General features: G+C 48.6%; 1 protein-coding gene across 1 annotated transcript; it reads left to right on the forward strand.

Moving 5' to 3' along the window:
* Positions 1–16,929: 16,929 nt before the first annotated feature.
* SHC2 (SHC adaptor protein 2) lies at positions 16,930–107,699 on the forward strand. Its single transcript, XM_085637678.1, has 13 exons — positions 16,930–17,587; positions 42,246–42,316; positions 59,657–59,717; positions 60,974–61,093; positions 68,759–68,812; positions 72,196–72,247; positions 77,812–77,938; positions 78,392–78,572; positions 79,244–79,319; positions 99,057–99,221; positions 103,426–103,721; positions 105,791–105,940; positions 106,954–107,699. Exons 1-12 carry the CDS (start codon positions 16,991–16,993, stop codon positions 105,917–105,919), a joined length of 1,929 nt encoding a protein of 642 aa, XP_085493804.1. The 5' UTR covers positions 16,930–16,990; the 3' UTR covers positions 105,920–105,940; positions 106,954–107,699.
* Positions 107,700–144,179: the final 36,480 nt, after the last annotated feature.

The following is a 144,179-nucleotide window of genomic DNA, read 5'->3' on the forward strand; positions in this document are numbered from 1 at the left end:
GTGGTGACAGGCTTCTGACCATGAAGACAAGGCGCGACGCGCCCTAGCACTGTGATGCTAAGGTGTGTGCTTGGCACACGGTAGCTGAAATCAGTGCCGGCGCTAGGATGAGGGGAAGAGAGAGCCACATACAGGGGCAGATTTACAAGCCCCGTGAGCCACTTTTGTGCCGCCGTTGCGTCACTTTTGTGACGCAGCGGTGGCGCAATGCTGCGACAGATTTCCAACATGACGCATCTAGGGAGATGCGTCACGTTGTAAAGCCCTGCGTCACATTAAACCCGCGTCAGGTTTAATGTATGCAGGGTGGGCGTTACGTCGGAAAAAGCCTCGGAAAAGTGACGCAGTGAAATCTACAAGATTTCACGCAGTCACTTTTCCGACGCTGGTGCATCAAATCCTTACGCCTGCTTCAAGCAGGCGTACGGCGTGACGCACAATGTTAGGGATAGGGCAGGTTGGAACAGTGCTGGAGTTGCGTCGTGCTTGCGACACGACTTCAGCACTGCGCCAACCTTATGCCGGCAGATGCGTCACGCATCTGCTTGTCCTTGCGCCACGATGCACCGTATTGTAAATGCGGCGCATCTGAGGTGGCGCAAGGGCAAACTTGCGTGACGCATCTTCCCTGGCGCATCCCTGCTGATTTGCAGGGATGCGCCAGGGAACGTAAATCTGCCCCACAATCTCTGTGAATACGGCGCTGTCCTGCTACCTCTCTGTCGCGCAACGCAGCACAGCGCAGCATGTTTGGCTGCTGCGCTGCGTTCCGTGATATGTCTGAGCCATCAGGTCGTGATTTGCTGCTGTGGGGCTCTGTTGGTTGTGCCAGGCTCTAACGTACTGGAATAGTTCATTAGCAGGGCCGGACTGGGCACCAAAACCGGCCCTGGCAAGGAGCTCGGCGGCACCGATTTTGTTACAGGGCCGATTTTGCAGCAATGCTGCAAAAACGGCCCTGTAACAAAAACGGCCCGTGTGGGCCCAAAATCCGGCCCCCACCCGTGCGGCGCACCGGGGGATTGCCCGGTGCACGCTATGGCCAGTCCGGCCCTGTTCATTAGTGCCCTTATATCCCAGCTATTTACAAGTTGGGCCTGTCAATCCCCAAACTTTCTGCCCAGTGGATACTCTAAGACCCCACATTCCCATTACAAGGGGTGCAGGCTCTCTGGAGCAAAGGCACCAGTCTGAGGCTGCCGTCAAACACCTTCAAAGGGCTGACTTAGAGTACCACTGCACCCCGACCCCGGCCTGCTGAGCCCCCCGCTCTTAGCATTGCCCCGCCCCCAGCCCCGCTCCCGCCTTCATAACATCATTTCATAAAGGAGGCAGAGGAGGCTGGAGCCGCATCCAGGGCTGAGCCGGGCCCTGATCCAATTACTGGGAGGTATCGATCGGACAGAGTGAAGTCACAGCCCTCATCCACCCCATCACCACCCGACCCGGCGAGAAGAGGGGGAGGGGAGTGCAGCAGAAGAGAGCAGGGAGGAGAGAGGAGGAGGAGAGAGGGAGGGCAGATGTGCAGGAATCTGCTGAAAGAGAGGGGTCCGGAGTGGAGCATCGGTGGTGGCCGAGAGGGCGGGAGATGGAAGCTAAGAAGGCAAGAGAGGGTGGGGCTAGAGGGTGAGACAAGAGGGCAGAAGAGAGAGAGAGGAGAGGAGACAGAGGAAGAGGGTGAAAGAGAGAGAGAGAGAAGGGAGAGGAGACAGAGGAAGAGGGTGAAAGAGAGAGAGAGAGGGGAGAGAGGAGACAGAGGAAGAGGGTGAAGGAGAGAGAGAGGAGAGGAGACAGAGGAAGAGGGTGAAAGAGAGACAGAGAGAGAGAGGGGAGAGGGGACAGGGGACAGGGGAAGAGGGTGAAAGAGAGAGAGAGGGGGAGATGAGACAGAGGAAGAGGGTGAAAGAAAGAGAGAAAGGGGAGAGAGGAGACAGAGGAAGAGGGTGAAGGAGAGAGAGAGGAGAGGAGACAGAGGAAGAGGGTGAAAGAGAGACAGAGAGAGAGAGAGGGGAGAGGGGACGGGGGAAGAGGGTGAAAGAGAGAGAGAGGGGGGAGATGAGACAGAGGAAGAGGGTGAAGGAGAGAAAGAGAGAGAGGAGAGGAGACAGAGGAACATAGTGAAAGAGAGACAGAGAGACAGAGAGAGAGAGGGGAGAGGGGACAGGGGAAGAGGGTGAAAGAGAGAGAGAGAGGAGAGGAGACAGGGGAAGAGGGTGAGAGAGACAGAAAGAGAGGGGAGAGGAGAAAGAGGAAGAGGGGGAGAGAGGGGAGAGGAGACAGAGGAAAAGGGTGAAATAGAGACAGAGAGAAGGGGGTTTGAGGAGGCAATGCTTCACATCCTAGGTCCTGGCAGACAGGATAGACGGCCTGGGTTCACTTTCCAAGATCTAGCTGCAGAGGTGGCTGTGTGCAGAGAGAGGTTCCTCCGTCGGGGTGTAATGTGTATGTCCCTCCATGAAGGGTTGTTGCACTGCCCGCCACGTGGGCCCATCTACACTTCTTGCACTGAAGGGTAATGCACACATTCTGCATTGAAATCTCTTTGCAGAGACGAAGAGCCAGGGATACGTCCAGTAAGTCAAGGACAGAACAGCAGCCCATAACGGAGCCCCAGGCACGTTTCTTGTATTGAAGGGTCTGAAACGCTGCATGTGTTGGAGGGCCATGCAGATCCCCAGTACTGATGAACCGTGCACAGCCGATGCATTGGAGGTGGATGTGCATTCCATCTACAGAGGGCCATGCAGATCCCCGGTACTGGAGAGCTGTTTCAGCTGATGCATTGGAGTTGGATGTGCATTCCCTCTACAGGGGGCCATGCAGATCCCCGGTACCAGGGAGCTGTGCACAGCTGATGCATGGGAGGTGGGTGCGTACTCCCTCTAAGGAGGGCCATACAGATCCCCACTACTGGAGAACCGTGCACAGCTGATGCATGGGAGGTGGGTGCGCACTCCCTCTACAGGAGCATTCTTGAGACCAGGTGTTCGATATCTGCCACAATTACTTCGTACTGCTTAAAATTTGTTTTAAATTTGATCTGTGGGGCATAGGAGCTGTGTTCAATGCTCCCGGGGGGTATTTTAGCATTTTAAACATTTTTAGTCGCGTCAATTACATGTTTACTTACTATTTGTACTTGCACTCGCCATCTTCACGCTCCCAATAGGAAGGGTAGCGTTATAGTTGTTGTTGCTGCCTGCGCACGCGCCACGCACTTCCGCTATTTTAAGAACGATGTCGCGGCCGCGCCGAAGGCGCGCCTAAGGCAAGCCCGTCTGCGCCCGTCCGCGGCCGGTCGGGGCCTGGGGCCTGTCACTCTGCCCAATTTATATCTTACTCCCCCAGGGACCTAATCTCTTTACACACATCCTGGCCGTTGGCTGCTACCAGTTATCTAAAACTAAAACAACTAGGCATTCTCCAAGCCTGCAGGACTTTCCCCGAGTTCCGAATTCTCCCATCTTCTCCTGGACATACAGTTACCTCTCCTCCCTCCAAGTCTTTGCCCGTTCAGGCATCTGCTAATATGGAATTAGCAATTATATATCTCAACACTCGGTCGTTAGTCCGTCATCAACTTGACATATGCCACCTCCTGGACGCAGACCGACCGGATATCCTACTCATAACGGAGACTTGGCTGAATGAGGACTCCTCCCCCGACATTTTGGCAGCCATTCCACCTGGGTACTATATCCTTCAAGCCAACCGTCCAGCTGGGAAACCGGGTGGCGGCGTAGCCGCCATTATCAAACTTCCCCTTAGGTTTACCTCCCTTTCCCTACCCATTATCCCTCAGGTTGATTACCTAGCCATCCGTTTTGAATCCTCGGTGTCTCCTCTTACCTGCGTTTTGGTATATCACCCCCCCCAACCTATGCCAAATTTTCCCTCGCTCTTTGGCGACCTACTCTCCCAGCTTACAATCAATTATTCCAAACTGTTGGTTCTGGGAGACTTCAACTACTGGCCATCAGACGCCTATGAAAGCTCTTTCTCCTCGGCTTTTACCGACCTTTTAAGTGGGCTTAACGGCCTCCAACATGTCCACTCGGCCACTCATTCTAAGGGCCATATTCTTGATCAAGTGTGGACTTACAATCTAGGAATTAAGTCGCTCACGATTGCACCTTGTCATTGGTCGGATCACTCCCTAATTTCTTTCTCTCTTGTGGTCCCTCCACTGCCTCCCCGCAGCCGAGGCCCTAGCCTCTTAGCCCGCAACTGGAATAAAGCAGACCTTGACTTTTTTTTTACCTCCTTAACATCCTCGGCTCTGCCCAGTCCCGGCTCCATAGACTGCCAAGAAGCCGCACTTGTCAAATGGCTAGAGTCCGCCAGCGACAAGGTTGCCCCCCTCAAGCGAATCAGAACTAAGCGTCCTCATGACGCACATCGATGGTTCTCGGACAGCCTCAAATCTTTAAAACTGGGACTCCGCCAAGCCGAGCGCCGCTGGCGCAGAAACTACAACCACTCAGAAAAGCTACAATTTTTAAAACTTTCCGGCGAATACAAACAGGCCATCTGAGTCGCTAAAACTGCCTACTTCTCCACAAAAATTCTTAATTCTGCACAAAAATCGAAATAAATTTTTGCCATTGTGGAGGAGCTCTCACATCCCGATAGGGTGACTCTCAAACCCCTTCCATCTCAGGCTCTTTGTGATTCCCTCAATCAATTCTTCATAGACAAAATCTGCAAAATTAAACATAGCATCCTCTCTGGATCCCCGGTGATGCCCCCTACAGATACCATTCCCTTTTCTAATCCCCACTCCTTAACTCAGTTTCCCCCCATACTAGAAGGAGACTTTCTCTCCCTGCTTAATAAAGTTTCATCTGGTTCTCCCACGGATTGCTGCCCTCCCGCGATTCTCCGTGCTGCCTTTTCGGCCTGTCCCACCCCTCCACTAGCCCTCCTGAACAACTCTCTTCTGTTCGGTGAGGTTCCTAGCCAGTTTAAGAACGCTGAGGTGGTTCCTATATTAAAAAAACCTAATGTCGACCCGGCAGTCATGGGTAATTTTCGCCCTATCTCCCTTCTCCCTTACTTGAGTAAGGTACTCGAGACACATGTGACCGGAGTCCTCAGCTCTTTTATTGAAGAGTCTAACTTCTTAGACTCCCAGCAAGCCGGGTTTAGACCTGCTCATTCGACGGAGGCAGTTATCCTCTCTTTCATGGAGGAACTCCGTAGAGGCGCCGACTTTAATACCAGTCAAGCCCTGATTCTCCTAGATCTATCGGCGGCCTTTGACACGGTCGACCACACCATCTTGGTCGACCGTGTCAAAGAGGCGGGCATCAGTGGGACGGCCCTTCGTTGGGTCCGTTCCTTTCTGACGAACCGCCACCAATCTGTCCGACTCTCCCAGTTCTCGGCTGATAAAATGAAGCTCACTTGCGGCGTTCCGCAGGGTTCGTCTCTGTCACCACTCCTATTCAATTTGTATCTCACTCCCCTTATTCGCTCCCTCCGGGGAAGGAATGTCACTGCATTTAATTATGCAGATGACATTCAGCTTGTCTTCAACCTTGACTCATCGGACGAAGCGATTCAAGATTTTCAACTCACCCTCTGTTATATCAGTAATTGGATGGGTGCTCACCATCTTAAGCTTAACCTCGACAAGACTGAGCTTGTTCTTGTCGGAGGCCCATCCAACCCTTGGAATTCGACTTTTTGGCCCCCTTCTCTTGGTCCCTCTCCTTGTCCGGCTGACAAGGTGAAAAGCCTGGGAGTCTACATCTCCCATGATCTTTCAATGAAACACCAGGTCTGTGCCACTGTGTCCTCTTGCTTTTTCCAGCTTAGGAAGATCCGGAAAATAGCTCATTTCTTGACCACCGAGGCCCTTACTCTGGCACTATTGGCATTAGTCATTTCCCGGATTGACTATGCCAATGTTCTGTATGTAGGCATCCCACAATATCAAATTAAAAGATTACAGCTGATACAGAATCAGGCTGCCCGCCTGATCTATCATCAACCTAAACATCTTCACGTCCGCCCTCTGCTCAAAGCCCTTCACTGGCTTCCTGTATCGGAGCGTTGCAAGTTTAAACTTGGTTGTTTGACCCATAAATCTCTGGCCGGCATCGGTCCTTCCTTTATTTCTTCTCTCTTGCACCCCTACGTTCCTTCTAGGCACCTTCGATCCTCTTATCATGCGCTCCTCCAGACGCCCAGGTTTAGGCGCAAAAAACATGGAGGCCTCAGATTTTCTTTTCTAGCTCCTTCCTTTTGGAATTCACTTATGTTGGAACTCAGACTTTCTCCCTCTTACCCTCACTTTAGGTCCCTTCTCAAAACCCACCTCTTCCTCAGCATTTATACATAAGCACTCTTTTTTCCTTCTGCGCCTCTTCTCAAGTTAATGATTAGCGCCAAGAAACCGTCCGGTGTAAGTTGCGCTCTATAAGAATTTTTTACATTACATTTCACATTACATTACATTACATTACAGGAGGCAATGCAGATCCTGGTACCGGGGAGCCGTGCACAGCCGATGCATGGGAGTTGGGTGCGTACTCCCTCTACCGGGGCCATGCAGATCCCCGGTACTGGAGAACCGTGCACAGCCGATGCATGGGAGGTGGGTACGCACTCCCTCTACAGGGGGCAATGCAGATCCCCAGTACTGATGAACCGTGCACAGGTGATGCATTGGAGGTTGATGCACATTCCCTCTACAGAGAGCCATGCAGATCTCCAATACCGGAGAGCCGTGCACAGCTGATACCTGCGAGGTGGATGTGCATTCCCTCTACAGAGGGCCATGCAGAACCCCAGTACCGGAAAGCCATGCACAGCTGATGCATTGGAGGTAGATAGATGCACATTCCCTCTACAGAGGGCCATGCAGATCTCCAGTACTGGAGAACTGTGCACAGCTGATGCATTGGAGGTAGATGCACATTACCTCTACGGGGGGCGATGCAAATCACCGGTACCGGGGAGCCGTGCACAGCCCATGCTTGGGAGGTGGGTGCGTACTCCCTCTACAGGGGGCCATGCAGATCTCCAGTACTGAAGAACCGTGCACAGCTGATGCATTGGAGGTGGATAGATGCACATTCCCTCCACAGAGGGCCATGCAGATTTCCAGTACTGGAGAACTGTGCACAGCTGATGCATGGGAGGTGGATGCACATCCCCTCTACGGGGGGCCATGCAGATCACCAGTACCAGGGACCCGTGCGCAGCTGATGCATGGGAGGTGGATGTGCATTCCCTCTGCAGAGGAACATGCAGAACCCCAGTACCAGAGAGCCGTGCACAGCTGATGCATTGGAGGTGGATAGATGCACATCCCCTCTACGGGGGGCCATGCAGATCACCAGTACCAGGGAGCCGTGCACAGCTGATGCATTGGAGGTGGATGCACATTCCCTCTACAGAGGGCCATGCAGATCCCCAGTACCGGAGAACCGTGCACAGCCCATGCTTGGGAGGTGGGTGCATACTCCCTCTACAGGGGGCCATGAGCTGATGCCCATCCTCACCCTCAGCATCTAGAGCTGGTACATAAGAGTCATTCCTTGGAGGCATTTGAAGGGGCACACATACATATATTTATATGGCGCACCCAACAAATCATCGGCCACCACATTGTCAGAAACTTTCCAATGCCATTGAGGGCTCAGCACCGTGAAACAATGTTGACATGGCAGAAGCTCCCCCGATGTTGAGACTTGATTTCAAATGCTAAATAACCCAGATGAAGGCCAGGCCAAATGCAGGAGTTGGTGCATCAAGGAAGCAGTTCGAATGAGACAAAGCCATGGGTACCATGATGGGTGCCTCACTCCGGCCTCCGAAGGGAGCCCTGGAGCTTCTTGCTTGTGTCTGACACAACGTCCCGCTCCCTTAGACCCCTGGTGCCTGCTTCTCATGTGAATGTTTTGCTGCTGTGACCAGGAATTGGGCATTAGCGTGATGTGTCCTGTGTTTATCGATAGATGGGGCGACTGCCTGCAAAGCCTCGAGGATTCATCGACAACACGACCTGATCCAGGAATGGGGTCATAGTGTGCTTTCTGAGTAGGCCTGGGCGGTGAACTCCGCTCCGTTCGCTGAGTTTTCCGCACTCCGTGGAGCACATGGAGTTCCATGCTCGCGCTTGTCAACGCTAAGTTGGTGAGCGAGGAAAATTCAACGCTATACCACCTCCCAGCGATATTTCTCAACAAGGGCAGCTTCGGATGGTCGTGACCACTCGCGTTGAGAAAATCTCCATTCGCGTTGTGGAAACTGATGCTCGAATAGAACATCTACTCGACCAGCAGAACGAAGCAGCGCCCTTCTGGGCTGCACATGGTGCCGTTTGCACTGATTTTTCAGACCGGGACAAACACCTGGTGCAAAAAATCAGCGCGAACAGCACAACCCAATGCACTCCGCTGCTTGCGGAACTCCATGTAGTGCGGCGGAGTTTTTTCGTCACTTACTCCACCCAGGCCTATTTCTGACACAACATCAATTTGCAAAGCCAGCCACGGGTGGCACTGAAATAAACGCTAAGTTCCCGACTTTGTTACCCTGGGGCAATCTCTTGTTCAATTGTTTTGGAAGATCTCAAAGACCTCGCATTTGCAGAAGAGGCCGAAGCGCCTCGAAGACAGCCACTGTCCTGGATGCAACCAACTGCGGCTCCAGATAGCAGCGTCCAACAAGGTTACGCTACACTGCGACGCGCCCAAACCTTAACATTTGTTGATGATTGCATCTCCAAATGGTGCCATCTCACGAGATCTTACAGGGTCCATGTGAACCTTTCAAAAGATAAATGGGCGCAGGACTACAGTGGAAACACTATTTTAAAGGTTTTAGGGCTGGGGAAAATGTAATAAGTCAATCTCTAAAAATATTTGACAAAATTAAACAAAATCTGAAAAGCACTTCATAAATCCATCCACGAAACCTGAGGGCATCATGTATGTTATAGTAGTGCAGAGTGCACCATGTGTTATAGTAGTGCAGAGTGCGCCATGTGTTATAGTAGTGCAGAGTGCGCCATGTGTTATAGTAGTGCAGAGTGCGCCATGTGTTATAGTAGTGCAGCATGCACCATGTGCGTTATAGTAGTGCAGCGTGCACCATGTGTGTTATTGGAATGCAGTGTGCACCGTGTGTTATAGTAGTGCAGAGTGCACCATGTGCGTTATAGTAGTGCAGAGTGCACGTGTCGTATAGTAGTGCAGAGTGCACCATGTGTGTTATAGGAGTGCAGTGTGCACCATGTGTGTTATAGGAGTGCAGTGTGCACCATGTGTTTTATAGTAGTGCGGAGTGCACCATGTGTGTTATAGTAGTGCAGCATGCACCATGTGCGTTATAGTAGTGCAGCGTGCACCATGTGCGTTATAGTAGTGCAGAGTGCACAACGTGTCGTATAGTAGTGCAGCGTGCACCATGTGTGTTATAGGAGTGCAGTGTGCACCATGTGCTATAGTAGTGCAGCGTGCACCATGTGTTTTATAGTAGTGCGGAGTGCACCATGTGTGTTATAGGAGTGCAGTGTGCACCATGTGCTATAGTAGTGCAGCGTGCACCATGTGTGTTATAGTAGTGCAGAGTGCACCATGTGTCGTATAGTAGTGCAGCGTGCACCATGTGTGTTATAGTAGTGCAGAGTGCACCATGTGTCGTATAGTAGTGCAGCGTGCACCATGTGTCGTATAGTTGTGCAGTGTGCACCATGTGCGTTATAGTAGTGCAGAGTGCACCATGTGTCGTATAGTAGTGCAGCGTGCACCATGTGCGTTATAGTAGTGCAGAGTGCACCATGTGTCGTATAGTAGTGCAGCGTGCACCATGTGTGTTATAGGAGTGCAGTGTGCACCATGTGCTATAGTAGTGCAGCGTGCACCACGTGTTTTATAGTAGTGCGGAGTGCACCATGTGTGTTATAGGAGTGCAGTGTGCACCATGTGCTATAGTAGAAGGATGTGGAAGGACGGATGAAGTGAAGAGGGTAGATCTGCTGTGACCCTGGTATAGAAGGACGGATGACGTGAAGAGGGTAGATCTGCTGTGACCCTGGTATAGAAGGACGGATGAAGTGAAGAGGGTAGATCTGCTGTGACCCTGGTGTGGAAGGATTGATGAAGTGAAGAGGGTAGATCTGCTGTGACCCTGGTATAGAAGGACGGATGAAGTGAAGAGGGTAGATCTGCTGTGACCCTGGTGTGGAAGGACAGATGAAGTGAAGAGGGTAGATCTGCTGTGACCCTGGTGTGGAAGGAAGGATAAAGTGAAGAGGGTAGATCTGCTGTGACCCTGGTGTGGAAGGACCGATGAAATGAAGAGGGTAGATCTGCTGTGACCCTGGTGTGGAAGGACGGATGAAGTGATGAGGGTAGATCTGCTGTGACCCTGGTGTGGAAGGATGGATGAAGTGAAGAGGGTAGGTCTGCTGTGACCCTGGTGTGGAAGTATTGATGAAGTGAAGAGGGTAGATCTGCTGTGACCCTGGTGTGGAAGGACGAATGAAGTGAAGAGGGTAGATCTGCTGCGACCCTGGTGTGGAAGGATTGATGAAGTGAAGAGGGTAGATCTGCTGCGACCCTGGTGTGGAAGGACAGATGAAGTGAAGAGGGTAGATCTGCTGTGACCCTGGTGTGGAAGGACGGATGAAGTGAAGAGGGTAGATCTGCTGTGACCCTTGTGTGGAAGGACGGATGAAGTGAAGAGGGTAGATCTGCTGTGACCCTTGTGTGGAAGGATGGATGAAGTGAAGAGGGTAGATCTGCTGTGACCCTTGTGTGGAAGGACGGATGAAGTGAAGAGGGTAGATCTGCTGCGACCCTGGTGTGGAAGGATGGATGAAGTGAAGAGGGTAGATCTGCTGTGACCTTGGTGTGGAAGGACGGATGAAATGAAGAGGGTAGATCTGCTGTGACCCTGGTGTGGAAGGAAGGATGAAGTGAAGAGGGAAGATCTGCTGTGACCCTGGTGTGGAAGGATGGATAAAGTGAAAAGGGTAGATCTGCTGTGACCCTTGTGTGGAAGGACGGATGAAGTAAAGAGGGTAGATCTGCTGTGACCCTGGTGTGGAAGGACGGATGAAGTGAAGAGGGTAGATCTGCTGTGACCCTTGTGTGGAAGGACGGATGAAGTGAAGAGGGTAGATCTGCTGTGACCCTGGTGTGGAAGGACGGATGAAGTGAAGAGGGTAGATCTGCTGTGACCCTTGTGTGGAAGGACGGATGAAGTGAAGAGGGTAGATCTGCTGTGACCCTGGTGTGGAAGGACGGATGAAGTGAAGAGGGTAGATCTGCTGTGACCCTGGTGTGGAAGGACGGATGAAGTGAAGAGGGTAGATCTGCTGTGACCCTGGTGTGGAAGGACGGATGAAGTGAAGAGGGTAGATCTGCTGTGACCCTTCTGTGGAAGGACGGATGAAGTGAAGAGGGTAGATCTGCTGTGACCCTGGTGTGGAAGGACGGATGAAGTGAAGAGGGTAGATCTGCTGTGACCCTTGTGTGGAAGGACGGATGAAGTGAAGAGGGTAGATCTGCTGTGACCCTGGTGTGGAAGGACGGATGAAATGAAGAGGGTAGAACTGCTGTGACCCTGGTGTGGAAGGAAGGATGAAGTGAAGAGGGAAGATCTGCTGTGACCCTGGTGTGGAAGGATGGATAAAGTGAAAAGGGTAGATCTGCTGTGACCCTTGTGTGGAAGGACGGATGAAGTGAAGAGGGTAGATCTGCTGTGACCCTGGTGTGGAAGGACGGATGAAGTGAAGAGGGTAGATCTGCTGTGACCCTTGTGTGGAAGGACGGATGAAGTGAAGAGGGTAGATCTGCTGTGACCCTGGTGTGGAAGGACGGATGAAGTGAAGAGGGTAGATCTGCTGTGACCCTTGTGTGGAAGGACGGATGAAGTGAAGAGGGTAGATCTGCTGTGACCCTGGTGTGGAAGGACGGATGAAGTGAAGAGGGTCGATCTGCTGTGACCCTTTTGTGGAAGGACGAATGAAGTGAAGAGGGTAGATCTGCTGCGACCCTGGTGTGGAAGGACGGATGAAGTGAAGAGGGTAGATCTGCTGTGACCCTTGTGTGGAAGGACGGATGAAGTGAAGAGGGTAGATCTGCTGTGACCCTGGTGTGGAAGGACGGATGAAGTGAAGAGGGTAGATCTGCTGTGACCCTGGTGTGGAAGGACGGATGAAGTGAAGAGGGTAGATCTGCTGTGACCCTGGTGTGGAAGGACGGATGAAGTGAAGAGGGTAGATCTGCTGTGACCCTGGTGGGGAAGGACGGATGAAGTGAAGAGGGTAGATCTGCTGTGACCCTGGTGTGGAAGGACGGATGAAGTGAAGAGGGTAGATCTGCTGTGACCCTGGTATGGAAGGATTGATGAAGTGAAGAGGGTAGATCTGCTGTGACCCTGGTGTGGAAGGACGGATGAAGTGAAGAGGGTAGATCTGCTGTGACCCTGGTGTGGAAGGATGGATGAAGTGAAGAGGGTAGATCTGCTGTGACCCTGGTGTGGAAGGAAGGATGAAGTGAAGAGGGTAGATCTGCTGTGACCCTGGTGTGGAAGGACGGATGAAATGAAGAGGGTAGATCTGCTGTGACCCTGGTGTGGAAGGAAGGATGAAGTGAAGAGGGTAGATCTGCTGTGACCCTGGTGTGGAAGGATGGATGAAGTGAAAAGGGTAGATCTGCTGTGACCCTTGTGTGGAAGGACGGATGAAGTGAAGAGGGTAGATCTGCTGTGACCCTGGTGTGGAAGGACGGATGAAGTGAAGAGGGTAGATCTGCTGTGACCCTTGTGTGGAAGGACGGATGAAGTGAAGAGGGTAGATCTGCTGTGACCCTGGTGTGGAAGGACGGAGGAAGTGAAGAGGGTAGATCTGCTGTGACCCTTGTGTGGAAGGACGGATGAAGTGAAGAGGGTAGATCTGCTGTGACCCTGGTGTGGAAGGACGGAGGAAGTGAAGAGGGTAGATCTGCTGTGACCCTTGTGTGGAAGGACGGATGAAGTGAAGAGGGTAGATCTGCTGTGACCCTGGTGTGGAAGGACGGATGAAGTGAAGAGGGTAGATCTGCTGTGACCCTGGTGTGGAAGGACGGATGAAGTGAAGAGGGTAGATCTGCTGTGACCCTGGTGTGGAAGGACGGATGAAGTGAAGAGGGTAGATCTGCTGTGACCCTTGTGTGGAAGGACGGATGAAGTGAAGAGGGTAGATCTGCTGTGACCCTGGTGTGGAAGGACGGACGGAATGAAGAGGGTAGATCTGCTGTGACCCTTGTGTGGAAGGACGGATGAAGTGAAGAGGGTAGATCTGCTGTGACCCTTGTGTGGAAGGACGGATGAAGTGAAGAGGGTAGATCTGCTGTGACCCTGGTGTGGAAGGACGGAGGAAGTGAAGAGGGTAGATCTGCTGGGACCCTGGTGTGGAAGGACGGATGAAATGAAGAGGATAGATCTGCTGTGACCCTGGTGTGGAAGGACGGATGGAATGAAGAGGGTAGATCTGCTGTGACCCTTGTGTGGAAGGACGGATGAAGGGAAGAGGGTAGATCTGCTGTGACCCTTGTGTGGAAGGACGGATGGAATGAAGAGGGTAGATCTGCTGTGACCCTTGTGTGGAAGGACGGATGAAGTGAAGAGGGTAGATCTGCTGTGACCCTGGTGTGGAAGGAAGGATGAAGTGAAGAGGGTAGATCTGCTGTGACCCTGGTGTGGAAGGAAGGATGAAGTGAAGAGGGTAGATCTGCTGTGACCCTGGTATGGAAGGATGAAGTGAAGAGGGTAGATCTGCTCTGACCCTGGTGTGGAAGGACGGATGAAGTGAAGAGGGTAGATCTGCTGTGACCCTGGTGTGGAAGGACGGATGGAATGAAGAGGGTAGATCTACTGTGACCCTGGTGTGGAAGGACGGATGAAGTGAAGAGGGTAGATCTGCTGTGACCCTGGTGTGGAAGGACGGATGGAATGAAGAGGGCAGGTCTGCTGTGACCCTGGTGTGGAAGGAAGGATGAAGTGAAGAGGGTAGATCTGCTGTGACCCTGGTGTGGAAGGACGGATGAAGTGAAGAGGGTAGATCTGCTGTGACCCTGGTGTGGAAGGACGGATGGAATGAAGAGGGTAGGTCTGCTGTGACCCTGGTGTGGAAGGACGGATGAAGTGAAGAGGGTAGATCTGCTGTGACCCTGGTGTGGAAGGACGGATGAAGTGAAGAGGGTAGATCTGCTGTGACCCTGGTGTGGAAGGACGGATGAAGTGAAGAGGGTAGGTCTGCTGTGACCCTGGTGTGGAAGGAAGGATGAAGTGAAGAGGGTAGATCTGCTGTGACCCTGGTGTGGAAGGACGGATGAAGTGAAGAGGGTAGATCTGCTGTGACCCTGGTGTGGAAGGACGGATGGAATGAAGAGGGTAGGTCTGCTGTGACCCTGGTGTGGAAGGAAGGATGAAGTGAAGAGGGTAGATCTGCTGTGACCCTGGTGTGGAAGGACGGATGAAGTGAAGAGGGTAGATCTGCTGTGACCCTGGTGTGGAAGGACGGATGGAATGAAGAGGGTAGATCTGCTGTGACCCTGGTGTGGAAGGACGGATGGAATGAAGAGGGTAGATCTGCTGTGACCCTGGTGTGGAAGGACGGATGAAGTGAAGAGGGTAGATCTGCTGTGACCCTGGTGTGGAAGGACGGATGAAGTGAAGAGGGTAGATCTGCTGTGACCCTGGTGTGGAAGGATGGATGAAGTGAAGAGGGTAGATCTGCTGTGACCCTGGTGTGGAAGGACGGATGAAGTGAAGAGGGTAGATCTGCTGTGACCCTGGTGTGGAAGGAAGGATGAAGTGAAGAGGATAGATCTGCTGTGACCCTGGTGTGGAAGGACGGATGAAGTGAAGAGGGTAGATCTGCTGCGACCCTGGTGTGGAAGGACGGATGAAGTGAAGAGGATAGATCTGCTGTGACCCTGGTGTGGAAGGATGGATGAAGTGAAGAGGATAGATCTGCTGTGACCCTGGTGTGGAAGGACGGATGGAATGAAGAGGGTAGATCTGCTGTGACCCTGGTGTGGAAGGACGGATAAAGTGAAGAGGGTAGATCTGCTGTGACCCTGGTGTGGAAGGATTGATGAAGTGAAGAGGGTAGATCTGCTGTGACCCTGGTGTGGAAGGATGGATGAAGTGAAGAGGGTAGATCTGCTGTGACCCTGGTGTGGTAGGAAGGATGAAGTGAAGAGGGTAGATCTGCTGTGACCCTGGTGTGGAAGGACGGATGAAGTGAAGAGGGTAGATCTACTGTGACCCTGGTGCTGGTGAAATGGCAGGAAATTAAAAAACGCTTCTACAATAAGAGTTAAACAACAAATATATGTTAAAACACTGAAATTATACCAACTTAAAGTAAGACATCGAAAACAAAACATCTGAAACAAAAACACCGAAGCCCATAATCTGTTAAAATGACCGAAGAAAACAGCTGCAAATGAAATGCTGAAACAAGACAACAATGCCTAAAATGAAAGTCCAAACCGTGACGTCTACTCACAAAACTAAAAGACATGAAATACTTGAATTATACAAACGGGAAAGTGAACTGCTAAAATATACCACACACAAAACAACAACAAAATAGAGATAGAGAGAGAACAAAACTCTATAAATAAACCATTACTTTTCTTGATTTTCATGGGGCTGACCCCGCTCACCAACCCCAGCCCCCACTCTTAGAAAAACAGCCTCGCACCCTTCCCTTGGCATTTGAATTTTTGTGTCGATTCATCGTAACCTTTACCCTTCTATAGCACGTGTTTTAGGTGCTAATATGGTTGGTGTTACGTGTTTCATCTGTAATGCGTTCTTTCTTTTCCTCTAGTTTTTGTGCATTTTTATGTTTTCCTTCAGTTGTTTTCACTGGTTATCACTTTGTATTGATGTATTTATAAAAATGTCTTATTAACCCCTTCAGTGCCCGCCCCTTTCCCCGCCCAGTGCCGGCCGTTGCATTAGCGGGCGGGGTCTATGACGAGCTGGACTCGTCATGGGCACAGCGCCACCGCGGCCCATGACGAGTCCAGCTCGTCATGGGCACTGAAGGGGTTAAGAACCAGAACACACCCAGTAATCAATCAATCTATCTATATGTCTATTTTTATTTTTTGCAGATTTATCTAGCGCGAACTCGACCCGAAGGTATTGGAGCGCTTTACATGAGCACCAGTTACGTTACACAAGGACAGATTCAATTTTTGGGACGGTAAGTGATTTGCCCAGAATCACAGGATGTGGACGCGACCCCGAGGCTCAAACCCTGGTTTCCCAGCACCAAAGTTGGCAATCTAGCCGACAGACCACATCTATCTATCTATCTATCTATCTATCTATCTATCTATCTATCTATCTATCTATCTATCCATCCATCCATCCATCCATCCATCCATCCATCCATCCATCCATCCATCCATCCATCCATCCATCCATCCATCCATCCATCCATCCATCCATCCATCCATCCATCCATCCATCCATCCATCCATCCATCCATCCATCCATCCATCCATCCATCCATCCATCCATCTATCTGTCTATCTATGTCTGTCTGTCTCAAAACAATTACAGGTGGGAGAATGAGAAATACGATCAATGAAGAGTGAGAAAGCATGTGAGTGAGTGATGGATGGGAGGAGGCAGGGAGGGAGGGAGGGAGGGAGGGAGGGAGGAGGACATTGATGGATGAAGGGAGGGAGGGACTAGGAGAGTTATGCCTACTGACAGGCAGAGAAGGAGAGCCAGGGTTTAAAGAGAGAGGTCTGTTTTTTTTGTTCAGTAGCACAGCTCTCCCAGGTCTGCAGTGTGCTGGCAAATGAGCAATAATACCATGACATCACCATGCGAGCTGAGCCTCCCACAGGGGTGGGGATGGAGCTGAGAGAGAGAGAGAGAGAGAGAGAGGGAGCAGAGAGAGAGAAAGGCTTGGGACCAGCACTCTAAAAGCACTTAGGCAGACACACAGCAGCAGGGCATGCTGACAGAGCCTGGCTATGATCGCTTGCGGAATGACTCTGTGACATCAGTGGAGGACGCGGTACCCAGCCTAGACATGAGCAGCAAGGTCGCCTCCACGCCGGTCGCCTCCCCGTCCCCATCACCAGCCCACTCTTGCCCTCCGCTGGCTGACCCACGCCTGCAGGATGACCAGGAAGTGGCCACTACATTTTGCATGCTCATCCCCAAAATGCCACAGTGGAAGTTTGCAAACCCATCGGGGTTTCTGAACCGCAGCCCATCCAGTGTCAGCAAGGATCTGCCAACTGCCCGCAGTGTGGCCCCAGCGGAGGCCGCGGGGCCCGCTGCCAGCTTGGCTGCTGTCTTGAGCGCCTGTGAACCCGTCTGCTCCACTCCATGTTCTTTGCAGGTGATGAGCCGCTTTCGAGGTGGCGGTGGTGGTAATGGTGGAGCAGCAGCTGGTGTGGGAGGAAGAAAGAACAGCCGTGTGGAGGGCATCAAGCTTGCTGGTGAGGAGTGGAACCGCAAGGGAAGTTTCATCAACAAACCCGCGCAGGGCTGGCTGCACCCCGATGACCAGATCTCGGGGCCTGGAGTCTCCTACATCGTAAGGGTGAGTCCTTGTTGACCTCTGTTGGGGGCTATAGCATTGATTGCATCTACAACATGTAAATAGACATCGCTGGGGTGTGGGATGCGCCTTTTCATGGCTGCGCTTGTTTCAAAATGCTGCTCTTGAGTTGCATTCACAAGGTTGAATCCCAGCCACAGGGGGTGATGGGTGGGAGGAACTATCAAGAGTGGTGAACAGCGTGAGTACGTTTGGGGGTCTCTCATGAAAGGTTGAGGCCGGGGTGAAGTTTGTTGGCCTAGAAGTTGGCGTGAGCCCTACCAGGCCGCTTGTAGCTTCAATTGGTAATCACTAGCTTTCTCCTGATGTACCCTCTGCATTGAGTGAGACTGGAGCGATGTGTGTTTGCTGCCATAGAAGGGACTCGGGAGTGATGTGTGCATGTACCGTGAGACTGGAGCGATGCTGGTATGTCACTGTGACACTGCAGCGATGCCCGGACATTGCTGTCAGGCAGTATCAGCGGGCTTGTAACATTCGGACTCCTGCTTCTTTTGGGAGCCTTCCCTGGGCTGCAAAGTTACAGTGACTGCCAGAGTTGGATTTAGCCAATGAGGAAGTGTGAGACTTTACAGAGCTCCCTTGAAAGAAGTGTCTGCTCCTTAAGCATCGGTAGAGGGGTCTGGTCGTATTGGAGGCGCCATATAGTTGTGTTGGTTCCCGTGGGCCACTTGCTATGACGTCAGGCACACAAGAGAGGCTCGAAGCACTCTCAGGTATCACATTAATCCGTGTAAACCTGACATTAAACCATCTGTGGGGGCGCTGGGGCCCACAATGTACAGATGAACAAGGCCCAGTTATAGTCGGCCTAGACACTGCCCGTCGATTTGCCTGTTTTGGCAATCCATCGATCTTAGCTCACAGCTGAGGCCGGTTTTCGTTCTCACTGATTCCTTATTTTCTTTCCCACTCGACCTGCGCTGAGCGGGGCCCCCGGGGGACGAGCCCTCTGCCCCCAGGCCGCTGTGTGTGTGTGTGTGTGTGTGTGTGGGCCTCGTCTCCCCTCCGCACGCGCCTCCCCCGGGTCACGTGGACGCGCTGGGCACGTGACTCGTGCTAACTTCACACAGGGGCCCGGTGCAAGTATTTTTCTGTGCCTGTACCCAGGGCACAGTGACACTAGAACCCCAAGTTTCACAGAAACTTAATTAGATCAAATACAAAAAAGCAGCTTCTTAAAGATGAAAACAACATTCAAGAGAGGCGGGTTTCTACCTTCAAAATGAGATTGTTTCAATTCAGATTCTACATATCGCACCTGCTGATGGTGAGGGCCCCTAAAGCTGCAAACACCTGGGGGGGGGGTGGTGAATGTGGGTGTGTGGGTGTATCATGTCAGCAAAGCTGCAATCCTTGTCTAGTACTCATCTTCTGAAAACCCAGGGCATTATGGGAATAAGAGTGCATGCGCCTGCCCTTCCTGTCCACAAACTGAGCAGGGATGGTGCCACCAATGCCTGAAGATCAGGACAGTTCATGTGCAAAGAAAACCCAAAGTGCTGGTGGCAAAGAGCAGAGCATGCTCCCCGAAACAACGCAGAAAGGAGGGGTTCAGCCCAACAGCGGTCAGGTCAATATTCGGGAATTAGCTGGGCCTAAAATCTCTCCCTTATGAGTTAGAGCAACATATTAGAAGTCAACAACAAGGTTTTTGAAATGTGTGTCAGCCTGACTGACAGACTCAATGCATCGGTTCCTGCCTGGCCTTTGCCTGGGCCATGTGTGGTTAGGGCAGGCTGGCTAGATCCTGGAGTCCCTGGAGCCATATGTTACGTTATGTTATATCATTTCATGTCATATTACGGTATGTACAGAGCACAGATTATGCTACGTGTATTTCCTCTCTGCCCCATCGGGTCTGATACCTTTTCGCCCTCATTTTGGGGAGTCCGACATAAAAAGGAACCTTGTAAGGCTGATGATTTGTGACATAAGCTGTGTATTTGTTGTTCGGCCCTGTTTATACCATGAGTTTTAATAGATCGATGGGTTATGGAGTTAAATGGGTGAGACCCGAGGGCTCCAAAAGTGTGCCCTTGCTGTCTGGAGCAACTGGCTTATCTATTCCCTGGTGTAATGTTTTCTGAGTGAGTTAACTGGTTAGTGACGATGCAGTGTGGTTGTAGGTAAAACTGATTATATCCATCCTGTGTGTGGAAATAATCTTTAAACTCCATTTGAGTAAGTGCACCCTACAGCTGCCAGAACCACAAAAATGAGATGCAGGTAGATTCAGGCACTCTGCAGAGATTTTGATTGATGACCGACATGCAACCAGAATGAACCCGACATAGACAGCAATTCTTATTAGCCACCCTTTCAACAAATAAGACTTAAGGTTCTGTGTTAGGAGAAATTTGATTGGATAGTGGGAGCCAATCAGACTAGCTCTCAGACAACTGCTTTTATTTTGCTTGCAGGCCGGTGATTTAATGCACAAGTCGGCGGACTGTTGCAAAATTCTACCTGCGGTCCACTTCTTTTTAGTCCATAGCAGGGGGAAGTGGATCCCCTCGAGATAGTCAAGTCGCAATGGGATTCACTGCCAATTACTAGGGGCTAAAACATGCCCAGGGTGATGCTGGGTGGCCATGATATCCTTGTACTGGGATATCTGTACGGTGCTGGAGTTCAAATTAACACGCTCTGTTGACTGATTAGTGTGGCAAGAACCAAGCCAAGCATCTGCGCCTGTGATACCCAACAACATGGCATAACTGAGATTTGTTGGACGTTTGCTGTGTGCTCTATATATGTTGTGTGGTGCGTCAATGACACTGATTCATATTTGGTTATATGTCACAATATTGACGTCAATGACATTGACCTGCACATATATCGGGTCCACAGCATCGGCTATCAACATGACATCAAGGTTTAGATTTGCTGTTCTTTATTTCACATCTACATACTCTGTGTGACATGACGGGTGTCACTGCTGTGGTAGAACTCGACATGGCATATCTGTTGTTGTTTGATCTCTCATTACATTCTGACCAGTGTGTTATTTTGGGAGTGTTGGTTTTAGGTGTCAGCGGAAGGTGTCTTGTGAGCACGATGGTACTAAGGGGTTTAGTGTACTGTGTACCTGCTCAGTAGGATACTTGTAGAGCGTTCTCTCTAGTGTGTTCCTGCGGGAAGCTGAGTTGAAGTTAACAGATGCTGGGGCACACGGATAGCCGTTTACTATTGTTTTTGTATGTGGCATATCTGTGCTATGTTGGACGCGTGTGAAGTCTCCTGTCCAAAGTCACATGCATGGGAGAGACAGGCCGGCCGGCCCTGGTTTTCCTTTATCTCTGCGTGAGTTTGCATGGCAGAGACAGATTGGTTGGTCCTGGACTCCCTGTATCTGCCTTGCAGCATGCATGGGACGGGCAGAATGCTTGGCCCCTAGATTCCTTGCAGCACGTATGGGAGGGACAAGTTTCTTGACCTAGGTTTACTTGTAGAAGGCATAAGAGGTACAGATTGGTTGGACACGGATTCTCTTCATCCCTATGGTGGCATTATGGGAAGGCACGGTCCTGTTAAACAACATATGCTCTGTGACGGTAGAACAGCATGTCCAATAAGGAAAGCCGGCTAGGTGCTACTGGTTCTTGGAGCGCTTGTATTCTGCTCTTCATCCACTGAGAAGTGTGGGAGTAGGTCAAGCTGGTAGACCATGCATATAGACTCTAGCCCTTTACATTTGCCTATGCGCCTTGGATTCCCTGCATCCATACCGTGGCATCTTAAAGCCATTAAGGTAAAGGGAGCATCAGACATTCTACAGCCTCCTGCACACAACACTGCATTGTTTACGTGGCTCTACTCAGGCCGGCCTTTTCACAATCGACCACGTACTCACCAAAAAGTGGCAAAGTCTAAACCTGACCTCTAACAATACTTTTATATCCAAAAATCACACAAAGAAGATACACAACTAATGAAAATCTCAGAACCATCTGAGAACTGTGCCTAGAGTAGTGAAGTGCACTAGTGCCTCACTGATGCTGTAAGGCACTATACAAGTGCTAGCAGCATAACTTTATACTTGTGGTTAGTAGGGGACTGTATTCCTGGAATCTGCCAGAATCTTATAGTTGAAGGATTGCACTGCCTTTGTCAGTACAGTGGTCGAATGGACCAGCCAGCCTTGTTTGGGATCGAGAACCCTTGTATTTTGATGACAGGGATTGGGATTATGGATATGGCCAGGGCACAGTTCTCTCCGGAGTCACCAGGTGTGACATGTGTCTCTCTCCTTCTCGTGTCCTCTTCTGGAAGGTCTGTGCTTCCTTGGGTGACCATCATGGGTCAGCTTCAGTTCACACGAGGGAGTGTTCCAGCAGGACACAGTTACTGTAAACTGAGGAAGGAGTATCTGGGAAGTAGACAAAGTTCGCCCTTTGGAGGAGGCCAGTAGGGGGCGTCACCTACTGTGGAGCACTGGGTCTCGGGCACCACCAAAGTTTCCCTCCTAGGGACTACACGGTCAGCACTTCAAACCACACCAACGCAGGCTCTGCTTGGGAACGGTGGTTTCAGTACACACGGTTTATTCTGGCCCGTTACAGCGGGGCCACAGGTGCGATGGGTTCCAGGTGGTGCTATATAGGATCCACAGCCCCATGGGAGCTCTCGTTCTGATGGCCTGTAAGGTTTGAGCAAGTCTCCTTGTTTCAGAGGAGTGCCCAGCGAGACCCCAGTCCAGATGGCACAGCAGTCCTTTGAGGTCTCTGCGGAGCCCTCCGGCCCTGATCACTAAGGACTTAGAACTGGAATAAAGGCGAGGGTGTGCGCCCCACGTTGAAATACATCTTCAAGACATGGCGCATGGATCCACTGTCTCAAACTGCAGGACCAGTTTGGGGGTCTTTCAAGTGTCCTCCTCAGATGGCTCTCGAGACAAAGCCAGGAGGTAGCTCTGGGGCTGTATCAACGTGGAACACCCACAGCGCAGGCACAGAGGTGTGAGGTTTCTGCACCTGGCTGTCATCAGTCTAGCTGAAGGAGTCATCAAGGACAGGCAAAGGAGCAGCCCGACCCAGAGACGTCCTCCCTTTCACAGCAGAGTCTGCAGTCTCACCGCTCACCGACCATCACCCAATGGAGGTACTCAGCAGCACTAATCAGAAACTTCTTGCTCATAAAAGAACTTATGGAATTTCCATTTCCTTGTCTTCATCCTTCTCTCTTCAGCCACAGGAATGCAGGCCGTACCCTTCCTCTGTGGATGAGACCACTCCTTACCCTCCATCTTGTGCACTGGCAGGCCAGGGGCATCTGAAGTGGATCACACTGGCTTCAGGACTCTGGCTTACTCACACACAGACAACTCGACTACTATGCATGTGGTATATACATTGCACACGGCAAACACTTGACATCCATGTGAGATGCCAATGTATTGCTCTTGGCATACACATAACAGCAGAACTTTAAACAAGTGGGCGTCATTCTCAGTGTCATATAAAAAGGTCTGGCCACACTGATGATCAGTTCTAGACCAAAGCAAAAGACACACAATTGATGGACGGAATGCAGAACAAATCAAAACATTCACCCCCAGTCAAGAGATCTGGGTTAAATCCATCATTCTTTTGCTCACCATGCCACCCCAGTTTAAACTTGGGCATATGCAAATCAGTCTTGACCCTGTGCCTCATGGGAACAGTCCAGCCCAAACAGCCAAGCGAGGTCCTCCCTGGACCGGAAACAAGCATCCTAGGACCGGTTTCGGGGTTTCACCCCTCTTCAGCAAGGATAGCTTGATTCCAGTGGTACAGTGAGGCCAGGACCCACGTCTAGGCATACTGGCTGGGTTCAAACTGGAACAGAATGGTGAGCAAAAAACCGATGGATTTAGGCCCAGATCTCTGTACTGGGGTGAACGTATGACATTGTTCTGCATTCTGTCCATCAACTGTTGTTTTTGCAACAGTTCTAGACCATGGCATGCAGCCACCACCGCATCATATGCTATACTCAGGACACGGATAGGAATCATCTGCTCATACTTAGTGCACGCTAATAGCACAACTCTTAGTTATCAAACCTTATGGCTTGCAACAACTCCAGGTGTCTAAGTTCAAAGACAAGAGAGTTATGTTATTTTACATGTTATGTTACAACATATTTATAGAGCGCATGTACACCAAAAAGGCTTCATAGTGCTATATTGATCGCCACATTAATATCAGCTGCCTCAAATCTGAGAAGCACCCGCCGCCCTGCTAAGAATCAGTGTTGGGGCAGGAGGGGTGAACACAGAGGGTTTCAGGGGAGAGGCTTGCAAGAATTCTAACACATCAGATTGTCCCTGACCCAGAGACCACCAGAGTGAGATTTGACTGCTTGCCATGAAGCCTGTGGACTCTGACCAACTAATGGGGCAGAATTATTCTTCTACCCCTACTTCTGTCCACATTAGAGACGCATCCTTTCCTTGACGAATGGGAGCTCACACGGGCGGCGGATATCTAGTGCGTGTTGGGTGTGCAGCCGTTGTGCTGTACTCGAGGTGAGGTCAACCGCCGGTGGCAAATCCATGCAGTCTCCTTAATTGAACCTTTCCCTGTACCCCAAAATGTTTTGTAAGTGTGCAATAATAAATGATGCTTGAGGAATTAATTCTTGCAAGATGGTTACTCCACAAGACAGCTGCAGCCTCCTCCCTCTCCTCACGTACCCCTGCCAGAAGGATTCTGTATATTAGCTTCTGTGTGCTTGGGAGTAAGACTGCCACAGTGATGTTTCTCCTGCTTGTCTGGTTGCTTTAAATTCAAAGCATAATTAATCTGTGACTCGAGTTAGACTCATGTCCAGCTCCCCTGGATTTATGACTGTTAGGTCTCTGCAGTTAATATTTTGAAGAGCTACACCCTTGAGACCTGCAAGAACCTCGCGCTTCCTGGATGTTGGAGATGCATGGCGTTCATTTTCCTTCTCTTGAGACCATCATAGGGACATATTCTGTCCAGGACCTTGCTGACAAGCTCCTGAGAACATGCAGCTTTCCAATGAAGGGATGAGCCGTACCATGGTGGAGGACTGGCCACAATGACCAAGATGAATACTGATAAATAAAAACAAAGTTTCCCTTGGTTCCTACACACCAGATTAGAGGCAGAAGTCAACTCGTGGCTCACCACTCACAACCACACTAGAGTAGAAATGTTTATAGTAGCCCCACAGTGAACAATGAAATATAAAAACAAAAAACTTTTTACACAATTGTTACACACATTTTATTCAAAAGATTTTTTAGGTTACAGTATAAGTTCAAAAGAATATTAAAATCCAATCACAGAAAGATTGTTGTTGCTAATTCAGAGAAGAATCCAAAGACATGTTATACACTCTAAAAACCCTTACCTAGTAAGGAAAACACATATGTCAATATTAAGAGAGAGAAATACAACAATGTACTTTGAAAAAGATAGGATATAAACAATAACACCATTGAAACATGTTGACGCACTGTTTGTATAATTCGTAAAAGTGACTGGAACTGTTGATACAAGAATACGAGTAAGTGTACCAGGTCTCAGTGACAAACCTGTCCAAATGAATGTGTATAATTGAATGACAAAGTACTATGGGGCATATCAACAACAACCGGCGATAATTATCGCTGAGCGCACTTAGCGCCTGGATAATTATCGCCAGCTAGCGTTGATTTTTATCGCTGAGATAGCGTGCTATTAGCAACGCTTATCTCAATAGCGATAAAAATCCTCACGCTAACTGCCAAACGTGAGATTATCGCTGGAAACCCAGCGATAATCTCACGTTAGCTTGTTGATAAGGACAGACAAACTTAGCCATGATATCCTCCTTCCATAGGATATCATGGCTAAGTCAGTCCTGAAGCAGGCGTAAGGAAAGTAGCGATAACAGGTGTTATCGCTACTTTTCCTGACGCTATGCTTCATAGCGTTAGGCTTGCTGATAGGAGAAATGTCGCTTAGCGATATTTCTCCTGTCATGCCAGGTCAGGAATGCCCACTTTGCATCTCATTAGAGATGCAAAGCTGGGCGTTAGGAATCCTGCCGCTAAAGCAAGGTTTCACGTGTTAGCGTGACCTTGCTGATTAGGCGATAAAATTATTGCCGCTTTTCGGACGAAAACGGCCGCAAAAGCGGCGATAATTTTTTTATCGCCTGCTTGTTGATATGCCCCATTGTCTGTTGTGTTTCTCTCTCTTAATATTGACATATGTGTTTTCCTTACAAGGTAAGCGTTTTTAGAGTGTATAAGATGTCTTTGGATTCTTCTCTGAATTAGCATCAACAATCCTTCTGCGATTGGATTTTAATATTCTTTTGAACTTATACTGTAACCTAAAACATCTTTTTAATAAAATGTGTGTAACAATTGTGTAAAAAGTTGTTTTGTTTTTGTATTTATATTTCATTGTTCATTGTGGGGCTACCATAAACATTTCTACTCAAGTGTGGTTGTGAGTGGTGAGACACAAGTTGACTTCTGCCTCTAATCTGGTGTGTAGGAACCAAGGGAAACTTTGTTTTTACTTGTTGATAGTACCCTACTCCCTTGGTGTTGTAAAAGGGGTCCCTCTCACTTACTATAGCAAGATGAATACTGAGACATCCAGGTGAGTAGCCTAAAAATGTTGACCCAGCCTGGTTCAGCTGCATCATCAACTCTTCTTCACTGTAGAGACCACCATCAAGCACTCCACAGTGCAAATCTAAGCCTAGTGTAGCCTGGAGCCAGGCCATGAGTCTCCACCTGGGGTGCAAGAGCATCCATTGACACTTGAGGTTCATGATTTGAACTTGTTTTGCATGACATTGAGTTCAAGCCTTTGCTAGCTCCTCTGATTGCAAGCATTACTGGCCACCATCAAAATCCAAGGTCTTCCCCAACCTTTTTATTAAAGTGGCCTCTGGAGCAGCAGACAACCTCTGGCTAAAAAGCCTCTACCTTAACCAGACATCCTGGCATGCAGGCGTGGGACATTTGGTGCTGCCTCTGACCAGCTGGTGCCAGAGACTCAGGAGCATCAGGCTGCGATTAGTGGATTTCAAGATAGGAGCCATTAAGTTGCATGAGTCACCCTGACTGAGGCACCATGTGAAGTTAAGACACTAAAAACATCCAGCTGTGACAGACCTTTCATAAGATCTCACCTCATTTTGTGGCCTGGTATCACTAGACTGCAGCTGTGACCCAGAGGAAGGCCCAGACCCCTGTGGATGGAAGCAAACCTCCCTCACCCACCCAGTGAAATAAAAGTAATAACAAGGAACTTCATTTCTCAGATTTATAAGAGGAATCACAACCTCATCATCAGGACGGTCAGTGCAAGGCCAGTGCCCCACAGCATCCTTCAGAGGAGCTGTGATTCCCCAGAGGTCCATTGGCAGAGACCGTTGTGTCTTCCACTGCAACACCGCCCCATTGGCTTTCTATGAAGAAGCGAACATGAGGGCACGACAGAGATGAAATCCCAAAATTTCCAAAGTTTTATGAAGCTTCCCTAACAATAGGCGGAAATTAAAATTACTCCATCGCTATGAAGCATCTAAATGATGCACAGAAGATTTAAAGAAAGCCAAACTTGAGATACGCCAGTCCATGCGACAATGTCGGAAAGCATATTCACCTGATAAAAAGGATAGCTTTGTCCGGCGGCTAAAGGCCTATAAAAAGTTAATATGAGAGGCCAAATCGACCTACTTTTCAAACAAAATTCTTAAATTTTGAAAACAAAACCAAAGAAATATTTGACGTTGTTAATGAACCGTCCAACTTGGATCGTTCAAATGCTCCGTTGGTCCCGACTCAAAAATTGTGTGATGATCTGAACTCTGTCTTCATCGATAAAATACAGATGATAAAAGATGGTATTCCTCTCAGCTCCTTAATCAGTGCTATTCCCTTGGAAGACATACATTCTTCAAAACTCACGGCATTCCCGGCCATTATCAAAGATTATTTTTCAAAGCTGACGACTAAAGTCAAATGCGGATCCCCTAAAGTTATTTGCCCTCCTCTGATCCCAAAAATAATTTTCTCCCACATTCCGGAACTGTGATCTCTTTGCTCAACTTATCCTTAAGTCTGGGCATTGTCTCTGATGCCTTTAAGGAGGCGGTAGTCATCCCACTTCTAAAAAAAGCTGGTGAAGATATGTCTTTCTTGAAGAACTGCCGTCCTATTTCCTTACTCCCTTATTTAGCCAAGATATTAGAGGCACACGTTGCCCAAAGTCTTTGCTCCTTTTTAGAAGATTTTTCCTTTCTTGATTCCCACCAGGCAGGTTTCCGTCCCCCCCCCCCCCCCCCCCCACTCTGCCAAACCATCATGCGCTCCGTAGTTGATGATATGAGAGAAGCAGCAGACAAAGAACTGTCCTTTCAGACTTATCGGCAGCCTTTGACACGGTGGATCATGATATCCTAATCAAGGGTGCCGAAGCCGCGAGTCTGCAGGAATCAGCACTAGACTGGATGAAACCTTTTCTCCTAGACCGCTCTCAATCGGTCCGCCTCTCCCCTTTTTTAGGTCTCGCCTGACCCAGCGCATGCGCTGGTCTGGCGAGACTTATTGAGAGGGCTCCAAAAAGTGCTACCAGGCCAGCCTAGAGCCACAGTGCATGTGCGCGGGCGTGAGCGCCGCGTTTTACCGTGATTACTTTCACTTTCGGCCGCACGGCCGCTTTGATGTTTGATCGTGATCGCGATCACTTTCACTTTCGCGGCCGCAAGGCCGCTTTGCATAGCCAATAGATCTCGCTTTTGGGACCTTATAAGTATTTAGTTACGCAACTGTTGCATGGCTAACCACTTATAAGGTCCCAAAGGCGAGACCTATTGGCTATGCCAATGCTTGTTTTCATCTACGGTCAGGCTTAATTGCGGAGTACCACATGGCTCTTCTCTGTCCCCCCATCGATTCAACCTCTGTATTCGCCCACTGGTGCGCTACAGAGGCGAAGGGTGAAAATGTAGAACTCCGCCGATGACATTCACGCGCTCCTCAATATTGATGATATGACGGATTCCAGAGAGTTTTTTCAGAACGCCATGTTCTACGTCACAACTGCAGCGTCAGGGATGTATTTAAAGTCTCAAACATCACATGAGCACGGTGACTATCGGCTCTTGATGTGTTCAGAGGTTTAAACATTGTATCTGAAAGGCATGTTCAACATGATGTGTATGTTCAGACCCTTGAACACTACACAGGTGATGTATGTCCTCATCACACCTGTGCTAACAGCGAGGAACGCTGCATCGGCTAGGCATGTCGCGAGTAATGTTTATGTTCAGATTACTGAACAGAACATGACGGAGGCATGTCCTAGTTCATATCTGTGTTCAGGATCTTCGCCTGTGCAACATGGAGGTATCAGACATGTGTTCAGAGCCTCAAACAGCACATGAACTAGGCATGTACCGGTTCATAGATGTGTCCATAGTCATAGAACATGGCAACGCATATATACGTCATCATATGCATGGTCAGACCTTTGAGCATCACATAGGTGAGGCATGTAGTGGACCAAACTGTGTGAAGCCCATGGAACATTGCATGCTGGAGGCGTGTCACGGATCATACATGCGTTCAGGGCCTTGAATAATGCATGGGTGAGGCATGTCCAACAGCACACGTGTGCTCACACCCATGGGCTCGAGAGGCCGCGCACACTCAGCTGACAGCACTAATTACGCTGTGCAGCGCGTGCGCCTCCCCGGCTTCTCCCTAATTAACGAGCAGTAATTTAATGTCAGGAGGAAGAAAAAGAACAGGCCTTCCCCTGCTCTTTCTGGAACCTTCTTTTCCTCCTCGGAGCTAATCACTGATAAACGACGGCACCGCCGGCCTCGGTAACTCAATTTGTAGGGTATGGAAGAGAGATGTAAACAAATTAACCCCTGGCATCCTGGGCGCTCAGAGCAGGCCTGAGTGACAGCTCAGGTGGAGAGGCCCGGGCACCAGGCAGGAGAGGGGACGAGCTAGAGGGAGAGGGTGGGGAGGCGTGAGAGAGAGTGGAAACGAGACAGAGAGAGGAGGAAGAGGAGGAGGAAAACAGAAAAGTAAACAAAGGAGGATGGGGGGGACAGGAAAAGAGAGAAATGAGAGGCAGATGTTGAGAGACAGGAGGAAGAGAAAGTGGAGAGAAAAAGAAAAGGGAGACGACAAGAACCATTGTGTGAGAGAGAGAGGACGAGAGGGTAGAAAGAGAGAAACAAAGAGTGCAATAAATTAGTGAGGGAGGGCGAGTGAGAGAGATGAATAAATTTGAAATAATAAAGGACAGGCAGAGGGAGAGTCAGGAAGAGGGGAAGAGAGAGAAAGAGAGAAAAAAAGGAAAAGTGAGACAGAGAAAGAATGAATAAAACCAGGGATAGCACAGGAATGAAATGAAAATCAGGAAATAAGGGAAAGAGAGATGTATCAAATAAAGAGCTAGACGTTCGAAAAAGAGAGGCAGAGAGAAAGAGAGAGAGAGAGAGAGAGAGAGAGAGAGAGGCTGAGCTGAAAATATGCTAACAGGAAGACAGGTGAGTCTTGGAGGAAAGAGAGCTAATCAGAAACAGGGGAGCGATAAAGAGAGAACATGAGAAGAGACGGAGAGGGAGCTGGAGATGGAAAGCTAGAGAATCACTGAGGAAGAGAGCGAAAGAGAAAGAAAACACAGGTGGTTAGAGAACGAGCGAGACATGGATGCAAGAGAGAGACTCAGAGGGAAAGAATTAGAGCAAAAGGGAACAAGCCTTGGCATAGCCAATAGGTCTCGCCTTTGGGACCTTATAAGTGTGTAGCCTGAGCCATTGGCTGTGTCGGTGGCTGGAAACGATGCTGTAGAGCAGCGTGGCTGCTGCGCTGCATGTTGAAAAGTTATAATAAATGAGAGTTTGCGCTATTGGCATTGTAAATGACAATGTCTTTTATCTATGTGTTTTGTTTTGGAGTGGAATGGATGTATGTGGTTTGGAGTGGAAGTATGTGGGTTGATTTGAAATTGTTAGTTGTGGAATTGTGTGAGGTAGAATTGTGTGATGTGTAGTGTATTTGTGTAGTGGAATTATGTGACATTGTGCATAGAAAGGGTGAGTGCTACATAGAATGGATAGAAAGGAAGATAGCGAGGGATAGGTAGTTGGTGCACGAAGTGGTAAATTAACTCCAGATAGAGGTGGTGCTGGGTGACTCTGAGGGGGTGCTGAGTGATGCTTTGGTGCTGGAAAAAGAAGGTGAGTTCTGAGCCTGCCCTCCTAGTTTTGCCAGGAGATCTACCTGATGTCAGTGAACTTTGCTGCTTTTCTTTTCAGTTAAGAAGAAAACCCTTATGTTTTATTTGACAATAGTACTTCTGAGTGTCGAGGAGCTGCTCGAAACCATGTAATAACTGACATGTGCCACAAAATGATTGGGAGCCCGCTTCATCAAAGAGAAAAACACTTAACACAATAAAACAAACAAGCAGCCAACCATAAGTGAATATGGGGCATATTTACAAGGCAGCGATAGAAAATTATCGCCGCTTTTGCAGCCGTTTTCGGCTGAAAAGCGGCGCTAATTTTATCGCCTAATTAGCAAGGTCACACTAACGCGTGAAAGCTTGCATTAGCGCACCTATTCCTAACGCCCAGCTTTGCATCTCTAATGAGATGCAAAGTGAGCATTCCTGACCTGACATGACAGGAGAAATGTCGCTAAGCGACATTTCTCCTATCATCAAGCCCCACGCTATGAAGCATAGCGGCAGGAAAAGTAGTGATAACCCCTGTTATCGCTACTTTCCTTACGCCTGTTTCAGGACTGATTTAGCCATGATATCCTATGGAAGGTGGATATCATGGCTAAGTTTGTGAGTCCCTATCAACAAGCTAACGCCACATTTCGTGAGATTATCGCTGGGTTTCCAGCGATAATCTCACGTTAGGCAGTTAGCGCTAGGATTTTTATCGCTTTTGAGATAAGCGTTGCTAATAGCACGCTATCTCAGCGATAAAAATCAACGCTAGCCGGCGATAATTATCCTAGCGCTAAGTGCGCTTAGCGATAATTATCGCCGGTTGTTGCTGATATGCCCCTATGTTTTAGAATAAGGATCCGTGTACTCCAGGCTGTGTGCACCGGGCTTCCTTCACACTCTCCTCGGAACTGCTCGCTCCACCAGGCAGGATAAAAACCAGAGTTCCATCCAGGAATGTGGACGTTTAGACTCCAAGCGATGTATGACATGGAAAGGATAGATCGGCAGCCATGGCACTGAAGGAGCCAAGCCACAGACTAGAAAGGAATCCGGCAAGTGACTTCTATGTGCAGTGTTTGCTAACAGAGCACGGGAGAAGTAGGCGCAAGCGAAAGCTCTATTTTCACTTCTCCAAAAAACATGCTGTCAACAACACGAGGGAGGAGGGTGGGAAAGACATCGGAGAGCTGTGGGGGTGTTGAGTAAAATTACGGGGAGTGGGAGGAAGGTGGGGGTGCTGTGCACGCCCCACCTTATACCCTGGAGCTGGGGAAAGTGAGAGAGCCCCTGGGTGCCATGCAGAACGTGACACTCGACAGCATAGGATGATAGTTTACCACAGACGATGGTTCTTATAATATCATTAACTCATACTTTGTAAAAATGGAAACATGCCCTCCCTCAGCACTGACAGCAGATGAAAATCACACGGGCGCAGATACAAACTCAAGCTCCCCAGATATACACACACTCTCAAATAACGCGTGTGCAAATACAAACACAAGCACCACAGATAGACACACTCACAAATCACATTTGTGCACATACCAACACAAGCACCACAGATATACACACTCACAAATCACATTTGTGCACATACAAACACAAGCACTACAGATATACACACTCACAAATCATACTTGTGCATATACCAACACTCAAGATATACACCCAGTATCACACTTGTGCACATACAAATACAAGCACCGCAGATATACACACATTCAAATCACACACGTGGACATACAAACACAAGCTCCGTAGAGTTCCATATTCTTACATCACACGTGTCCACATACTAACCCAAGTACCCCAGATACACTCAAATTACACATGCAATCACACAAACACCAAATGCACGCAAAGCAAGGACCCATATATTCCGAATAAATTGTGCACAGAAGAAACTACTGGCTGACCTTTATGCACATACCCATTAAGTGTTGTGGGAGAAGATTTCCCTTGCACCTGAATAGGCCCTGTCTGCCTCTGACAATGCCGTCTCCACCTCCTGCCAGGAACCTGCACCAGAGGGGACAGAACTGGTTCTGGCTGGGCACAGACACTCTCTGCTGAGAGGACAAAGGATTTTGGGCTATAAAAAGTGGGTCACAAACCCCTAAACTTTAGAACTCTTTTGGAACAAGAAGACTGCCAAGTGAAAGAGCTGGAGAAGCTGTGAGGAGGAACTACCACTTTGCTCAGTGCTTTGCCGTGTTGGCCTGCAGTGGCTGCTTCTGTCTTGGGTAGTGAAGGGACTGGACTGAACTTTCTACAACTTCTTTCTTTGAGTATATCCAAGGGCTTGAGGTAGAGCTTGTCCCCTGTTCAAGAAGTCTCAGGAACAGCAAAGACTTTAAGTTCTTCTCCCCTCAGCACTGGGGACTGTGTGGTTTGTGCTGCAACAGAAGAAAAAGCAACCTGACGCTGTCTACGACGCCGCTGCCGACTCTGTGTCCTGAAGGCACCGCAGAGGGCACTGTGGCAACGCAACTCTGGTGTCACTGACGAAACCTGCTGATGCCCCCACCAAGCTGCTGCTTGCACCGTTTCCTGTGGGCACCACACTCCGCACCGCCTCGCTTCACAACTCAACCTTGGTATCCGCGACGATGCCGCTCCATGCCGAAATCGACGCCGCTGCCTGCACCGTGGTTCGAGGGCACTACTTGCAAAGTTACATGATGCACCGCCCTCATCCCACACAGCAGCCTTAGCCTACCGACGCCCGGCGCCATTGACTCCAGTTCGTCAGCCGACGACAGCACTTCAGCAACGACGCAGCTTGCACCGTGACCTACCAGCATGGCGGCGAGCACTGCATCACTTCGCACCGCGACCCTGTTCTCCCCGCCGACGCCATCTGACGACGCCACCGAGCCGCTGCTCGCACCGCAACATGAGGGCATCGCACGCTGCACTACTGTACCTCATACCGCAGCACCCAACACTTGCCGACGCCAGCGCTCCTGACTTCAACCGCGAGGAGTTCGATCTGCAACGCGTGTGACTTCAAGGGCCCGATGACTCCTGCACTGACCTCCGGAACTGACGCCTGCGGATGCCGTGCTTTCTGAAGCTCAACGAGAGGTCGCCGATGCCCTGCATTTCTAAAGGTACTGTTTTGCAGGTCTTCCCGACATTGTAGCTGGCCCACGACGCCGCGGTCAGCCATAACTGTTTGGATTTGTTTGTTCATGATGCCGTGATAGCCGGAGCTATCAACTTCAAGGAACTGTATTTTAAGGTTATTTTGATAACTGAAGATTTCGAAGTACTGTATTGTGGATTTTTATCGCTTTTGAACTTGTCTTGAGTATATAAAAATATTGGATATTTGTCTTCACTGGTGTGGTGTCCTTTTGTAGTGTTTTCACTGTATTACTGTTGGTTATGTTCAAATGCTTTACACACTGCCTCTAAAATAAGCCTGACTGCTCGCGCCAAGCTACCAAGGGGGTGAGCAGGGGTTATTTTAGGAGTGTAACTCCCTTATGCTGACTAGAAGGAAGGGTCCCTACTTGGACAAAGGTACCTACTTCTGCCAACTAGAGACCCCCATTTCTAACACCCACCTAAGTGGTTGAAAGGGAAAAGGAACAATGTTGTTCAGTGATGGTGTCAGGAGCCAACAACGTCTTTTACAGGGGTCCGTAAAAAGACAAACCGAAGACAGTAAGTGAAGACATTCTACAATTAAAAGAGTGGAGTGAAAGGCGCGGGAGAGGTAAAACATTAAAAGGGTGATACTGTTTGAAACTGCTTGCCCATCAGTGCTAAAATGCACTTGATGTGTCAGAGCAGCAGTAAAAAAAACATTTGCGATATGAGTGCCCTCAGTAATTATTAATTACTAATGAATTTCAAATGGAAAGGTTAGGAACATCATCAACAAAAATAGTCTCTTATCAAAAGTGACCAGTAGAGGGCAGCAGCAGATCACGGGTATTCTCTCACAGACCCCCGCATGGAAAGAGTGCCCATCATAGTTCACGGCCTAAAACAACTTCATCCCCTGCATGGATAGCTGCTTTACGGCTGCGGAAAGGGCAGGTTTTCTAATACTCCTTCCACCACTTTGCGTAGGGAGGTTGTACGTTACAGCTTCCCTCACTGCTGGCTCAGGTTAGCCGATAAAAAACAGAACGTTTTCGGGTTCCATATGCTGGTCTCAAAAGAAGAAAGAAAACGGCAGGAATGCAGCGTACCTATCAAACACAGCGCATTCCTGTCTTTTCCTCCTGCGTTAGCGCACAATGGGCTGCCGTGCGCCAATGCAGGCACCTTTACGCCATGGTGCAAGTGTGCCTACGTTGAGGGGATGATTATTTTTGTGCAGGAAGGGAAACCCTCCTGCAAAACACAACCCTGAGAGGCATTTGCCTCTCTTTTGTGTGTGCTGCAGAATTCAGCACACATAGAAGAATGAAAAGCGAGAAGAAATAAAGGTATTTCTCCTCATAGCGCCGTACGTTTTTGACACTGCCTCAGAGTTACGATCCCTGGATAATCTGGGGCAGTGTCAAAAAGATATGGGTGTTGCTGGGCACGCCCCCAGCAACACCCATTGCACGCCCCTTTAATGCAAACAACTGCGTTAAAGGGAACAATATTTACAAGGCAGCATTAAGCCACGCAAAGTGGCTCAGTGCTGCCTGGAAATATGGAGCAGGCTCCTGCTCTACCGGAGCATCCCAAAAAGTGACGCGCCGGGGGCGCAGCCTCATTGTAAATGAGGCACGACATGTTTGCAGTAAGGGGCCAGTCTGACACACACTGCAGCAGGCTTGAACCCATTATTGTAAGCTGTACTTACAAATATTAACTATCAATACCTTAATACCAACAACCACATAGATACGATTAAAGTAACAGAAATCTCTACTCCAAAATATCGCCCTTCAAAAATATTTAGTTAAAAGATATCTAATGCAAAAAAAGGCAACAATATCATTCAGTTTTTAAATTGACAATCACATAATACAATCAGTGGAAACCAAAATGTAATGTAGAAAATAACAAAAAAAAGTATAATATTACATGTATTTATTTAAAATTAATTTCAAATGTTGCAATACTTTTTTTCAAATATATGTTTTACATTTAAAATCAATTTAGCTTATAATTATTCTCTGATGTGTATTCAAATCTACAATGATCAAACATAATGACATGTTTCAACATTAAAAACCATTTACTTTACAAAACGCAGACCAATTTAAAATTGTAACACATTTTTATAAACATTGATAAATCAGAAAATAAAATTAAATATTTTCATAAACACATATTTAAGAACAAGTAAATATATTAAATAATTTCATATACATCTACAAAAATCTACAAAAATCTAAAAACATTTAAAAATACATTTACTTTAAAAAAAATGTACATATATTGGACATATATTGGGGGAGGAGGTGTAACCTTTATTCTTTGCGCTCCATACAAAGAAAAATTAGGGAAAGCCTTGGACTCTGTGATGGGTCGGCTGTCAGAATTACTCGGCTGTCAGAATTACCCATCCCACTCCAAGTTAAGCAACACCGGGGAAAGCGTTTGACACTGGAGAGGGGAGAGGTGGGGAGGGGTTAGATTTACAATTCCCACTCCATATCAAACAACATTAGGGAAAGCCTTTGACTCATTGATAGGTAGGCGGTCAGAACAACTAATCCCACTCCAAATTAAGCAAGCCCAGGGAAAGTGCTGGACACTGGGGAGGGGAGAGGCGGGGAAGGGGTTCGATTTACTATCCCCTCTCCAAGCTAAGCAACACCGCAGAAAGCGTTGGACACGAGGAAGTGGAGAGGTAGGGAGGGGTTAGATTTACTATCCACACTCCATATTACCATTCCAAGCAAAGCAACACCTGGGAAAGCGTTGGACACTGGGGAGGGGAGAGGCGGGGATGGGTTAGTTTTACTTTTCACACTCCGTATTAAACAACATTTGGGAAAGTCTTGGACTCTTTGGGGTGGAGGCAGGTTTATTATTCCCACTCCATTCTACACAATACCGGTGAAAGTATTGGACTTGGCGTGGTCAGATTTACTATTCCTGCCTCAAATTAATCAACATTAAAGAAAATAAACTGATTTTTATTTTACATAAATGAAAATTAAAAGAGAAAAAATTCAGAAATGCATCAACTATTAAAGTTTTAAAAAGCACAGTACGTTCATGTAAATGTAGATTACCACAATAACTTAATTCACAAAATGTAATTTATTATTTTTCTTTGCATAAAGATGAAAAATGCTTTTAAACAATCAAAATTTCTTTTACCCCAAAACAAATATTTTTATTTACTAAAAGATAAAAACTTTGATAAATGACCCAAAAATACTGAATATTTACAATAAAAAAATTAAAAGCAAACTCACCCAAAATACCTTGTAGAACCCAACATCACACAACATACATTTAAATAGTAAATAGAAAAATTATATTGTTAGCAACTTAAAAACAAGCATTGGCATAGCCAATAGGTCTCGCCGACGGGAGCTTATAAGTGTTTAGTTATGCAGTAGAATAGGATTTGGGGGGCGTTTTGGGTGAATTGAGCTTTAGGCAATGTTGCACCGTTAAAGAAGGGTGGTAATCGGCATAATGCATTTCCTTATGTGAGGTACGGCAGGTAGCACAAAAGAGAAGTTTCATGTGCACTTGATTACTAAGCGCTCCCATGTGCAGCTTCCAATGCAACACTAAAACATGCATGGCAGGAGTGAGGAGAAAGTCCAGCTGGACTGTGTTACCATTTCAGAGAAACTTGAATATGTATATTGCTGTGACCACCGAGAAGCATTGGAGAATCTCTGGTTTAAAGAGGGCGAAGGTTAAAACAAAAAGAAAATGGGCGAGAGATAAAGCAAGACATTACATTTACAAATATTTGAAAGATTTATTTGCAACAAAGAACAATTTATGTGTTTAATAAAGTGAATCTATTGCTCCTCCCCTAGTCTGGGAGAAGATATACTCTCCTAGAAAGTAATACATGAATATTGGTGCAATACACACAACCAGCAACACAGGGTAAGTATACGAGATTAAAGTGAACCGGGTGTTCCAATGATTTAAATATGTATGGCTGTGACGTGCAGACCAGTGGTGCAACTTGGTGAAGATTCGTTCCGAAAGGTTGAAAAGAAAGGGGAGGGTGAACAAATGAATGAAAAGTAAATGAATGAGATGTGCACAGATCGTGTCATAAAAGCTGCCATTTTAAGTCAAAAAGCAAGAAAGTGTCTTTTCCGCAGCGTGCGTGAGCATTATGACTGGCACACTGAAGTAAATTACGTGGAAATATTGTGTAGTACGTACGATTGCAACGATGAAGAGAAACCAAAACATGCAGCAGCTACGTGTGAGCTTATCAAGCGCCAGTGCTTAGTTTGAGCCGGTGCTTTCCGGTGCTGAGCACCAGCACTTAATTGGCTTCCGGTGCTCGCACCGGCCCCTAATTGTCAACACCACACTTAGGGCAGTCTGCCACAAGGTGGCGCTGCTCATGTAATTTAGAGATGAGCAGTATAACAGATGTTTAAGAAAACAATATACATTAACAAATTGCCAATACCTGCCACAGAACATGTACATACAAGAGAGATGGTCAGTAGTTGTTTTGGCAGCGATGACAAGGGCGATGGGCGGTGCAAGCTGCAGTGGCCTCCTGGTCAGAGACCTGGCGCTTAATATTTTACAAACTAAGCACTGTCAAGCTCCTAGAGTGTCCACGTAGGAATCTCGATCTCAATAATAGAAAAGTGAAACAGTCACATTCCCGATTACAATGACGAGTGGCCATAAAAATACGATGTGACCATGTAAACCTTCTTACCGTGAATTTTGTTAATTTTTCATGAGAAAACCGTTTTGATGGCGCACTCAAGGGATAGAGTGTCTAGACAACCATAAAGTGTAAAACAAAATTTAAAGGCACGTAACCAATGGTAAACAGGAAAAGCGGACTGGGTCGGAGTGTTGATATAAACAAATATAAAAAAATTATTACGTACCAGAGAAGAACAACAGGGCATATCAGCATGCAGGCGATAAAAAATTATCGCCGCTTTTGCGTCCGCTTTCGGACTAAAAGCGGCGATAATTTTATCGCCTGATTAGCAAGGTCATGCTATCGCGTGAAACCTTGCCTTATCGCCATTTCCCTTAACGCCCATCTTTGCATCTCTAATGAGATGCAAAGTGGGCGTTCCTCCCCAGGATAACGGGAGAAATGTCGCTAAGCGAGATTTCTCCTATTATCAAGGCAAAGCAAAGCAGCATAGGTACAAGAAAAGTAGTGATAACCTCTGTTATCGCTACTTTCCTTACGCCTGCTTTGAAACTGACTTAACCATGATATCCTATGGAAGGTGGATATCATGGCTAAGTGTGTGAGGCCCTATCAGCAAGCTATCACCGAAAGTTTTGTGATTATTGCTGGATTTCCAGCGATAATCGCACATTTGGCAGCTTGTGCTCTGAATTTTATCGCTTTGGAGATAAGCGTTGCTAATAGCACGCTATCTCTGTGATAAAATTCAGAGTTGGCCGGCGATAATTATCCTCACGCTAATAAGCCCTTGCTAATATGCCCCAACAATCTTTGGGGCATATTATCAAGCACGGCGTTAAAATTATCGCCCATTTAGTGGCAGAAAACTGCAGCTAAACCGGCGATAATGGGCTTGATAATATGCCCTTGAGAATTCCAATAGAAGCCCATGTTGACACCAGAACATGGGCTTCTATTGGAATTCTCAAGGGCATATTATCAAGCCCATTATCGCCGCTTTAGCGGCAGTTTCCTGCCGCTAAAGCGGCGATAATTTTAACGCTGTTTCTTGATAATATGCCCCTTTCTACTTAAGTTTACAAGAAACAAGGTACAAGAAACTGCGTAATGCTTATACAAAGTCTAGGAAGGCTTGCATTGTTGTGGATACATAATATTTAAACATTATAAAGCGCTATAGTTCATGCCACAGAGTGATGTGAAATCCAGTGTTCTATGAAAACTAACTCCTGAAGCTCTACGAATCGTCGATACAAGCCAATTCTTTGTCGTCCAAAAAGTATGAGCTTCACTAAAGCAACCATCTAGCAAAACAATTCAAATGCGCTGGAGAGCTTTAGTAGGGGGGAAAACAACAAAACAGAAGTGGATGTCATCGCAAAGCTACACAAACAAACAAGGGGAGCTCTCAACCTGGAAAGGATTAACTCCCTGGAGGTGTGTTGACTGGTGATTGCAGTCCTCGTGTTGCATGCTATGTTGCGATGGACGACCAGAAAGAACAGCAGCAATGACAAGAGGGAGTGGGCACGAGCGAGGAGGCAACAGATGGCCAGAGATGGCCAACAAAACGAAACCGAAGGGAGGGAAAGAGCACCCAAAGGCGGTACAGATGTACACTACTGACCAACCAGGGAAAGGAATTTCGAAAGGTAGGCCAAACCACCAACCAAAAGCGCTGGGCATGTTGAAAAGCCCATAGACTGAAAACAGAATGTCTTGCAGACATCGCATGCGCGCTGCCTAGGCTCAACCTAAAAAGATATTTTTTTCGAATGGAATTAAAATATTAAAATATAATACATTATTTTTAATAAATCAAAATATATTTCAAATATTACTTTAAAACCCAACTTACTGAAACCCCCTATAGAACCCAAAAAACAGAAAAATATTAAAATTACAATCTAATTAAAAAAAGATATTAAACTAAAAAGGCATTAGAAAAAGCCCAATAAAATACAAATAACAAACAATTAAAGGATATTTAAAAAAAATAATAATTACAGATTAACATATAACACATACAATCATTATTAAAAACAACATTATCACAGTAATAGATATTTAAAACTTTAATAATATCATTAAGAAAAAAGGCATTACATATCATCGATATTCAAAAATTTGATATAATGGCACACAAGAAGTTAAGACAACCATATTAAGTACCACTGATATGCTGTCATCTGAATTAAGGATGTGCACCTTGCTCTAGAGTAGAGAACCAGGGATCTGTCATGCACTAGATATTGTCCAGTCAGACTTGAATCATAGTTGACCAAAGGTGAACCCTGAACTGCAATGAGCAGGGAGCTGGTCTAGAATCTGCTTATCAAAAATGTTTCAAAGTTGAGGGTCAAATAATTCGAAAATGTTCAGACCAGCTGGGCCCCCGAACAAAAGCAGAATGCCCTCAATGTCCCCCACCACCACCGCCCTTGCGAGGCGAGTGTGAACCTTTCTGCTCAGAAGCAGTATCTCCAGAGGCAAAGCCTCCTTGTCGTGCCTTAAAGCCGTAACTAGAGGAGGTGAAGCCCATGCGGTGCCTGCTGGGGCTGACCCTTTGTCAGTCTGTATGTGGCAATGGGCCGGCAGACAGAAGGACAATGGACCAATCAATAGTCTGTGCTAGGTTGGGTAAGAGCTGCTGCAGCAGCTCAGGATGAAAATAGCGGCCCACATCTGGCCTCGGACAGTAGGCCTTGGGCATCGGCCCAATACCCGCCTTCCCAATCCGCTCTTCTCCATGAATACGTTTCCACTAAAATCCATATGTTGGGTGGTTGAGGGGCCAGGCATCGCTCAACAGTGTGTCTCTATTCAGAGAGTTTGGTAGATGATGCTAGCTTGTAGGCACCTTGAAGGTGTGGTTTCTATTTTTTAGCATTTAGAGGCGGGTTCGTTATGGTTGTTACTTGCTTGGCAGTGTTTTCTTTTTCAAGGAGATCCCTTCCTTACATTTCCCATCAAGGCTGAGTGAGAGCATGGACTAGCCTTATGCACGAAGGATCTCTGGTGGTCTGTGGTAAGAGCTATCACAAGATGTCTATCTGGGGAGGACGTTGAGGCGGGACTCTGGGATGGTGGCATGGAGTTGTGTGCACCTTCGCGGACCGACACTTACAAAAGTAGTAGAAGTGGGAACAGGAGTGATGCAGAGCTCACAGAACCTATGCTGTGGGATGGATTTACAGGTGCAAGAAGGGATCACGTGGCACAGTCTCAATTGTGATCTAGAATTAGATTGTTAAAATGCCAACCTCAGCCTCTTCAGATGCGGGGCGGACTCCACGCTCACCTCAGAATCTGTCATATGACTAGAGGGATCTGTTTGAAAGCTTTGAAGCACCCCCGGCCGGGGTGCGTACGGGGTGGAAATAACGCTGCTGGGTCCATTGGACGCTCTCAGACTGATCTCTTCTGTCACTCATGCTCTCTGTCTAGAGAAACCAAAGCCCTGGGGTGAAGGATGGACACATCGCTGGTGCCTGGGATTACCTTCGAGTTAGCCTTGGGGGTGATGGGGAGTGCGGGAATATGCTGAAAACCTTGCCTCGCCTTAAGCAAGTCTCTGGGCCTCTTCTAAATCAATTCTCTCTTTTTTTAGTATATGGGCTGCATCGAGGTTCTGAGGTCCATGCGGTCGCTGGATTTCAACACGCGGACCCAGGTCACGAGGTAAGTTGAGCATGCATTCCATTCCATTAGTGCCAGAGATGAAGCTTTGAGGGTAGGAGGGAAGAATAGGCTTCTGCTTATATCCTGGCCCTAGAGGCACCCAGTGACAGGGGCAGACGCAGCCTGTAACTCCCCACCGGCCACACACACACTTCTGATGTCCTGGGATCAGGAACAGAGCTGAGACTGATCCCCTGGAAGAGCCCCAGCCCCAGCTCCACAGGCACTGAACTCCACCAGAAAGAGAACATCCTTCTGCTGTCTGTGGCTTTACTGCTGTTTGAAAACTGAAACAAAAGAGCGCCTCCTGGCTTGAAGAACCGGCACACAGCACCATCGCATACCTTACTATAGCCTGTGCTGTGGGATGGGGGGGGTGGGCATTTTACTCTCTCGCTGGGCTGAAAAAAACTACCGGCTAAGCCACAATTTTTGAACTCAGGTACTCGGTGCATTGTGGTGTCTGTAGTCATGAAATAGCAACAAAAGGAAGAAAACCTTCTTAACGAAATAAAGTTGGAAAGTGCAGAGTAGCGTAAGAAATGGCCAGACTTCCTACTGACCTTCAGGATAGCGCCGATCACCATAAAACATTAGGAATGTTAAGAATAAATAAAAAAAGAGAACAGAAGGGAAAAGCAAGAAGGGGCACAGTAGTCTGTCTTTTTTGCCTACTGAAATCCAGAAAGGGAGAAATAGAAAAGCAAGAAGAGGTAAGCAAGAAGGCAGGCAAAGATAAATAGAGAAGAGGTGGCAGGGGGATATCAAAGGAGAAGAAAAAATATGTGGGAGGAGGAAGAGAGCTTGGACTCTACAGTACAGTCATGGGCTAAGTTCTCTTAGGGCCTGAAGAGCGCTTGCACTCCACAGTACCCTCTGAGAGCGCCTTTGCGAACTCATGTGCTGAGTTTACTTGGGGGTAAGAAGACGTAAGCAAGAAGACAGGCAAAGATAAATGGAGAAAAGGTGTCAGGGGGATATCAAAAGAGAAGAAAAAATATATGGGTGGTGGAGAGCGCTTGCAGTGTACAGTACCTTCTAATGGTGTCTCTACTCACTCGTGCTAAGTTCTCTTAGGGCCTGAAGAGTGCTTGCACTCTACAGTACCCTTTGAGAGTGCCTTTGCCCACTCATATGCTAAGTTCTCTTAAGGACTGAAGAGCACTGGCAGTCTACAGTACCCTCTGACAGTGCCGTAGCTCACTCATGTGCTAAGCTCTCCCCTAGAGGTTGAAGACTGCTTGCACTCTACAGTACCCTCTAAGAGTGCCTTAGTTCACTCATGTGCTAAACTCTCTTTGGGGCGGAAGAGCGTTTGCACTCTACAGTACCCTCTAAGAGTGCCTTCGCTCACTCATGTTCTAAGTTCTAATAGGGGCTGAAGAGCGTTTGCACTCTACAATACTCTCTAAGACTGCCATAGCTCACTCATGTGCTAAACTCTCTTACAGGCCTGAAGAGCGCTGTCACTCTACAATATCCCATAAGAGTGATTTTGCTCACTCATATGCAAAGTTCTCTTAGGGGGTGAATAGCGCTTGCACTCTACAGTACACTCTAACAGTGCATTTACTCACTTGCTAAGTTCTCTTAGGGGCTGAAGAGCGCGTGCCCTCTACAGTACACTCTAGGAGGGCCTTCACTCACTTGCTAAGTTCTCTTAAGGGTTGAAGAGCACTGGCACTCTACAGTCCCCTCTGACACTGCTTCGCTCACTCATTTGCTAAGCTCTCTAAGGGGCTGAAGAGCGCTTGCACTCTACAGTACCCTCTAAGAGTGCCTTCACTCACTAGCTAAGTTCTCCTAGGGGCATGAAGAGCGTTGGCACTCTACAGTCCCCTCTGAGAGTGCTTTTGCTCACTCATGCGCTGAGCTCTCTTAGGGGCTGAAGAGTGCTTGCACTCTACGGTACCCTCTAAGAGTGCCTTCATGTGCTAAGTTTACATAGGGACAAGAAGAAATAAGCAAGAAGACAGGCAAAGATAATGCCAATAGCTCAAACTCTTGTAAATGCTAGACCTATTTCATTTCAAAGAAGCATCCGCCATTGTCCCAGGCTGTTTGGAAAGTGAAAGCGCGCATTGTGCATTGAATGTTGCAGGAAAGCATATGGTGCTTGCAGTAGGAGAAACTCTTTAAAGAAAATAGTGCGTACAGACTAAATAAGACATACCGTATAACAACAGAAGTAAAAGGGCCCGTCCTCACGGAAGGTTACAAATGAAGGCAAGGCGGTACTAAGGAGGGACTAACAAGCCTATTAACAATACAGAAGCCAACATTTACAAAGGAGAATGACACATGCCAATGAAAAATAATGGCGGAGAGTGGGCGGAGCTTCAAGTCCATACTCGAATACAGCGTGCCTCGCAGAGCAGCGCATGTGCTGCCCAGGCTCGACCTAAAAACACTGGGCCTGGCCATTTCTGAATAAGAAATGACTCTCCTGTGATAACCCTTGGAGGATCAAAGGAGTGCTTCTATTTCTGAAAAGAGATGTCTCGATGGAGACTTTAAGTGCTGAGAGCCACCCGGCAGGCAGTGACGTGTGAGGAGGGGCGAGATGGTGATGTGGACGGCTGTGATTGGCCCAGGGTGAGCCTGCTAGGGAGGCTACTCTAGGAAAAGAGGGTGGGGCATCTCCTGTCCCATGATGTTGTTTTCTTCTAAAGATATAGGGAGTCTGCATTCCAAATGCATTAGTGTTTACCGCACTTGTTAAGGCTGCAATAAGATGAATAAATAATGTGATCCTTTAGGTATTTCATCAATAATTTATGTACAAAGATTATTTTTAACTAGAAATTTTGTAGAGACACCTGATACACTTCAACGTTTGTGTGCCCCGCCTCTTGGTCACATAGACCACGTCTCTCACCGGGGTACCTTAGTCACTTTTTTAGGCCACACCAGAGCCATGCCCACAAATATCCACTCTTTTTTAAATCCTTCTAAAAGTACTGTTGGGAATATTGAGCTTTCTGGTGCTGGGGGAGGGGCAGCATGCTTTGACTTCATGGTACATGGCACTAGGAGGAACCTGACGGGAGCATGGCACGGTGATTCACAAGCAGGACCAGAACCACAATATTGTACTACAGCGCTCTGAGATCTAAGCTGAGCCCCTGCAGGTGGAGATGGATATGGGATGACCAGTGGTCATGCGTGGTGCAATGATAGAACCATTCCGGCGTTTACTACACAGCGCGGGGAGGATGCTAAGGCCTTCATAGCTGGAGGCAGGTCGGATGCAGTTTTGAAGGTGGCCAGATAACCCCCCTCCCCCAGATCAACAACAGAAGTCTGGGAGGTCCTTCGGCCTGATGCAAGTCTGAAGGTGCCCAGACCACCAGTCACCCACATCCTGTGGTCTACAGTGGGTGCCTGGGAGAAAGCGGAGTCTCAAGGCAACAAGCCACCATCCCCCAACTCAACGTCTATGCAGGCCTCCAACAGGAAGCTGAGGCCTCGTCGGAGGGACATATATCTGAGGCAGCTCTGAAGGTGGACCTGAAGGTGACAGCCCCCTCTCAAAAGGTCTACCACAGAGGTCTGGTAGGGAGCTGGGGCCCCCGTCAGGTGGAGATGAGTGTGATGGAGGTCTAAAGGTGTCCAGAGCCCACCCTCCCAAACAGCATCTACCACAGATCTAAAGGAGGTAGCTGAGTCTCATCAGTTGGAGATAGACCTGATGGTAACAGACCCCCCCCCCACCCCCACAAGGTCTACCTCAGAGGTCAGGGTGGTAACTGGGTTGCAAGTGACAAAAGCCATCACCACATTAGATCTACCACTGTGGTCCAGGAGGGAAGCTCAGGCCAACAGAGGTGGAGAGAGCGTAAACTGCCAGGGCCTTTTGCAGGGGTCTGTGAAGGAGGTGAGGTCTCCAGTGGAGGAGACGGGACTGGAGGTGCCCAGACCCCCCCCCCCCCCCCCAAGGTCTTTCATCAGGCTCTAGAAGGTAGCTGAGGTCTCCATGGGTGGAAATGTGTCAGATGCAGGTCTGAAGGTGACCAAACACCATCCTCCCCCAGCATCTACTACAGACCTCCAGGAGGCAGCTGAGCATCGTAGGATGGAGATAGACCTGATGGTAACAGAACCCCCTCCCACAAGGTCTACCTCAGAGGTCTGGGAGGGAGCTGGGAGCTCCATCGGTGGAGTCGGGTCTGAAGGTGACCACAGTCCTCACCTGACTTGATCTACGGCTGGGCTCCAGAAGGGAAGCTCAGGCCTCCAGAGGGGGGGAGGGGCCTGAAGGTTACCAGGTACCCTTAGGGTCTTTCATGGGGATCTCTGAATGAGGTGAGGTGACTGTACGGTCCCAAGGTCTTTCGCAGGTCCCTGGGAGGGATCTGAGGACCCCATGTTGCAAGAGTCAGAATGAGCAAGAGGCTGAGCTGGGCGCCTGGCGCCAGGCGCCATAGATTTATATCGTTATGTTTACAAAAGTACATGTCCCAACCGCAGCCTTGTTCCTGCCACAGAAGGGACATGGCACGTGCCTGGAGGTATTAGGGCACAGAATGCCCACTAGGGCGGCGAGGGTCACAGCCCCCAGCCCGGAGAAGGTAGACTGTATCACTAGTACCATCAAGGCAGAGGATAAAAGCTTTAACCACTGACTTATAAATTATGGATGTGCGGATCCAGCTCTCTGCCGTGAACGACAGCTGAATGTCATGGAGGGTCCTTGGGAGGGAGGGAGGGAGGGAGGAAGGAACATGACCCGGCCCCCTCCCCTCCTTGGATAACTGTGACATGATCCCCCAATTCCCGTGAGAACTCCAGCTGCGCACCCCAGCAGGCCAGCGCACACAGGTGTATGTGAGTGTTTTTATAACATTCCCCACTGGGCACAACTGGTGGACTCTTTTGTCTCCTAGAGCTCAAGACAATGGAAGTGTCCGGCACCCACAGGAGAGAGCGGCTTCCTTCCTCTAAATAAGGAACCTCTCTTTTGTGCTAGGATAATAAACAGTCCAAGTTCCATTTCTACAACTGATTGACTGAAATTGTGCAACACATAACTTCTCACACCAGGCAGGTGGCCAGGGTGAGTTGCATCGAAGCTGAGAATTTATTTGGAGATACTGAACCCCAGAAACATTCACTCTTCCAGTTTTCTGCTTCCCTGAGATGCTAAGCCTGCTGGGTCTCCAGGTTTACTCTTGTCCTCTCGGTTTCATTGTCCCCACACATGTTTTAGATGTTTATGTGTTTGGGATGAGACTGTAGATTATATGGAAAGCTGTTCTGCTGACATATCTGTTCTATGCTTTCAGTACACCTTGTTAATACAAAATGCTGTCCCTGCATGGCACGCCCCCTTCCGTCTCAAATAATGCTAGAAGGTGATGAGAAGGTTTTCTGATTAAAATGCCTCTAGGGGGGTTCTGATCCTTGAGGAACAGCATCTGAGCTAAAGTATCCCTGACCCTAAATGTAGGCTGCTCTGCTTCACCAGTCTGTCTATACACGATGTCTGCCCTGAACCAGGTACCCTTGCTGCAGGCCACGTATGCCCTGTTTCCTTCATCTTCCTGGCTCTGCGCTTTACAGAGCTTGACAGGTAAGTTCTCAGGTAAGACCACCCGCTGATGGTCACGTGGTCACAGGCCTTCCTCCTTCTGATGCATGCTATGCTCTGCTCTCTCCACACTGTCCTTCTCCTTACAGTATGGACCTCAGTTCACTAAAATACCAGAGTGAGTGGGAGTGACGTGACATGCTCTTAAACTCTCTAATGACATCATAGGTTGTTCACTTTACCCACCCAGAGACCCCTTAACAGCCGCCTGTTGGCTGACATTAGAGTGGGGAAGAAATAGAAAATCAATAATGGACCCAGGGATGCAGAGCCATCTTTACTCTGTATTTGTGCCCCTGTTTTCTTGCCTTGAGACCATGGGTAGGAAGGGCAGGACCAGGGTCTAACACCAGAACATGAATACAATGTGGGTAACTTGGCAGAGCACAGTTCAAAGCACAGCAAGCAAACCCGAGACACTCCTGACAAAAAGAAGAGAGCCCTCCCAAAATAGAGCATTTTCAATACCTCCTCGTCCGTCTTCCTCGCCACAGTAATTAACAGTGAGCATTCTGTTCCTACAGGAACTCAAAGTAGAAATCTACATACTAGTCTCCCTATACCCCCAATATGGCCCCCAGTGGCAACAACCAATCAGATAAAAGGACACAAAAGTCCCAACACAACCTGTTTTTTTGTTTTTGCACTACTCCGAGTGCTGTTCGTGTTCATGTTGTTCAGGTAAGTTGGTGGCGGTGATCCTGCTTTAGCGGACTCTTGGGGCCCCATTATGGGGGGGAAGCACTGTTTTAATGTTTTCTTTTGTTGTTTTTCCTCCCCCTTGTTTGACATTGTTATTGGACATTTCCTCTGTCCTGCTCTAGCGGACGAGGGGCTTTGCCATGCCTGTGAGTTTGTCATTGGAGATGCCGAGTCCTGCTTTAGCCGACTCGGCGTCTCTTTCTCATTTGTTCCGTTCTATTCCTGCTTTAGTGGTCTTGAAGTATTTTCTTGAATTTTGACCTAGCAGGGACGTTGAATCCCTCCCGCTCTTAATTCTTCGGTTAGACTCTGATTCCTGCTTAGCAGACTCTGCATCTGTTGTTGGTCTCTTACCTTCTAGTGGACAGTTGGGCCAGGGAATTGCCTTCTTCCGCATGCACGTATCGCGGGGTAATTGCGAGTCCTGCTTTAGCGGACTCGGCGTACCTTGCTTCTTCCTGCCTCCCAGTCACAAGTGTTCTCTGTCTTTCCTCGGACTGTAGTGTGGGGGGCGTGGCTTTCTGCCGTATTCGGTGTACCATCACCATGGAAACCCAATCACAATGAACAATGTCACAAAACGAGCCCCATAATAAGCGCAGCATACCACGCGCCAAGCTACACCGAATACAGCAGAAAGCCACGCCCCCCACACACCAGTCCGAGGGAAGACGGAGACCGCGTAGAGGCGTATTCTGTCGGACATACTTGTTACCACAGGGAGCGTAGCCATTTTTAACAAGCTAAAATAGTAGTAGGATAGCCGCAAACAGAGCGAGAACTATGGGCACTGTTGCTGTTATTCCAGAGATGATCGAATGAACGAAGTCTGGTATTAGACTAAAAACAGTTTGAAAGCCTGTGAGAAGGCCGGAGGAGATAATGTTAAAAAAGTGTGCCAGACCTTAAATGTCAGATGTGTTGAAAATTGTGTAACAATTCACAAAGTGCAATGGGAGGTTCGTATTTAAAAGGGGGTGTATTGTACTTGAAGTTTGTGCTATCTGCAGTCGATAAATTACTTTTGGGAATAGAGATTGCCAGAGGAAGTTATCCGGTTTGAAACAGTAAGGACATACGGTATGCCAGCTCGCATTGCGTAGCAGTCCATGTTATTAAGAAGCAGATAACTGCCGTTAGAAAGCTGTGTGCATGTTGGTCTGATTGTGGGAGTTGGCGTGCTTTTAAGAAAGCACGTAAGTTTGGGGGCTGTAAGCTTAGAAGCGTCGTGCAGTTGGACATTCTTGCATAGTAATGAATGACTGCCATTGTGGTCCCACTTTTCACCTGTGAGAAAAACTTCGGTATCCTCTTTAAGACAGCGATATGTAAATGGGAGAAACCACTGCTCATGAATAAAAGCGCTACCTTATATAATCACATACAACATGACAAACAACATGTACACCTAGCAGACACGACAACACTACGTACTGTGGGAACCGTGGCTAACCATGTACACAAACCAAACATGGCATGGCACCTCTGCCACACAATGCAGAATGCAAGGAAAGATGAGAGCAATGTATGTGCGAAGGTGACAAGTGATTCTCTATTATAAAAGTATACAATGCAAAGTGTTGAGGGGATGTGCCGGACAGACTTGAGTATGCAGAGCACAGACATGTACATGTCAACATACACTGATGGTCTATTGAGTGAAGTCGACAGTGGACGCAACCATGAAAGTACAGTCAGTAGGGAAGATTACGAAAACATAGTGCGTACATGCCCCCCCCCCCCCCAAATCTTTAGCGTAGTGGGCTGGCTCGGCGTACGCAAGGCTTGCCTAGGGGTATGAATAAAAGGCATATTTCTCTGGGTGTGGTTCTCTTCCGGAATGGCGAACATGTCTGTCAGGTCTGCGCAGCTTACACCGCCACGAGGCTGACGCTGTGAGCGAAGGTGGCTGCGGGAATAATGCTCTCAGCCTGCCCAGAAACCGTCATGGCCACTGCCACGCACATATGCCCCACAGTTCACCTTTCAACACAGTCGTATGTGAAAGAGGGCCCATCACGTGCCGGTGGAGGCTCCTGGGCAGAGGTCTGTGAGCTGGGAAGGCTCCTGAGATCAACGCTGGCTACCGCAACACAGGCAGACAGCGCCCAGCGTGAGGCCCAGCACCGTGGAGTGCTCTGTATACTACTAACACAGTAGTCCAACAGGTACCAACAGTGGAACAGTGTCTTGATCCCACAATGGACGATGTTAGAACTGCATCTGAGAGTGCAGATGAAGGTACTCCCTTTGAGCAGGTGTAACCAACTCTAGGTCCCAACAGTGGAACGGTGTCTTGATCCCACAATGGACGATGTTAGAACTACATCTGAGAGTGGAGATGAAGGTATTCCCTTCGACCAGGTGCAAGCAACTCTAGGTCCCAACAGTGGAACGGTGTCTTGATCCCACAATGGACGATGTTAGAACTACATCTGAGAGTGGAGATGAAGGTACTCCCTTCGACCAGGTGCAAGCAACTCTAGGTCCCAACAGTGGAACGGTGTCTTGATCCTAGAACGGACGATGTCCGATATTACCTGCTGCTTGGTTTTCACAGAACTCCCTCAGTTGAGGTGCATCAGACTCTGTGCTTCCGTAGCTAATTGCTGCACATGATCTTTGGGCTTGGCTGACTGCAGTCGCTGGAGTACACCGCGGTACAGCAGGTCCAAAGAGTGAAATGGGGTCTTGATCCCACAATGGACGATGTTAGAACTGCATCTGAGAGTGGAGATGAAGGTACTCCTTTCGAACAGGTGCAACCAACTCTACGTCCCAACAGTGGAACAGTGTCTTGATCTCAAAATGGACGATGTCTGATATTACCTGCTGCTTGGTTTTGACGGAACTCCCTCCGTTGAGGTACATCAGACTCTGTGCTTCCGTAGCTAACTGCTGCACATGATTATTGGGCTTTGCTGACTGCAGTCGGTGGAGGACACCGCGGTACAGCAGGTCCGAACAGTGGAACGGGGTCTTGATTCTGTGATTGAGGATGTCAGAAGTTAAAGTTTGTGATGATTTGTACCCACTCCGATCAGGTGCAACCAACTGCGTGATTCCGAATCCAACGGCACGTGGCTGTGAGGCGTTAATGACCACTGCCTCTGGCCTACACTGCGGTCAGCAGGGCTCACAATTCAGATCGAGTGGAGATTGTTTAATTACAGAATCCAGTAGGCAACTAACTACAACGTCTATTGAAATATACACAATAGCCTTTTAGTATACGTGCTTGAAGAACTTTTTTAAGATGACTTATAGGTCCAGTACAATGACCAAATTCTTCTTGGTAGTGGTAAAGAACACTGAATAACAGTGCACACAGTGGACAGCAGAGATCGCAATTCGAACTGATTTGATTTATTTATTGCAGAGTTTTGCGTAATTTATGTTGTTGTATTTTGTGAAGAGGACGCGAGAAAAAGTTTTCATGGAAGACTGTGCTCACTACTGCCTTCAATTTACGTAGCAGACAGCAGTGTTCACAATTCAGATCGAGTCGCTATTGTAGATGACGCAGTCCTGTAGGCAAAAGACATTCCTTCAGTGCGCTCTGTCCGCCCCACGCATACGCATCATCACAGGGTCCGCACACGCTTTTTGTTGCTTCGCGTATGGCAAACTGGTCAGCTCAAGTCAACGCCACGTGGCTGTGGGCCCTTGCTGACCGCTCTCTGGCCTACACTGCAGACAGCAGTGTTTACAATTCAGATCGAGTCGCTATTGCAGATGATGTAGTGTTGTAGGCAACAGACATTGCTCCTAGTACGGCCCGCACTCAGCATGCGTCATCGCTGGCTGTGCACATGCTGAATGCTTTTGATGTGGCTATCTAAGTGCACTAGACCTGATGGACCCTTTATGATACAATCTTTACGTATATTATTTCAGATCTACTGCCTGTATCTTAGTATACCACAAGTTATGGTTCTTTTACGATAGAATCTCTTCTGTAGTATTTCACATCTAGTGTCCCTACTTTAGTGCAGCACAAACTATTGACCCTTTTATTATTGAATCTCTGTGTGTGATCCAATGATTACTGTTGTAGTTGATGCTAGCAGCAACCATTCCCTGAGGGCTGATTTACACTCACCCCACATGCATCCAGCACAGACGTCACTGGATATGTGACCCTGGTAATAAAAAGGATTCGAGCGCACATGCCCGTACCCACTTCCACTATCTGTGCCCGTGTGTTCATTATCTATGCATGATATTGCCCCTGGGCCGTACCACATTACATTGTGCTGTATGCAACCATATTACCTCTGGCAGTGGGGAAAAGTTCTGTTATGTAGCTTTTAGATGCATGGCTATCACAGGTGGAAGGCTACTTTACAGAGCATGAATATTGATGAAGATGATGGTTGCATGTTGTGTGTACTGCCAGATATGTGTACAAAGCAAAAAGTTTTCAAAAAAGCTCTGTAAGCAGAAGAGGAGTCTCTCATCAAACGCTGTAGAGAAAATGGCTAAAATGGGTGGGGTCCTCCAACTGTGACAATGGGAAATGTTATGAACCAATCAAATGCTTTTCTTTAAGGTCACATGGCAATCGTGCACCGAGCGCGTAAGGAGGCCGCACCCGACGCGATTTTGAGAAAATATTACCATAATATAAGTTTATTACAGTTAGAAATATATAAATGTTTAAAATATTTTAGATTATCGCTTGTTCTCATGTACACTTTAAACTTATTTAGATATAGTTTTGAGATGAAAAAAAATAATGAGGGACTGGCGTTCCCTGGCAGCGTGCACTCACCAGTACATTACGGGCGCGCGAGTTATAGTTAGCTCAACTAACTATAAAGGGCAAATTTCTCTGGTTTTGTACGAGTGAAATGTCCAGCTAACTATAACGTCCCTGAAACCTATGGTTTTTTCAGTGAATATATATATATATATATATATATATATATATATATATATATATATATATATATATATATATATATATTACCTACTGGCGGTCGCCAGTAGGTAGTTATAGTTAGGACCCTGTTTCCATAGGAAATCCGCAACATTCTATTTGGAATAACTTTGGCGCCGGTTGACGAATCCTTGCGAAATTCTCAAAATAGGTGGGGCGCTACGCTCCGCTCCTACCCTGAAAGTCTCGGGGGGATTCGTCAAGCGGGGGCTGAGATAAAAGGGGGGTCCCAAAACGCGTTTTTCCCATGCATTTTTCCTTAGGACCTTTAGACACAGCTACAGCCCGAACGGCTGAACAGAGTTCCTTGAAATTTGGCAGAGAGGTAGTCTACAGGTCAAGGAAGTGCCTTTTGTAGGTCTGGTGTAAATCTGTTCAGTAGTTCCTGAGAAAATAGCATTTAAATCAATATATATATCTGTGGCAGCTTACGGTGCGCTTACGGTGCGCTTACCGTACGCGCACGCCGCCGTGCGCGAGCGCGATTCTGATTGGCTGTTAGATCTTAGTAAACATTCGAATCGGTCGAAACCAGGAAGCGGCGGCCGCCATTTTCTCTCTCGCAGTCTGAGGGGGTGTAAAACAAAGGTGGATAACGTGAAAAGGGGGCAGGCTGGACAGTTCCTGACCCCCTAGCCTTTGTCAGGGGGTCTCAGAAGGACCCTCAAGGGCAAAAAATTAATTTAAATTTTTTTTGAAAAAATCGCCGAATGCGCGCAGCGTACGCGCACGGCGTAAACGGAGAAATTTCGCGAAATTCGCGGAATTACGCGTACCGTGCGCGCACGGTTAAAAAAAATTTCCAAAAAGGAAAGCTTAAAAAAAAATAAAAAAAATTGTGAGGTAAGGTTGGCTCTTAAAAGAGCCGTTGGGTTCATAGAGGGATGGAGGAAAGAAAGAATGGGAATATTATGAGCGTCTACAAACGTGCTGGTCTATCTTATTGTTAATAAGGGGAACACTGGTCTCCCCAAAAACAATAAGACCAGAACACGTTATACACCTCATTACAACCCTCCCAAATCGAGGGTTGACGTCCAGAGGAGCAGAAGAAGGTGATGCTCCCACCTCAGAGGAAGGGCTCAGCTGAGCTGCCGATGATGTACTCGGCTGAGCTTCTGAGGCTGGGCTCTGGTGACTTACTGAAGAGTTTTCTCCAGTATGTCTAGCAAAGGTCCTGGGATGTCTATCCTGAAGGTGTCTCATCATAGAGTGATTTCCAAAGGAATATTTCTTCCTTGGATTCCCTCTGGATAAAACACGGTCACAAAGTGTGCAAGTGACCAGTGGAGCATTGACCTTTTTCTCCCCCTCTGGAAAAGTAAAATACTCCCATACAAAAGAAGTCTTCTGTTTCCTCCTCTGGATGATGGTGGTGCTGCTAGCCTCACTCTCAGAAGAGGTCTGCTGTTCTGCCTTTTTATCCCAAAGACAATTCAGCTCCTGCTCCTAGAGAATCACAAGCAGTAATGAGGGGAATGGGTGTGGTGTGGGAAGTTTCTGGAACTGAAAGTAGTTTCAACCAATGAAAAGTGTTCTTTCAAGCAGTAATGAGGGGAATGGGTGTGGTGTGGGAAGTTTCTGGAACTGAAAGTAATTTCAACCAATGAAAAGTGTTCTTTGTGGATCACATGACCTACCGTGCGCGCTCCGTAAGCTCACGGTACGCGCTCGTAAACAAGTACGCATGCGCAAATGTGACGCTTACGGAGCGCTTACGGAGCGCGTACGTAAGATGCACTCGCGCATGCGCATTACACGCCCCTGCGTAACCGCGACGTTGCTTCCGCGTGTACGCGTACGTCACGCACGTATCACGTAGGCGCGCTGTACTTATGACGTGCTGAGCACGTAGCGTCAGCTTACGGTACGCGTATCCTATTACGTACGCGCACCGTACTTATGACGTACGGAGCGCGTACCGTCAGCTTACCGTACGCGCACGGAAAAAAATGCATTAAAAAAAAAAAAACCTTTCCATAATGCAGGATATAGTACATATATTATTTTATACATAGGTTTACAAAAAATGTCCAAAAAAAATTTGCATTTAAAAAACCGTACAAATTCACTGAAAAAACCATGGGTTTCAGACACGTTATAGTTAGGAATTAGCATTTAAAAAACGTTGCAAATTCACTGAAAAAACCATAGGTTTCACACATGTTATAGTTAGCTGGAAATTTTACTGATAAAAAACCAATGAAATTCCCCCGTTATAGTTAGTGCAGGCAACTATAACTCACGCGACCGTAATCCTCTGCTGATGCTAATACTGTATTTAGACACTTATTTGCCCATGTCTTCTTCCATTAAATTTTAGCTATACATATATTACAATTATTTTTTTTTCATAAAGACACATATGTCATCAGCAGAGGATTGCGTTCGTGTGAGTTATAGTTGCCTGCACTAACTATAACGGGGGAATTTCATTGGTTTTTTATCAGTAAAATTTCCAGCTAACTATAACATGTGTGAAACCTATGGTTTTTTCAGTGAATTTGCAAGGTTTTTTAAATGCTAATTCCTAACTATAACGTGTGTGAAACCCATGTTTTTTTCAGTGAATATATATATATATACAGATACACAATGTATGAAATGACAACAACATATCTGAATACAGAGACTGCTAAAGATAACATCTGGCAGAAGTCATCAGCAGAGGGACCTGAGCCCCTGCATTGGAAGTATCTATGAAAAGCAAGGCACAAGATATTGTGCACATCCAACACTTCTGGCGTAGGTCCAATTGCTGACAAGGGAAGCCAGGCAGAGTCTGAGTTATGAAGGAAAGACAGAGAACAGAAGCACTTCCACACACCAGAGATTGAGGAGTAAACAATGCCACGAAAAACCAAACACACCCAGCGCTGTGGCGCAAGTTGGACCAGCAGGCACCCAGTGTCTGTTAATGTACCATGTCACAACTGAAACCTGAACACAAACTGTTTGTTAAGTGGAAGAAACAAACATGCTCCTAAGTGGCACTGGCTGTAAGCTAAGACAGCAAACATAGCTAAATGCTTGGAATCACAGCGAAATGCTTGAAATGGCAGCTAAAAGCTGGAAAGGTAGTTACACGGGAACACTACATGACGAGACAGTCGTGGCATAAAACCACTCTTATAATACCCTGGAGGAGTCTGCCTCCTCAGAGACAGAAACATTACTATGGATCCACCGTAAAACAAAACGCATTCCACAAATGCAAAAATGTAAACTCTCAAACAGAGCCAGGTTACCCTCGTGGGCCTGCTTAGTTGCGAAGGCTTACAACAACACTTGGAGCACCAAGAAGCGTAAAGCATATGACTAGATGTCTGTAGTGTGAACTACAGTGGCACCCCCTAGAGGGTCGTGCAGGAAGACAACAATCTGAGGAGGAACCAGCTGGATCCACAGCAAGGACATACACTACCCAGGAAGAACACTTCCTGTGGCATCGTAGAATGGCTATACAATAACCAATGAATACCCCACATAGGGTATGTCACATCCCTATGAAAAGCAAAGGAGCATCTCTTGAGACTAGCCCCTAGACAGAGAAATACAAAATAAGGGCAAAAACAGCTGTCTAGCTGTACAATCTATATGGGAAATACCATCTTGAACCCAGAGACTGATAGTACATAAGGAGTAGAAAGCAGTGACAGCACTGCAAACACTAACAACTCACTAAGTCCGCAAACAAAAGGACTAGAGAAAATGCCAATTACTGAATACCAGACATGAGGTGCTGGACCGCAGAGTCAGCGTGGCTATCAAAAAGATTGAACCCGTCAAAGGGTAGGTCCTTAAGACTTTCCTGAACATTGTCAGGGAAGCGGCCATCATGTAACCAAGCATGGCGTCGTAGAGCAACTGATCTGGCTATAGCTGTTACCACGGAGTCTGTGGTGTCCAAGGCCGACTGAATTGAAAATTTGGCCAGCTCACGACCATCCTGAAGTAACTGAGTGAGGTCAGTTTGAGGACCTTCTGGAAGAGAGGGAAATAGACGCTCAACCAATTCCCGGAGGGCATTTGAAGCCAGCCCAAGCACGCAGGATGTATTTAAAGACCTGAGGGCTGAGCTGGTGGACTCAAACAAATTACGACCACATGTCTCCAACCACCGGGATTCTCTAGTTGGTGGAAGCATCAGAGGAGAGGATAAATGCAGCAAAGTTGAGGCTGCCTGAACAACCAGCCCTTGAGCCCTAGGGTGTAGGGACAGACAAACAGGATCATCTGGGGCTGGGCGATGACGGTGAGGAATGCCGCGTTCCACAGAGTCCCCCGAAGAGGATCTCGGTCAAATCCCTAGAAGAATGTCATACAATGACTCACAAAAGGGCAGCAAGTGTTCAACATCAGTGTTGCCCTGGTGGAGCAGATCCAACAAGGGATTGAGGGCAGAGACACAAGAGGAGGCTGGAATTGCAAAATGTCGGCAGCTTTGCGAATGACCCTAGCAAATGCTACAGTAGCCTCCGTCGTCATTCTAGGGGGCGACAGCAAGTCGTAGGTAGGGGACCGTTGCAGGCTAACGGGCCTTCCAAAGAACAAAGAACCTTCTGCCTGAGGTTGTCTCAGGGCTTGCAACTGCTCAACTACACCAGGATCTGTAGAGTGTTCAAACAACACTAGGGAATGTGAATCCACAGGGCCCCCCCCCTCCATTTGTAAAGGAATTGTAAAGGACGTCTCTGGCATCGAACGACGCTGAGATGGCGCCGCACCACCGTCGTCAATTTCCGAACGTGGCTCCTCTGAGTGGCGTCAGGGCGTCGTCGAATCGACGTCCACCGCGATGGGAGATTGTGGTGTGGGCCGACGTCAAGTCGGAGACAAGTCCCCTGCTGTGGCCACCACAGAGGCCACTACAGGAACCCCCGACCGGACTGTTTCCTGACGTCATAGCTGGGCTGCAGCTTGACGTCTCAATGGAAAGCCCAACTGGACTGAGTCCCGACGTTGCAACGGCACCGGAAATAGAGCCATGTCACTCGATTGGCAAACCCGAAAGTGAGCTCCCGATCAGAGTCCCTCCCACCTCTGTGGGGCCCCAAGGCACATCAGGGAGAGGGGTTGACCCAAAGATGGCCTGCAAAGCCTGAAAATAGGCTTTCATCTGGGTCCTAGTCGCCCCTTCACCAGGAAATGGTGGATAGGAAGGGGTCGACTGTTGTGGACCCTTCTCCAGTAAAGGCCTGGAAGAACGGGCATCAGTGTCACGGCTATGCGAAGCCGACAGCCTCCGTGACTTCTTTTTGTGCTTACCCGAGGAAGGCGACCAGCTTCCATGGGAACGACTGTATGACCTGCCCCGAACTGGAGCACCAGCCTGAGATGGGGATTGACGACGCTTGGACACCGAACGGGACATCCGGGCAGACAACAATTTAATCCGTCGTTCCCTCAAGGATTTCGGTTTCAGCTTCCTACAGGCGTCGCTCTCCTCAGGGTTGTGTTGCTCACCCAAGCACCACATACAAATCGCATGCAGATCCGTCGGCGACATCTGCAGCAAACAGGTCTCGAATGCCTTAGAGCCCGAAGGCATCGGCACACTGATTGGATGCGAAAAGGTGGCAATAATGCCAAAAGACAAAAAGGTCAGAGGAACCGCTTCTCCTGGATCCGCGTTGCAGAAGAAAACTGACGTCAGCGCGCCAGGAGGGACTTATATGGCTCCACTGACGTCATATCCATGGATGACATCAGGGCGGAGCTACGCGACGCTGTCTCCCGGCATGCAGAGGTCCTGCTAAAAATTCTCCAGATCCAGACTGGCGCCTGGGGGGAATTCTCAGTTAAGGAATCTGCGGCTAGATGTCTCTATCTATTTTTGTTGGCTTGCTGTTCACAGTTCTTATCCAGAAGAACACTCATCATGCTAAGAAACCAAAATTTAAGTTGAAAATTTGCCAGCCATCTTTCGCTTACTTTCATCCTTTAGCAATGACTGAGTAGCTAATGAGATATCTTGTGTATTTAGAACCTCTGCAACAAATGTATGTACTAAACGAAGACCTGTGACTTATGTGGGGACATTGTTATTACAATATCATCTGGTTTTCCCATTCATGAAACTAACGCAGATACATTTCTATCACAGGGAGGCCATCAACCGGCTGTACGAGGCGGTCCCTGGGGTCAAAGGCAACTGGAAGAAAAAGGTATGTATATATAATCACGATATCTATCTAGGAGCTAACTGACAGGTGGGGATAGGAGTGTGTCTGGGGGAGGAGAAGCAGATTAGGGGCAGGTATGAGTGATGATCCTGAAAGAATTGGGTGAGAAGAACTGCAGGGTGGATCTCAGGGAGAAGCGTTTGCACAGACCCCCTCAGAAGTGTGGCTGTTTCTACTGGGCTGTAAGAGAAATCATGATCTGAGGGCACCTAGACCATAGATCAGAGGGTCTCCCACGGCTCCTGCAGTTCCTGGTCCTTCTTGGTGGCATCTTCAGAAGTGAATCTTAATGTGGGCACCTAGACCATAGATCAGAGGGTCTCCCACGGCTCCTGCAGTTCCCGGTCCTGAGCTGTGACATCTCCAGAAGTGAATCTTAATGTGGGCACCTAGACCATAGATCAGAGGGTCTCCCACGGCTCCTGTAGTTCCCGGTCCTGAGCTGTGACATCTCCAGAAGTGAATCTTAATGTGGGCACCTAGACCATAGATCAGAGGGGCTCCCATGGCGCCTGCAGTTCCTGGTCCTTCTTGGTGGCACCTCCAGAAGGGAATCTTAATGTGGGCACCTAGACCATAGATCAGAGGGTCTCCCATGGCTCCTGCAGTTTCTGGTCCTTCTTGGTGGCATCTCCAGAAGTGAATCTTAATGTGGGCACCAAGACCTTAGATCAGAGAGTCTCCTCCGGCTCCTGCAGATCTCGGTCCTTAGCAGCGACATCTCCAAATGGGAATCTTAATAAACACACACTGGGCCACAGATGAACTGATGGGGGGCCATGCTATCAATACAAAGCCAGATTTAAACATTTTAAGCAAACAACACTGGTGTGCAATGAAAGACAGTTGGACAAATTAATGTATGTGAGGTGCAGTGACTGTTTTTTCTGTGTCGCCTCCTGGCACATTAAGTGTCTGTGAAGGTGGGCGCAAAGGGGGCCAAGACAGATAGAGTTGGGGCACAGCCCTAACTGGGCCTCCTGTAGAGACACCACTGTTTTTCAGTGTGACATTAGAGGTTGCATCTGGCTTTTACACACCCCTCCTAAGCCGATTAAAATATCTCATATTTACGAACAGAGATCTACACCATGACACCCAGAATTCACAGGGGTCTAACTTTGAATGCTAGAGCTGCAGGACACATTGCTTCAGTGCAGCTCTTGAGACTGCATCCTTTAATGATGTGAGATTTCTTGGCTATTTACAAACTGGTATCTTTTCTTCCTTGTTTTCAGGCTCCAAATAAAGCCCTCTTCCACATCCTTGGCAAGAGCAATCTCCGCTTTGCAGGAATGAACATTGCTGTAAACATCTCCATTGACGGCCTGAATCTCATGGTGCCCACGAACCGGCAGGTAATGAGTTAAACCCTTACGACACCTGGTGTTCCACCAATGAGAGTGCATTACACCCCCCCCACTTATGGCATCTGTTCTTCCACCAATGAGAGTGATTGACACACACCCTATAAGCCACCTGGTGTTCCACCAATGAGAGTGCATGATACATACCCCCTACGACACCCGGTCTTCCACCAATGAGAGTGCATGACACACACCCGTTATGCCACCTGGTGTTCCACCAATGAGAGTGCATGACACACACCCTTTACGCCACCTGGTGTTCCACCAATGAGAGTGCATGACACACACCCCTTATGCCACCTGGTGTTCCACCAATGAGAGTGCATGACACACCCCTTACGCCACCTGGTGTTCCACCATTGAGAGTGCACAACACACACCCCTTACGGCACCTGGTCTTCCACCAATGAGAGTGCATGACACACACCGCTTATGCCACTTGGTGTTCTACTAATGAAAGTGCATGGCACACACCTGTTATGACATCTGGTGCTCCACCAATGAGCGTGCATGAGACATTAACCAGAGCACTTAGGCCACTCTTGAGCACAAACCCCATTTTACCAACCAACATAACCGCTGAGAAAGCTTATTATAAAGATGTAACACTTATTAAGAATAATCACCCCCTTCTGGTGAAACCACATGCTGTGAACGTCTTTTCCTTTGATTACAGATTTAGCACCCTAGAGGTTTTAGGGCCAGCTGGCTAGCCATCGGCTGTTCCTGTCTGTCTGCCTCCCAGCAGTAGCGCATCCTTTTCTTTTCCAGCTGGCCCTGACGTTTAGCATCCCACAGCCTGCTGTGTTAACTCATGTCCTCCCTTGCGCCAGTTCATGACCGGGGGTCTTTATTCTGAAGTGTCTGAGTGCTCTTTGCCACTGCTCTCCTGTATTGCCCTATTTATCGTGCCCTTTATACCCACTGTTGTGGTTCAAGTGGGTGGAAAACTGTTTCTGTGAAGTGGAAGATTTTAGCTTGCCCAGCACAGGCGGAAGGAGCTTTCACCCGTACGTCGCGTTGCTGTGGAATGATTGGCTTGTTACAACCAAGCTCATTGGCTAGACAATCCAATTGGAACGGTCCAGCCCGAACTGCCAGGCCAGGCAGGGCTTCCCTGAACCAAACACAAGCCCACAGGACCGGTTTTGTTCTTATTAGAGCTCATCAGCCAGGCTAGCTTGGTTCCAGTCGCAGGGTGTGCACAGGACCAACGTCTGGGCATACCCGTCCCACACACTGAAATATACAAAATAGTGTTGGATGGAATGCTTGGATTAATCTCAGCCACTGACACTTACTCAGGCCGCATCCCAGTCCATCGTTACTCCTGGGTTGCTTGTGTTCCTGTCCACCGAGGACCTAGACTGGAAGTTTGGGCTGGACTGTTCCCATTGAAGGAGGGTCAAGACTGATTTGCATATGGCTGGGTCTTACCTGAGATAACATGGTGTGCATGAGATGAAGCATGGATTCTCTGTGATGCCACCAGAGCTGAGCATTTGACTCTTCTTCCTGAGAGGAAGCTTGACTCCCATCTATGAGAGGACGCTTGACTCCCATCTCTGAGAGGAAGCTTGACTCCCATCTATGAGAGGGAGCTTGACTCCCATCTATGAGAGGGCAACCTGTGACTGGGAGTAGCTGGTTTCTAAGAGCGGAGGCAAGCTATTGCTGCCTCACCACAGTTCATTGTGCCTGCTTGGATGGTTTTGCTCTGGCTGCTGACGGCATTGTGCGGCTGCTCTTCTCGCTGATGTAGTGTCTCTGGGGCAGCCGGTGAGGTCTGCCTGCTCTGCTATGGGCCCTTCCCCTTTGTTTGCTTCCTAGAGGTTGAGATCGGTTTGCTCTTCAAAAGCCAGATCTTGAGTCCCTGCCTAAATTGGGTCAGAGAGGGTGCGGAGTGGAAGTGGATGGGGGAGGTTGTTTCAGGCGCTGGCAGCGAGGTGCGAGAATGAGCGTCCTCCGGAGTGGCAGCGGCAGCGGCGGATGCGTGGTATCTGTGCGAGGGCGAGGTGTGCTGGGCGGAGGTTTATGGTTGCTTGGTGGAAGATCAGGCGGTGGTTCATGTAGTCTGGTCCTTGGTTCTGGGGTGCTTTGTATGCATGGGTCTGGAGCTTGAACCGGCATTTCTTCTGGATGGGGAGCCAGTGGAGGTCAGGTGCTGGGTGATGTGTGTCTTCCAGGGCAGGTTGAGGATCAGTCTGGCTGCTGCGTTCTGGATCGTCTGGAGTCTTTAGAAGAGTTTGGTGGTGCTGCCGCCATAGAGTGCATTGCCTTAGTCGTGTGGGCTGGTGACGCGGGCCTGTGTCACAGTTTTCCTTGGGCTGATGGGGAGCCATCTGAATATTTTGCAGAGCATGCAAAGAGTTCGCTGACCAGGATGATGCTGAGGTTGTTGGCGTGGTCTTTCAGCGTGGGGATAGGTCCAAGCTCCGCTGGCCACCAGGAGTCGTTCCAGAGGGCGTTGTGTCTGCAGAAGATCAGAATTTCCGTTTTGTCTGTGTTGCATTGTTCCTGTCTGCAATGCTTGGTGCTTTAGAACCCTCTTTCTTCTCTACATACTCACATTTATGACAATACATGCTGTCCGGGCTGCTCTGAACTCCGGAAGGTTTCCGCTTTACTGATAATGAATCTTCTTATCTCTCCAGTGTCTTGGCCCCTTTAAGGGTGCTTTGGGGTGAACGTCTCTGAAGCTTGAGTTGCGGGTTGGTCTAATTCAGGTTGCTAAGCTTCTGCTGTCAGTTTGGAGAGTTTTGCAGAGTTAAACCAGGGGATCTGTGTATCCCTGTGCCCGATCTGTGTACTTAAAAAACAAGCATTTGCAATGCAAAAGGTCTTGCATTAGCGAGTGTTTCAGCTTTTGGCATTATAAATGACGATGCCTTTTATTCATCTGTTTAGAAAACTAAAACATAAATAAAAAGCATTGTCGTTTACAATGCCAATAGCCTAAAGTCTCGACCTCGGAGGGGTGGTGGGGGCGGGGAAGTGGGAGGGGTGAGATGGTGTTGGGCACGGCACGGGAGATCCAGGAGATCAGGGAGTAAGGAGTACTAGCCAATGGCGGCCGCACACCTTTATGTGCAAAATGCGTGCCTCCATACTTCAGGCATGCGGATGCCATTGGCTAGTACTCCCATAAAAAAAAGATGGCGGCGCTATATTAAAGCGGACTTCCATGGAAAGTAAAGAAAAGAGAGCGGCCGCCATAATTAAAGCATACCACGCTGGCAAAGTAAATAAAGCAAGTAGAGCAGCCGCTATAGTCAAAGCAGACTGTACAGGCAACGTAAATAAAGAAAGGAGTGCAGCCGCTATAATCGAAGCGTACCACGCTGGGAACATATAGAAAGAAAGGAGCACGGCCGTTATAGTTAAAGCGGACTGCGCTGCCAAAAAATTAAAATGGCGATGAAAAGGTGCATGCCGGTTTTGTAAATATGACGCATCCGCCATTACTAAAAAAATATAAAAGTGGGTGGAGTGCTGCGTTGTAGCATGTTGTGCGTGTAATAGGACAAATCATTCAAGGAAATAGTGCTCAAAGACAAAATAAAACATACCGAGTAACAACACAAGTAAACGGGCCAGTCCTCATGGGAGGTTACAAATGTAGACAAGGTGGTACTAAGGAGGAACTACTAAGCCTATTCACGAATCAAAAGCAACCATTTAGAAAGGACAGTAACAGGAGCCAATTGGAAAGATGGGCGGAAAATGGGCGGAACTTCAATTCCATACCTGAAAACAGCATGCCTCGCAGAGCACCGCATGCGCTGCCCAGGCGAGACCTAAAAAGGGGGACAGCAGCTTTCTTCTGGGTGGTCAAGAGGTCGGTGGACCACGACCTGGCACTCTCTCCCTCATACCTTCCGCCCCATCCCTCACTTTCCCTCCAATCTCTAGGCAGTCTGAATGCAGCTGATGAGCAAAGACTGCACCCCCTGTGCCCCCCCCTTCCTTGGCGGTGACACTCGAGGTCAGCTCAGCCCTCACGCAGGTGCCTAGAGGCCTTTACACACGCACCAGCGATGTCCGTGAAAGGGTTACTCTGCTGTGACACACGCACCAGCGCTGGCAGTGAAAGGGTTACTCTGTTGTGACACACGAGGCCAGCTCAGCACTCACGCAGGCGCCTAGAGGCCTTTACACGCACCGGCGCTGGCAGTGAAAGGGTTACTCTGTTGTGACACACGAGGCCAGCTCAGCACTCACGCAGGCGCCTAGAGGCCTTTACACGCACCGGCGCTGGCAGTGAAAGGGTGACTTTGCTGTTTGAACACAGACAGCAAAGCATACAGCGTTCAGCCTCATTACCAGCTCCAGGACCCACAAACTGTTCCCACTTTTTGAAACTGCCTGGCAACGCTGCGTTGGCAGAAAACACCAGAGTAACAGGTTGAGGCCGGTTACTATTTACACACTGGAGGAAAGACACCGGGTAAGAGAGAAGCAGAAAAGAACAAGGGGAGGGGGAAGAGAGAGAGGAAGAGGGTGTAAGGAAAGAGAGCGGCGATGAAGAAGGAGCGAGAAATGGAGATGAGAAAGAGAGAAAAAGAAAGGAGAGAGAAACAAATAAAAAGATAAACGTGAGTGTGTGTGTGTGTATATATATATAGAGAGAGAGAGAGAAAGAAACAGAGAGATCAAGAGAGTGTGAGAAATGCAGATGACAGAGGAAAAAAGACAAAGCAGAAAAATAAATTTAAAAATGAAGGGAGAAACGAAGGAGAATACGTGTCGCAAAGCAGAGGGGGCATGGTGGGGCAAATTTAGAAGAAACTGAGGGGTCTGTAGAGATGCGTCACTTTCCCTGCGCCACCCTGAGAAACCATTGCGCCACCATGGATGCACTGTATTTACAATACGGCGCACCATTCCGCAAGAATTGACAGATGCATCAGAAATTCTGAAGCATCTGTTAGCACAAAAGTCACGCACTTCTGGAGTCGTATCGCAAACACGACACAACTCCAGCAATGCATGGGGAGGCCTATCCTCATTGTGCTGCGTCACTCCTTACGCCTGCTTCAAGCAGGCGTAGGGTTTTGACGCAGTGGCGGCCTAGAAGTGACGCAGTGAAATCTTGTAGATTTCACTGCGTCACTTCTACAAGGCTCTCCTGTGTGGGAACGCCCACCCTGCATACATTATACCTGACACAGGTATAATGTGACGTCTGGCTTTACAAGTTGGCGCATCTCCCTAGATGCATCATGTTGTAAATTAGCCGTATTGTTTACGCCGCTGCTGAGTCACAAAAGTTATGTAACCGCGGCGCAAAAGTGTAGCAAGGGGCTTGGAAATCTGCCCCTGTGCAGTTTCTCTTTTGGTAACACCAGCCTGTGTTGAGCAGGAAAGAAGCAACGGACCAGCTGCCATTCCTGCTGGCATCCAGGCTGCATAAGGAATGTTTCTGGTGGTGGAGCCAGCCGTGGGTGCACCTGTGGGAAAGCCAACACCCCCTGACCTCTAAATGACATTGGGATGCGAGGGTCAGTCGGACTGGAGAGCCACTGACTTGTGAATGAACATCCTTTAACCCCAGCTGTACATGAGGCTCAGAGTATCGGAAGCAAGGATGTCCAAAGTGGGTCCAAGATGGCAGACATGGGTCAGATGTGCAGAACAGCCACGTAAAATAAAAGGACAACAATTCATCTCAAAGGATGTCATTTACAGAAGGCAGTGAGTATGCTGAGAATCTGGCGGGGACCCGACCTTCTCGGACTTGCCCTGGGCCACCCTTCATTAGGTCTCGCCTGACCCAGCGCATGCGCTGGTCTGGCGAGACTTATTGAGAGGGCTCCAAAAAGTGCTACCAGGCCAGCCTAGAGCTACAGTGCATATGCGCGGGCGCACACGCCGCGCTTTACCGCAATTACATTCACTTTTGCGGCCGCACGGCCGCTTTGCATAGCCAATAGGTTTCGCTTTTGGGACCTAATAAGTATTTAGTTATGCAACTGTTGCATAGCTAAACACTTATAAGGTCCCAAAGACGAGACCTATTGTCTATGCCAATGCTTGTTTTTTTAAGTGCCAGAAGTGTCTGCCTCTCTTCCCAGGGTCACCAGGGCTCTTTCGCCCACTGTTCATGTCCCCGTTGTGTCGAGATAGAAGACTCCCACAGGAGACATTCGCAGAGCTCACTATTACACCAGGACACTCCTTTTATCACCATAGAACGTGTGTGCACTTCCCAGTAACACGTGTCTCTGCTTGTGAAACTAATTTGGTGTTAGTTACTGAGAGGCATGTGCAGGGCTGGTGCGAAAAGAGTTCATTGTTGAGAAAGATGACTTCAGGGGTTAATTATAAAACGCAGCTCGGATCTATTAAGGGACATAATCAGTGTTAGCTTTTAAGCGAAAAATGTTCAATTTCGCATAATTAATTATTACTTGGATTCTAAACACACGCACTCACTACCTGACAATTGGTTATTGCAATGATTGCACACACTAGACGCCCCCTTCCCGACACTGGCACCTCCTCTTGCCTTCTGTACTTCTTTCCCCACAAGCTACGTGTGTTCTTGGTGGGAGTGGGTATTACATTCTCTATTCCCCTTAGTGTGCTCAGGGGGTGAGTTTCTGTCTGTGATGAGTCGGCGAGCTTCGATGGGTGGGATGCTGGGGAGGTCGGTGGATGAGTAGGTGCTGTAGGGTGCGGACGCAGAGGGTGAAGATCAGTAGGGTTGGTTGGTGCCTTGGTGGTAGACGTGTCACCCGGGTGTGCGGGCACAGAGGGTGAAGATCAGTGGGGTTGGTTGGTGGTAGACTTGTCACCCTTTTGTATGTGGGCTCAGAGGGGTAAGAGCAGTGGGGTTGGATGGTGTTAGACTTGTCACCAGTTTGTGTGTGGGCACAGAGAGCGAACAGCAGTGGGGTTGTTTGGAGGCCGTCTTGTCACCCGTGTGTGTGGGCACAGATTTAGAACAGATGGGATGGCTGGTGGTAGACTTGTTACCCGTGTGTGTGGGCACAGATGAAGAGTAGTGGGGTTGGTTTGTGGTAGATTTGTCACCAGTTTGTGTGGGCACAGAGGGTGAAGAGCAGTAGGGTTGGTTGGTGGTACACTTGCCACGCGTGTGTGTGTGGACACAGAGAGTGAAGAGCAGTGGGGTTGGTTGGTGGCAGATGTGTCACCTGTGTGTGCGGGCGCAGAGGGTGAAGAGCAGTGGGGTTGGTTGGTGGTAGACTTGTCACCCGTGTGTGTGCGGGCGCACCGAGTGGTGTCCACACCATTAGTCAGTGTTGAGATGCATGTATGTCTGCGTTGTACCTGAGACGGCGGCCCTGTGCCGGGGAGAGGGATCTCAGGGAACTGGAAGACAGTGTAAGCTTTCTGTGTTTACTGCGTTAAAAGGATATCTTAAGGGGCCCTAAAAGAGGAATTAGACATGAAAGGATATTTACATCTGCAGCTCGTATCTCAGTGCACTACTAGCCTTGTAATCTTGTCTTACTTGTATGTAAGGAGTCTTGACACTCCACCTCCCACATTTAAAGTAATCTGAGCATTAAAGATCCGCTTCAGGGTCACCTAGGGGTCATGTTGGTGGTGTTGCACGGTTGTTTAAGGAGCATTGCGGTGCACATGCTGTAAAGCTCATGTTCGTCTCATCCGTGTCTCTTCTCTCGACAGATTATTGCGAACCACCATATGCAATCCATATCCTTTGCCTCCGGAGGAGACACGGTGAGGATCCGCATGCAAGAGCAAATTCGCACCTCTCTGCACCTCCAAGGCCCACGCTTGCTCAGGAGCCCGTGTGGATGCGGAGTAATCCAGAAGGGGGTCTTGGAATTCACGGTTTGGGGGGCGGGGGGCGGATGTGGCTCTTGAGATGATAGGTTTCCAAGACTCAATTGCGAGACATTAATTTACTCCAAGCCCGGGACAAATCCCCACTCATGCGCCGTGTGGGGATTTGTGTAGGCAAAGTTTTTTGCTTCTGCCTCCTCTGCAAGTCCCTGGTTGGCTGGCTTTGGCAGCAGTTGCTTAGTTACAGACTTCCAAAAATAGACCGTAGACTAGTGTCTCAACCGCAGACCCCACTCTCTTGGAAGTCAACACTGCGGGAATTACACGAAATCTGGCTTTAGCGTAGGCACCAGGCAGTCCAGCTCGCTCTCCATAGAGGGGACGGTGAGGTTAAAGATGGCGCGAGACCCCCATCCACCAAGGCACCATCTTACCACCACTCACTGGAAACAAAAGGGCACCATTACATTGGACCCAGCAGTTGTGCAAACACGATCCACACACCAGGGTTTGTTCACTAGAGCGCCTTCTCTCTTCAGCCATCAGATCCAGCCACTGAGCGCTGATCCGGGAGTGAAGTCCACGGGTCACTACAGAGGGGAGGGTCAGTGAAGTGGGTCACACATTCATAAATAACACCTGTGTGCGGGGGGGGGGGGGGGGGGCTCTCACCACTGGGGTCATCGGTCCATCCATGTAATAATGAAGCCATCAAGCTCAGAGTACCGGTGCCGGAACTTGGAATCAAAGGTTCTTTCCAAACAAGCCTTGGCCATTCTTTCCTTTCCTGGCAGTTGGGTGGTTTATCCACTGCCACATTAGGGTGAAAATACCGACTTTTGTAACAATTTACGTTGCAAAAAGTAAACTTGTAGAGAGTGCATGCATTTTCCCTCTTAGAAAATAAATATGATCTCACAACTCAAAGAACATTTTCTTACAACGAAAGTAAAAAAGTTGCCTGGAAAGGTGAATTTAAAATTTCAAACTCTGTGCAGGGTGAAGATCAGAAATGTTACATTTTAACAACATAAAATATATTTTGCATTTCCAATTTATGGGTCTTAAACTCCTAATAATAATCGAGCCACACCTGCTCCTGTGCACTTGAGCTCTCGAATCTAATGAGTCACTTTCTAAAGCACTGCCTGCATTGTTAAACATTGAATATGGCAGGAAAGAGAACACACAGGGAGCCGAGGTGACTAAAAAAGTATTGGACTCATCCAAAGAGATGTGTCATTGGTTGTAAATTTAGGACTACTCCTGCCTGGGTAAAACGATTCCTCACGTCTCACCACTGAGACGATCAACATGTTTCTCCCTAGTCTCAAGTACACCATCTGCCTTCTTCAGCACCAACATTCTCTTTCACGCATTCTGTTTATTTTTCACCCTTCCAGGACCTCTTATCTACCTCTAAACATGCATAGTAATGATATGCTACCAGAAGAGTGTCCTTTTTTATAGACTTTCTACATTGCTCCTAATCAGTGCCACCAACACTTATCTTTACTGTTCTCAGGAGAATGAGTGTGTGCACCTATGTCTGCATCCACAGCCAACATTCTCTATTTCACGTCTACTTTTCTCCACAGCTAGTAGCTTTTGTCTACAACAACATCCTTTTTGCTTCAGTATTATCTTTTCACCACAACTCCTTTAAACAAAGCTGTTGCAAGAGATGAACTATTCGGTGAAAATCCTTACTCGTGCCAGCTTGTACCAGTGCTTGCAGTGCTGTGCAGGGACCATCCGTGAGTTGGTGCAAGAATTGCATTACGCATACACCGACCCGGGTTACTATGGGCTTAGAGTGAGTTATGTCATATATTAGAAAACACCAAGTATTATTGCTTTCCTGAATTCTGGGTGGCTGCTGAATCCCCTTGTTTTCTTGGGCAGGATCAGCCATAGGTGGCCGGTTATGATAGACAGAGCCTATGCCACCTGGTTTGGGTCCTGGTACCCCGATGTGATGGAGCTGGCATATACTGTACCAGACAGCATGTATGCATATAGAAATAGGCTGTGTATCCCACACAAATAAAATATTTAGATAGGTCTCCTCACCTGTTGCCTGTAGAGAGGAGATATTTCATTGTAAAAACCCATGGCTCGATGGACAATTCTTGGAATAAATGGAACAGTGCCTTTTTGTTTACCTTGTGTAGTGATGGTTTTATGTGAAAAGGTAGTCTATAGTGTGATAAGGCAGCGACAGCGTAAATTCACACGTTTATTTACGTCCCGTTGAGTAAAACCGAAACCCTAGTGAGCGCAAAAAGGACCTCTTTATATAAAAACAACATTGCTAACGGTTTTGAACTAAAGAAGGAAGGGGCATATCTACAAGGCGGCGATATAAAATTAACACCGCTTTGCGGCCGTTTTCGGCCGAAAAGCGGCGATAATTTTATCGCTATATCGGCAAGGTCACGCTATCGGGTGAAACCTTGCCTTATCGCCTGAATTCCTAACACCCAAAAGTGGGCGTTCCTCCCCAGGGTAATGGGAGAAATGTCACTAAGCGACATTTCTCCTATTATCAAGCCTCATGCAAAGCAGCATAGCGACAAGAAAAGGTTATCGCTACTTTCCTTACACCTGCTTTGAAACTGACTTAGCCATGATATCCTATAGAAGGTGGATATCATGGCTAAGTATGTGAGGCCCTATCAGCAAGCTATCGCCAAACTTCGTGGAATTATCGCTGGGTTTCCAGCGTTAATCTCACATTTGGCAGTTAGCGCTAGGATTTTTATCGCTTTTGAGATAAGCGTTGCTAATAGCACGCTATGTCAGTGATAAAAATCCACGCTAGCCGTCGATAATTATCCTAGCGCTAAGTGCGCTTAGCGATAATTATCGCCGGTTGTTGCTGATATGCCCCGAAGTGTTTCCAGAATGGACTTCAGACACCAGGCTTAAGTCAACATATTCTTTGAAAATAACTTGTGATCATCCGTGCAGAGTTTTGCACGAAGACAAAGACCCCTTTTACGCTTCTCATTTCTGACACTGGTGCCTTCCTTCAACAGTCCAGTGTTCATGGCCCCCTGTCCTCTAGTGCACCATAACTGCCCCAACCTTAATGATCAGCTCACCAGTGATGGTCTCAGGCGTGAACTTCTGAGTAAAATTAATTTCCAATTCAGAGTTGTAGTAAATGCTGCAGTACGCCCCCTTGCCCCCAGAGGGTGCTCACAAATGGTACCTTTAAGAAGGGACCACGGCAGCAGTCCTCAGAATGTGAAAGCTATCACTGACCATTCGTGCCGTGTTTAACCTTTCTTTCCATGTTTTCTTTGATGCAGGACACAACTGATTATGTGGCCTACGTTGCAAAGGATCCAATTAACCAAAGAGGTAAGAGGTCAGATGACGGACGTGCCTGGGACCTTGAAAGCTTGTGCAGTGATGCTATGGCTCTTGTAAAAGATTGATTCAGAGCTGAAAACGGGTAGCATGGAAGTGTCAAGGATTTATAAAGATACCACCCTCTCCACCCCCACCCCCCACGCATGATGCCCTTGGTGGAACTGAGCTGAAAACGAACATTTCTGGTGGCCTTTCATCTGCACCATGTTAGTAATGGAAACACTGCTAGATGCACATGAAACTTTGTGCATTTGCAAACTCCATCTCTCACAGGAGCATGTAGTGCATCTCACACACAGGTGCGACGTGCACGAAGTGCATCTCACACACAGGTGCATCTCACACACAGGCGCAACGTGTAAAAGGTGCATCTCACACTCAGACACAGGTAGTATGTACACATGGTGCATCTCATGCAGAGACACAGGTGTGACGTGCACGAGGTGTATGTCACACAGAGGCACAGGTGCGACGTGCAGGAGATGCATGTCACACTGAGACACAGGGGCGGCGTGCACAAGGTGCATCTAACACACAAGCACAGGTGCGACTTGCACAAGGTGCATGTAATGCAGAGACACAGGTGTGACGTGCACGAGGTGCATGTCACACAGAGGCACAGGTGCGACGTGCAGGAGGTGCATGTCACACTGAGGCACAGGGGCGATGTGCATGAGGTGCATCTAACACACAGGCACAAGTGCGACGCACACAAGGAGCATCTCACACACAGGCACAGGTGTGACGTGCATGTGGTGCATATCATGCAGAGGCACATGGTGCATCGCATGCAGCGGCACAGGTGTGATGTGCATGCGGTGCATCTTATGCAGAGGCACAGGTGTGACGTGCATGCGGTGCATTTCATACAGAGGCACAGGTGTGACGTATTCGTGGTACATCTCATGCAGAGGCACATGGTGCATTTCAAGCAGCGTCACAGGTGTGACGTGCACATGGTGCATCTCATGCAGAGGCACATGGTGCATTTCATGCAGAGGCACAGGTGTGACATGCACGTGGTGCATCTCATGCAGAGGCACATGGTGCATTTCACGCAGAGGCACAGCTGTGACGTGCACATGGTGCATCTCATGCAGAGGCACAGGTGTGACGTGCACGTGGTGCATCTCATGCAGAGGCACATGGTGCAGTTCACGCAGAGGCACAGATGTGACGTGCACATGGTGCATCTCATGCAGAGGCACAGGTTTGACGTGCATGTAGTGCATTTCACGCAGAGGCAAGGTGTGACATGCATGTGGTGCATTTCACGCAGAGACACATGTGCATTTCATGCAGAGGCACAGGTGTGACGTGCACGTGGTGCGTCTCATGCAGGAGCACAGGTGTGATGTGCACATGGTGCATCCATGCAGAAGCATATGGTGCATTTCATGCAGAGGCACAGATGTGATGTGCACGTGGTGCATCTCATGCAGAGGCACATGGTGCATTTCACACAGAGGCACAGGTGTGACATGCATGTGGTGCATCTCACGCAGAGGCACATGCTGTGCTGTGCATGTGGTGTATCTCACACAGAGGCACAGGTGTGACATGTACATGGTGCATCTAACACAGAGGCACAGGTGAGACGTGCACATGGTGCATCTCATGCAGAGGCACATGGTGCATGTCATGCAGAGGCACAGGTGTGACGTGTATAATACAGCTACGTTTGTTTAATAGTGAATAAGTTAATTTGTACACTCAGTTAGGAAACTATTAACTTGTTGTACCACTGCGAATTTTCATTAAGTTTTCCCTCGGGACCAAATGGTCTAATACTAAAGAGGTTTTTGTTTATTCAAATATGTGTACAGTTTTTTACATTTGGAATTGTCATTTGAAATAAATCTGATTTAATTGCTTCCTTGGGGGGATCCCCAAGTTTGTGAATAGTGCAAGGTACTAAGTGGGTTTTCCCACTTTCCCTTTTCTACATCTCACGCAGAGCCACATGGTGCATCTCATGGAGAGGCACAGATGTGACATGCACGTGGTACATCTCATGCAGAGGCACGTGGTGCATCTCACGCAGAGGTACATGGTCTGACATGTATGTGGTGCATCTCACGCAGAGGCATGTGGTGCATCCCAGTGGAGGCAGTGGTACATCTCACGCAGAGGCACATGGTGCATTTCACACAGAGCCCGAGGTGCGACATGCATGTGGTGCATCTCTGTGAAAAAGTGCGCTCTTTCTTTCATGGTATGCCCCCACTTTTTGCTGAATTGCTGATGTACTTTGACTGCGTGTGCCCTGGGCTCCTGCTAATGCGGTACCCAGGGCCTATGTTCCTTCCCTAAAACTGCATTGAAGCCTAAACCCAATTGGCATCTCTGGCCACATGTCAGCCCCTGGTAAATGGTGCCACAGGTACCCAGGGCACTGTGACCAGAAAAGACCTCTAAGGGCTGCAGCACTTATTGTGCCACCCTTAGAGGTCCTGTACCCTGACACACACTGCCATTGTAGGCTGCGTGATTTGGTGCAGAGCAAAGTGCAGAGTCGACATGGCACACATCCCTGTGTGCCATGCCCATTATCAAGCCCATTATCGCCGTTTTAGCGGCAGTTTTCTGCCGCTAAAGCGGCGATAATTTTATCGCCTGTCTTGATAATATGCCCCACAGGGGCATATCAGCAGGGCGAGGCAATAGAATTATCGCCGCTTTTGCAGCCGTTTTCGGACGAAAAGCGGCGATAATGTTATCGCCTAATTAGCAAGCTCACGCTAACGCGTGAAAACTTGCGTTAGCGTAGGAATTCCTAACGCCCAGCTTTGCATCTCTAATGAGATGCAAAGTGGGCGTTCCTGACCTGACATGACAGGAGAAATGTCGCTAAGCAACATTTCTCCTATCATCAAGCCCCACGCTATGAAGCATAGCGTCAGGAAAAGTAGCGATAACCCCTGTTATGGCTACCTTCCTTACGCCTGCTTCAGGACTGACTTAGCCATGATATCCTATGGAAGGTGGATATCATGGCTAAGTTTGTGAGTCCCTATCAACTAGCTAACGTGAGATTATCGCTGGGTTTCCAGCGATAATCTCACGTTAGCCAGTTAGCGCTAGGATTTTTATCGCTGATGAGATAAGCGTTGCTAATAGCACGCTATCTCAGCGATAAAAATCGGCGCTAGCCGGCGATAATTATCCTAGCGCTAAGTGCGCTAAGTGCGCTTAGCGATAATTATCGCCGGTTGTTGCTGATATGCCCCACAGTTTCTTAGTGTGCGCTGCAGACAACACAATTTAAGCAAAAACCAATAGCGTTGGAAGGAGGGCGGGTGGGTTTTGGGGTTGGCAGCTCTTACCTGCGGCCGCCGCAGTGATTTCCAGCACCCCACTCTCTTACATGAGTCTGCCAGGCGTCAAACCCAGGGGCTGCCACGGGCGGCACATGCCGCTGGTAAAAACATGCACACAGACCTTTTCTGAGTCTGCACACCACACTACAACCCGTTCTTGCTTCGGCTCCAGAATCACCACGTTCAACTTTCATTCCCTCCGCCTGCAGGTCACAACGAGGCTTGGAACTCAGAGTGCCTGCACAAGGCTTGACACTTGTCAAAATCATCTCTACAAACAACAGCTTCTGTATTTGATGGAGACATATTCAGCTGTGCTCGTTTCCCCCACGACAGAAAATGCACAGAACACAAGGGTAAACTACCTTGGGCAACTCACACATTCCTAGCAGCAGAACAGCCCCCCACAGGTTTGAAATAAACAAAGGCCTGCATGCTTCATGAACGCTATTGCATAGCGGCCCCAGCGCTGGCTTCCAAATAAACACAAGATGCTACAGGCATGGTACAACAACGTAAAATAAACATCATTCTCGTGTGAACCCCAACAGAACTCATTAGAAATAAAAAGGAGAAACAGGGAAGCCTATGTGTAAACAATGCCAGGAATGACAAGGACAAGCAACATGCATAATGGATGAAAAGGGCTGGTTCTCACTCTACACTGGGGTCTTCCTTGGTTTCTGGGGTCTTCCTTGGTTTCTGGGGTCTTCCTTGGCTTCGAAGATAAGAGGCTCCATGCTCGACAAGTTAAACTTTCGCCGCTGATGTGTGCAAGCCACAGGGTCAGCTCCAGGCAAGACCAACAGAGACTTTCATCCTTGCAAGGATGGTATATTGAGTACTGTTAGATTGAGCAACAGTCTCAGCTGATCTGTACAGAGTCAACATATAGCAAAAGTGTGATTTGAAGTGTTATAGAAGAAATATGTTATAAGATATTGGTGAGCATTGTTATTTCTACAAGAAACACCGTGCATAGAAAGTCAAAGAGTATTTAAGGAAGGAAGCAGAGAATAAGGCACACAGAGCCAATGCATATATTAACATGGCATACAAAAAGGGTTCTAACCTCTTTCCTAAGGGCAGGGGGGCAGTGCGTAGTGTGTACAACAATAGGGGGCAGATTTATGTGGGACTTGCGCCCCTTTTACGCCGCCGTTGCGTCACTTTTGTGACGCAGCGGCGGCGTAAACCCTGCACCACGTTGTGCCCCATTTACATCGTGACGCATCTATGGAGTTGCGTCACAGTGTAAAGCCCTGCGCCACGTGAAACCTGCGTCAGGTTTCACGTGGGCGTTTTGACACGGGGGGGGGGGCGTTCCGTCGCAGGAACGGCCCTGAAAAGTGACTCAGTGAAATCTATAAGAAATCTATCGGAACCATAATGAAGCCACCGCTGTAATCGCTTGAAGCAGGCGTAAGGCATGACGCAGCATGTTAGGGATAGGGTAGGTTGGAACAGTGCTGGAGTTGCGTCGCGCTTGCGACGCAACTTCAGCACTGCGTCACGTATCTGCTTGTCCTTGCACCACGATGCACCGCATTGTAAATGCGGCGCATCTGCGGTGGCGCAAGGGCAAACATGCGTGACGCATCTTCCCTGGCGCATCCATGCTGATTTGCAGGGATGCGCCAGGGAACATAAATCTGCCCCTAGGTGTCAGGGCCCTCGTCAGGAGGACCCTGCAGTTTGCACCATCCATTGTCCCTGCCACTGATCGTAACAACACAACTATTAACCATCACACTCCTACACGTGTAACATTTCACACTATCCAGGCCCCCAAAGCTAGAGAAATGTCTTGGGTGGCAGGTCCTAGTCATTGTTCATGTATATTCAATGAATAAACCCTTTTGTTGTGCTCATACCTAAATTAGGCAGACAGCACCACCATGTGGCAGACAGTTCTAAGCACCGGCGCCAACAATTAAATGCTGGTGCCGAGCACCGTAAACCACCGGATCAAATTAAGCACTTTAGGGGGTAGTCAATAGGTAAACACTAGTTGAGGCAAGTCCAGCCTTTAGGGGATGTAGAGGAAAAGGTTTGGTTCTGAGGTTTTTATTTCTTGTTGATGTTCTTGTACTTTTGTGTGGAGTGAAAATTAGAGAAGACTCAGAGTTTAGAAACTAACAGGCCCCTTTAAACACATAAATATAAAAGTAAGATCTTCACGGACACTGCAGCTGAGGAAATGACCTTTAGTATGCATTTTTCTTTTCACAGCCTGCCACATCCTGGAGTGTTGTGATGGTCTCGCTCAGAGTGTCATCAACACTGTTGGACAAGCCTTCGAGCTTCGCTTCAAGCAGTATCTGCACAGCCCCCCCAAAGTGGTGGTCCCCCCTGACAGGTAGGACCTCTCAGCCATGAGCCAGCACTCATCTTCACCTCACTTCTCATCCTTCTGTCCCCTCTGCAGAGACACCTAGTCTAAGGCTCTCTTTACTCCACACCACCTGGTCTTTACTTTTTACTTTTCCACCAACTCTTTCATCCAGTCTTCTACCTGTGGACCAGCCTTGCCTGGGCCAGTCATGTTCTTGAAGCTCGGTCGTTGCTCGCGAAGCAGAGAGTACAACCTAAGAGGTGCATTGAATGCTGTGCCAATCATCAGGGTATAGTCAGGAGGTCTGTTTTATCTTAGAGCTAGTTAGAAACTTCCAGGATTCATTTCACCCAACTCCCATTAGAACATTGTGAAGGCTGTTCTGGTTCCTCTTTCGTTTCCCAACCACAGTCTTTTATTATTTTCTCTACAACCCTCTCCTAAAGTTGACGCTGTTCTTTTCTGGACTCTCTGCAGATTGCTGACCAGCGATGAGTCTGCCTGGGGAGATGAGGATGAATCGGCAGAGCACAATTACTATAACAGCATTCCCGGGAAGGAGCCCCCGCTGGGCGGAATCATGGATTCTAGGATGAGGCAGGGGCCACTGGTGGGCCACGTCCATACACAACCCCCCAGCACCAACCACTTCATTCAGGTGTGTCCGAAAGCATGCGCCTCAAAACTATCAGCAGAATACGACCATGGGGGTCACCTACAGTTCCCCCAAACCACATCTGATCCGAGCCCTGGTCATCACACTCATGATGTGCTGTAACACATCTGTGTAGCAGAACTGAAGTGTTTGTGTCACCTCATGGCACTTCTGCAGTCCTGGAACCATTTCCAGACAGTTCCTTGAATTATTTTTGGCTGGTCCTGTGGGGGGTCCGCTGTGTTATGTTTGGTCAGTCCAGAAGGGTCTGTGATTTGCACGGTTGGAAATAGCTCATGCTCAATCAATCAATCATTTGTAAAGCGCACTACATACCCGCGAGGGTCTCATGCTAACTAATGGGAGGAGTATAATGTGCGCCCCCCATTAGAGATCTGTGCAGCACACTTCGTGCATCGATAAATATCTCCAACAATTTTGGGGGCTAGTCACAAAATCCATTTTGTAGAACACTTAGTAGTCCTGCAGTCGTACTCACGTACTACAGAATGTTATTCACAAACCTACGTTTGGAGGGCCAGGCCTCTGTCTCCTATGCAGAGATTTCCACCCAACAGCAGAGATCTCCGCATACGTAAGCCTGCGTGTTTGTAGTATATGTGCCAAGAAGGCTAGGCACTCACTTCCAGCACTTTCCTTCCTCTCGTGCACAGAACGGATCTCCATCCAGACGAGACCAGAGCACCACTGTGGCCCCTCCCTGGGAAGGCGACAACCTTGGTGAAGCAGGTATGGATTGCTGGGTGCATGTGAAGGGTATGTGGGTCCGAGCTGTGCACTATCAGACAGAGAGCTGCAGGCCGGGCTGGAGGTGCAATGAAAGAGCTGTGTATGTGGGTCAGAGCTGTGCAATATCAGAAGAGAGCTGCAGGCCGGGCTGGAGGTGCAATGAAAGAGCTGTGTATGTGGGTCCGAGCTGTGCAGTATCAGAGAGCTGCAGGCCTGGCTGGAGGTGCAATGAAAGAGCTGTGTATGTGTGTCCAAGCTCTGCAGTATCAGAGAGCTGCAGGCCGGGCTGGAGGTGCAATGAAAGAGCTGTGTATGTGGGTCCGAGCTCTGCAGTATCAGACAGAGAGCTGCAGGCCAGGCTGGAGGTGCAATGAAAGAGCTGTGTATGTGGGTCCGAGCTGTGCAGTATCAGACAGAGAGCTGCAGGCGCAATAAAAGAGCTGTGTATGTGGGTCCGAGCTGTGCAGTATCAGACAGAGAGCTGCAGGCCAGGCTGGAGGTGCAATGAAAGAGCTGTGCATGTGGGTCCGAGCTGTGCAGTATCAGACAGAGAGCTGCAGGCCAGGATGGAGGTGCAATGAAAGAGCTGTGTATGTGGGCCTGAGCTCTGCAGCATCAGACAGAGAGCTGCAGGCCAGGCTGGAGGTGCAACGAAAGAGCTGTGTATGTGGGTCCGAGCTCTGCAGTATCAGACAGAGAGCTGCAGGCCGGGATGGAGGTGCAATGAAAGAGCTGTGTATGTGGGTCCGAGCTGTGCAGTATCAGAGAGCTGCAGGCCGGGCTGGAGGTGCAATGAAAGAGTTGTGTATGTGGGTCCGAGCTGTGCAGTATCAGAGAGCTGCAGGCCGGGCTGGAGGTGCAATGAAAGAGCTGTGTATGTGGGTCCGAGCTGTGCAGTATCAGACAGAGAGCTGCAGGCCAGGCTGGAGGTGCAATGAAAGAGCTGTGTATTTGGGTCCGAGCTGTGCAGTATCAGACAGAGAGCTGCAGGCCAGGCTGGAGGCGCAATGAAAGAGCTGTGTATGTGGGTCCGAGCTGTGCAGTATCAGACAGAGAGCTGCAGGCCAGGCTGGAGGCGCAATGAAAGAGCTGTGTATGTGGGTCCGAGCTGTGCAGTATCAGACAGAGAGCTGCAGGCCAGGCTGGAGGTGCAATGAAAGAGCTGTGTATGTGGGTCCGAGCTGTGCAGTATCAAACAGAGAGCTGCAGGCCAGGCTGGAGGTGCAATGAAAGAGCTGCGTATGTGGGTCCGAGCTGTGCAGTATCAGACAGAGAGCTGCAGGCCAGGCTGGAGGTGCAATGAAAGAGCTGTGTATGTGGGTCCAAGCTCAGCAATATCAGACAGAGCTAGTGCTGCAGATCAGGGCATACAAATTCTCCCTACTTCCACGGATAGAGTAATTTCACAGACACACGCACACACACTCATCACACACTTGGGCCCATTTCACTAATATACGCTCGATTACTCTATCAGCACTGAACCTGCGGAGAGAAAACTCCTAAACACCCTGTATCTACAGTAAGGTCAATGTGATCAGTTTGATACTGTCCTGAGTCATGATTTTAAACAACAATAATCACATTAGAACACTCAATAATTGACAAGAAATAATCACCAACACAGTAATTCATAAATGATATTTTATCTAAAATTAGTTCAAATGAAAGTCAATCAAAAGCAAATCATTATTCTCATAATTACCTAGTCTAGCTAAATGTCATAAAGGGGTCAGGACAGGTCTCTCAGTAAAGTCTCCCGAGTCGCCGTCCTCACAGCATCGATCCTCACCAACGCAGGTTTGGGAAGAAGTGGCCTTAGACCCTCTCTAGTCTAACAATATTTATAGCAAATCTTACAAATTAAAGCAACATAAAATGTTCTGAATATCCGTTAAACCACTGAGCAGAGCGAGCAGGAAAGGATGTAGCATCGCTACATTTAAGAAAATCTCCGCTCAGAAAAATCACAAAAATAAAAAGACGGAAGAAGGAAACTCGAGTTTTGCAAATGTTACTTTCACGCACACATTTCCTCGGAACCATAATGAAGCCACCGCTGTAATCACAAAGTTCATTGTGGCTCTCTTGTCCTCCAAGGTTATTTGGACTCACGCCCAGAGCTGCTGTCCTCACGGAAAACTTTTAAACCAGCCGAAGACTGTGGTCAGGTGACTCTCGACCATGTTCAGCAAGGCCCTCTCATCAAAATTCGATCACTCGAGTGCAGGCTGTAAAAGGCAGCCATTTTGTTACAGGCCAAAACGGACCATCTTAATTAAAAGAGACAAAAACAACGTTACCACAGCATAGTGATTAAACAGTGTTAACCCCACTAATACCCTTATGTGTATGTAATTATCGATTATAGATTAGTGATTTTAGTCACGACTTATAGACAAAACTGGAGCTTAAAACCCGATAAATTTTCAACAGAAAACCCTGCTCCAGCAATCCCCCCTTTGGTGATATTATCACCAAATAAACAACCCCAAAAAAATTTAGTCCCATTTTAGGAGAAATCGGAAATGTCTTTTTCTTTTTCACAACACTACACACCAGACTCCCTTTCATCATCCCTCTTCGTCTCCAAGTACACACTCTCCCTCAATTCTTCTAATTCTATCTCTTGTGGATCTCTCCTTGACCTCTTTTGTTTCTTTTCTGCATTACTTCTAATTTTTCTCTTTTTCCCTCCCCTGTTTTTACAACACAAAAACACCAATCTTAGTATCAATAAAGCAACAATTACACAGGACAAAGGAAACAATATCCTACCTATAATAGTACTACCTATCTTAGCAATAAAACTCTTAACAGCTTTAACTTTATTAGCTAATTTAGTCCAGATACTTTCAGCTTCCAGTGGTACTAATTCTTCATGCAAATCAGTAATATTTTTGATATAGACCTTCAGGTCTTTGCTTTCGTCAGGAATGTAAGTGCAACAATGTTGAACTTTCAGCATTCCACAAACTCCACCCTCCTTGGCCAATAGAATATCAAGGGCAAGTCGATTTTGCATAGACATGGCACGTACGGCAATCATCTCCGTATTCACCAACAGAAACCCTCCAGCGGTACTTGTCGATAAGCGATCCACCACTGTTGACAGTTTCCGAATCCCATATGCATTTAAAGAAATTCCCACTGCTGGAATTAAAGCTCCAAAAATATCACCTACAATTTCTGACCAAGTTTCTCTCTTAAAACGTGTTAGTAAATTAATATGTTCTACATCTTCTATCTTATCTATATGAAAGATCTTTGGAAAGACCAGGCCCACATAACATGTGCCATACCAATGGTCAGGCAACCTGTAATAAGCCTTGTTCCCACAAACATAATACACTCCTGGAAAAACTGGATCCTCTCCTCCCTTGAAACCCCATCCTGTTGCAATGAAGTATGTATCATGACACTCACTAGTCCCAACAAAATATGTATCATATTGGGATTTCTTCCTTGTAATGCATAGTTTACCCTTCTGTGGTGCATCTAGAGCTAAAGTTGGTCTAGCCCCATTCTTCAACTCTTTTCCCATCTCAATGTCCCAAATTGTTTCACTCACTTTATATTTCCCTGCCTTCTCATGCATGCTCATTCTCCTTTCCTCCACCATATTTAAGAAAGCCTTCTCCTCTTCTTTCAAACTGCAAGATAAATTGTTCTTAAAAATGTAATCTAATGTTAATTCTTCTTTCTCAACAAAAATCTCACCAAAAATGTTAGCTTCTCTAGCTGGATTCAGCCTTTTATTCATAGGCAATTGCCCAAAAATGTTATCTTTGTTAGACATCTCATAATCTATTTTCCCTAGCAAATAAAAAACACTACTTAACACACTACAAGAAATTCCATACGTAGCTGGTAAATGGTGATAAGTAACACCCTCTGAAACGGATGCAGGTAATTGCATACATACGTAGAAATCCCTAACTTCCATCGTCTTCACATATTCGTACAACAACTTTGAAAAAACATTGCTAGAAAAATCATTAATTGACCTATCTTTATGTATGTTAATGTTACTAATTCTAGTTGGAACTACTTTATGCGAACTCTTTTCTGCATTAGTCACATTCTCAGTGTGTATTTCAAATGTACTTATCGTAACTCTAAAAGTAACTAATAAAGCTAGTACACCCCACAATAGCATTAATAATCCAGTACAGCAGCAGCACATTCTACACCATCTTTTTAAGAAGGCACATCTACTTTGATTTTTCTCTATGTTAGCCATTTTACTACTTTGACAGTGTCTTTTGACTTAGCCTCTATTATTTTACTACTGGCACTTCTAGGACTTTGGATTACTTCAAACAGCTTAATTTCAAACTTTCTTCTTTTCACTTCTCTCCAAGTGACTCCTTTAGTTCACTCAATTCGGATATTCATCACTCTTCACTTCAACTTCTTCGACATCAAATTGTATTAGATCTCCTACAACATCCTCAGTATCTGACTTTTCTTCAATGTCAGTCAAGATAACTTTCAGGATTTCACCTGTTTCTTCCTCAACCACTTCTCGTACGGTCTCCTCTGGATTTCCTTGACTTTCTGCCTCTTCACCTTCAGACAGTACCACGTACGTCCATTCCGGCGACCTATACTTCTGGTTAGGTTTTCTGATTCTTTTGATTTCTTCTGGTTCCTTCGACTCTTTCTGCTTTTCTCCTTTTGTTGGATTTTGACTCGACACTTCGTTCACTTGCTCAGCTTTCGATTTATTTGCTCGTATCAGTCTGTATCTCAGCCTCTTTATTCTGTTGTTAGGCCAAAGATCTCCTCTCACAACCTTTTTTGGTCTTACTTCTTTATTATTCCTTTCTCCAATCCAAGTTCTCTTTCTCAGAACTCGACCCTCTGATTTCTCATTCTCACTTTCTTCCGATTCTGTCTCATTTGCCTCTTGTTCTTCAGCAGTTTTTCTTAGCACCACAGTTTTTCCAACCACCGTTTGAGATTTCCCTAACTCTTTCCCTCCTCGGGTCTCCGACACGCAATCTTCTTGCTGTCTACTTGTCCCTTCACCTAACTTATCAGGAATGTTCCCTACACCTCCTCGGGGGTCTTCCGCAATCTGTCCCTCTCTAGCTTCTACTGACCCTGCTTCTTCAGGTGTAATCTCAAGTGGATTTTCAACTTCTTCATCTGATTCAGGAGTAGTCTCTGTGGAATTGCTCTTTTCTCTTCTGTTTTCTCCACTGCTCGTTTGAACTTCAGGCACTCTTACAGAATCTGATCTCCCTTCTGAGACTCTCAATGGTTCTCTTGAAGCCTCCTCTGATTCTCTTTCAGAATTTCGATTTCTTCTCACTGACTCAGCTTCTCCATCATCGCTTGAATCTGATTCTTCAAAATACTCCTTACCAGTCCCATCTTTTGGATTAGGAACTCTCAGAGTATGACTTGCATGCACCCAGTTTTTCACACCGGCACACTTTACTGCAGTTGTCGTAGTCAGAATAACTTGTCTTGGCCTTCCCCACCTTGGAACCAAGCAATTTCTTCTTCTGTGCACTTTAATCCTCACCCAGTCCCCTGGACTCAGATCATGAGCTTGCTTCTTCTCAAGTGTTGTAGCGTCTTCTCCAACCTGGTGAAACACAGAATGAACTGCGTCAGCCAGGCCTTTACAGTAATCCAAAACCATGTTATCAGTTATTGTCATCAACTTATTGACAGGCACAAATGCATGACGCATTGCACGTCCCATCAAAATCTCATGTGGACTCAAACCAGTAGTTCTATCTGGAGTAGATCTAATAGTCATTAGCACTAGAGGCAAGACATCAGGCCATTTCATTCCAGTGGCTAAACACATCTTACCAATCCTGTTCTTGATTGTGCCATTCATCTGCTCCACAACGCCAGAAGCCTCTGGTCTGTATGCACAATGTAGCTTCTGCTGTATGCTCAATGCTTCACAAATCAAACTCATGAGCTCATTATAGAAGTGTCCACCTCTATCAGACTCAATCGTTACTGGAAACCCGTACCTAGGAATCAACTCTCTTAACAGTAACTTTGCCACTGTTATTCCATCATTTCTCCTAGTCGGATAGGCCTCCACCCATCTTGAGAACAAACAGACTACCACTAGAACATACCTCAATCTGTTCACTTGGGGCATTTCAATGAAATCAATCTGCATTCTCGTAAAAGGACCACCTTCTCTGCCTATCGTTCCCAGACTCACCACTGTCTTTTTCCCAGTGTTAATTTGCTGACAAATCAAACATCTTTGACAGATGCTCTCTGCAATTGTCCTGAACTTTGCATTGTACCAAGTCTGCTTAAAAGACCTGATCATCGCATCCCTTCCCAAATGTCCCTGGCCATGATACATTCTTGCCATTGTCGACAGCATAGAGTTAGGCATGACTGGTCTACCATCTCTATAGATCCAGACATGATCTGTTTCTCTTGGGGCACAACCTGCCTTGATCCAATCTTTCTTTTCTTCATTTCCTGCCTCATCCTGCAACTGTTTCACTTCATCCCACGTTTCTAGGACATTAGTAAACATCACAGAACAAAAAGACATTTCCTTTTCTCGCTCCCTATTGATCGAGTGATTATTTTTAGCACAATACTGTGCAATGTCGTTTGCGAAACGATTTCCAAGTGTAACAAAATCATCTCCTTGTCCATGAGCAGCACATTTTACAACTGCTAATTCTTTAGGCAGCTGTATCGCCTCAAGCAATTTCCCAATCACTTCAGCATTCTTTATTGGAGTCCCACTCGACGTCAAGAAACCTCTCTGTAGCCAAAGCTGGCCAAAATCATGCACGACTCCAAATCCATACTGACTATCAGTCATTACAGTCACTCTCAGATTCTTCCCAATCTCGCAAGCTTTCGTCAATGCCACCAATTCAGCAACTTGAGCAGACTTCACTCCTTTCAATGGTGAAGCTTCCATAACTTCTGAAACTTTGCACACTGCATATGCTGCACTCAGCACACCATCATCATTCCTCAGACATGATCCATCCACAAACAGCACATGGTCACTTTCAGGCAATGGAAGACCTCTTATGTCTGGTCTCGGCTTTGTACAGTAATCAAGCACATCCAAGCAATTATGATCATCTTCGTTCTTCACACCCACATTTTCAGTATCTGGCAACAATGTTGCTGGATTCACATTCACACATCTCTCAAGAGTCACATTTGATGCTCCCAGAATGACTTTCTCATATTTAGTCAGCTGACTATGTGACATATATTGAGTTCTGCTTCTCGTCAAAAGAATTGCCACATTATGAGGTACGAATACCCTTACAGGATATCCCATTATTATACCCTCACTCTGTTCCAAGCTTCTGCATGTGGCAGCTACTGATTTCAGACAACCTGGTAAACCCACAGCTACAGGGTCAAGTGTCGATGAGAAGTACGCAATAGGCCTTCTCAGTTGTCCATGCTTCTGAATTAACACTGAAAGTGCACATCCATTTCTCTCACTACAGTACAATTCAAACTCTTTTTCATAGTCTGGCATTCCCAAAGCAGGGGCTTCACACATTCTGCTCTTCAACTCCTCAAATGCTGCCCTTTGTTCTCCATCCAGTTCTAATGGATCTTTCACCTCACTTTTTGTCAGCTAAATCAGTGGTCTTGCTATCAGGGAGAAGTTACTTATCCACTGACGACAATAACCCACCATCCCCAGAAACATCCTCACTTCTCTCTGGGTCCTTGGGGCTCTCATTCCCCTGATAATTTTGATCCTGTCATCGGTCACCTTTCTCAGACCCTTTTCAATATTGTGTCCAAGATAATGCACCTCTTTCTTGCAAAATTGCAATTTGGCTGGAGATACTTTTAACCCTCCATCTGCCAGATGATTCAGTAAAGCTATAGTATCTACTTCACAAGCTTCACGTGTCTTTGATGCCACAAGTAGGTCATCAATATACTGCACTAGCACTGAGCTTTCAGGCATGATCAAACTCTCCAATGATTTTTTCAATAACTGATTGAATATCGAAGGACTCTCTGTATACCCCTGTGGGATTCAACACCATGCTAAAATACGCTGGCCAAACCGGAATGCAAAAATCGGCTGGCTGTCATGATGCAATGGAATTGAAAAGAAAGCATGACACAAATCAATCACTGTGTACCACTCAGCATCATGAGGAATCTGATACAAAATCACTGACGGATTTGGCACAATAGGACAACATGCCACCACAATTTTGTTAATCTTTCTCAAATCTTGTACAATCCTGAACTTCCCATTTGGCTTCTTTAGCCCCATTATCGGTGAGTTACACGGGCTACTCAGTAGTTCTCTCAAAACTCCTTGCTGAATCATTTTCTCAATAATAGGAGTTATTCCCTCAATTATTTCTGGTGTCATTTTGTACTGAGGGATATTAGGATAAGTAATTCCCTCTTTCACTGAGATTTTCACAGGATCTACATTATTCATCAATCCCACATCTTCTCCAGTAAAATCCCAAACTGTCGTTTTCACTGTGTCACTCAGCTCTTGAGGCAAATCCTCTGGATTAAACACAGCATATGTACCAACCATCTCACTCTCTCTATTATCTAGAGTCATCCGGTACAAAACATCCTCATCTGGTGTTTCAAAAGCTATTCCATCCGGTGTACAGAAAATTGTACAATTCATCTTGCACAGCAGGTCCCTGCCTAACAAGTTCACTGGACTAGTGTCACAGACCACAAATCTGTGCATGTCCGAAAATTTCCCTATTCTTACCCTTACTGGTTCGGTAAGACGTGTCTTGATTTGTGTATTGGCTACACCAACTACTTGGATTGCTTCATCCGAGAGAGGAAGATTTCTAATATCTGCTGACCTGACAGTTGATCTCGTTGCTCCTGTTCTACTAAAAAAGTAACACCTTCTTCATTTATTTTCCCATCTATAAATGGTCGTGCCTGGTCTATTTCTAGAGTTGCACCAAGTATGCACTCATCCTCCTCTCTTCTGCACCGTCAATAATCACCTTCAGACTCACTCCCTTCATTCTTTAACAAATACTGTTGTACCGGGTTAGAACGCCTTTGTTTGTTTACCTGCTCATCATTGTAGAATCCCGAATCCTGATTGTACTTTTGGGACCCTCTATTCTGCGGCAAAGGCGGTCTTGGCTCTTGACTCTGCTGTTTAACAACCTTCTGCTGTTGCTGCTGTTGATTACACCCCTCTGTCTGCACCTGTTGATTTAATGATTTACTTTCATTATTCACTAATGGTGGATTGGTACACTCGGATCTCCAATGTCCCAGTTGACCACAGTTGTGACAAGGGAACTTTTTCTTAGCTTCCTCAAGATTCCCCTTTCCTTTCCCTGCATATCTGGGCCTATTCCCTGGATTATTTGCCTGTTCCACTAACTGTGCTTCTTGTCTCTCCGCAACTTTCACCTGTGCCCACATTGCCTTTTCTTTCAGCTTTCTTTGTTTTGCTTCAATTTCATCACTGAAGTACTTTGCATGTCTCAGAATCTCATCTATTTTCTTACTCTGCCAGTCCACTGTATGCTCACGAATTCTCTCACTAATCTCAGGTCTCAGGCCATATACAAATCTGTATACAAAATGACTCAAATACTTGTCACCCAGGTGTTCATCCCCACTGAACTGTTTGAAAGCCAGTATCAGCCTTTCGTAAAAAGCATGAACTGATTCTTTTGCTTCCTGATGTGTTTGATCTATCTTAACCCAGTCTGTCTCTTTTGGAGGTACTTTATTTTTCAGGAATACAATTACCTGATCATATTTTTTCATTACCTCTGGATCTGGTGCTCCTGTTTTCTGATCTCTTGGATATTCCTCAGTAGGCCAACTTACAACTATTTTACACTCAGCCCACAAGTCTGCTGGAACAATTATATCAAACAGACTATTCAGGTCAATCCACAGCACCTTCGACAATTTCACAAACCTGTCTACCTGCCTATACCACTCGACGGGCTTTTCTCTCAGTCGAGGGAAATCATTCGTAAATGATAAAATATCCTGTCTGGTCCATGGAACATGTACATATCCTCCTCCAGGTATTTCTCTCATAGGATAAGCATCCACTGTTTTCTCTTTTTCTCTCATAGGAAATGCTGAATAAGTCAGCTGCAGACCAGGCTGGAGGTGCAATGAAAGAGCTGTGTATGTGGGTCCACGCTCTGCAGTATCAGACAGAGAGCTGCAGGCCAGGCTGGAGGTGCAATGAAAGAGCTGTGTATGTGGGTCCACGCTCTGCAGTATCAGAGAGCTGCCGGCCGGGCTGGAGGTGCAATGAAAGAGCTGTGTATGTGGGTCCAAGCTGTGCAATATCAGACAGAGAGCTGCAGGCCGGGCTAGAGGTGCAATGAAAGAGCTGTGTATGTGGGTCCAAGCTGTGCAATATAAGACTGAGAGCTACAGGCCGGGCTGGAGGTGCAATGAAAGAGCGGTGTATGTGGGTCCAAGCTCAGCAATGTCAGACAGAGCTAGCTGCAGACCAGGCTGGAGGTGCAATGAAAGAGCTGTGTATGTGGGTCCGAGCTCTGCAGTATCAGACAGAGCTGCAGGCCGGGCTGGAGGTGCAATGAAAGAGCTGTGTATGTGGGTCCGAGCTGTGCAGTATCAGAGAGCTGCAGGCCTGGCTGAAGGTGCAATGAAAGAGCTGTGTATGTGAGCCCGAGCTCTGCAGCATCGGACAGAGAGCTGCAGGCCAGGCTGGAGGTGCAACGAAAGAGCTGTGTATCAGTGTATGTGGGTCCGAGCTCTGCAGTATCAGACAGAGAGCTGCAGGCCGGGCTGGAGGTGCAATGAAAGAGCTGTGTATGTGGGTCCATGCTCTGCAGTATCAGACAGAGAGCTGCAGGCCAGGCTGGAGGTGCAATGAAAGAGCTGTGTATGTGGGTCCACGCTCTGCAGTATCAGAGAGCTGCCGGCCGGGCTGGAGGTGCAATGAAAGAGCTGTGTATGTGGGTCCAAGCTGTGCAATATCAGACAGAGAGCTGCAGGCCGGGCTAGAGGTGCAATGAAAGAGCTGTGTATATGGGTCCAAGCTGTGCAATATCAGACTGAGAGCTACAGGCCGGGCTGGAGGTGCAATGAAAGAGCGGTGTATGTGGGTTCAAGCTCAGCAATGTCAGACAGAGCTAGCTGCAGACCAGGCTGGAGGTGCAATGAAAGAGCTGTGTATGTGGGTCCGAGCTCTGCAGTATCAGACAGAGCTGCAGGCCGGGCTGGAGGTGCAATGAAAGAGCTGTGTATGTGGGTCCAAGCTCTTCAATGTGTCGATGCCAGCATAACAGCATAACAGCAGTTTGGTGATGAATCGCTGGCACGTTTCCCAGATCCATGCGTGATGTGCTGCACCAGTTCAGGTTTTTTCTTTGAATTATGGAAGCCCTCTAAGACGGGCGAGTGCCCAGTGAACTCCCAAGCTGATGACACACTTCCCTCTTATTAACACATGAGCCACTTGTTGGTGCAAAATCACAGGCCTTTTATTCACGTATAAGCAAGATCATAAAACACGCAATCAATGATCAACTAAATTCCCCTGCATATTTCACAATTGGCTGTTATTGTTGTCACTAGTTCAGGTTCAGATCATGTTTTCCTGAGAGCACTTCCTGACAGCGCCTCGCGCGATAGCCCACTTCCTTGCGGGCGTCTAGCACTGTGAGTGCGCAGCCCTGCTGCCTAAAACTGTCTGCAAGTGCCGTGTCTGCCCTCTGCTGACCCGTTGCTGACCATTCGCCTGCTCCCGCGCCCCTGCCATGTGGCATCCCAAGGACACGCACTTGAGAAGCTCCTCATTTTGGCTGCTGCGCTCACCGCGTTGTTTCTCTGTGCTGTCTCCGTCACGCTGCCTGCGGTTTCTTGACATCAGGCAGCTCCTCCATGCTCTCCTCGTCCTGCCTTCCTAGCAGTAACCCGCCTGCACGAGAGCACCTGCTATGTTGAGTAAATACAGGCCCATGCCCACTCCGGTCAAACGGACTCCATCCGCTTCATCATACCCTTGGGTTTTCAGATTTATGAGCTAATGTCGTACGAATCCCCACCCATCTGCTTTGCACCCTTTTGTCATGGTGATACTTAACTTTCTCCTGGACCTTTCGATCGCCATGTGATCTAACGCGCCCCTCCATTCGAAGCGAGGTATGATTTCCGACCAAACCAGCTTCGCCGGGTTAATGAGCCTGGCAACTGCCGTGAGGCGGTTGTCATTGCCCCCAGCGAGTCCCTTCTCCCCAGGCTAGCTAAGTCGTTCTTCAGAGATACACTACTACTGCCTAAGGCTTCCCTCCCTGTTGCAGTGCATTTTGAATGGTAGGCAGTAACTGTTCTCTCAACCCTGGCCTACCCAGTGTCCACATTCACTCATAGTCCTTTTGCACCGACACCCACCATTGTGCCCTCGCGATGTGAGAATGTCCCAGAATCCACACTCTGCACACGTATCCAGGGGGGCCTGTCATGAAAGAAACACGACATTGCTTAAGTCAGGCGCAACTGTAGCCCTTAAAGGCCCCCGAGGCCCACGGCCTATCCGCTTTTTGTGCTCCTCGCTAAGTCCGCCAACTGCTGCTGTTGTCGCGGCTCCTATGCGAAATGACTGTGACCCGAATTCCTTAGGTGGAAGGCCCGTCACACCTAGGTCCATTCTGAGTACTGTGATATACTGGAAGCGGCTCAGGTATGAGCCATCCTCATGCACGAAGAGCGGGCGGCCTGACCGAATACCACATTACATGTACCTACGCGTGCGCTAAACCAGCCGCATTTGCGGTCTTCCAGGCAGTTTAACTTGCCTTTGGCCTCCTGATCTATCTTTGACCTCTGTAAGTATATTGTCATCTAACCCCCTCCCATGCATAGGTAATCGCCCCTTATGCTGCATGACCCTGGATTGAATCTGGAGGGGGCTGCCAGCACGCTGACCCTATAGGCCCTGAAGAAGGCCAGTGTAAAAACTGCTCAAAAGAGTGAATGCTCGTATTACTGCCTGCAAATGCTATGAAGGCTCCTGAGCAACTTTTCTAAGATGTTGAACTCTATAGAGCACCTCATATACCTCTGCTTAGGTTGTAAGCGCCCCTACCCTTTTATGACCGCTTGGCAATAGAGCACCTCAGCAGGGTCTTTCCCCATTGCCAACTTTGTATAGACACTGCACTAATGTGGGTCTGCACCCACGCCTTACTTCTTCACCCTTGTGAAGGACCAGTGCATAAGTGTTTCAACCTCTCTACTCAATCCATTGTCTTGCCTGCGCATGGTGGTTAACTCCTGAAATGTTTCCCAACACTTATGATATTTTCGCGCTGTCTTGGGGACCAGGGCATTTTCCACCAACACGGTCAAGTCGGGTCTACCAGGTTCCATAGTTCTCACACACTGATGTCATGACGGGATCCATTTGAGGTGTCCGCTCTGTGAATCTCTGCCACTGAAAATGAGACACAGCATTAGCCACCATGTTCTAATAGTCACAAATGTGCCTGGCTCTGATAGCTATATTGGCCCTAAGCTGGCAGCCGACCAGGTGTCTTAGCATGCGCACCACAGCCGGGCAATGTGCCGTCCCCAGGTTCAAAGCATGGACCACCGCCGCATGGTCGTCCACCCACAGTCATTTGCCTGTTGGCGAGTCGTGTCTCCCATATGAAGGATGAGACTATGATGGGGAAGAGCTCCAAACCAGTAATGTTCTTGGTGATCCCCTTCATGTGCCATTGCGCTGGCCAACGGACAGCCGCCCATGCCGAGCCCAGAATGGCACAGCAGCTTTCGCCTCCCGCTGAATTGGTGAAGAGTTCTAATCGCCCCGCTCACACCCAGGGTTCTCGCTAAATCAAGGTCCTGTTAAACTCAGCCAAGAAGACCGCCCGTTGTTCGTGGCCGTCCCTTACCCCTGTGTGAGCCTGACCCTGTGGCGTTTCTTTGTCATCCCTTTCATCAACCACGCCAGCTGCCTAGCAAATGGCCTCCCAGCTGGGATCACACAGTTGGCGAAGTTGAGTTTGCCTAGCAACTGCTACGTTTCAACCAGTGTGGCTTTTTTCTTTGAAAGCAGCAACTTAATTAAGGACTTACGGTCTTCTACTTTAGCCGGGGGCAGCCTGCACATGCCCTCCTCAGTGTCCAGCTCCATTCCCAGAAAGGACAGCCGGGTGGCTGGGCCCCCTGTCTTGTCATGAGCCAATGGAACCCCGAGCCCCCCAGCCAGTGCCACAAAGGGACCCAATAAATCCACGCATTCTGCGGTGCCTAGTTTCCCGATGAAAAGGAAGTCATCCAGGCAGTGTATCTGTCTTCCCGTCCGGGAGGTTATAAGTGTTGGATCAGCCTAAACTGTCCCGCTTCCTTCTTGGGCACTACTCCTAGAGGGGATACTGCAAAGCTGTCGAAGGGTAGCTCTGGTAAAGGACCCTGCCCAAGCAAACTTCTTTCTCAACCTTCTGCTGGCACAGATGGGTTCAACCGGACTGATTTCAGATTCTGACTAAAGCGTTGGAATTGTGGGTCCTGGTAGGGAATGATGAACCCCTTCATGAACCCACGAGACCGCAGTTGTTTCTCTTAATGGGTGTGGGAAGAAAAGTGACTGGACTGTGCCCCCCGTTAAGACTACTAAATCTCCATTTCTTGTTGTTGCCCTCTTTGTTTTACCCCGTTCCTTTGGCCCTTTTGCAATCGATTGCGGGGCGCGACATACCCTGCAGTTATTGCAGGCATGCTTAAACTTACAGTACTGCCCACACTTGCATTCATCCTTTTCAATATTTACAGCGGGTCGTGTTGCAGACCCTTGCCTGCCCCCCCAACCCCCAACCCCCTTGCGATTATGGCTTCACTCTGCCGCCTTGGAGAATCCCTTCATGCAATTGGTGAGGGCCAGCAGCACGGTGAAGTGACGTGCCACCTTTCGCTCTTTATTCCCCACTCTCGCCAAAGGCCCATCCTGTGATTGGGCCGTGGGCCTTTGGAACAACGCCAGCCAATCTCAGCGCTTGCCTTTTCACTGGCTTGATGCATTCCCGCCTCCTGGGTTCTGCCCTTACTAGATGTTCAACATGGGCCCCTGAGTAAGTCCGGCTGCGCCTCCGCAGCCAGTGGCTTAACTCGCAGTCCTGTTTCAGTCAGTTTTGTACACGACTTTCCGCGCCAGGAACGCAGAGCCATGCAAGACACTGACCACTGGTGCCTGAAACTAGGGCCCTGAAAAGGATGACCTTAACCCTAGAAATCAGTTCGCAGAACCGGGAGGATGGGTGGGGCGGTAAGGAATCTATCACTACTAATGTTTCTTACAGATATATCGTTACCGAAGGTAAGTAACTTGTGCATCTGAAAGAAACACGTAGTGATAGATTCCTTACCTTAGAATAGATACCCCAGCAATACCAACCCCGGTGGTGGGTCTGCGAACCAAGATCACACCTGAAAGTCCTGGAGAACCGAACGGCCAAAGAAGGCGTCTCTTCGGACTTGGCTGTCCAGGCAGTAGTGCTTGGTAAACGTGCGCAGCGAGGCCCACGTAGCTGCCTGACAGATGTCCTGCAAGGGAACTCCCTACCCTAAAGCAGTAGTGGCTGCCGTCCCCCTGGTAGAATGGGCGCTTAGCCCCACCGGGGGCTCCTTTTTAGCCAAAGAATAACAAGCCTTTATGCACAGTACGACCCACAGAGAGATGGTCCGCTTGTGCACGGCCTGACCTTTCTTGGCGCCCTCGTAGCCAACAAAGGGTCATCCACCCTTTGAGTGCGGTTCAGGTAGAAAGAGAGCGCACATTTTGGGTCCAGATGGTGGAGCCTCTCTTCCTCTTTCGAGGGATGCGGAGGCGGAAAGAAGGTGGGCAACGTAATGGTCTGCCCGATGTGAAAGGCAGTGGCAGAGGTGATGGCAACCTCTAATGCAGCCCTTAAAGTGAGAAGACGAAGAGGACAGTTGTGAAGTGGCTGAAAGGGAACACACATCAGATATGTCAGAACCATGTTCAAGCCCCACTGAGGCATTATGAAAGGAACAGGAGGGAAAAGATGAGTAATGCCTTTTAAGAATCTATTCACAACAGGGGATTTGAAAAGGGAAGGATGATCTGGAAGCTGTAAAAAGGCTGAAATGGCCGAGAGAGAGCCCTTGATAGGGCCCAGAGCAGAGCCCTGCTGGGCCAAAGAGAGGAGGAATAGAAGGACCTCTGAAAGAGGGGCAGAAAGGGAACCCACTGCCTTTGCTGTGCACCATGCCACAAACGTATTCCACCTGCAAGCGTATACATCTTTGTGGAGGGCCGCCTGGCCGCCAAGATTACATTACAAACTTTGGGAGGCAGGTCAAAAGACGTCAACTGCCGCCGCTCAATCTCAACACAAGGAGGTGGAGAATGTACAGGTTCGGGTGGAGGACCGTCCCCTGCTGCTGCGACAGAAGATCCTTCCGAAGAGGCAGTGGGATTGGGGGATGGATAGCCATGCTGAGTAGCTCGGGATACCAGACTCTTCGAGCCCAGTCCAGAGCCAAAGAATGACTTGGGCCCGGTTGCGCTTGATCTTCTGCAGCACTCTGGGCAGAAGTGGTAGAGGCGGAAAGGCGTACAACAGACCGCAACTCCACACGCAACGAAAAGCGTCGCTGAGCGAGTGTCACCTTGGAAATTCCAATGCGCAGAACTGGTGACATTGCACATTCTCTTCGGTGGCGAATAGATCTTACCAAGGCTCTCCCCACTGCTGAAACAGACCTTGCGCCACGTCCGAGTTCAGACGCCATTCGTGATCCATCATGCACCGGCGACTGAGTTCATCTGCCCTGGCGTTCAGAGATCCTGCCAGGTGTTGAATCACCAGGGAAATGCCCTGATGTTCCAGCCATGTCCAGAGGCGCAGAGCCTCCTCACATAGGGTCCACGACCCCACCCCGCCCTGTTTGTTGCAGTACAAACATGTCAGTGGTTTTGTCCGTGAACACCTGCACCACTCTTCCCTGGACAGAGGGAAGGAATGCCTTCAGTGCAAGTCGGATCGCCCGAAGCTCCAGAAGGTTGATGTGGAGCCCGGACTCTGCCGGAGACCAGAGGCCTCTGATCTCTGCCTCTAACATGTGGCCGCCCCATCCCAGGAGGGATGCGTCCGTCATAACTGTGTGCTCCGGATGGGGAAGGGAGAGGAATCTGTCATTGATCCAATCGCGATTCGTGAGCCACCACTGCAATTGTTGTGCAGTGCCCCCTGAGATCTGGACGTGATTGGACAGGTTGCCCTGATGTTGTACCCACTGGAACTTCAGGTACCACTGCTGAGCCCGCATATGCCATCTGGCATGATCCACCAACAGTATGCAGGAGGCCATCCGGCCCAGTAGCTGGAGGATCATCCTGACCGAAACCTGGGATAAAGGCAGAAAGATCGGAATCATAGCCTGAATATCCCGGACTCGCTGCTCGGGAGGATAAACCCGAAACTGCGCCGAATTCCGAACCGCTCTGATGCAGAGGAGCTTCTGAGAGGGAATCAGGTGCGACTTCGGCACGTTGCTGGAGAACCCCAGCAAATGCAGGAGGTCGGCCGTAGTCTGGAGGTGGGAGACGACTGCCTGGGGCAAGCCCACCATCAACAGCCAGCCGTCGAGATAGGGGAAGACTGGGACCCCTGATCTGCACAGATGAGCTGCGACCACCGCCATCACTTTCGTAAACACCCGAGGGGCGCTGGTAAGGCCAAAGGGGAGCACGGTGAACTGAAAGTGCTCGTGGCCTACTGTGAACCGCAGGTAATGCGGGTGGGCCGGCAGGACGGGGATATGAAAGTAAACGTCCTGCAAGTCCAACACTACCATCCAATCTTGCGGGTCTAGAGCAGACAAGACCTGAGCAAGTGTTAGCATCTTGAACTTCTCCTTCGGGAGGAAGCGATTGACGTTCCGAAGGTCTAAGATAGGAAGCAGACCCTTATCCTTCTTGGGGACCAGAAAGTAGCGGGAATAACAACCACGCCCTACTTCTGTCCCAGGAACGCGATCGATGACCCCCTTAGCCATGAGGGTTGAGACTTCCTGCTGAAGAAGCGCAAGATGGTCCCCCGACATGCGGTGATATTGAGGTGGCATGGCTGAAGGGGTAGTTTCGAAGGGGAGGGAGTAGCCCCTTCGGACAATTTGCAGCACCCACTTGTCCGATGTGATGTTGCACCAGTGGAGGAGATGATGGCCAATCCTGCCGCCCACTGGTGTCTGATGGGCCTGAAAGGACGGACTAGGAAGGCTTGGAAGTGGATGCTGTGGGGGTGGAGGTGGACTGACTTGCCCACTGGTCCCCAGAACCGCATCGGCGGTTCTCACGTCCTCGGCCACCCTGAGGTTGTTGTTGCGAGTGCCTGTGGCTCTGAAATGAAAGTGTTGGGGCCAGGGTCGACGTTGGCGGTAGCATCAGACGACGTCAGAGGTGGTGCCGGAGGGGAGCGACACCAGTGAAGGTGTTATGAGGTCAACCAGTGTTGCCCGGGATCCAATCTCGGATCCAGGGTGGTCCTGTGGCACCAGGGCCGACGGTGGCGCCGGGGTCAAAGCCACCAGCGACGGATGGGCCGGATCCCCAGTCGGGCCCGCGGGGCCTGAAGGCTCACCAGAGGGGCCAGATGGCCTAAAGAGTCAGGCCATGGCAGCAAGAAACTCTTGCCTGAGCAGGCGTCACCGACGGTCCCGGAAATGGTGGGCAGGCCAGCGGCGACGTCGCAGTCTCCGCCAGAGCCGCGGGGGTGGCACCACCCGCACCCTCAGCTGCGTCGCGCGATGGGCGAGGGGAAGTCGAAGAGCGATGACGCTTCTTCGACTTCTTTTTGCAATGCTTCGACTTACCTGACCCCAAGTGCGAAGACTTAGATCCAGATGAACGATAGTGACGGCTCCGCAACCGGTCCCTCGACCTCCCACAGGACCGTGACCTTGAGCGGAGCGGATCCGACTGCCGGACTTCCAGCAACTTTCGGGACCGCTCCTGCAAAGTCTTCGGCGCCATGGACCCGCAGTCGGGGCACGACTTGGGAGTCGTGGTCGCGCCCCAGGCAGTAGAGACACACACGGTGCGGGTCCGTCACAGACATCATGCGGTTACAGTCCCGCAGTTTTTAAAACCGGGCATCCCTACGACACCAGGAGTCAAACGACTCAGAAGAAATGAGATAAAAGGCCTCGAAAAAACTCAGTCATAAAGTGACTGGGGGTACTTGCTCTTCCCGGCTCTGCACTTGCTGGCGCGGAAAAAGAATGAACTGACGTCAGCGCGCGAGGGCGGCGTCTAAGTAGCTGCCGCAACGCCATCTCACCGACCGCAACGCCAACGACGGACATGGAGCCACACAACGCCACCTTCCGTTACGCAGGGGTACTGCTGATGAAAACTTTCCGGATCCAGTGTGACGCCTGGGGGTAATTCTAAGGTAAGGAATCTATCACTACGTGTTTCTTTCAGATTTATAATGCAATAAATATGCCTACAAGTCCCAGAATTCGAAGATAAAAAAACACAGACTTGAGCAACACATCACGCATGGAGCTGAGAATCTTGGCAGGGCTGCATAATGTGGGTCCTGGACCTTCGGGACTGATGAAGACCAGAAATTAGGTGCATTGGCAGAGCTAAGACTTGGAACGTGGGCTGGAAGTGAAGTGAGCGCTTTGGTCTACCTGGGTATACAGATAAGGGCCACCTTGGTAGTGCCAGGCCAGGACTGAGTGTGTTTCTCTGTCTTTAAGCACAGTCCAGTGACGGGTACCTCCAGCCCGACGGAAGGCCCCTGGGATCACGTGACTACGACGTGCACATGTACGTGAACACGCAGAACCTGGAAGGCTGGGACTTGGAGAGCACGGGGCCGCGCGCGCCTGAGGACTCCCCTAAGAAGGACCTCTTCGACATGAGTAAGACATGGAGTGTTTATCTTTCGGGTCAGTTGGGGTCACCAGACAGGGAAGAGGGGAAGGAAGTAGGAGGAGAGCACAGGGAGAATGTCTAGGTAAGAGGGTGAGAGTCAGTGACGGAGCTGCATGTAACCAGTCATTGCGCCTGCTCGACACATGCAAAGAAGAGCAGCACTTACCACTAACACATGACTATTCCTGGGCTCCAGAGACGCGTGGTAGCCGGCTGCAAAGCGCCGCAACAGCGCTGGGGTAGTAAGCGCTACATACATCTACAACACAGTACTGGAGAGCAGGGCACCCGTGGGAGAGGAGAGGCTGCGCAGAGAACGAGGAAGGGAGGAGTGGGAAGGAGGTAACTGAGGATCAATCTGGAGGAAGAAGAAGAGGGCAGGAGGTAGGATCAAGGCAGAGAGTGGAGGAGAGAAGACAGAGGAGAGAGTGAGTATCAGGTGAGGAGGCCGCAGAACCCAGGAGTGAGGAGGGGGCTACACAGGAGCAGGGACAGAGGAGCAAAAAGGAGAAGAAAAGAACGCGACAGAAGCAAGAAAGAAAGAAGAGTGTGCCTCAGGAGGAGAACGAAGACCTATGGGAGAGGAGGAAACTACACAGGAGCGAGGGTGGGGAGGAAGATACAACGTGAACACAATACATTCAGAAAAGAAGAAAAAGGGTAAATGGCAGAAACAAATAGAGAAGAGAGATTGAGTATGATATGTGAAGAGTTATTCGCCAGTGGGAGAGGTGGGGGCTACGCAGGAACCGGCGACAGGAAACATAGGAGATTTGTGGAAAGGAGATAAGAGAAAACCAGTCTAGAGAAGAAGAGGAGAACAGGAGGCAGAAGCAAGGAGAGGAAAGGAGTGAGAGAAGACAGGGAAGAGATTGAGTATCACTTGAGGAGAGCGAAGAACCTATGGATGAGGAGGAGGGGGCTACACAGGAGCAGGGGCGAGCAGGAGATTCAGGAGAAGTGTGGGAAGGAGGTAAGTGAAAACCAGTCTAGAGGAGAAGAGGGGGCAGTAGCAAGGAACGGAAAGGAGTGAGAAAAGACAGGAGAGATTGAGTATCACATGAGGAGAGCTGTCCTCCTCTGGGGATAAGGCAGGAGGGGGGCAGGGGACATGGAGGGGGCTGCTCAGGAGAGAACAGGCTTTAAATCTAGAGCGGGGAGGGGGGCAGGAGGCAGAATTTAGGCAGAGAGGAGACGGAGATAGCCTCGACGGAGAGCTGATCTCCGGGGAAGTTCGAGGGATGTCAAATTAGAATTTAAGGGATATTCTGGCAGCCGCGAGGGGATTGACGCAGATCAGCGGTGCACAGAGGAGGCGCCGTAATTGGACTGAGCAGGACAATAGCTCTATCGTGCGGCGAGGAAGGGACAGACCTCATTAAAGCGCGCGCGCCTGATTATATCCGGCGGGTCCCATGCGGCTGGGGCTGGAGTTTTGAATCTCACTCTGTCTCCACGTCTTAGTGTCTGGCGGCTTCTCTTTCAAGAGCCCCCCTTTTAATCAGAAGGATTAGGATAATGGGAAGACCAGTGACAGGTGTTTGAGAGAAACAGAGTGACAGACACAGAGGGAGCGAGAGAGAGAGAGAGAGCGAGAGAGCAGAGAGAGGCAGGAGAGAGAGAGAGCGAGAGATGAAATATAAGGAAGTCATGAAGTTAGAGGAGGAGCCCGGGGCATGGAGTCCGACAAACACAGGTAAAAGGGGAAAGAAGGAGAGAGACAAACTCAGAATGAGGCAGAGAGACAAAGAAAGAAAGAGACAGACAAATACAGAAGAACGCAAACACAGAAGAAGGCAGACAAAGAGAGGCAGACAAATCCAGAACATAGAAAATAGAAGGAGACAGACAAAGAAAGAGACAGACAAATACAGAAAAAGGCAAACAGGAGGAGGCAGAACCAAAGAAAGAGAAAAATACAAAAAGAGGCAGAAAAAGGAAAAAGAAAAAACACAAAAGGAGATAGACATATACCGAAGGAGGCACATATCGAAGGAGCTAGACAAATACAGAATTTGAGAGGCAAATACAGGCGGAGAGAAAATACAGAAGGAGGCAGACAGAAAAATACAGAATGAGAGAGACAAATAGAGTAGGTGTAAGATACGGAAGGAGGTAGCATAAGACAGAAAGAGAGACAAATTCAGGGGGCACAAAAACATAGTAGATAGACTAATATAGAAGAAGGTAAATAGAGGAGGAGACAGGCACATAGAGAAGAAGGCACACAAACACAGGAGACAAAGTAATACAGAAGGAGGTGCACAAACACAGAAGGAGACAAACGAATACAGAAGGAGGCACACAAACACAGAAGACAAAGTAATACAGAAGAAGGCGCACAAACACAGAAGGAGACAAACTAATACAGAAGGAAGCTCACAAACACAGAAGGAGACAAATTAATACAGAAGGAGGCACACAGACATAGGAGACAAACTAATACAGAAGGAGGCACACAAACAGGAGACAAACTAATACAGAAGGAGGCACACAAACATAGGAGACAAACTAATACAGAAGGAGGCGCATAGAAGGAGACAAACTAATACAGAAGGATGCGTACAAACATATAAGGAGACAAACTAATACAGAAGGAGGCGCACAAACACAGAAGCAGACACACTAATACAGAAGGAGGCACACAAACACAGAAGCAGACACACTAATACAGAAGGAGGCGCACAAACATAGAAGGAGACAAACTAATAGAGAAGGAGGCACACAGACATAGGAGACAAATTAATAGAGAACGAGGCACACAGACATAGGAGACAAACTTATACAGAAGGAGACGCACAAACATAGAAGGAGACAAACTAATACAGAAGGAGGCACACAAACATAGGAGACAAACTAATACAGAAGGAGGCACACAGACACAGGAGACAAACTAATACAGAAGGAGGCACACAAACACAGAAGGAGACAAACTAATACAGAAGGAGGCTCATAAACACAGAAGGAGACAAACTAATACAGAAGGAGGCGCACAAACATAGAAGGAGATAAACTAATACAGAAGGAGGCACACAAACATAGAAGGAGATAAACTAATACAGAAGGAGGCACACAAACACAGAGGGAGGCAAACTAATACCGAAGGATGCGCACAAACATAGGAGACAAACTAATACAGAAGGAGGCACACAGACATAAAAGGAGACAAACTAATACAGAAGGAGGCGCAGAAACATAGAAGGAGATAAACTAATACAGAAGGAGGCACACATACATAGAAGGAGGCAAACTAAGACAGAAGGAGGAGCACAAACATAGGAGACAAACTAATACAGAAGGAGGAGCACAAACACAGAAGGAGATAAACTAATACAGAAGGAGGCTCATAAACACAGAAGGAGACAAACTAAGACAGAAGGAGGCACACAAACATAGAAGGAGACAAACTAAGACAGAAGGAGGCACACAAACATAGATGACAAACTAATACAGAAGGAGGCACACAGACATTGAAGGAGACAAACTAAGATAGAAGGAGGCACACAAACAGAAGGAGACAAACTAAGACAGAAGGAGGAGCACAAACACAGAAGGAGATAAACTAATACAGAAGGAGGTACATAAACACAGAAGGAGACAAACTAAGACAGAAGGAGGCACACAAACATAGAAGGAGAAAAACTAAGACAGAAGGAGGCACACAAACATAGGAGACAAACTAATACAGAAGGAGGCACACAAACATAGGAGACAAACTAATACAGAAGGAGGTGCACAAACATAGAAGGAGACAAACTAACACAGAAAGATGTACACAAACACAGAAGAAGACAAACTAACACAGAATGAGGCTAACAAGTACACACAATTGAGCCAGGCAAAAATAGAGGGAGACAAACTAATAAAGTACAGGTTAATCTTGTAAGAAATGATGTAGATAGAGGCGGTTACTTTTGGTTGGGGATGGGGAGGGGTGACGTATTACGGAACAGCTGGTAGGAATAGTCAAGAAGAAGCTGATGTTTGGGGTTCTTTAAAGGGGCTGAGTAGTGTAACATTCTACCCAAGGATGAAAATGAAAGACAGTAGTATTAATCGCAACACTGCTAAACTCCGAAGCCAAGCCATGGGTAGATGGTACCTCCTTGTTTTAAGAGCCCAGGCAGGGCTTGGGGTGCTGAGTGTGTGCCAGTTCCAAAGAGGTGTCTCCATAGATATTTGTTTTTCCAGGGCCCTTTGAAGATGCCTTGAAACTCCATGAATCTGTTGTAGTTGGGAGCCCACCCACTGGGGACCAGTGGCCCAGCCCGCCCACTAGGAAGGCACCCGTCGCACCAACAGAAGAGCAGCTGAGGCGAGAGCCATGGTATCACGGGAAGATGAGCCGGCGAGAGGCAGAGAAGCTCTTACAGATGGATGGGGACTTCCTGGTGAGGGATAGCATCACCAACCCTGGGCAGTACGTCCTGACGGGGATGCACATCGGCCAACCCAAGCATCTCCTGCTTGTGGACCCCGAAGGAGTGGTAAGCTCCGTTTAAGACACTCATCGCTTCGCAAACCCAATACTTCCAGATCAAGCTTCTTCAAAGGAGGAGCTTGGGCCCCTAACCATCAGCATGGACAGGTTTAAAGAGCCCGGGTGTGCTCCTAGAAAAGTAAATCCTTGACTTGTTGCCCAGTAGAAATGTTGCAACGCAGCTAGCAGTTTTGATAAAATGATCCAGTCTTGGTCACTGCGAGCCCCACCATGAGATCCTTGTATTCAGCATTTTTATGGATCTCTCAAAGAATGTAGCATAGTGAGCAGTGAGTTTGACAATATAATGGGCATTTAAAACCTGTTAACCAATAAATGCGCTTCCACCCTAAGCCAACCCTCGCCATGCCAACGCTTGCCAAGCCAAGCCAACCCAACCCTAGCCAAGCCAACCCAAACATGCCAACCCTCGCCTCGCCAGCCATAGCCATGCCAACCCTAGCCAAGCCAACCCAAACAACGCCAACCCTTGCCAAGCTCCTCAGTGCAGCCCAACCCAATGAAATGAATCCATCCCAAGACAACCCAACACAACTGAAGCCAACAGTTTTTACAGCACAATCCAATAAACCCCTAATCTGCTACAGCCCAACCCAACTGAACCCAATGCTCTTCAAAGCAGCACAACCCAATAAACCCCATCCACTCCAACACAGCCATTTACAACCCAAGACAACACTATTCAATGGAGCACAAACCAAATAACGTTAGCCCACTCCAAGCCAACTGAACGCAAATGAGTCAAGTGCTACTCTCACTGCAGAAAAACCCAGTAAAGCACCATCCACTATAAGCCACCCCAGTTGGACCCTAAACTCTTCTCAATGTATCACATCCCAATACAACCCCTATCACTCCAGGACAATCCAATCGAACTGAAGAAACCACTATTCAATGTAGCACAATCCAATAAAGCCACAATCTGCTTCAAACTAACTGAATCCCAAACACCTTGAAGCACAGCCCAGTCAAACCCCACCCACTCCAAGCCAACCAAATCCACAGGAATCGATGCAGCACAACCCAATGAAAATAATCTGTTCCAAGTCAACTGATCGCAACCCAACACTTCTCAATAAAGCGCAACCGAACAGCCCCTGCGCCATTTACGGTTCCCTTCGTCAGGAGAGTCGGTAAGATTCTGTTTGTGAAGTCACTGACCTGTTATTCATTTACCACAACCTTCTGGTTTATTGACATCTGCCACATGATCTATTGACTCTGAGTAAGGGGTTTATCAACAGCTGTCAAGTGACCCATCGGCACTGTCCCCGCGCAGTGGCACATGAGCTCCCATCCCTTGATTTATTGATCACTCCCTAATGAAGCACTGGCCCTGCGCTGTCAGTCATTGACTCCCTGCCCGAGCGCCATTGAGCTCAGTCCAGCCATTCCAATGCCCTTTGCCACATATTTAACTTACCCCTACCCTGTGGTTTGTTGCCCCGTGTCCAGTGTTCCATTGACCAACTAAGTGATCCACTGAAACCTTCCCAATGATCCATTAACCCCATGTAGTGATTAGTCGGCTCCTCTCCTGCGGTCCAGTGACTTCTGCCCAGGGATCCACTGACCCACAGAAGGGTGTTTCAGTGACCCCCACCATTGATGTATTGACCCCGCGCCCCAATTCTATGCATGCCAATTTGCATCTGACCTGCAGGCATGTTTTGCTGCAAGCTATCATCTGTACGAGTCTTAATTTGTGGTGCTGTGGCGCTTCTCTGCCACGCTGTGCAGCAGGGCACACTCTGCTCTTCCTTCTATCACTGTCCTATTTAGTACTATTCCCGGCTGCCCTGCAGTGTTGCTGTCCTCTACCTCTGATCTTTATGGCACCAGAGTACCATTGTCAGAATATCGCCCGGCCCAAAAATTGTGTCCTAAATATTGTTTACAAAAATATTGTTCCATCGGAGCTGACAGAAAATCTAGTCACAGTGGGTAAACATTTTTCAAACTTTATTTAGGTGGGAATATTTCGGTCACGCAGTATATCTGTAGACACTATTCTGCCGCCCAGCCTTCTGACCATGGCCTCTGCATTGCTTCCAGGTGAGGACGAAGGATGTTCTGTTTGAGAGTATCAGCCACCTGATAAACTATCACCTGCAGAACGAGCAGCCGATCGTGGCGGCGGAGAGCGAGCTCCACCTGAGGCAGGTGGTGAAGAGGCGGCCCTGAGGAGCAGGGAGGCGTCAACGGGTGAGCCAAGAGGCGGGCTTATAAATAGGCTGAAGGGTAATGGTCAACTGGAGCAGGGCTGGGGCAGGACGCTGGATGAGAATCAGGTATGAGGTGAAAGGTGGCATGGTTTGGGTGAGCGAGAAGGTAGCGGCTAGACACATTTTGAGAAACTTGTAAACCAGAATATTGTTGTCAGAATATTGCCAGGCATAAGTCAAACAATGTAAATATAGTCTGTAAAAATATCAGCCCATTCCTTAATAACAGAAATCCTGCAGCCGTTGGGGTGATATTTTTGTAAACTACATTTAGGCTTCAATAGTTATGTCAAACTATTTCTGTGTACTGTGGTCTGACATACAGCTCCTTAGATGACAGACTTATCTCAAAGTACGGGAAAAAGAAAAAGTGATGGATGGAAATTCTTTATTTATTCTTAACTACTAATTATTGCTCTATGTACATACTATTCCATCATTTTTAGCTCATCTGGGCTCTTGCAGACAGGAATCAAACGTATGCAAATCAGTCTTGAGCCTGTTCCTAAAAGCCCAGTCCAGTAAATCTAGTAGATCTAAAAGACCACGCTCCCTCTGAATGGGACCCCGTGCCAGCATCATCATGTGTTGGCCTTGTTGAGCCTCATGGTTGAGGCACAGCTTGAGCAGCTGAGTTCAGGTACACTACAGCCACTACAACAGAACCTAGTCAGAATCAAGAGACTCTACCACCGAGATAAAGCAAAGACAGGTTGGGCTGCAAGGAACCACATGCAGCAATTTAAAAATACTAGCTCCAGAAAGGATATCCAGATGTGTCACAGAGAGAGAAAAGAGAGAGAGAGAGTGTATGTCAAAGAAATTTGAAAACAAAAAAGTTCTTATTTGAAAGCACAGAGGTGATGTTGCCAACTATGGGGGAAAGTTGCATAAATGGGCAAGACTGTTACCATCCCGCAGGTGCCAGGGCTCATAGGTTAGCTTGTGTGGCCTGATCCCCAGCAATGCTGTTTATTCTTTTCTCGCCCTCAGAGTGCCGACTGCGGAGCGGATCTGAACTGCTTCTCGGGGGAAGTATTCTGAAAGGGAGCGACCTGGACTGGCTCCAGTGACACACCACACAGGACTGGTGGGACTCCCAGAAGGAGCAGAAGGTAGCCAGAAGAGGCTGGGAAGACGGAGCACCCTTCCTGAAACCCTTCTACCCAGCTCACCATGCTGCCTGCTCTGGTGAGAGGTGCCCGTCCAGCGCATCTGTGGACCCCGCCTTAGTGCAGCGGTGGGCAGGACCCTCTTCCTCTAACCAACCCTTCCTTAATGGACTTGTGAAGCACACAAGCAATTCTGCTGAAAGCGAGTGTATGATTCTGGCTTTTGAACTCAGGTATCAAAGTGCATTCTGGGAACTGTAGTCCTGCTTTTCTTATTAATGAGCAGGCATGAAAACTGCATAGGATATTGGAATGGACTATGGCACCGGCGACTTGTAAAACTGAGGACTTAGTTCCATATGGGACTGACAGAGAGGGAGCAAATCACAATATCTTGCTTTTCAAAGACTGCCGAATATCTGAAGCCCCTCACTGCTGCAGAGGGAGAACTGGTTCTAAACTCCTGCTTTATGGTGGCAATGTCTTCTGAGGAGGTTCTCGGGCGAGGCAAAAGGAAGGGGATGGGGCCGGGATGAGCTGTGTAATATTTTTCATCTAGAGCGGGATCACTAAAGACACATGATGTCTTTTCTGCCTTGTTCTCCTTTTTTTTAATAAACAAAACGGAACAAAAAGATTTTGCCTGGAGTCACTGCTTTTGGATTTCGCTAACCTGTTTTATTAAATTTTTCCCCCTCATAAGAGTGAAAGGGTCCACTGAGAGATTTCCTAGCCAGGTGGTGTTTCTGCCAGGCAGAGTTGAGGACTCCTCGTGGTTTATCGCCCTGGTGCCAGTTCCAGGGGGGTGGTGAGATGTAACTCTGTCTGTTGTTGCTTTCATCTAGTCCCGCAGAAAAGATCACAGTGGCCTTCTTGTCAAGGACTCAATGGTATCCAAGCACCATAGCTCTACTTGAAGGGGATTTGACAGAACCCTCTAGGGTTGTGCAGGCAGCATGAAGGCTTTGTGACTGAGGATTCAAGAGTCCAGAGACTGACAGAAATATATGCACTAACTTTTATAGCAGTCACAAATAATCACCATCACAAAACTGGAGTGTTTGCTAACACTTTGATGCACAAAATCAGGAGAGATTACAATCGTGAACAAGTTATTCTTAACATACAAAACTGACTTTAAGAGTCGGCGCAGGTTTACCGTCACATGATTGCATACTCCTGACATCTAGTGTTGGGTCCGGATGTTTGCAAGTTGTTTTTCTTCGAAGAATTCTTTCCAGTCACGAGGTAGGTGACTCCTCCTTTTGTTGATAGTGCGCATGGGCATCAACTTCATTGTTAAATTGATTTTTTCCGCCACCGGGTTCGGACGTGAATTGCTGCGCTCAGGTTCGACACAATTTCTCCGGTTTCCGTCAGTGCGCTAGACACTCGACCTTGCGTAATCCCATTCTCTGCGTATCGTATTTACTGCAAAAACCTTCTTTCAATCGGGTAGCTCGTGGAAGGTCCTTGGGCCTACGCATGTTAGTCCGCCTCGCAGAAGATGGAACGGACTCCATTTAAATTCTGCCCTCGGTGCCACGCAATGTTTCCGCGCACCGACTCACACCAAGTGTGCAACCTGTGCTTGTCTCTGGAGCACAGCAAACAGGACTGCGATGCATGTAAGGCTTTCCGATTGAAGAAAACATTTCGCGACTGTCGGACTTGACGCTTCGACATGCAGAGTCAACACACAAGTTCCACTCTCGACCTCTTCGGAGAAGATTCGGAACAAGAGGCCAGAGACGCCATGGGAGCCAAAGAAGAAGAAGACCCAATCTCTATCTCTGACTACGGCTCCTAGGGGGACGAAGACATCCCGCAAGGGCAGCGTACCGTGAGTACAGATCCTCCCTTGCCCCAAAGTCCACCTCAGCCCAAGAAGAAGATTCTAACCCCCACCTCCGGGCCACAGACAGCACAGAGACTATGTTTCCGACGCCCTGCCATCCGGCTCGGCCCCGAAACATACCCAAAAGCCTTCCGTCTCCCAACAGAGCCGTTCGGAAACTGGCACCGAGCCGAAACCTTTGGCATCGAAATCGAAGTCAGGCTCTCCCCCACCCCCTTCGATGCCAAAAAAGTCTTTGGATCCGAAAACCTCGGCATCCAAAGCCCCAGCACCGAAACCTTCGGCACCAAAACAAAAGCATTTGCCGATTCCATTCAAAGAGCAACATTTCGATGCACCAACACCCAAACCGGACCCGAAATATCGAGAGCTATATATTCACCCAATAACTGGACATATTTCCACAAAACTAACAATAAACACAAACCTGAGACAGAAGAGGTCTATCACATTCCTTTAAGAAGGAAAAATGTTGGTACTAATCCTTCTCCTCTTCCATCACCTCCTTCTCCTCAGTTTCAACCTTTACTAATTTCTACTGAGCACCAACACATACACCTGAAGTTTAGGATGATGGGGATGGGGATGGGCTTGGGGATAATGAACCAACACCCACAGACCCTTGGACAGATTACAACACCAATTCCTCCACAGGGAATTACCCTGATCTGTACGCTACCAAGCCTTCTCCACCAGACGACAGTGTAGGATACATAGAACTGTTGGGAAGAGCTGCTAACTATCATGGGGTTCAGCTGCATAAGGACTCCCTGGAAGAGGATTTCCTGGTCGAGACTCTTAGTAGTACGCAAAAGTCCTCGCACACACTCCCCATGCTCAAGGGTATGATTAGACACGTGGATGTTATTTTTAATGATCCAGGTAGGGCGCGTATCCTCACCTCTAGGGTAGACACGAAATATAAGCCGGCCTGATCAGATGCAGCACACAGAGCCAGCTACCAATGGGTTCCCAGGTACTTTCCAATGCATGCAAAAGGACCAATTCACAAACAACGGGAGATGTTCCACCCCCAGACAAAGAATTCAAGCTTCCAGACGCTTCAGGGAAAAGGGTAGCCTCCCAGGCTGCGGACATTTGATGCATCTCCAATACACAAGCACTGTTAGCTTGGTACGACAGGGCGCATTGGGATGAGATGGAGCAGTTGTTCCAATTTCTACCTGTTGAGCACAAGTCCAAAGCGCAAGACTTAGTGCGGAGGGACAGCTCATTTCCAATAATTCTATCAGGTGCGCCCTAGATGCTGCAGACTCTGCGGCCACCGCTGTGAATACCAGCGTCCTTTTAAGAAGGCTTGCCTGGCTACGAATTTCAGAATTCAAACCAGCGGTTCAGACTTCTATCCTGAACACACCATTCGACAAGGAACACCTCTTTGGTCCTGTGGTAGATTCCTCATTAGAAAAAATGAAGAAGGACACAGAAGTGGCCAAATCTATGGGAGCCCTTCAATTAACCCCAGAACGTGGTTCCTTTCAGCGCTCCTTCTACCGCGGAGGGTCCAAGAATACCTCCTCAGATACCACCACCACCATGATAAAGGCAACAATCAACCCTCTGCCTCGAAGGGTTACTTCAGAGGGGGTTACAGAGGCAACAATGGCAAGGGTAGAGGTAGAGGCTCAAATACATGCGCCTCCCCCTCCAACACCAAACAATGACTTCCCTACACTTCCCTCCCGACCATTTAACACCTGTCAGGAGGGCGTCTTTCACATTTCCTACCCCTCTGGCAGTCCATAACTACAGACAAATGGGTGCTGGAAATTATCCGTTCTGGTTATTGCCTAGAGTTCACAAACAATCCTCCAAACATTCCTCCACGCTCACACAAACTGTCACCGGATCACTTACACCTCCTAAAACAAGAGGTTCAGTCTCTCCCTTTAAAAGGGACTGTAGAACCTGTACCACTACAATACCACGGGTCGGGCGTATACTCCTTTTACTTTCTCATACCCAAAAAGGACAGTTCTCTCAGACCGTTCTTGGACCTCAGAGAATTAAATCTTTACCTTCAGTCAGAACATGTTCACATGGTAACACTTCAACAAGTGCTCCCACTCCTGCAACAGGGCGACTTTCTGTTTACTCTAGACTTGAAGGGCGCCTACTTCCACATTCCAATACATCCCGCTCATCGCAGATTTCTCAGATTTGTGTTAGCGGGGCATCTTTACCAGTTCAAGGTACTCCCCTTCGGAGTCACCACAGGCCCCCAGAGTCTTCACAGATTGTCTGGCAGTGGTCGCTGCTCACCTGAGAAGACAGCACATTCATGTCTTCCCCTACTTGGGCGACTGGCTCATCAAAGCCAGTACGTATCCAAGGTGTCTCCAACACACTCACAGGACACTGCAGTTACTGCACCAACTGGGGTTCACGGTCAATGTGTTGAAATAGCATCTTCCAACACTCAAAACTATCTAGGAGCCACTTTAGATACTCAAAGGGCTCTAGCCTTCCCCAATGCAGCCAGAATTTGCAATATTCAGGCTCTGGTTCTCCAGTTTCAGCGCACTCACCCACTACCAGCTTGAGTGCATATGCAGCTGCTGGGAATGATGGTATCTTGCATCATGATTGTTCCCCATGCCAGGCTTCACATGCGTCCCCTCTAGGAATGCTTAGCAAGTCAGTGGAACCAATCGCAGGGTCTTTTAGCCACTGTTGGTGAACGGCCGTACTCATCACTCTCTGCAGTGGTGGAACCCACAAAATGTATCAAATGGACGGCCCTTGATAGACCCAGTTCCATAGACAATGCTAACAGCAGACGCGTCCCTCACTGGTTGGGGGGCTCATCTTCAACATCACACAGTGCAAGGCCTGTGGAGTCAACAGCAAAAAACTCTCCACATGAATCATCTAGAGCTCCTAGCGGTGTTTCTAGCACTCAAAGCATTGCAGACTCGAGCTGTCCTAGTCCATACCGACAACATGACAGCTGCGCATTATATACAAAAACAGGGAGGGGCACACTCTCTCAAACTGTCGCGCTATTTAGAAGTGGGCCATTCACCACAAAATCTATCTCCTAGCAGAACACCTTCCAGGAGTAAACAATCAGATTGCCATCTTCTCAGCAGACAGAGAGAGCAAATCCACAATTGGAAACTTCACCCTCAGGTTCTCTTCCCATACTTTCAAAGATGGGGAGTGCCTCAAATACATCTTTTTGCTAGGCCTGGGCGGGAAATTCCATTCCCTTCGCGGAGTTTTGGTAATTTCCCGTTCTGCGGAGAACGTGGAATTGCCAAAAATGCCGCGATCCGCAGCTTCGCAGAATTCTTTTCTTGTTCGCACTTTCAAAATGCGTGCTCGTGAGCTATTTCCCCCTGAACACGCAAACAGCATTCGAGAACAGGAAAAAAGCATCGGGAACGGGTGGAGCAAGCAATTCCGCATGTTCGCGGAACTCTGCGCGCTCGTGGAGATTTTTTACCGTTTTGCGGAGCTTTGCGTAGCGCGACTACGCAAATTTTGCCCACCCCTGCTTTTTGCCACACACCAAAACGCAAAATGCCCAAACTTCGCCTCCACGTACCCACTCTCCAAAGGCAATGCACTATGGATGAGCTGGTCAGGGATGTTTGCTTACTCTTTTCTACCTCTCCCACTCATTCCATTAGTGGTTCGGAAGCTCAGACAAACATCCCTCACACTGATCCTAGTAGCTCCCACAGTGGCCCGTCAACTTTTGTTTACAACCCGGTTGGAGCGGTCACTAGTTTCACATCAAAAACTGCACCTCACATCCAGTCTCCTCACACAGAGCCGTGGAGAAATCAGACACCCAGATTCCAAGCAACTGAGCCTCGCGATCTGGCTCCTGAAACCATAGAGTTTGGTTATCTAAATCTCCCACCAGACATCATTAGAGACGCCAGAAGGCTTACCACAAGAGCCTGCTACGCAGCTAAATGGAAACGTTTTGTTATCTACTGCAATAATAACATCCATCCTCTTGATGCTTCAATACAAAATACCATTTGTTATTGGTTACAGTTGCAGCAGTCGGGGTTAGCTTACACCTCTATCTGACTACATGTCGCTGCAAAAGCTGCATACCTACAAAATAGGCAACCCTTATCTCTTTTTAGAGTGCCAGTCATCAGAGTTTTCATGGAAGGACTTAAAAGAGTTATAACACCAAGACTTCCCCCTGCACCAGTATGGAATCTTAACATAGTCCTCGCACGATAAATGGGCCCGCCTTTTGAACCCGTGCATAAATGTGAACTACAGTTTCTCTCCTGGAAAACCGCTTTCCTCATTGCAAAAACTTCACTGAGGAGAGTGGGTGAACTTCAGGCACTAACCATAGAAGAACCTTTTTTCCAACTTCACAGAGGCAAAGTGGTTCTTCGTACTAACCCCAAGTTTCTACCTAAGGTAGTTTCTGCCTTTCACATCAATCAGTCGCTTGAATTACCGGTATAACGAGCTCTACACACCTCAGATGTTCGAAGAGCCCTTTTATATTACATTGAAAGAAGATAAATCATTTTGGAATACTAAAAAAATGTTTGTTGCTTTTGCATCACCACACAAGGGCAATCCCATATCCAAGTCAGGTGTTGCAAGATGGATTGTCAAATGCATTCAGACCTGTTATGCAAAAGCAAAAAGAACATTAACAATACCCCCCAGAGCGCATTCCACTTGCAAAATTGGGGCTACTATGGCTTTCTTAGAAAACATCCCCATAGTTGACATTTGTAAAGCTGCAACATGGTCTACACCGCACACATTCACCAAGCACTATTGTGTAGATGTGTTAGCAAGGCAACAAGCTAATGTAGGCCAGGCAGTACTTAGAACACTCTCTCAGACCACTCCAACAGCTACAGGTTAGCCACCGCTTTGGGAGAATACTGCTGTATAGTCTACGCAAAGCATGTGATCTACAGTTCACATGCCTCAAACGGATAATGCTACTTGCCCAGTAAGCATCTGTTCTTGGCATGTAGAGCTGTAGATTCACATGCGCCCATCCGCCTCCCCGGGTACCTGTATCTGTTGCTGTTCTCTCTCTTACTCTATATGCATATGCATGGACATCTCTATTCTTTACTTCTTAACTCCATTCTCATCCTCTGTGGGAACACAATCTAACAATGGAGTCGATGCCCATGTGCACTATCACCGAAAGGAGGAGTCGCCTATCTCATGACTGGATAAGACTTCTTCGTAGAAAAACAACTTGCAAACATCCGGACCCAACACTGGATGGCAGGAGTATGCAAATCATGTGAATCTACAGCTCTACATGCCAAGAACAGATTTTTACTGGGTAAGTAACATTATCCTTATGCATGGGTACTGAATTGAAGCTTGGAGGGGGCATGTTTGGGGCATCACTTCCACATTGCGATTTGGATCTTTATCTATCAGTGGTTAGTGCCCACCATTGATACGTTATGGACTCCCAAGATGGGGTTGTCACTCGTTCGCCGAAGGGGAAGGGGTCCCCTTCACAAATTGTAGTGTCACCTTCAAGGTGAGTAGGCAGTGGCCCACGGGACCACTGACAACTCTTGCTGTTATTTTTCAAAAATGAAAAATTTATTTTTCGAGCAGTCCATTTCCTTTCCTCAGATTGGTCGGCTGTAACAACAAAGGTCTTCATTGTGTGAAAGAATCACAGGGGTGGGGTCTGCTGACCCCTACAGACCATCGCCCCTGTGAATGTAGCCCATCACAGTGGCTAGCAAACGGAGATCTGCCTAATTAATATTCATTAGGACGGTCGGTCAGGGACCCAGTATGATTCGGTGTCTTGCGAACTGACCTATTAGTACAGAGATCAGTTCCCAAAAAAAGATACTGGTCGCAAAAAGACAAGTCGTACTTTGTGACCCCCGTTTGCAACCAGTATCATTGTAAACCTGTCCCAGAGTCCCTGTGCCCTGAAAGTTTTACATCATTGGACCTGTAACGAAGGGCCAGTGTCCACAGGTTCCCAGCTGGACCCTTATTCGTATAGGCTTTGACAACAGAGTGCCAGATAGTATTTTGATTCATTTTCCCACACCCAGGGGTAGATTTACTACTTCTGGCGCATCTCTGCTAATCAGCAGGGATGCGCCAGAAGACTTGCGATGCATCTGCCCATCCGTGCGCCACCACTGATGCGCCGCAGTTACAATGCGGCGCACCGTGGTGCACAGATGGGTAGATGTGTGTTGCATCCCCCCCCGCGGAAAGGCGACGCATTGCTGGAGTTGCACCGCAAGCACGATGCAGCTCCAGCAAGGCTCGGGGGGCCCCTATCCCTAACATGCTGCGTCAATCCTTACGCCTGCTTCAAGCAGGCGCAGGGTTTTGACGCAGCATGGCCGTAAAAGTGACTGAGTGAAATCTTGTAGATTTCACTCAGCCACTTTTCGGAGGCGTTCCTGCACGGAACGCCCCCCCTGTGCAGGAACGTCCACATGTGGTGCAGGGCTTTAAAACGTGACGCATCTCCCTAGATGCGACACGTTGTAAATAGCCCACAGCATGGCACTGGCTTTGCGCCGCCGCTGCGTCTTGTGACTTGTGGTGGCATCGACCACGCGAGGTGGATGAAGCGCATGGAAATGATAGGATAGCAGAAGATAGGATTTATAGAGCGCACTAAAACCCACAGGTGTCAAAGCGCTATAGCAGGGCAGATAGATGGGCCTAGAGAGCCTGGCAGGAGGTGGTCCATCTTCAATCAGATTCTTGTCTCATCTTTTGGTTACTGTACTCACTCTGACGTGATCGGTGTCTTTGGGTGCTTGTGAAGTCACTACTAACACGAGATTACCCGCCTATGGCATCCAGTTGACCCACTCAAGAAAGAGGGGTTGGAAGGCTGGTTCCTTGCCAGGGTGCCAGTTCTAGACCTTGGCTCTGGATTAGAGGTCATGACCTCTAGAATGCTTAATTTTATTATTCACCTGAAGCAACCTACCAGCAGAAAAAGAAATAAGACATACAATATATAAACATCTGACAAACCCAGAATTGTCTTGCTAAAGAGAGAGAGAGGGAGAGAGAGAGAGAGAGAGAGAGAGAGAGAGAGAGAGAGAGAGAGAGAGATCGGAAGTGTGAACAGAGCAGCGAGGGATCTACGTGCAGTTCCTGCTTCTCTTTATGATGACATGAAATACAAGGCGGGCGCCACAACCTGGTGCTTTTGTCCTACTCGCCCCATCTAAAAACAGAAGAGCTGTGAAAGGGCCTCAGGAAGGTCCAGTCTTCTCCCCTCCCAGGGACAGCAGTTGTGAGTCTTTGCACTTCCAAGTGGCTGATGACAAAACAAGTAAGTGAAACATTCTCTTAAAATGTTGAGTCTTCTGCAGCACTTCAAAGCCATCGGGCCGCCCCTCCCCCTCCTTCTCTTGCTCTCTGCGGTGGGGCTGGGAGCAGAGCTTGGAAGATCGAGCAAACCGAGCTTCCAAAAGCGCCTCGAGGCCTGCTGGGCGCATCCTCACCGCTGCTGCAGGGAAAATGATTGCTGTATTTAAAGGGCAGCTCATCGAATGCTGTCAGGTGAAAGTTCATCCACTTGCCAGCCCGACCCCTCAGTTTAAAGAGCCAGTGACCCCGGCCTAAGAGAGCTGCAGCCACCTCACTTCACAGTCCATGGACAGTCACTCACCCAGGCTCAGGGCAGAGCTGCAGTCAGATCACTGCCCTCCCCTGTCCATGGACAGTCACTCACCCAGGCTCAGGGCAGAGCTGCAGTCAGATCACTGCCCTCCCCTGTCCAGGGACAGTCACTCACCCAGGCTCAGGGCAGAGCTGCAGTCAGATCACTGCCCTCCCCTGTCCATGGACAGTCACTCACCCAGGCTCAGGGCAGAGCTGCAGTCAGATCACTGCCCTCCCCTGTCCAGGGACAGTCACTCACCCAGGCTCAGGGCAGAGCTGCAGTCAGATCACTGCCCTCCCCTGTCCATGGACAGTCACTCACCCAGGCCCAGGGCTGAGCTGCAGTCAGATCACTGCCCTCCCCTGTCCAGGGACAGTCACTCACCCAGGCTCAGGGCAGAGCTGCAGTCAGATCACTGCCCTCCCCTGTCTATGGACAGTCACTCACCCAGGCTCAGGGCAGAGCTGCAGTCAGATCACTGCCCTCCCCTGTCTATGGACAGTCACTCACCTAGGCTCAGGTGACAGTTGCAGTCAGATCACTGCCCTCCCCTGTCTATGGACAGTCACTCACCTAGGCTCAGGTGACAGTTGCAGTCAGATCACTGCTCTCTCCCCTGTCCATAACAGTCACTCACCTAGGCTCAGGGCAGAGCTGCAGTCAGGTCACTGCCCTCCCCTGTCCATGGACAGTCACTCACCCAGGCTCAGGGCAGAGCTGCACGTAGCTCATTACCACTCGATCCTGTCCAGAGGAGTCAGTCCCCTGGGCGTGCACTGCATCCAGCTCACTGCCCTCTCCTGCCCATTAAAGACAGCTGCCCTGAGAAGGTTGGTGGCACCTGCTGGGCACATACAGATCTTTGGTGCAGGTGGGAGGCCAGTTCCTGTAGCTGGCAGACGGAGACAGCAGGGTGCCCATGCCACAGTACATGACAGGGTGGAGGGGGCGGAGGGTTACAGGTGGGAGAATGGCATGAACCCAAGGGAGTAGCCAGAAAATTAAAATTCCCCCCACTTCAAATCAAAGCTCGTATGGCATCAAGCAAAGAAGCAAGTCATCACGACCCTTCCCAGAAGAGCTCTTCTGTCTCTCCCATCGAAGCATCTACCCATTCATCCTTCCGTCCATCTGCTGATAGCCACAATTTCATCTTTACATCCTGTCATCCATTCATTCTTTCATTTATGAGACGTTAACCTTTTTGTCCGTCCAATCATATCCAAACCGATGCAGCTATCTCCAAATCTATCCATCCACCTATCTTCCCTTTCACTTATCGTTCTCTCCATCCACCCTTTCACTCACCCTCCACCCATGCACTCCATTCATCCATCCTCCTTTTCAATCATTCATCCACCCATCCTTTCACTCAGCCATCCAATCATCCATTCTTTCAATATCCGTTCCACCCGACCACTCAGCCAATCATCCATTTACCCTTTCGCTCTCCCATCCATCTGTTCTTTCACTCATCCATCCATCCACCCTCCCTTTCACTCATATGTCCTTTCTTTCACTCAACATTTAACTTTATTTTTCGATTCTAAACCCATAAAAGTACACATAGCAGCATAAGTTTAAAAGCATGCCACAATAAAAACATTTCAATTCAACAAGCAGCATTTACGAGCATTCAATTTCCAATGAGCAAGAAGCTTGATGGGGCCTTCTGGCAAAACATTGTTTTTTAGCAGCTGTTCATATACAAAAGCATAAAAGACACTTAAGATGACTTAAAGGAACATATGTCCAATTCAACTTAAAGTGCATAGTGCGGTAGGGTATTGATACCTCTTTTTCTGAGATGCCATATAGAATTAAGGTAGCGTACAACCGAGTAAACAACACAGCTCCTAGTATCTGCCCTGCAAACTCTCAGTGCATGGTGCCTATCCTAAAGCCGGAGGAGGCGGCCCAGAGGGAGGGTCCAGCATGCACGCTGTTTAGTGTATGCGCCTGAGAGGAACAGTCATTCTCCACTGACCGACATCCCATAGGACAAAGATTGGAGCGGTTTAAATTTCTCCACCGAGAGGAGGTAAAAGAAGCAGTTGACAGAATCCCCAATCTAAATTTAAAATAAAGAGACCTAGACGATGGCCTATTTACATAGTCCATAACATCTTCAATATAGGAGCCACATTTAAAAGACAGGCACTGGTCTTTTAGGCTGCCCAAAGGGACAGCAGAAATGTTTGAGCCAACGACAACATTCCAGTAATGATCTTTAATGAGACCGCGGGAGCTGCTTGGTCACTTCTGTTGGTTGGAGACAGAATTCAGACAATCCTAGCTTACCCAAACACATCTTGACATGGTTTCCATTCACTCATCCATCCATCCACCTTTTCATTCAATCATCAATCCCTCCACCCTCCCTTTCACTCATCTATCCATTCTTTCAGTCATTCATCCTTTCACTCGTCCGTCTTTTCGCTCACCAATCCATCCACTCTTTCACTCCATCCATCCACCTTTTTACTCCATCCATTGGTACATCCTCCCTTCTACTCATCCAATCCATCAAATCATCCACCCTCCCTTTTTCTCTGTCTTCTATCCTTTCACTAACATATCCATCCATCCATTTTTTTACTCATCCATTTACCCTCCGTTTCACTCATCCATCCATCCATTCTTTCACTCATCCATCTATTTTTTCACTCATCCATCCTTTAAGTTATTCATCCATCCATCCTTTCATTCACACACACATCCATCCATATTTTCACTTACTAACTCTCTTTTGTGTGCCAAGTTGAAGACAGAAGAGGCCCATTAAGAACCCCACCCGCTGTAGCTTCTAAAGTTAGGGGGCTTCACTACGTCCCAGTATCCACCCTTTCACTCCTACATCTATTTATCCATCCTTTTGCTCATCCATCTATCCACCCTTTCATGATGTCTATATATCCACCCTTTGAGTCCACCCATCCATGCTTTTACTAATCTATCCATCATTTCTCAGCATCCAGCCATTCATTCATCCTTTCATCCATCCATCATCTTTCATTCTTACATCCATCCTTCCTCCTTTTCACTCACCAATTAATTTGTTCGCCCATCCATCCTTACATCCGTCTTTTCACTAATTCATTAATCCATCCACCCTTTCCTTCATCCATCCACTCGTTCACCCTTTCATCCATCCACCCTCCTTCATCCATTCATTATTTTACTTATCTATCCATCCAGCCACGCTTTCGTCCATCCACCCTCTCTTTCACTCATCCATTCATTCTTACACACATCCATCTTTTCACCCATCCATCCATCCTTTCATTCACACACCCATTCCTCTGTCCCTTCACTCACTCAACCCGTTCACATTCTTTATGAGCCTTTGTCTGCGGAGCTGAAGACATAAGATGCCATCAAGAACTGCACCCCCGCTGGGGGGTAGGAGGAGTTCACGATGCCCCCGCATAAAACTCTCATCTCTAGCTCTCAGGCAGGCGTTCTGGGTACTGGAGAAGGAAATACCCTTTAACGTCCCTCCCACACCTTTCTTTTCCAATCAATCAATCGGGATTTGTAGAGCTGGACTGCGTCCCCCGTGAGGGTCTCGGGGCAATAAAGTCAGAACCTTATCAGAGTGAAAAATTGTGGATTCTGAAATTACTTGAATATTTATTCACCGGAACAGAGCATTTCCAGACAGTTACTGAAAGTTTCAGCTGTTTTCAATGTCTTCGGTCAGAGGGTTGAGAGATGTTAGCTCCACCTAGTTTGGGTTTAAAATGGTGGTTGGTTTGGTAAGTTCTTCGTGCCTCCGGTTGAGTCCTCAGTTGGGTGACAAGATGACTCCATGTTACCAGGACACAACGTTTCCAGTTCTGGGTTTTGATTTAACATATCAATGCATTCTGGGAGTTGTAGTGTGGATCGTTATAATTAAGCCAAATAGACCAACACACCTGATAAGAATGGTATGGTAAAAGCCAGGAATGGACAAAAGGTATCCTGGTGACATGGAGCCATCTGGTCACACGAACCCTTAGGGCAGCAAAGGTTTTGTGGACGTCCCTGCAGCTCATTTATTATTCTATCTCCCATCCTGAAATATGAATGGAGAAAATAAAAAATGACCCAATATTGTGAAACATAATTGAAATGTCATGATTTAGCATTGCAGCCTAATCCGGGAGGTGTTTGCCCTGAGAAGGTGACACATTGGAAAGCCTGCAGAGGTAGCAGGTCAGAGGTTTGCCAAAACGTTTCTTGCTTGATGGATGTAAAATACAATAAAATAAAAAAAAATCGATGTGCAGTCTCTAGGTAATTTTCCAACCAATTGGTGAGTCACTCCCTTTCCTGAACTGTACATAAACATCCCAAAACCTGCCACTTGAGGGGTCTGATGGTTGGGTGACCTGGATCCTCAGAGGTGTCATAGTTCCAGGATTTTATGCTTGAGTAGTTCATTCTTCCAGGTTTTTTATTTGCATTCACAAACTTGTAGTTCTGCTTTTTTAATCGGGTAAACAGGACTTTAGATACCAGAATGCAAAGCAAAAATCTGGAATGAAGGATCTACTCACTATTGAACCTGGGAAACTTGAGAGCTGTGGAACCTGCAGGATGGAGTCAGTTTTGGACTGGCCTGTCGGGCAGTCTGGCACTACCCGATGGACCAGCGTGAAAGTGCCAGTGTGTGAGCCATTTTTATATTGGTTCTATGGGATATGACGTGACCAAAAAAACTATTACTATCTCTAGTAGCAACCTTAACACCCTGAACAGGTCGTTGACTGCTTGACCAAAGGTTAAACTTAAGAAACGTGGGAGGCCACCTTTCCATCCCGGATGGAGTGTGGAATTTCCTTGGTTAGTAGAGTGCCGTGCAACGTCAGCTTTCACACTGCTGGATTGGCCCTCCAAGGATAAGTGTGGGAAGCTGGCTCTCTATATAGTGCACTAAAATGAAGTAAACTGTGCATGAGTCCAGTGGAACCCGTACTGGTACTAGGCCTGGGCGGTAAATTCCGTTCCGCTCGCGGAATTTGCGGAATTTGCGTAATTTCGCGTTCCACGGAGAACGCGAAATTGCCCTAAAGTCTGCTTTCCGCAATTTCGCGGAATTTTTTGCTTGTTCGCGTTCTCAAAATGCGTGTTCGCGAGATATTTCTCCCCGAGCACGCAAACAGCGATTGTGAACAGGAAAAAAGCATCGCGAACATGCAATTCCGCGTGTTCGCGGAATTTCTGCGTGTTCGCGGAGATTTTTTACCGTTTCGCGGAGATTTGCGTAACGCCATTACGCAAATTCCGCCCACCCCTAACTGGTACACAGAGGTTAAAGTAGATAATACTAATGCTCTCTTTGTGTGTACTGTGGGTGAGCAAATTAGGCTTATCAGAGGGTAGTGCTAAGCATTTGTTTTACTCAAAGAAGCAGCAAATGAGACACACACTCAAGAATAAATCTGAGACCAACTCATAAAAATATCGACTTTTCTGTATATTTTAAGACCAAGAACTTCGATCTACAGAAAGTACTTTAAAGTTACGATTTTTAAGAGTTCAGGAAAATATATCACTTTTGCACTATTGAAGTCAATGGAGAAAAGCAGAAAAATGCATATAAAATCAGGCAATGCTTTTACAAAGTTCACCTTCTTGCTTTAGGTCGCTAGCAGGACCAGGTCCAAAGTTCCAGCAACAGAAGTTCGTGACCCTCCTGGATTCAGCCGGGAGCAGTGCTGAAGGTGTTGGTAGCTTGTGCGCTACATAAAGGGGGACACCTGGAAAGACACTCCACAAGAGGACTTAAGAGGTAAGTCTGGTGGGTCCCTCACAGGGAGGAGAGTGCAAGGGTCGCAGGACCATGGGAGTACAGTTGGATCATCATTACTGGGGCCGGTGGGGCCAGGTACAGAGCAGATAGGTTAGCCGGGCATCGTGCGTCGAGAAGTCCTCACGATCAGGGACAGGCAACTTGGAGAGGGCGATTTTGGTTCAGCTGGGCCATTCAGGATGTAGATTTCAAGGGTCCGATGTCCTTCAATGGGTGCTTGCTTCTGGTATCACTGGAGTCCGGCACAGACTCTTTGTCCCACTGTTTGCTGTTGGGGGTCTGAAACCTTCATAATCCGTACGGAAGTCGGATCTCCCTGTACTGCCCTATGGCTGCTGTTCCTCTCCGACTACCAACTCGGTAGGCAGAGGAAGGCTGTCAGAGCCGCCGGTCTGTCAGCGGTCGGTCGGAGTACAGGCTGAATGCATCGTAATCCGACGGTCGGACGGATGGCTTCCGATGAGACCTTCAGCAGACCACCCACATCCGACAGGGAAGCGGAATGCGATATGACCTGCATCGTAATCGGGGCCTTGGTGAGAAGACGTCTGGGAGTAGCACGTCCACAAACTTGACTCGGTGGAATTGGTGCCTGCGGTGTGCATGGAAGTGATACCTTCACTCCATGGGAGGTTATTGCTGATCACGCGAAGGCTGGAGGAGCTCTGGTATTCCTGAAGTTCACAGGTTCAGAACGACACAGCTCACCATGATTGTCAAAAGTCCTAGAGGCAGCAGGCAGGGTTTCGCGTCAATTTTCTTCTGCAGCAGGGCTTCAGTTCTCAGGCATTGAGGCGGCCATCGTTTTAGCTCTGAGCACTGCTTAAGTAGAACTTGTGTCGGAGCCTGAAGAGGGTATATTCCACCCTGTCTAGCTCCATGTGTTTCATTAGGAGCCTTTTCTTCTCCAGCTCTCCCCAAATTCTCGGTGCCCCAGTGCGTTTGTATATGGGTTCCATCTCTGCCACTTCTTGTTCTAAACTCTGGTGTTTTTCCCAGTGCAACCGGTTCTCGGCCGTAGAGACCGCAATTAACCAACCCCTCATCACAAGTTTTAATGTTTCCCAAACTGCTGCCAGAGAGGTGTTCCCCACGTCGATAGTACGGAGGTATTCCTCTAGCTTCGCATGCATAGACGATAAAATAGCCGGGGCTTGTAATAGCCCCTCGCGCAGCCACCATTCAGAAGGGCTGGGCCGCAAGTCATCTGCATTGTAATTGTGATCATGGCATGGCCCGACAGGGATCTTGGTTCGATGGTCGCATCTCTGAGTCTAGGTGTCAGCGCAGGTAATGCTAAAAAGTGGTCTATACACGCATATGATTTGTGCACTGCTGAGTAAAATGTATAAACTCATGTTCCTGGGCGGTGACGTGCCAAATGTCATGCAGGCTACTCTCCACCAGCTAACGCAAGCCATCAGCCGAAAAGGCTCCTGTTTACCCGGGCCATTGACAAGAGTGGTCTACTGTGGGGTCCATGACCAGATTGAGCCCCCCCCCCCCTACTAAAACTGCTGCGACTCAAACACATCAGTGAGAGCATTAATAATGAAGGGGTGCTGCTGGGCGGTCGGCCGTAGATATGAGCTAAGGTGAAGAATGTAGCTCCCCAGAGGATCCTAATCGGCAAGAGGCGTCCCTTGACCACTGTTAATGTTGAGATTATCTTGCCACTGAATTTCGAGCCTAAGAGAATGGCCACTCCATTCGTTTTAGAGTGGTTTGAGGACCAGAGTTGGTGAGGGAACCCCTGGGAGCGCCTGCACGCAGTGTCCTGTGGCAGCAGATGTGTTTCTTGCAGCAAGCATATCTCCCCACCTGAGCTCTCAAGTAAGGACAGGATCATCGCGCGTTTCACCAGGTGATTGAGGCTTCGGACATTAAGGCTCACTATCCTCAGGTCCCTACCCATGACCTAACTACAAGAGTGTGTGTGTCGGCTGCACCTACTGGAATTGAGACTGCATACATATGACATACCCGGAGGCCCTTCTTCCTGCCCCTGCTGCGGGGCCCTGCCTGAGACTGGTGCGGAGGAAAAGAAAAAGATAAATAACAAAACAGGAAAAGAAAGCCCCAAAATCCCCAAACTGGACAGTTCATAAGAACATTACTAAGAACTAGAAGCAACACCAGTTTGTTTGTGTTTGAGAACCCATGGGGGCGTCAGCCGGTCAGGGGTTAACTGTCCCCAGCATCTTCTTCTCCTGGAAAGTCTTCAGGGTGTCTGAAGAAAAGTTCATCTCTCCAACCCAGCCCGTAGTGAATCTTCCCGCCGAAGTATCATTACCGACTCAAGGGGTATCTAGCCTGTCTGGTGAACGAGTGAGCGAGGGAAGCACTGCCCTTCTTTCTTTCGCCGTCGTCTCTGTATCAGGTTCATGAGTCGAGGAGAGTTTCTTGACTTTGTGCTAACGGTGCAGCGTACTGAGAGTGCCCTCAGGGTTTTTACCTCTAGCCTCCTGTGACTTCGTTTCTGAGGGACCCGGCACTCTCTGAGCTTCTTTCAGGGATCTCAGCAGCCACAATTTCCCGTCATGCCGGAAAATGATTCGGAAGGGTTGTCGCCAGGAGTATGATATTCCTTTCTGCCTGAGGTGGGTAGTAATAGAACAGAATTCCCTCTGTTTATAGAGAGGGGTCATTGACAATTCCTGAAAATAACGTTGGTGTAGCCCCTCTGAATTGCACTGGGTGAGCTTCCCTGGCTCGTCGTATGATGGATTCTTTGATTTGGAAATCGTGCACGCACACTAGGATATACGCTGGGTGGGGGGGGAATTTCTCCCTTTAGGCAGACCAACGTGATGGACACAATCAATTTGTATGTCTGAGCTGGAATTGTTTCCTAGGAAATGCAGAAACAGAGCAAAGACATAGGTCCATATGGGGTCTCCTTCTGCTTAAGCTGGTAACCCTCTGATGCGGACATTATTTTTTCTTGAGCGATTTTCCAAGTCTTCTGCTTGAGCCTGCAGCTCTATATACTGATCTCTCAGGCGGAGTATTTCCTGCTGCATCATTTCCATCTCTTCTTCTCTGCTGGCTTCCCGCTCCTCTAGGGTTGCTACACGTTCCCCTACTTCTTCTAAGTCCCTCCGCACTTCATTCAGGTCTAGGAAAGCTGCACCTGCATGGTTTGGAGGTCATTGCGGAGGGAAGTGAAGAGCGCGGTCGTTAATACCTTAGTGGCGGGGCCATCGCTTCCTCTACTCCTTTGTGTTGCCCTGCTACGCCCAAAAGAGATCCTGACACAAATCCCGGAGTGGGCTGTTTTATTTACATGTCTTGTACTGAGCGGTCCTTCTTAGAGCGAGCCGCAGCCATAGTCCAGGTCCCATGGTTATTCCTGGATGGGAAAGGGGTGGACTGAGCTGTCCGTTTTACAAACCCCACCTCTCTCCGGTTCTTCCCCCCCGGGTCACCCTTCAAACTGCAGCAGACCCCGAAACCTCACTGAAGAAGTATCTAGCTGCAGTGAGTTGGCATCTCAGGGCTTATGAGTGCAAGTGCACCTATACAGTACGCTATCTTCATATGCACTGGCCACCTCTCGGGCACCCGCTCCAGCTGATGAGTGCAAATTTACTGTGTCTGGACCAGTCTCTGGGGCAGCCACCAGAGCCGGGTCGATGCCTCACAGATCAGGCTGCTCCTGGGTCTAAATGTCTCTCTCCCTCATGTCCATTGCTGTTTTCTGCCCCATATAGAGCGTTGTCTCACTGTCCCCCTGCACTTCAGTCTTCTGTGTGGGTGTCTTGGGAGATCAAGCCGCAGGTATATTATAGGCGCTGGTAGGGGTTACCACCGTGGAAGGGTCCAGTGTCCCTGGGTATCTGGTCTGCTCACGTTTGGATGGGGGGTGAGCACCCAGGCCTATCTTCAGTGCTCTCCTCCCTACCTCAGTTATCCTGCTGTCTCCCACCGAAGATTACCTGCTTGGCTCCAGACAAGGGCTGTCTCATGAGCTGCTCAATCAACTTGGACCATCCCCAGGCCCCTGCGCCTGTGGATGAGGGAGGCGCTGGGCCCCAGTGCTGTCTTGAGTCTTCTTCCTTCCGCTGCTCCTCAGCACCACACTTCAGGCCCGCTGGTATGGCCCGTTGTTTTTACTGGATTGTCGCCCCTTTCAGGAACCGATGCAAGGAGGATCCGCCATTTTGAATTTTCAAGTTGCTACATGCGCCATTCTGTTCCCTGCCCTTCTCGGCGACTACTGACTCCCTCATGGGGGGTATCGCTATTCCACTGCTACCCGGGGGGGGGGGGGACTGCGCTCGCGATCTGATTTGTGGCCCCCCTTTCGCAAATGCTCCGGTTCAGGCAGCGATACTCTGCCGCATCGGCTGCTTCACTTGTCGCAGCGCTCTTGACTGCCCGGTCGCAGCCGCGCCTGCAGCACACACCTACAGCACCGCCTCTGGGAAAACTTGAGCTTCTGCTACGGCCTCCAGCGGGTCCCGGCGCCCTCCCGGGTGCCACGCCTCTCTGGTAAGCACTCAGGGCCTCCACCTTCCCTTTGCGTCTCTTGTCTTCTGGCTGCTAGGCCTCTCCTCTGCCTTCCGACGCTGTCACCGGGCTCAGGGGTGAATCCCCGGTCCCTCCCGCAGCATTTGCCTTTTCCCCCCACTGATTTCTAGCAGGGTCCAGCCTGTGCCCCCCTGCTGTAGCAATCGGTGGGAGGGAGCTATAGTTGCGCTAAATGTCGGCTGTGTCAGAGAGACTCGGAGACACGTCGCATCCGACCGCCATCTTGGCCACGTCCCCCACTGTCAGATTTAAAGATGCCCACCTGCCCAGTGGCCATCTCTCACAGTTGTTCCTTTCAATAGGCAAAAAGTTTCGTGGACGGCCACCATTGGTTTTCAGTCAATCACCACATTTTTCAAAAGATTTAGGGGCATATCATCAAGGGCTTTATCTCCGCTTTTCTGGCTTTAAAAGCCAGAAAAGCAGAGATAAAACCAACGCCCTATCAGCAAGAGGGTGCTAACCAGCGTATTCGCATGTTAGCACCCTTTTACACTACGCCTACCGTTGTATCTCTAATGAGATGCAAAGTGGGCGTTCCTGACATACACTACATGTCAGGAGAGCAATAACGCGTCTTTGCGCTATCAGCAAGGATGCCCTTGCATTTTAGCACACATTAGTTTTATGGAGAAAACTGCTGTTTTCTCCAAAAACTAACGTCTGCTAAAATCCTGACTACACCACCCCTAACATTGGGGGTGGATTATGCTAATACGACCCTGTGGGTCGTATCAGCAAGGTCATCGCCCTTTTGCAGGGAACATCGCTGGAAAACCAGCGATGTTCCCTGCAAAACGGCGATAACATCGCTATCTCTGGAATTTTTATCGCCCTGGAGCTGATGATAACGCGCTCCCAGGGCGATAAAAAGCAGAGATAGCCAGCGATAAGAAAATTATCGCTAAGCACGGCCAGCGATAATTATCGCTGGCCGTTGCTGATATGGCCCTTAGTTTTTCTGAAATGAGCTCCCAAAGCGAGAGATTGTTTCAGAAAAAAAGTAACACTAATGACACTCACACCCTGGGAGTCCCCACCCAGGGTATTTGTGGTCAGTATTTTTTTTTGTCCCTCATCGCTAGGTTTTTTCTAGAGGTGGCGGTCAGGAATTACAAACAAAACATTATGCCATCCACCCTAACAGAGCTGCAGTGTAATGTCCTTACTCCGATGGTGCCCACCCCGTCAGGCCGTTGGAGGAAGTTTTCCATCAATGAAGCTAACGTGGTCTTCTTCCAGGGCTGGCCTGGGAACCAAAACTGGCCCTGGCAAAGTGCTCGGCCGGCTCCCCAAGGGGTCAGGGGTGCGGCCGAGCTGTTTGCCAGGGCCCCAGAGGTCCAAAATGGTGCCCACCCTGGCGGCTCACCAGGGAAATGTTATTTATTTATTTATTTAATGCATTTTTATATAGCGCGGACTTTACCCGAAGGTGTCAGAGCGCTTCACAATAGGAGCAGTAATGATACATAAGGAGAAAAATTACAAGTGAGCATGTTACAAAATCAAATGGTACGTTACATGAGGCAATAGTGACAATTGTGCAAGTATCAAGACCAAACAAAATACAAGAGGTAGCAAACGATACGTTACAAAAGGAAAAAGTGACATGTGTGCATGTTACAAAAGCGTTCAAAATACAAGTAAAAGTATAATACTGCAATAAATGGCAGACACTAAAAAACACAAAAACACACTGGGAAGGCACTTCTATAGGCATGGAGAACAGAATTTCCTATAATGGAAGGACTTCCTTCAGAAAATAGAGGGCGTGAATTAAATTTGGAAGTGTCTTTGAAGGAGGAGAGCTTTGAGGTCAGTTTTGAAGGCCTGGGAAGAGCTGGTGGTCCTGAGCTGAGGCGGAAGTGAGTTCCAGATTCTCACCGCGTTGCCTGAAAAGGATTGGGCCATCGATCTTTCCTTCTTGAAAGTGGGAGGTTCAAGCAATACATTTTCTGCATTAAGTGATGGTCTGGAGCCTCCAGAGAGTTTCAGTTTATCCGCCAGGTAGCGAGGGGAGGAGGAGTGCAAGGCTTTGTGGGTGATACAGGCAGTCTTGTAGATAGATCTTGCCTCTATGGGAAGCCACCGGAGGGTGGATAAAATGGTGTGATGTGGTCGCTTCTTTTGGCCCCATATATGAAGCGAGCTGCTGAATGGGGAACAGACTTCAGGGGGGACAGGTGGGATTTGGGAAGGCCAGTAAGAAGAGAATTGCAGTAGTGCAATCTGGAGAGAACCAGCGATGGGTTTATTGTTCAGTAGATTAATCTGATCCATCCATGAATGCACTGGGGGAGGAGAAAGTGAGGAGGAGAGGAGGAGGAATTCAGTTTTGGAGGGATTCAGGATCAGTTGATGAGTTAACATCCAGTTTTGAATGGAGTCGAGGGTAGAGTTTAGGAAGGAGAGATCATGAGTGGAGGCCACCTTAAGGTAGATTTGAGTGTCGTCCGCATATAGATGATAGTGGATCCCGGATTTACTCAGGAGATTTCCCAACGGTTCTAAATAGAGATTGAACAGTGTGGGTGCAAGTATAGAGCCTTGAGGAACACATTGACCGACCGCCAAAGGAGATGAAAGGCCAGTCCAGCCCTGCCTCCTTCCACGGACACCTTAAGGTCTCTAAATGAGGCAGGCGGGAGGGCAGGACTCCATTGCGCTTGTCATAGAGTACTCTGTCCACGAAACTCAAAGTCGGGCCCTAAGTCTTGGGTCTGCATTGTTTGTGAGACAGCAGCAGGGCCGGAAGTGGAAGGCACCTTCTTCCTCAGCGCCTTGTGGGAGCCGGAGCAAAAACAGTAGACATTTTCTGAGATGCAGCAGATGCCTGCAGTTCGTCCTTCTCGCCAGCAGAGAGCAGCAGACACGCAGATTCTGAAATTCATTTTTAAAAACATGAATTTCTTCGTCCACTGCACCTGGAAGAGAGAATGCGCGGAGCGGAGCTGTGTCTGTGACTGCACTGATCAGCCGGTACAGTCACTCCGTCTCGCTGAGGCACCGACGCGTGTCTGAGTTACGTTGTGCTGAGTGGGCGACAAACTGTATTTGATTCAGAGCGTAAGTCTTGCGAAAAATGCATATGCAAATTTCGCTCGGGAGGTCGGCTGTTTGAAAATTATTTATAAGATATGTCATCGGTACAAGAAAGCTGGCCAGATAACAATTCAGTATATCCGCCATACGTTTTCAAAAGATCACGCAGAGAATGTTTCTAGCGCTGCGCATGCAGCGGACGCTGCTTTACAAATCTGCGTAACAGGTTTTCTGCTCAAGCGAGTACTTAATTTGTGCCGGTGCTCAGCACCAGAACTTAGGGGCATATTATCAAGGCCAGGCAATAAACTTATCGCCGCTTTAGCGTCTGTTTTCGGGCGTAAAGCGTCGATAACTTTATCGCCTAATCAGCAAGGACACGCTAGCGCGTGTTTTGCTGACTTAGCCCCAGTTTCCAGCACACCTAATTTTGCATCGCTAATGAGATACAAAGTAGGCGTGGCTGTGAAACTAATCAGGGAAACAATTGCGAAGGCAGCTTCGCGATATTATCAAGGAAGGGTAGCGATTTTTTAAATCGCGATATGTATGCCTTTACACAGGAATTTAACGTCTGTAAAATTCCTGACTAAGGCATACTTAACATGGGGGGTGGATTGTGGGGCTAAGACCACAGGCCCCTATCATCAAGGGTATCGCCGTTTTCACGGAACATCGCTGGAAAACCAGCGATGTTCCATGGAAAACATCGCTATTGCTAGGATAATTATCGCCATTGCGCTGAGCGTTGTTAATACAGCGCTAGCATGGCGATAATTATCTGCGATAACTGGCGTTAAACATTTTAACGCTAAGAGCGGCCAGCGATAATTATCGCTGGCCGTTGATAATTTGCCCCTTATTTCTTAGGGCCGGGGCTATACGCAATAGATAACAGTCTCCCCGGCAAAGAGAAGACATCACAGGGTGAAGGGTAAATCAATGCCTGCCTGGGTTTAGTCAGTGGTGCCGGATTGGGCTGGATTTTTGCATTCTGTAAAATATTCAAATTTGGATGCTTGGCGGCCCGCATTATCACGAGGCACACTGACTGCACACACACACCCCGCCAGAAACTGCCTGGGCGGGGTGATGTCAGCCCCGTCCTGCCTCTTTGGCTTTGAATCGGCAAGTGCTTCCTCCCGAGTCGGATGGACCAATGCCAATCAGGGTCCCCACTTTTCGCCCGCCCCAGCGTGATGCGCAGCTGCAGTGCAAGTCATTCGACGAAGCAAGCAGCTAGCAGCACGCCTATAAATGAAACCAAAAGAAGGCAGTAAGTAATTATTTAATTTTTATTTCTTAACATATGTTACTGACGCAAGTATATCTTTTTAATGCTTTCGGTACCTTCGTGCCCGGAATAAGCGCAACTTCTGATTTCATTTTAGCGGTTGTTTTTATGCAAAAGTAGCGACGTTACATGTGGTGGCGGCAGTCTCACATCTGAGCGCAGGGTGGGGTCAGTAATGGACTCCGCCTGGATCTTAACCCCATCGCCTATTCCTGGGTGCTGTTTTATGAGCCTCAATCAGGTGTTTGGGGGCATCTGCCAAGTGTGCTAAATATCTTCCTGCGTCACTTTTGCGCCACCGGTGCGTCACTTTTTGTGATGCACCAGTGGCGTAAAACATGCGCCATGATGCGCCATATTTACAAAGTGACGCATCTACCTAGATGCGTCACTTTGTAAACCCCTGCGCTACATTATACCTGCGTCAGGTATAATGTATGCAGGGTGGGCGTTCCCACGTAAGTAAGCATCGTAGAAGTGACGCAGTGAAATCTACGAGATTTCACTGCGCGACTTCTAGGGTGCAAATGCGTCAATATCTTGCGCCTGCCTCACAGCAGGCGTAAGACTGACGCAGGCCCTTTCACATGGGGCTTACCCCATGTGAAAGGATACATTGCTGGAGTTGCGTCACTTTTGTGACACACTCCAGCAATGCGTCACTTTTGCGCCTACAGATACGTCAGAAATACTGACGTATCTGTGACACCTTGCGACATGATGCGTCATACTGTAAATATGACGCATCATTGGAGTCGCAGGGAGGGCGCAGTGAAAAGTGACGCATCACTGTTTTCACGCAGTGATGCGTCACTTTTCATAAATGAGGCCCCTCAACTTTTGTTGGGGCTTGCTTTTGAGGTCTTAGGTAGCCTTCAGTTCCTACGCTGCCAGGAGTGCCCAACCTAAGACCGTATCTCGGTCTGGTGAGCCTGTCACCTAATCTCTAGTGGGCGGGAAGTGGATGGCCTCTGTGAGTTGTGGCATATCTGGAGTGCACAGGCACACACTCCATGCCCTCCTTCGCTCACTGACCCACTCTGGTGACATCTGGGCAGGACTTCTAGTACCTCGAGCCCCAGTGCCAGAATGATTCCTCTTTCTCCAGTGGAGAGCCAGAGCTTGCGAGAACAGACCGACCTGCAGACAGTAAACAGGTGACAGCGAAAAACACAAAAATTTAGCAATACAAACGGAAGCATTTTGCAGAATGTCTGACAGCGAGATCCACATGCAGCAGGCCCCCCTTGAAGCACCCGCGACTCCCTGCGCAGAGCTCAAGGTCACCATGGAAAAATGGTGAGTGCCCCTAAAATGTGATGCTTGCCTACAAGAATGTACCCCATTAAACTACTGAGCGCAGCCTATACAGTGCGCACCACAAACCGAGTTTTTGGCGCTTTTAATATTTAATGGAGCTGCCTATCTGTGGGGTTTCCGTGTTATTGAGCTTTGCAAATGGCAAGGCTCAGTTTCCGCTGCCATGATCCACATCTTAAAACTGCAGATTACACAGATCTGAACTGTAGAGCAGGTGGGAGGAGCCTTCTAAACGAACTGGCTTAAAACAGCAACCCATGACCTGCAGGTTACACAGAGGTCTCTGCAGTGCGCACATTAACCAACCAAGCTATCATACTAGGTGTTGAACCGGGGCCCTGTAGGTGGCACACATATCTCTGTAGTTAGAAGAGAACCGGCCATGGGAGGTCACCGGGGAGCGTGACTGGGGTGTACTTGAAGCACACGCTCCAATCCTGATGCCTTGGGTTTTGTTTTTCGCTAGCGAAATGAAAACGGATTCTAATTTGCGGGTGAGCAAAATAAATGCAGAGTTTGCTTGTTCCTCTAATGTGGCGGACCTCTCTGGCTTCACCCGGCTGCTGTAGAGGGATCAGAGTTTTGTCTAGTGGCAGTTTGACTCATCTAAGGTAGTGCAGAGTAGGCGCCGAGGGTTACTATGCCAGCTGCAAAGAACGTGTACTGTAGAGAACAGTATTCTATGTGCAATGCTCAGAGGGTAACTGCTTTTGTCCAAGAGATTCTTTTGTTACTGTGCAGTTCATAAGCTACAATCATGATCTAGCACAGTGAGCTATGAACTGCCATCAAAGCGCTAGATGCAAACAGAGCGGTAGAGATTAGAAAGTTATGTTTTTCTCTAACCCTGGGCGTAGTTCGCATAGTAGCGCTACGCATACCTACGGGAAGTGTACCTCGCACTATGCGAGATACGCGTAGCACTACGCGAACTGCGTAGTGCGCTGTTCGCGATGATTGCACAGTCCCGGATGCTTGCCCGCACTGTGCAATCATTGAAAACGGCATCTTGCACAGTGCGAGCTGTCGTTTTCTGCCGCTCCAGTAGATTTTTACTCGAGCGGCAGCTTTCTCAACGCGGACTGGTAGTTTCTCATCGCAAACGGTCGCGAGCATACGCGACCACTCGCAATGAATAACCTGACCTCCCCGCGTTGAGAATCTGGCCGGGAGGTTTTTTTTCCATGCTCATAATCGGCAACTTGATGTTGCTGATCGCGAACGAGGGAAAAGTCTCGCCGGGATGTTATTTAGCTCGCTCGCGGTCGCCAACTTGACGTTGAGGACCGCGAGCAAGCAAGAAATGCCAGCTACGCTACGCGATTTTGCACTGTGCTAGGTGCAATTCGCGAAGTAGCACAAACAACGCAAAGTTCGCGAGCGTAGCGTAGTTGTCCGCCCAGGGTTATATCTTTCCCAGTCTTTGACTATCCTAATTTTACTAAAACGTGTTTGTTTAGGTAGAATTAAGAAATTCATTATTAGTAAAGTCAACTCAAACCACTGTGTTAAATTGCAGAAGTTGCATTAGTAGCATTAACCAATTTATTCCTAGGGTGTTATTTTGTTTTCTTTTTTTCCAAACTTTTCTCAGAGGTGGGGGAGGATGAACCTCCAACCAAAACCGTCCTTGAAGAGGTCTCCCTTGCTGAAATTCAGATCGGGTATTACATCTGGCTTTCAGTAGTACCAGTCGAGGATGTCGGTTCAGTCCATTGAGGAAGTGAGTGGAGCCAGTGGAGGAAGTGGGTGTAGACAGGATAAATGGGTGTGGCCTCTCAAATAAAGGAGAGCACCTGCACGTAATATTTTACAAATTAAGCACTTCAAGCCAAGTCTCAAACGAGGAAAAAATGCACAAACAGCGCAGGCGTAAGAAGAGCGGAAATTACGCGTCATCTGTGGAACCCTATCATCTGCATTTCCGTGAGGTGAAGCTCAATTAATGCATCATTTGTGGTGCTCGTTTGTTCCACCATCTCCTCACAAACACACAACCCTTTATAGGCGCGCTACGACCATAGGGCTGAAAGGGCTCACACAGCGATCACAATGCACTCACACTGATCACCATGCACTCACACTAATCACCATGCACTCACACTAATCACCATGCACTCACAACGATCACAATGCACTCACACTGATCACCATGCACTCACACTGATCACCATGCACTCACACTGATCACCATGCACTCACATCATTCACCCACTCACCCTGCACTCACAGTGATCACTCTGCACTCACACCATTCACCCTGCACTCACAGCGATCACAATGCACTCACATCGATCACAATGCACTCACACGGATCACCATGCACTCACACTGATCACCATGCACTCACAGCAATCACCATGCACTCACACTGATCAGCATGCACTCACACTGATCAGCATGCACTCACACTGATCACCATGCACTCACACCATTCACCCGCTCACCCTGCACTCAGTGATCACTCTGCACTCACAGCATTCACCCTGCACTCACAGCGATCACAATGCACTCACACTGATCACCATGCACTCACAGCGATCACAATGCACTCACAGCGATCACCATGCACTCACAGCGATCACAATCCACTCACAGCGATCACAATGCACTCACACTGATCACCATGCACTCACACCATTCACCCGCTCACCCTGCACTCACAGTGATCACTCTGCACTCACACCATTCACCCTGCACTCGCAGCGATCACAATGCACTCACGCTGATTACCATGCACTCACACTGATCACCATGCACTAACACCATTCACCCTGCACTCACAGCGATCACAATGCACTCACACTGATCACCATACACTCACACTGATCACCATGCACCCACACTGATCACCATGCACTCACAGTGATCACAATGCACTGACACTGATCACCATGCACTCACACCATTCTCCCTGCACTCACAATGACCACAAAGCATTTATGCCACTCACCATGAACTCACACCGTTCTCCCTCCACTTACCCTGCGGTCACATGAGCACACCGCTCACCCTGCACTCACACCACTCACCCGCTCACTCTGTACTCACAGTGATCACTCTGAACTCACAATGAACTTGCGCTGTTCACCCTGGACCTCACCCTTCAGTCACACGAGAACACTACTCACCCTTCACTCATGTGACACTTTACTCACCTGTCCCCCTCACTGCTGACTCTGCACTCTCACAAACCCATCACTAACCATGCATTAATTCACCCCACTCTGCACTTAAATCCGCACCCAAAATCATATATCACCCTGCAGTCACTCCTCTCCCCCTACTCTCACACTGTTGTATAGCTCACCGTGCACTCACATGGGCACTCCTGTCACCCACACAGCGCAGAGGGTTAATGTGCCTGTTACAAAGGACGTGTACAAAGCAGATCACAGAACTGAGTGTGAGTAAACTACGAGTAACCCTATAAAAAAAATGAAATGTTTGTCAGAAAGGGGCTATAGGGAGATGAGGTGCATTTTTGGTGAGTGGTAGTGAGGGAATTCATGGAGAAGGAGGAAACAGGGGTGGGGGGGCACCAAAATAGACTGTTGCACCGTGGACGACCAGTGCTAGGGCCAGTCCTGGCTGGGAGTGTAGCAGAAGTTCGGGTGTAGTTGTGCCCCAGAACCTTTATAAGAGTTTCACATAGAAAGCAGCAGTGCAGTTGAGCTGCTTCAATAGAAAACCTATTTCTGAACTTTCATCATAAACAAAGGAATGAGGTCACACGTTTGAGCCAGCTTCACACCACACGTGAACTAACCCCAGCCTCACTCAACACGCCCCCGGCACCAGAGGAGAATGACTCCGAGAAGGTAGGCCCTCAGATGTGTCTCACCTTCTTTGCAGCCCTTGGACAGCAGGGGCCCTCTCCTGTGGCTCCTCTGTCTCTGCAGGGCACAGGGCCCCGAGCAGCATGTGTAGTGCCTAGAGAGCATCAATGTCGCATAAGACCCTGCTCTAGTCAAAGTTCATTTATGCATGAGACCAACCAATTCAGATAACACAACACCACACCAACTATGGCTCTCATGACAAGATTACTAATGTACAGAGAACTTCTTCACTTAGGAGCTAATGTTCTTAATAACCAGGTCCGCAGGTCAATGTCACACACTGACGCTGCCGACAATGCTCCCAGTCAATACCATGTGCTGACTCTGCCGACAATGCTCCCTGTCAATGTCACCTGCTGACTCTGCCGACAATGCTCCCAGTCAATGTCACGTGCTGACTCTGCCGACAATGCTCCCAGTCAATGTCACCTGCTGACGCTGCCGACAATGCTCACAGTCAATGTCACCTGCTGACTCTGCCGACAATGCTCCCAGTCAATGTCACCTGCTGACGCTGCCGACAATGCTCCCAGTCAATGTCACCTGCTGACTCAGCCGACAATGCTCCCAGTCAATGTCATGTGCTGACGCTGACGACAATGCTCCCAGTCAATGTCACCTGCTGACGCTGCCGACAATGCTCCCAGTCAATGTCACCTGCTGACTCTGCCGACAATGCTCCCAGCCAATGTCACGTGCTGACACTGCCGACAATGCTCCCAGTCAATGTCACGTGCTGACGCTGCCGACAATGCTCCCAGTCAATGCCACGTGCTGACTCTGCTGACAATGCTCCCAGTCAATGCCACGTGCTGACGCTGCCAACAATGCTCCCAGTCAATGTCACCTGCTGACGCTGCCGACAATGCTCACAGTCAATGTCACCTGCTGACTCTGCCGACAATGCTCCCAGTCAATGTCACCTGCTGACGCTGCCGACAATGCTCCCAGTCAATGTCACCTGCTGACTCAGCCGACAATGCTCCCAGTCAATGTCATGTGCTGACGCTGCCGACAATGCTCCCAGTCAATGTCACCTGCTGACGCTGCCGACAATGCTCCCAGTCAATGTCACCTGCTGACTCTGCCGACAATGCTCCCAGCCAATGTCACGTGCTGACACTGCCGACAATGCTCCCAGTCAATGCCACGTGCTGACTCTGCCGACAATGCTCCCAGTCAATGTCACGTGCTGACGCTGCCGACAATGCTCCCAGTCAATGTCACCTGCTGACTCTGCCGACAATGCTCCCAGTCAATGCCACGTGCTGACTCTGCCGACAATGCTCCCAGTCAATGTCACGTGCTGACGCTGCCGACAATGCTCCCAGTCAATGCCACGTGCTGACGCTGCCGACAATGCTCCCAGTCAATGTCACCTGCTGACGCTGCAGACAATGCTCCCAGTCAATGTCACGTGCTGACGCTGCCGACAATGCTCCCAGTCAATGTCACGTGCTGACGCTGCCGACAATGCTCCCAGTCAATGTCACGTGCTGACGCTGCCGACAATGCTCCCAGTCAATGCCACGTGCTGACGCTGCCGACAATGCTCCCAGTCAATGTCACCTGCTGACTCTGCAGACAATGCTCCCAGTCAATGTCACGTGCTGACGCTGCCGACAATGCTCCCAGTCAATGTCACGTGCTGACGCTGCCGACAATGCTCCCAGTCAATGCCACGTGCTGACTCTGCCGACAATGCTCCCAGTCAATGCCACGTGCTGACGCTGCCGACAATGCTCCTAGTCAATGTCACCTGCTGACGCTGCCGACAATGCTCACAGTCAATGTCACCTGCTGACTCTGCCAACAATGCTCCCAGTCAATGTCACCTGCTGACGCTGCCGACAATGCTCCCAGTCAATGTCACCTGCTGACTCAGCCGACAATGCTCCCAGTCAATGTCATGTGCTGACGCTGACGACAATGCTCCCAGTCAATGTCACCTGCTGACGCTGCCGACAATGCTCCCAGTCAATGTCACCTGCTGACTCTGCCGACAATGCTCCCAGCCAATGTCACGTGCTGACACTGCCGACAATGCTCCCAGTCAATGCCACGTGCTGACTCTGCCGACAATGCTCCCAGTCAATGTCACGTGCTGACGCTGCCGACAATGCTCCCAGTCAATGTCACCTGCTGACTCTGCCGACAATGCTCCCAGTCAATGTCACGTGCTGACACTGCCGACAATGCTCCCAGTCAATGCCACATGCTGACTCTGCCGACAATGCTCCCAGTCAATGTCACGTGCTGACGCTGCCGACAATGCTCCCAGTCAATGCCACGTGCTGACGCTGCCGACAATGCTCCCAGTCAATGTCACCTGCTGACGCTGCAGACAATGCTCCCAGTCAATGTCACGTGCTGACGCTGCCGACAATGCTCCCAGTCAATGTCACGTGCTGACGCTGCCGACAATGCTCCCAGTCAATGCCACGTGCTGACTCTGCTGACAATGCTCCCAGCCAATGTCATGTGCTGACTCTGCCGACAATACTCCCAGTCAATGTCACGTGCTGACGCTGCCGACAATGCTCCCAGTCAATGCCACATGCTGACTCTGCCGACAATGCTCCCAGTCAATGTCACGTGTTGACGCTGCCGACAATGCTCCCAGTCAATGCCATGTGCTGACTCTGCTGACAATGCTCCCAGTCAATGCCACGTGCTGACTCTGCTGACAATGCTCCCAGCCAATGTTATGTGCTGACTCTGCCGACAATGCTCCCAGTCAATGCCACGTGCTGACTCTGCTGACAATGCTCCCAGCCAATGTCATGTGCTGACTCTGCCGACAATGCTTCCAGTCAATGCCACGTGCTGACGCTGCCGACAATGCTCCCAGTCAATGTCATGTGCTAACACTGCCGACAATCAATCAGATCCTCCATGATTTCGAGTTTTTCGCGATTTGCAAACAAATTAAAGATGCCTGCAGTTTGTAAAAAGGCGGCGCTTTTTCACAGCAAGTCAACGACATCACTTTGACAAATGCCCAGATCGCTAAATCATCGAATGGGAAAACGTAGGTTTCTATATAAATAATGTGCTCATCCATAGGTCAACGTACTCCTCTGTACTCACATCATTGAAATAAAAATGCTACAAACATATCCCTCTAACGCCACTTGTACAGAGTCCAAACTAACCAGGCAGGCAACTCCCCTGCAGCGCTGGATAACAGCCACCTTCACGCCACTGAGCCAAAAGGCATGCTCAGAGGAAAAAATACCACACACCCTAAGCTGCCACAGTGGGTGAAGGCAACCTAATTTGGGCACAAAAAATTCTAAACCATTTGTACCTGAGCATAGGATAATTCATGAGACCTGTGGAGGCTTGCGCCGAGGCACGCGTGGGCCTTCCCACAGAGAATTGGTTCGTGCAACGGTGCTTTTCACACTGAATTATTTATGATAAGTGTTACTTTTAGTTGTGAGGTCGTTTGACACATCTCATCACATATCTAATGGCCCCCATGATTTATCCGCTAGGACAGAGCACGGTGACCGGTTATTGAACCGAGCACCAGAGTGAAGGCTGCCATTTTAAAAGAAAGTAAAAGGCCTACAGAGCTTGTTGTGCCTAAAGAGGAACTATGGGACGGAGACTCACTCCATCTCTCTTAAATCTACACCAGGACTCAGAACATCAGTGTAGGAAGGTGGATATCTGACTATGGTTACCCCCAAATTTTTGCCTAGTGTCTAGCTGGTTTTTCGACTTAGTTGGCCTGAGATCCTGCCATTCAGGATCTCAGCCTGGCTGTTCTCTCTTTAAAATGGACTCCATGTACCCTAGGTACATACCCAATTGGTTGGATCACCCTGTCAGCCCCTGTACCAGTGTACACTAGGTACCCAGGGCATTGGTGTACCCAAGGCCTGCCAAGGGCTGCAGCATGTATCATGCCACCCCAGGCTTGGCCTAACGATTTGACACAACTGGCTGATCACTCAGCTGGGGTAAGTTGGTGTAATCACCTCTTACTTAGGTGTAGTATACCTATACCTAACCTTAAATGGGACACCTGGTAACCTATAAGTCACTCCTATGGCAGGCCTTAACAATCCTGAAGGCAGAGTGCTTGGTTCCATGTGAGATGGTGCTCTGGCATGAGCTGAGCCTGTCTGCAGTGGTCGGAACAACTTCCTTCTACTGTTTCCAGATATCGTCATACCATATACTCTTAAGTGCATTATGAACCTCGCGGTTAAATGCTATCTTTGGTTTGGCTTTATCAAAACATGTCGAGTAAGGTGTCATACGAATTGGAATACTAACCCCTCGCCAATTCTGGCGACGGGGTTAGCATTCCACCCTTCTAGAGGGACACGACATGTACAGTACCTGAAACCCGGGTAAAATCAGACATAGCCTCAGCTCCACAAAATGGATGCTGCCACCACAGACACAAGTCTGCCCTCCTGCTGCTGGGAGTCCTTCCAGCTTGGGAGGTGTGGACAAAGGGTTTCCTGCCAGGGGAGGTGCGTGCACCACCCCAGACAGGATTTTGTGTATTGGTCAGGTAGGGCTTGAAAGAAACCAGACATGCCTGTGGCTCACAAGGAGCCTCGGTGCATATGCCAGTTCAAACCGGTCCTGGGGCACACCAGTCCCGGGCCTGGGGCGAGCTGGACAAAGGATTGGGGGTGTAACCACCCCCCTTCCTGGTCCCACCCATAGGGAGGGACCTAGCAGGTAGTCCGGCCCCTAGAATCCGAATAAAGGTAGGAGCTGTGTCCTAGGACTTCAGACATCCTGGAATCAACTTGAAACTAAGAAGAAGACGGGAACTTCGACATTCTGCTGCACAGAAGACTGAAGAAAATCTCCCCTGTGGTCAGGGAGTGACCACCTTGCTAACGCAAGCACCATCCAGCGAATCACCGTCTGCTTTGCCGCCGCCTCCCGCCGGAGCCCGAGCCCAGAGACTGACAAGACCTGGACCTCCAGACCTCTCACCGCCCGATCCACAGTCCCTGAAAAGAAGAGACCCGTGGAGGCACCGAGACACGTGGAGCCAGCCATCTTGGAACGACTACGACAAGCTGACAAGTGCAACAACCGAGGCTCCCTCCAAGTTGTGCTTTGGGTCCTGAGAAGCCCAACCCTCGAGCAGCATCTGCACCAAAGGTGAGCCCTCCAGCATCTCCACGATCTGCGTGGGGCCCTTCTGCATTTTGCCACTCGACGCGCCTAACCGGTTGCTGGCCCGCTGGCTAGTGGCCATCTTGGCGACGAAATCTACGACAAACACCGCTGGTCTGGTTGCTCCAGACTGGCCCTTGCTCCCCTCCAAAGGAGCAATCCCGCTGACCTTGCTGGTCAGAACCAACAGCTGATTTCCGAATCCTCCTGCAATTGCTTTTGCCAAGGCTTGTTTGCTTCGATCAAGTCGCCGACACCGCCGACAGCGAGAGCCTGCGTGGGACAGCTCGTGAGCCGACTCCTGGACGTCGTCGACCTTCAGGGACCACGTGGCTGCGGAGACAAGCTACCCCTCATCTCCTGTTTGCACCCGACATCGCCTGGTACCCACCTGGTGCCACGCTGGTCACTGGCTAGTGACTGTGAACACTGTCCCCTCTGCTTACAGGTCTTCAACATCTCCGATCCACTCTTGGATCCACTGCATCTCTCCCGGACCGACCGCCTGCAGCATCTTTGTCTTCAAGCTCCACGGAACAGATAGAAGAAACCCGACGCACTTTGAGGCCTATGCACCCGCTTCCTGTGGGTGAGGTAAAGCTGGTACTCCGGTGCCCATGTGTAGTAATACATCTCTAGTGCCTGTGTTCCAAATCTTAAGTTCCTAGGTCATCCGGAAGATTCCTTTTGCAGTAACTTTGTACTTTTTACGCACCCATTGAAACCTATGGGAGCACGCGTGTGACTATTTGCTCTGCACACGCCACCCGTGGACCTCCTGGTCACTAACTGACGTTAGCTCCTTGTAGGCCCAGCGATTCTAGAGGCCCTAGGCCTTTTCCCTTTTCTGTTCGTGGTACTTATACCACTATTTTAGTATATGGTTCGAGTGGCCACCAGGGCCTACCCATATAAAGTGCAACTTCTGTGTATTCTGTGATAATCTTGTTTGACGATTTGTGCTCCTGTGCTCATAAAGAGACTAGGGGTTACTTTGAGAAATAAATACATATATATTTTGAATATATATCTGTGTGGTGTCCTTTCATTGGTATAAAAGGGGGTTACTATTGGTAAAACAGCCTGCTTAACACGCATCACGAGTTTAGCCTCAAAGACTGCTTAGCCTACGCTACCACTAGGGCAGCTAGTCCGAAAAGGTTGACTTACAACCACACCATAAGGGTTGCTTGGCATGGTACAAGGTGATCACTTTAACTAGTGAGCATCATATACCAGGCCAACTTCTCACATTGGTGAGCAGCGGTTGGATTTGAGCTTGCTGTGTTTTACCATTGTAATCTCTTGGTTACCAATTGAAAGATCACATAGGTACCTGTAGGTACATATAAAACAAGATTAGATATACATAAGTTCTACTGAACTTAGTTGTTGTAGAGCAAAGGGAGTAGCACACCCTGACTACAACTACTAGATAGGTTTAGTAGGTAAACCCAAGTGTAGGTAGATTGCAACACATCCACCCACACTTAAGAGCAATGGCCGGGGCAGAGGGGTCCACTGTACCCATCTCTGTTGAGAGTGACCCCCAGAGGGCACCATCCAGCTTTGCTACCCTTAATCAGAATGAGCTCAGGCATTTGGCAACTCTTAGAGGCCTTAAACAGCCCAAGAACCCAAACTCTGCTGAGCTCAGAGAGCTCTTACAGAATGATGAGAATCAGAGAGCACTCAAGAAAGCTTCCCAGTTAGCCCCCTTAGGGACAGGAACAGGAGGCCCCCCTTCTGAAGATGCCACTGAAGTACCCCTTCCCAATAGTCACCCCTTAGATGGGATGCCTACCACAGAGGATGAGAGTGAAAAGGATACTGACAGTAGTGAGGATGAAGGGAGAACTAGCCCAGTGCCAAGTATTATACTTGGCCCAGCTAAACCAAGGCTATTGGGGACTGACAGTGGGTTCAACCCACTGGATCTCCCCAGTGGACTTAACACAGGGCTTGGAAGGCAAAGGAATCGCTCAGGTGACTCCAATGCTTCCCATGGCTCTAGAGGCTCTCAAGGTCACTCCAGGAGAAGGATGACCACCCCTCAGAGGAGGGAACATGAGGCCAAGATGCAAGAAGCCCAGCTGAGGATCAGGAAGCAGGAGCTAGAAGTAGCCCTGATGGAAGAAAAACTGAGCAAGGCTAGGCAGCATAGAGAGAGTGGGTCTATACCCACTGGTGGCAGCAATGTCCCTAGGGACAAAGATAGGGTCTTTGACAATAGGAACCTGTCCAAGATTGTGCCCCCCTACAAAAGTGGGGATGACATCCACAAATGGATGACTGCTCTTGAGAGAGCCTGCAAAGTGCAGCAGGTTCCTGAAGACCAGTGGGCAGCAATCTTATGGCTCTCCTTTGAGGGGAGAGGCAGAGATAGACTCCTCACTGTTAGAGAAGAGGATGTCAGAAATTACAGAGTCCTGAAGAGTGTCCTAGTTGATGGGTTAGGCTTAACCACTGAACAGTACAGGTTAATGTTCAGAGACACCCAGAAGACACAGACTCAGGACTGGTCTGAATATGTGGAATGTGCCACTAAGGCTTTGGAGGGTTGGTTGCTGGGAAGTAAGGTGTCTGATTATACAGGATTGTACAATTTGA

The sequence above is a fragment of the Triturus cristatus genome, chromosome 12 (assembly GCF_964204655.1).
Source record: "Triturus cristatus chromosome 12, aTriCri1.1, whole genome shotgun sequence".
Lineage (NCBI taxonomy): Eukaryota > Metazoa > Chordata > Amphibia > Caudata > Salamandridae > Triturus > Triturus cristatus.

Bases quoted from the DNA above. Each gene is read 5' to 3' on its own strand.
- SHC2 (XM_085637678.1), top strand. From the start codon at position 16,991: ATGCTGACAGAGCCTGGCTATGATCGCTTGCGGAATGACTCTGTGACA. The intron at 79,320-99,056 runs GTATGGATTGCT...TCTGTCTTTAAG, and splicing joins CGACAACCTTGGTGAAGCAG to CACAGTCCAGTGACGGGTAC. The intron at 99,222-103,425 runs GTAAGACATGGA...TTGTTTTTCCAG, and splicing joins GAAGGACCTCTTCGACATGA to GGCCCTTTGAAGATGCCTTG.